Source organism: Mesocricetus auratus, unplaced genomic scaffold (genome assembly GCF_017639785.1).
Source record: "Mesocricetus auratus isolate SY011 unplaced genomic scaffold, BCM_Maur_2.0 Super-Scaffold_100003, whole genome shotgun sequence".
NCBI lineage: Eukaryota > Metazoa > Chordata > Mammalia > Rodentia > Cricetidae > Mesocricetus > Mesocricetus auratus.
The window spans coordinates 73,449,056-73,593,234 of NW_024429188.1; the positions used below are offsets into that span (position 1 = coordinate 73,449,056).

At 41.0% G+C, this 144,179-nt stretch overlaps 3 protein-coding genes, 2 long non-coding RNA genes and 2 other non-coding genes across 20 annotated transcripts; 4 read left to right on the top strand and 3 right to left on the bottom strand.

The window, feature by feature from the left end:
- The first annotated feature begins 8,693 nt into the window (after positions 1-8,693).
- On the top strand, positions 8,694-10,164 carry Bex3 (brain expressed X-linked 3). Of its 2 annotated transcripts, none has more exons than XM_005076721.4 (3): positions 8,694-8,759; positions 9,098-9,175; positions 9,546-10,164. In XM_005076721.4, the coding sequence occupies exon 3, from the start codon at positions 9,574-9,576 to the stop codon at positions 9,916-9,918; it is 345 nt and encodes a 114-aa protein (XP_005076778.1). In that variant the 5' UTR covers positions 8,694-8,759; positions 9,098-9,175; positions 9,546-9,573; the 3' UTR covers positions 9,919-10,164. The 2 variants fall into 2 exon arrangements, with proteins under 2 accessions (XP_005076778.1, XP_012973618.1); XM_013118164.3 differs by having other exon boundaries at positions 8,695-8,759; positions 9,592-10,164.
- On the bottom strand, positions 10,160-15,472 carry LOC121140014. The gene is made up of 2 exons (XR_005876836.1): positions 14,536-15,472; positions 10,160-11,149 (listed from the first exon to the last, which is right to left on the bottom strand). It is a non-coding gene; the product is annotated as an uncharacterized LOC121140014 (long non-coding RNA).
- A 9,632-nt stretch (positions 15,473-25,104) lies between these two features.
- LOC106021651 lies at positions 25,105-69,059 on the bottom strand. Of its 12 annotated transcripts, none has more exons than XR_005876832.1 (12): positions 68,936-69,059; positions 68,451-68,575; positions 54,066-54,216; positions 52,859-52,993; positions 52,043-52,167; positions 50,708-50,807; positions 48,052-48,211; positions 47,250-47,431; positions 45,552-45,645; positions 42,343-42,515; positions 33,325-33,704; positions 25,105-26,573 (listed from the first exon to the last, which is right to left on the bottom strand). It is a non-coding gene; the product is annotated as an uncharacterized LOC106021651 (long non-coding RNA). The 12 variants fall into 12 exon arrangements; XR_005876825.1 differs by lacking the exon at positions 25,105-26,573 and adding an exon at positions 34,733-34,888 and having other exon boundaries at positions 32,609-33,704; XR_005876834.1 differs by lacking the exon at positions 25,105-26,573 and having other exon boundaries at positions 32,609-33,464; positions 33,564-33,704; positions 68,936-69,058.
- Trnaa-cgc lies at positions 53,030-53,102 on the bottom strand. The gene has a single exon. It is a non-coding gene; the product is annotated as a tRNA-Ala (tRNA).
- A 1,634-nt stretch (positions 69,060-70,693) lies between the features above and the next one.
- On the top strand, positions 70,694-70,765 carry Trnaa-ugc. Its single transcript has one exon. It is a non-coding gene; the product is annotated as a tRNA-Ala (tRNA).
- Positions 70,766-72,341: 1,576 nt separating this feature from the next.
- Positions 72,342-86,226, top strand: LOC101836626 (14-3-3 protein zeta-like). The gene is made up of 3 exons (XM_040744438.1): positions 72,342-72,435; positions 76,999-77,115; positions 84,431-86,226. The coding sequence occupies exons 2-3, from the start codon at positions 77,000-77,002 to the stop codon at positions 85,284-85,286; spliced, it is 972 nt and encodes a 323-aa protein (XP_040600372.1). The 5' UTR covers positions 72,342-72,435; position 76,999; the 3' UTR covers positions 85,287-86,226.
- A 46,331-nt stretch (positions 86,227-132,557) lies between these two features.
- Positions 132,558-134,539, top strand: Tceal3 (transcription elongation factor A like 3). Of its 2 annotated transcripts, none has more exons than XM_040744439.1 (3): positions 132,558-132,725; positions 133,271-133,343; positions 133,670-134,539. In XM_040744439.1, exon 3 carries the CDS (start codon positions 133,695-133,697, stop codon positions 134,298-134,300), a length of 606 nt encoding a protein of 201 aa, XP_040600373.1. In that variant the 5' UTR covers positions 132,558-132,725; positions 133,271-133,343; positions 133,670-133,694; the 3' UTR covers positions 134,301-134,539. The 2 variants fall into 2 exon arrangements, with proteins under 2 accessions (XP_040600373.1, XP_040600374.1); XM_040744440.1 differs by lacking the exon at positions 132,558-132,725 and adding an exon at positions 132,840-132,918.
- Positions 134,540-144,179: the final 9,640 nt, after the last annotated feature.

Here is a 144,179-nt window from a genome sequence, read left to right on the forward strand (position 1 = left end):
TTTAGATGTATGTTCTCTATTATGTTTTTAAGAAAAGTCATACCAAAGTTTGGGATTAAGAATTTCTCAGTGCTATAAAATAAACAATTAAATCAATGATTTAGCTTAAAACTGACTAGTAATATCTCTAAATGAAAGCTAAAAATTTAGTCTTTAAAAACTATATGCATGACTGTGTATGCACTGACCAAATGCTCTTATGTTCTTATACTATTTAATATTAAACGAGTACTCACATATACAGTTAAGTTAGCCCAAATTCCTTTCAGATCATAATGCACCCATCTGGGGGGCTAGGCTTGCTGCTTCAAGGACTGGAAATATGACTTTTCTCTGTTTTTCAGCTCTCCTTGTGTAATTAGTGTGATTACCTACAAATGTAAGGAAGCAACACAAAGGAAAATAGAGGTAAAATGAAGGCAGAAATGCTTTAGCTTTTGGTTGCCTTATAAGCCCAAGTGAGACACATATGCTTAAAAAAATCGAGGGGTTGGAGAGATAGCTCACTGGTTAAGAGCATTGGTACCTTTCTAGAGGACCGAGCTTTGAGTCCCAGCACCTACATGGTGACTCACAACAATCTGTAATACCAGTTCTAGGGAATCCAATGCCCTCTTCTTCTGTCCTCAGGAATGAGGCATTTATGTGGTACATAGACAGACATGCAGGGGAAAAGGCCTATATTCATCACCATCATAATATATTTTTAAAAAATCAGTTTTTAAGTACCTATTACAATAGGATTTAAAACTCAAACCAATTTGTTTCATTTAAATTTGTTGTTCAAAATATGATTTTGCTGCATTTCATATATAGCTTCCTACAAGTCGCTAAACATAAATTTGTTTTATCAAGAAAAAAAATGGTCTCTAAATTTTTCAGAGAAAACAAAACTGAGAATAATCATCAAGTAAGAAACGAGATACAGAAAGCATTAGGTGTAAGATGTTTAAGGAGAAACAAAGCAGGTGATTCCAGACAAGAATAGGTTTTAGATAGATTTCTCATAAAATAAAATATTCATTTTTAAAAATTGAGAATAAAGACCTGGAAGATAGCTCATCTGATAAAGGCGCTCACTGCCATTCTGGAAAACCTGTGCTTAATCTCTGAACTCACACTGGGGAGAGAGAGTAGTGACTTTTGCAAATTGTCCTTTGACCTTTATATTTTTTTTAACTAAAAGGCTTAAACATGCTATAGGATCTCTGAGTAAAATACAAGAAGTTTATGATATGTGAAACTTAAAGATGGCATGCATATGGTCAAATTTACTGTAATTATAGACAAAAATTCAGAAATTGCTAGAAGATCACTCATTTCATCACTCCATCTGCTCCAGGCACTAGGAGTAAAGTACAGAAGCAGGCAAACACTCCAGGTTACCATTTCAATTTGACTTTTTCTCTTCTTAAAAACATAGATAAAATGGACAACCAAAAGGTTCAAGGAAAAAAAATACAAGGAATGGAAAAGAACCCAGTTAATATAATAGCTTTAGTCCTGGGGAATGATATATATCCTCAAGCAAATTACAAATGATTGAAGAGAAGCAGGCTAATGAGAGGATTTTAAAGGGGGCGATGTTGCACACCATCTAGAGGAAACCAAGACACTAGGGAAGAATTTCCCTTGGTGGAGTTCTAAAATAACAGGACTCCACCACTCTACAGAGAGGGAAAGCACTGTAAGAGACATGCTCTGTGTTACGTCTGGAGAATGGTCTTTCAGCTCTGATCATGACTGCCCTTAATGATGCTGCTAAGGTAAAGGGCCGCACAGGCTTCAGATAAGTATCATGTACCTTGCATAATGTTGGACTGTCACAGGCAAAAAAAATGTTAACATTTGGGGGCTTTGTTCTCTACCTTAACCAGTACCTCAGGATTCATTTGTAAAAAAAGAAAATGTGCAGTAACGAGTATTTTTGAGAATGCCCAACATACTCTTAACTGCTTTCCCCCAGTCACCCTTCATTTCAACTCTCTGTTCTTTTTCTTTATACCTTATAACTATCTAAACTTATCCCATTTATCTGCTTACCTGTTTCTTTTCTGTTTGTACCCATCACAATAGAAGTTCTTTAAGTGTGCAGGCCCATCTATGCCTTCTGCTCTCTGTTACTTAAGAGCATGGCTGACATATGTAGATACTCAGCTCTTAGTTGTTTAAGATAATAAAAAGATTATTGTATAGTCATATAAAAAACTATTTCTTGTCTTTCAAAGCACTAGTCTTTCTGTTTTCTTTTGCGATGGCATAGTATCCTGTTATGAAGATTCTGGTGGGTCACAACTTGTTATGTAGACCACAATGACTTCAAACTTGGAGCAATTCTGCCCCTGCCTTCCAAGTGCTAGTATTATAGGCATTGCCCCCCATCACCCACTCATTGCTCGTTTTAGTTTTTTGTTTGTTTGCTTGTTTTTTGAGACAGGGTTTCTCTGTATTGCTTTGGAAGTTGTCCTGGAACTCACTCTGTAGACCAGGTCAACCTCGAACTCACAGAGATTTGCCTGCCTCTGCCTCCCGATCATTGCTCATTTTTATTTGGTTTGTGAATTTTTCCTTTAAGTTTAATGGATGATACCTTTCTTTTGCATGCATATATTATTAGTTTCTCAGAGCTTCTATAGCAAAGCACCACAAGTGGCATAAAACAGTAGAAATGTGTGTTCTGAGAGTTCTGGATAGTCAAAATTCAAAATCAAAGAGGCAAGCAAATTATACTTCCCCAGAAAATGCAAATCCAGGTGGATCTCTCTTTGCATTTGCCTAATTTCTGGTTGTGGCTGCCAATTCTTGGCATTCTTTGGCTTGAAACTGCCTTCTTCCATTTATTTTAAATTACTTTAATTTTAAATAGCTTGCTTCACATGTCAATCCCAGTTCCCTCTCCCTCCCCTACTCCCGCACCCCCCCCACCATCCCCGCCAGCCTCCCATCCTATCCCCACTTCCTTCCACATAGGATATCCAGAGTCTGTCATTTCACTGAGGGCAGGGTCCAGGCACTCCCCTAAGAGTCCAGGCTGAGAGAGCATCCCTCTTTGTGTTATGGACACACGAAGTCCATTTGTATGCTAGGGATAAACACTGATCCACTGCCCAGGGCCCCATAGGTTGCCCAGGCCTCCTCACTGACTCTCACACTCAGGGGGTCTGGATCCAAGAGCTCCCCCTTGTTCAGATCAGCTGTCTCTGCTGGTTTTGCCAGCCTTCCTCCATTTTTTTTTTACCTCTGCCCTTACTCTGCATTTTCATCTGCTGAACAAAGACATCGGTTACATTGGACTAATATCTTTGTAGATGGCACCATCTTAACTCGATTACACCTAACAAATTCCAAATGCAGTCACATTCACAGGTAACACGGATGAGGACTTTCACATGTTATTGGATGTTATATAATTCAAATCATAGTGATTGTGGCTCAAATACTTCTCAACAATTTCTATATCCTTTAAGATAGAACTGGTGTTCTTTGTTACTTTAGATATCAACAACAGAACGTACATGGGAATAGCTAAGTGTGGATAGTCAAGAGAAAGTGACTTCACAGACGGACATTTACACATGAATTCTATTTTAAAAAGCAAATGCAGAGTTTCATGACAAGTGCTTTGCCACTGATCTACATTCCCAGTCTACACACAAGTTCTCTGATAAACCAAAGTTTATCCAAAGGTTCAAGGGGAAGGAGGAATATTACAGCCACAGGTTTGAAGGGTCAAAGGAATTCTCTTGACCCATATATAGTTTAACACAGGTCATCAGTTTAGGACACTACAGAAATATTCCCTTCTAGCAAAGTCTTACACTACTGTAAATAGTGACTGTAAGACTTCCCTGTTACAATGTATGCATCTTCTGTAGTCTTTGAAATAAAATAACATCCTACTGCTGCTCTTCAAGAGATGCTGAGAAGTTGGATATTTGTTGTTTCTGCATTCAGATAGCCTAGCACAATAGCTCTTTCCCCCATTATTTCACACAACACTCTTCAATTAAGTATCTTCCAAATGATCCAAACTCTTACAGAGATACTTTTAAACTTTCCTTAGGTCCATTCTGTACCATGTAAGTCTTGGCATCAACTTTATAACAGGCATGCCTTATGGGAATCCTGAACCGAAACACCCAGTTTCAGTTTGTAATACGAGTTTCAATGTTGGTGAAAAGAGTAAATCACAGGAAGAGTACAGCAATGAAGCACCAGGAAAATACAGAGAAACAGCTGAACAAGAACACAGATACCTATACACACGGAGTCCGCCAGTGCTCAGAGCATTCTCCCAAGCCTAACATTGCACCAGGAGAACATAATTAGAAGAACATAGAGTAATTAACACAGTACAACTGGATGCACTCCAGTAAAGTATGTGTGAGTTACACAGTGAATCATTGTCTCAAAAACAAACAAGCAAACACAAGGAAAGATGGGATATATCTCAAAGGTTAGAGCCCTTGCCCAGCAGGCACACATGGATTCAGTCTCCAGTAGTGAAAAGAAAACCACAAGATTTCAGCAAAAAGAAGATTGACCTGACTGGATATTAACCTGATAGCTCCAGAATGTGGCTGAACAAGTGCAGGTGAAATCATGAAAAAAATATGATTTTGCCAGTGTTTCCCCAGTGGCTATTGGTCTAACTATATGTTAGTCTTGCTCTTCACCTTTTAACTGACTATAGTTATTAAAATAGGCTCAGTCAGACAGTTGAATATTGGGACCTTTTTGTTTTGAACAATCAACCACACTTTCTATTTAGAGGCCTCCTAACGCCTTCAGGACCTTTAGAATGGTGGCTCTTGGTTATAGGATGTTTGGGACCAATCTTTCTATTGCCTAAGAGTTCTCGGTCTGTGCGTTTGTGTGTTTGGTTTAGCGACTTAAAAGCTTGCAGAAGTGGGCTAAAAAGACAATTCTTAGTTCTGGGAATGTACTTCAGTGACAAAGTAATTACCCAGCTTGTTTAAGGCACTAGGTTCAATATTGACCACTCAGAAAAACAAAACAAAATACATCTCTTCATCCAAATATCTAGGGTATGTAATTAATCTCCCATGTAAGTGGTACTCCCATGTAATTCATCACCATTGAGACTCAAGCTACATTCCTATAGATTCCAATGATGAGGGCTTGCGCCAAAGCAGCTCTCTTAGATTTTGCTAGCATCTCTGAAGAATGGGCAGTATCCTACATGTAACTTTTATATTGACATTACTATAATATGTGTCTTTTTGTACTACTTTGCAACTCTGTATCCTAAACTTTTGTATCCTCAAGGTCAACTTTGGACCCTGCCAGCATAGATGGATTTGTTTTTTATTTGTTCAGAATTGGGAGCTTTGGAAGAAAAACAATCCTGGCCCTTTCTACACCTTTCCACACCACTGTATCATCTTTTCAGTTTTCTTTCTGTTTCACAACAGAAATCCTGTCTTGAAAAACCAAAAGAAAAAGAAAAAAAGGAAAAAGCCACTACTTTATTGTAACCAATCTCCTATATAAATTTTGATTTAAAAGTACATACATATGTATGTTTTGTTCAAGAAAATTAGGTGGCTGCAAACAAAAGACTTATCCAAGATGGATCAAAAGGGCAATGTTCAACCATGCACCCACTGAAAGGAATAAAAATCTACGTGATAAACTTTATATTCAGTGGTTAAGCCACAATGATTTCTCTACTTTCAGGGGATTCTTTCAATGTAATCCATTAATGTTTTTCTACTTTGCACTATAGGCTTCAGAACAACATCACCAACAACAATTATTTTAAGCAGGGATGCTTTCCTTCATTCAGCAAATATTCACCTACTTTGTACAAAAATACCATAAATCACTAAGTATGCAAAGTAGACATGTGGATTTCACAAGTTAATATAGATAAGGAAGTACCACGAATTAATATTCTTAAAATCTTGTTAGAAACAAGTTAATGGTAGTAAAAAATAATTAGTCAGTTTTATCTTTGATTTGCTAGGTTCTGCGGTGAATTCTTATATGTAACTATATTCTTCTAACAATCCCTGTTTCACTTTGGAAGCACAAAACACTGAAAAGTAATTGACTCAAAGTTACACGTCATTACTCTAGCAGACCAAACCTGAACTCAGATTTGTCTGATATCCCAGGTCATGCTTCTTGTCCAAATCCTACAAGTCAGTGGTCTCTATCACATTAAATTAAACAAAAATTTGACCTAAAGATGGACCTATACTTGGCCAATTACACAAGAAACTGCATGCTAACTTAAGAAAAAGGTTAAATGGTAGCCTAACTTTGGAGTATACTTTTCTAACAAATAGTTCATTCTCAACCATTCACAGCATTCCACCTTCAGTCAGCAGTTGGGAAGGAACTTTCTAACCCTATGTTCTCATTTGTGCTTTGTTGCTGTGGTAAAACATCATGACTCAAAGCAGCTCCGGGGAGGGAATGGTCTATTTGTCTTACAGGTTATAACCCAACACTGAGCTAAGCCAAGGCAAGAACTGAAGGTGAGACCATGGAGGAGTGCTGTTCGGTGGCTTGCTTTCCATGGTTTTCTCCTCTGCTTTCTTATATAACCTAGGACCATCTGTCCAGAGGTATCTCTGCCAACAATTGGCTTGGTTGGTCCTTGAACACCAATCATTAAACAAGAAAATGATCATAAGCTTGCCTACAGTTCAATTAGATGGAAGCAAGTGTCCCTCTTTCCAGGTGAATCTGGTTTGTATCAACTTGACAACTCACCAACACACTATGCTTTAAAAAAAAAGGGCAGGTACTAAGCTGTAATCAATCAAGCTGTCTCTCCACCTCAGCTCTGTTTTCTGTACATTTCCATGTTCTGTCCAAAATATGTGGCATGGCCACGTTGAAGAACAGCCTCTCCGAACCTGTTGGGGCTTTATGGGCTTCTTGGTTTGTGAGTCATTCTTTGTTCCAGTTGATCAGTTTGTCTAAACTTTTCATTTTTAAAAAGGTAGTGTTGATACCTGTGAGGCAGAATCCAGAAATCACTAGCATTACTTTAAAAGACAATTACTGCCTCTGATTTTTCAATTTGAGATTTTGGAGTTATATGGTAACATCTCTAAACTCATAATTTTAGATGTAATATACAGTTCCCAAACCTTAACACACCAGTATCCTGCCTCATTTATCAGGGGAGGAGACAGTGAGGCCCAACTACTTTTTCTCATAATGATGTTATTAAATTGTAAATGACAATACTATGTTTCCAAAAATCTATCTTCTAGCTGTGATAATTTTTTAAAAAAGAAGCTGACTTCAACTCCCAGCCTGTCTGGGCCACAGAGTGAGACTTAGTCTCAAAACAAGCAAATAACCAAAAAACAAACAAAGTGATTTCAGGGTGGAAGAAACAGTTGTATTCAAGATGAGTTCTGGTATAAGTTTAATTGCTTCACCCAGCCTTTGCTTATTTCTAATATTTTTTGAAACATTCACACCAGAGTAGGAAGTTTGGGGAGTAACGTCTAGATATTTTCTAGTTCTCAGCTCATTAAACATTTAGAGAGTAGTTTGAAAGGGTTGGAGAGGAAAGCAAGGAATTAAATGGGTCCTTTTCTTGAGGATTAGGGACTCAGAGAAATCTCATATAATACAGGCACATAGGAGGCAGGGGGAGGAAGCAGAGCAGGAAAGATCACCCCAAGTTTGAGGCCATTCTGTTTGATAGAGTGAGTTCCAGGTCAACTGAGACTACATAGTGAGACCCTTTCATAAGAAATCATATAAAACTATGACGTCTCTGAAGGAACTATTTCAGATCAGCATTAGCTGTATTCAGCAAGAGCCCCTCCTTCTTAAAATAAAATCAAAAATTGAAACAGACTAACATTATGTTTCAAAACAGCCATTCAAATCCTAGAGAATGTATTTTCTGTGTGATACAAACAGGTTAACATAAACAAGTTTTTTTTTTCGTTCTGCAGAATGAAGCATTTCTTTCAAAGCTGAAAATCCACCAGCCTTGGTAGCACAGGCCTGAAACCTTAGCTACAAGGGCGGGTGACCCAGAAGGATTGAAAATTCAAGTGCAGCTCCAACAACATAGGCATGCACTGTCCTCATTTTGTTTTTGAAGTTTAAAAAGTGTGTGTGGTGGCAGGGGGTGGAGCGGTCTGGCAATATGGTTCAGAAGAGAGCTTGTCCAGCAATTATGAGGCTAGAGGATCTATCCCCAGCATTCCAGAAAAGGAGTGACCCTTATAATTTTGAATGTTCTGAAGGATGTTGATTTTTTTTAAGGAAATAAAGAGAAGTATGTACAATCTACCCCATTCTCCACTTCAGGGTGTCTGTGGGGGAGAGGTCATGGGGAAAACATTTGGCTAGGGTGGAGAGGAATCTCAAAGAAGGCTAAAGGCAAGACCTGGCTATAATGGGGGTGAGGGCGGCAGAGATGGAGGATGGTGCAGACTCTCCCTGGTAACAGGGAAGGGAGAAGTCCAGCCTCCAGACGGTGATGCCACTTGTGGGTCCTCAGATTGGCGAGGATCTGGATGAGTGACGGGTGAGGCCTGAGGTGCTCGCTCGCGGCGGGGAGGTGGAGGCGGGGCCTCCTGTCGCACTGGCCTCCTGAGCAGGGGAGCGAGCTTGGCGGTGACGCGGGGCCCTCACGTGACCTGGGGCTGCAGAGCGACGCAGCCTTGGGTGCAGTCTTCACTTGTGTCTGGCCACCAGCTCCGTGCTTCCCTGCGCAGGGCGGGCTGGCATCGGGCCCTGGGCGAGCAGAGCAGGTAAGAGGCCAGCACGCAGCGGCCCTGGGGGCTACAGCCTCCCGATGCTCCAGAGCGCACTGGAGGACGGTGCAGTGGCTGCGCGGCTTATTGCACCGCATAGAGAACAGTGGCTGCGCCCGGGAAGGGGCGACCCTGCTTGTGGGAGGGTATGGCGGGGGTCTCGGGAAAGGGCCGGCTGGGCCTGCTGGCGGGGAAAGAGTGCTAGACCTAGCGCTGGGGAGCGGGGAAGGGAGCCGGCTGGTGGAGATTGTGGGCGCCCGGGTAGGGGGATGGGCGGGGGGCGGGGTGCGGTACTGAGTTCCACGCTGAGTCTCTCCCATCCCACCCTGTCTCAGGTCTAATAGCGGAGTCGCGGCTGGAACGTCTCGCAGCGACAATTGAGAGGAGGACTACGCGGCAAGGGATAGGCCCAGGTCGGTTCAGGGTTAGTGTGTTTCGGGGACTGGGGGGAGGCTGAAGGAGCTTGCGGAAAGCCCTGTCTGGGACCCCACTGAGAGCCCCCACCCCACCCTACTCTCCATCTCAGTCCTCCATTTTGGTGCCTGCAGAGCTCAGGGAAAGGATCCTGGGAAATAAAAAATGGTGGGCTTTGGAGGAGGGAGCGAAAAGAGAGAGCTGGTGGGAGGGGCTCGAAATGGAGGCTCCCTAAAGGTTGCCTGGAGACTCTTAAGGTGGGGGGGGGTAAGTGATAATGAAAATTTTTGTTGTTAGTCTCAGAATATTGCTAGTCAGTGCACCAAGCATTCAGTTTCTTTCCTTGCCCTGTCTTACTTGTGTTCAAAGAATAACAACCAGAAAACAAAATCTCATCATGGCAAATATCCACCAGGAAAACGAAGAAATGGATCAGCCCCTGCAGAATGGACAAGAAGACCGCCCTTTGGGAGGAGGTGATGGCCACCAGCCTGCAGCGAACAACCACAACCGAAGAGGGCAGGCTCGCCGACTTGCCCCTAACTTTCGATGGGCCATACCCAATAGGCAGATTCATGATGGGTTGGGTGGAGATGGAGATGATATGGAAATGTTCATGGAGGAGATGAGAGAAATCAGGAGAAAACTTAGGGAGCTGCAGTTGAGAAATTGTCTGCGCATTCTCATGGGGGAGCTCTCTAATCACCATGATCACCACGATGAATTCTGCCTTATGCCTTGACTTCAGCCATTTTCCCTGAGATTCATACTGTGATTCCCGATGTATTCCTAGTCCTTGCATTTTCCTGACATGCCTTTACTGATCTTTGTGGTGAGCCTTGTATTATTTCCATGTGCCAGGTGGGTCTTGTGTTGCCAGCTTCTCTAATTGGAGATTGCCTTCCCACTCAGTGTAAGTTTCTGTCAACAATACAATGTTGCCCATTTGCATGGAAAATGTAAAGTAAATAAAGCAACTGAAAAGCAATGTGAGTATTTATTATCGTCTCCTTATAAAGCATATATACTTACATAAGAAATGAACCACAAAAAAGTCTGAAATTCAACAATATTGGGGAGGGGGCACAAGCATATAATTTTCCTTTTGTTTGGAGTTTCATAAACTTTTTCAGAGATTTTATGAATTTATTGCAGGTGTATATAATTATTTGCTCAACAAACTTAAGGCGTAAATCCTCATAAATACAATTTAAGATTACCCTGTAGTCTCTTCTGTGACTTAGGGGTCGGTAGAGTTTTACAAAGGTGTGGAATAAACGAGATCAGGTGGGGACTCTGCTGGCTTAGGTTTTTCCCTACTTGCTAGCCAGCATTCAATAAGCCCAGGCCTCCAGCCCTTACCAAATAGCTACGGTGAACTGAGGGGAATCCTCAGTCCTTGCCCATTCTCCTAATTCCATACAGGAAAAAGGTGTGTTCCTCCATGTCATTTGTATGTTGCAATCCCACTTCTCTGATTATAGGCATGTGATTTGGGCACATGTCCCCTTCTGATTCCTGCTTTCTGTACCTGGGGATGACATGCCTGCAGTCCTCTGCATAGCTAAATCTGATTTATTTGTAGTATGTAGTGACCTTAGTGTAATAGTATGGAAAATGCCTTTATAACTTGACATATTTATCCAGGTGAGTACAATCCCCATGGTTCTTAAGAAAGTAGCCCTTTCTGGTGTTGTATTTATGCCCCCATTCAAAAAGCTCTGGCACAGGTGCAGTGGGGCCTAGCACAATAGATAGCAGATGCCTTTCAGGGTTATGTCCAGAGCTGCATTACTGTAAACCTCCAGAACACAAATAGGCTAACAGCTTTATGGTGGTTCGACCCCGGGGTGGATTTCCCTTAAAGCAGCTCTCAGCAGGTCTGCCCACCCAGTTTAACAGACTTCCTGGAAACATCAGTTTCACTGGGGAACAGGCATTCTCTGGCTGCATCCTGTTTGTCCCATCCATACCTGAAAGAAATGCCACTGTGAGCCCTTTTTTTCATTTTTAAAAATTTTAAAACCAATCTTTTCTCATTTTACATACCAATCCCAGTTCCCACTTTCTCCCTCCTCCTGTTTGCTCCATAATCACCCCACTCCACCCCCATTCATTTCAGAGAAGGTAAGGCTTCCCGTGGGGAGTCAAGGAAGTCTGGCACACACATCTCTTTGAGGCAGGACCTAGGCCCTGTATTTAGACTGAGAGAGTATCTTTCCATAGGGAATTATCTCTAATTCATGCACTAGAGATAAATCCTGGTTCCACTGTGAGCAACCCCACACACTGCCCAAGTCACACAACTGTCACCCACATTCAGAGGTCCTAGTTTGGTCCTGTGCAGGATCTCCCAACTCCCCATCACTCCAGAGTCAGTGAGCTCCCACTAGCTCAGGTCAGCTGTTTCTGTGGGTAACCATTGTGTTGATACCCACAGAAACAATTGTGACCTCTTAAAAAACCATGTAAACTATTTTACTTTATGATTTTTATGTAAATGTGTATCCTCTAGACAGTAATATTGTCTCAATTTTAGTTGCTCAGGGCCTGACAGAGTAATTTGGAAATTGTTGATTATTCTCATAAGCTAAGTACAGTGGAGTTAGAAATCCTGTTTGATACTGTTTCTAATTGACTCTATAAAAGAAGGCTAGTAATCACTGATCTGGAAACTTGAAAGAAGCACCCCAAAGTTTTAATCTCATATGCAAAAAATTATAGCCCTTACAATATGTTAGTGTTCATGGGAACACAGTGCACCTACCTGTGCACATAAGGGAAATACTAAGATTGAATTCTTGACACCTTTGTGCCCTTCTAGGCTTTGTTGTCCACTGTTCAGCAACCTCTAAATCAGAGATTACTTTTATAGCAGTGACCCACTTGATTTTTCATATGTCTTAAGTTTTGACAACATAGGTACAAAGAAACTGTCAGAAATGTAACAATTTTACAAACACCATCTGAATTCCCTTACTTGAATACACAATGAATGTACAGTTCTAAAATTATTAAATTGAACTCTATTAAATATTCAGTGTATGAGTATAGTTAAGCTAGTACTGTCTTTAATTTTTAACATTGTTCAGTTAAATTACTGCATTACTACTAATAAATTTATGATACTAAAATTATACATTATACTTTCTGTGTAGGTCCATGCCCTGTCCATTTATAACAATTGTTTTGTCTTTGCCATCCTGAAGCTCAGTGTTTGGCACAGTGCCTAATATAACCTATTTAATAGCCAATGGGTATATATTTATTGTTATTAAACAATTTCACAATTATTAATCTAAAGTCATATGCAACAGTCCATAATTTTTCTTTCTGGTTGATTTATTTTTTATACACAACAAAGACCTTATGATGAACATTCAAAATTTGCTATCTTTTAGAAATATACAATGAAAGGTTTAATGCACATTTAGATTGTGCTGAAAAGTAAATAAGAGCATAAACAACCACATCCTGTCATCCAGAAATATCACTTGTAATTTTTGTCTTTGTCCTATATGTAGTCACAGTGGAGTCAGATGCAGAGCCTCATAGAAAAAAACACTGCCTCTGTCTCACCTTTCATGTTGGGGGTGGTGACACTGTCCTGTAATCTTAGAATTTGGGCGTGGAGGTAGAAATATTTTGAGTTTGAGGCTCTCCTATGCTATATGAGACCACCCCCAAATTAGCTATTATTTAGTCAAACTCAGGAGCAATTTTCATTGTAGCACATTTCAGTTGGCAACCTTTTGAACATACTTTATACTTACTTTTGTTTACTAGAACAAGATAGAACTATTTACTTAAGATTAAAAATTGTCCCAGGAACAGAAAAAAGTCTGGATTTCATTAACAAGATTATCAACACTCTACGTTTGTTCTATCTCCTTTCCTGATAATCACATGTATTATATAATGCCATGCTGATTTTGTTTAGAAGGAGCTAGATTTTAGATTTTTCAGTATTATATTTGCACTTGTATTATAATTGCAACCGAGATAGAAAGAGGACAAACCTCTCTCTGGAGCACTAGATAAGTATTAAGTACTGTTAAAAGTCACAATTACTGTTAAATTATGTCCTTTTTGTGTAAATGTGCAGGAATTGAGGGATGGATAGGGCAAGTGGACTTCTAACTAGCTGTCATCGGACTCTTTCTTCCTGTCCTGCCTGCCTTGAGCAAAAGGACTATCAGCCAACAAGTCAGCCAGACTCCATTTCTGTTGGTATCAGCCAGTTTCAACACTCCACAGAGGATATGAGAACACTGTGCAAAGATTGCAGCTGGCTTCCCCATCTCCTGGAGGTTCAATCGTGGATGTCTGAAACTGTTTATATCAGACCTTTCGTTTTTACAAATCTTAATGAACTCTAGACAAGCGGGCAAAAGCCTGTAGGATAAGACAGGTCTGCCTAGAAGTATTAAATTGTCATTCTTAGGACTGCAGTAATAACTGCAGAAGAAGATAAAATCAGCCAACGAGAACATAGAGACTGAGAGATTGAGCTTGCAATGTTTAGAGAAGAAATATAGCTCAGTTCCTAAGACTCTAAGTTTGTAATTTATCAGAAGCAACAATTAGATTAAAATCCACAGCCTGTCCCCTTCCTATTCTAAGAAAAGCAATGAAAAGGAAAAATATAAGATGGTGATAAAATGTTCACATTAAGTCTATGACAGAGAAAAGATGAACCTCAGAAAACAGTGAAAGGTATATTCTATGAGATATCTGATACTGCTTTTTAAATATCACAGAATGTTCTATAATAAACAGGGAAAGTTAATAAAGAAAAACTGCCAATCAACCCACTAGGAGTCTCATACTCCTTAACTTGTATCATTCCATGAAAGGATGCTTCATTGCTTTCCCTATTGCTGTCCTTAAATGTCCTGATACAAGCAACTTAAGAGAAAAGACACTTATTTTGGTTGACAGTACAAGGGGATGGTCCACCATGGTAGGGAAAGCATGGTGGCAAAAGCTTAGAGGTGGCAGGTGGCCACATGGAGTTTGCAGGCAGGAAGCAGTGTGATAGACACTGTTCTGCAGGAAGCAGTGTGATAGACACTGTTCTGCAGGAAGCAGTGTGATAGACACTGTTCTGTAAGCTTTCTCACTTCTCATGCAGTCTTGGAATCCCCCTTCCCCGAAAGGCCCCACCCACATCCAGTATGAGTCTTTTCACCTCAATTAACTTAATTTAGATAAGCCTTGACACATATACCCCAGGGGTTAACCTAATCAATATAATCCCTGACAGACATTTCCCCAGGAGATTCTAGATTCTGTTAAGCTGACAGTATTCACTATCACAAAAATAAAAATCAGTAAAGATAAATTACTTTTCTCTCACCATGACAAATACGCGAAAAAGTCAGCTTAAATGAGCATAGATTTATTTTGCCTCACGGTTTTCAGTAGTTTCAGCCGTCATCAGTTGGTTCTGTTGCATTGGGGCCTGAGAAGAAGCAGAAGCATCAAAACTCAATAGTATGTGGCAAAGGCTGCTTATTTCTCTGCCATGATGTAGACAGAGATGGGAAGGGGCCAGCCACAAGTTCTATTTTGCAAGATATGTACCAGCTGATCTGCTTGTCTCAACCAACTTTCAATATGGTCATCATTGTGGACTCATCAAATGGAGGCAGGATAATAAAGCCAGGGGAAATATTGGGGACATGAGAAGGAGAAAGGACTCCCCCTTGCCCTAGAATCCAGTCAAAGCATCTTGCCAGCTAAAGAAGCAAAAATTCCAGCATACTGTTAAGAACTCCTATCCAGCTGCTATTGGACTGCTACCAGCTGCTAACTTGCCTGCCTTGAGCAAAAGGCCTTTCTGCCTTCCCACCTGAAAAACCACTTACAAGGAAAGGAGATGTACTAAACACATTGTGCAATACTAGTGGCTTCTGGTTTTCTCTTATCAGATTCTAATTCCACCTAAGCCATCTTCACAGCCACCCTATAATCTCACTTATCTAAAGAGGCAAAGGAAAATGATTTCTTAACCATTTTCTGAAATGTAATCTGAGAGCCATCAAAATAGTATAGTATGGCTAATGTTGACAATTAATATATTACTCTTCCTTGAGGAGCCCATGCCCACACTTGGGTACACCTAATGCTCTGCAACTCTTTTTTTGAGAAGCTCATACGCATTCTCTCACATGTGTCTTACTTTCTTCTGAGAGCCTAGCTTTCTCTCAACTGTCGTGACTAAGTTTTTATTAAAATAGCATGTAAACACTGAGCCGAACTCCTGGAATCCAATTGTAGAGAGGGAGGAGTAATGCACAAAGGTATCAAGACCAGGCTGGAGAAACCCACAGACACAGCTGACCTGAACAAAGGGATGCTCATGGACCTCAGACTGACAGCTGGGAAACCAGCATTGGACCAAACCAGGCCCCCTGAACATGGGTGTCAGTTAGGAGACTTGGGAAGTCTATGGGGTCTCAGGAAGTGGAACAGTATTTATCCCTAGTACATTGACAGGTTTTTGGAGCCCATTCCCTATGGAGGGCTACTCTCTTAGCCTAGATACAGAGAGGAGGGACTCGATCCTGCCCCAAATGATGTGACAGATTTTGATGATCTCCCATGGGAGGCTTCCACCACCCTGAGGAGTGGAGGGGGGAGTGGAAAAGGGGGTGTGGGATGGGTAGATAGTGGGGGGAATGGGAGGATGGGAGGAAGAGGGAACTGGGATTGTTGTGTGAAATAAGATTGTTTTTAATTTAAATAAAATTAATTAGGATCATAAAATTAAAAATAAAATCTCCAGCACAGCTTCATGAATTGACTACTCCAAAGTTCATTCCTTTCAGTAGCAAAGCCATAAAATGCAACCTGAGCTGAGGTCCCTAAAAGCTTAGGGGAATTCTTAGGCTACTGAGGGTGGCAGTGTGGAGCTGCCTGTCTGTCTCCTGCTGACAAAGAGATTAAGCCATTGATTAGGTCATAGCCCTCAGAAACCTATCATTTTCTTCAAATCCAACAACAGGCAGCCAAGTGGTCAGGGACAGGGTTGGGCATTTCAGATTCAAATCACAACAAATACGCAGAAAACTCTATAATTAACATAAGAAAGCATAGTGTGAATTTTGGGTATATTAGTATAATTAGGAAATATCAGTACGATATTAAAGATTTGCAAAACTAGTAATACATTTTATCTTATCAACATGTGAAACACAGCAAATAACTGTTGAAAATATCTTCAAACTGAACCTGTGCATTGTGAGTATAGTTCAGTGATAGCACTTTTCTAGTATGTAAAAGGCTCCAGGATCAGTCTCCACTACCACAATAAGTAAGTAATTAAGTAAATAAATAAACTTGTGTACTACTTTCCAAAACTGACATATAAGCTGGGTCACAAAAGGACCAACACAATTTTTTTTTGGTTTTTCAAGACAGGCTTTCTCTGTATTTTTTGGAGGCTCTCTTGTAACTTGCTCTGTAGACCAGGATGGCCTCCAACTCACAGAGATCTGCCTGCCTCTGCCTCCTGAGTGCTGAGATTAAAGGCATGCACCACCAAAGCCTGGCTTGGATCAACACATTTTTAACAATGTAACCTTCCTGAATATATTTCCAGATGTGCAAGGATACTAGAAGTCTTGGAATGTTTGAGTTAAACAATACCATCTAAATAAGGATGAGTAAAAAGGGAATTGCAATGGCAATCAAGTGCTGTTTTGAATTTAGAAATATTGAAAATAAAGTATGTGGGTACTTACAGGTAGAAACTATGCTGTCTTACAGACCAATGTTGCATTTGACTATCCTGACTTTTATATCCATTTTGCTGAGCACTAGGGCGTCAAAATGTTTCATTAGGATAGTAAGGCAAGCAGAAAGTAACAATAAAATTTTATTTCAATAATAAGTGGTGAAAACCAATAGTGCTATTTTCATAATTTGGCTACTCCTAAGTCCGTTCCTTTAAGTAGCAAAGCCACAAAATCCACCCTGAGCTGAGGTCCCTAAAAGCTTAGGGAAACTCTTAGGCTTCATATTGTTAGAATTTTCCCAATGGAATAGCACCAGAAGTGGGTCAGATGGAGTAGCACAGATGGCAAGCATCATCTCAATACAGAGGAACCACAAACCAAACCTTCTTGCTTCCTGTTGGTTCATTTAAGTTAGACTTGTGTTCATCACACATACAATGAACATATGCATACACATGTATGCACATGTGTAGATGATAATTGGAGGAAACATAGCACTCTGATAATATTATGGTGGGGCTGAAGATTATTAATCTGGTCCTAGTAGTGAATGCATTTTCTGCATTTGCAAAGTAGATAATTGATCGTTGATAATACAAGATAGAAACTAATTAAGAAATTTACTTATGATAACTATTTTTGATTTAGGACATTTAAAAAAACCATCATAAAGCCATTATAGGCGAATTCCTATGCAGTCAAGGCTAAAGAGCACATTATTCCAGAATGGACTTCTCTCAGCGACCCTTCCAGTCATCTTAGCACTAGTAGGAACCGCTCTTCACAGGCTATTTTCATCATTCTCATGCTTTGTTCTGTGTTTAATGACTCATGAACATACCCACAAACAAAGCACAGCCAACAGTTTTCATGTTTTAATCCCTAACTGTATCGGTATTACATATTTGTTATTATTGGATTTGTTTCTAAGAAAGGTTCTGAGGTTTCTCTAAATGAAATCTTTTGTCACTTTAGCTAGGCTGCATTGACCATGCTTGCTTGTGTGCCCAAGACTCTGAGTACAGCCTTAAGGAAGCAAGGGTTGTCACGGCCTCTCTTTCCTCAATCGTTGACCATTGCCAAGGATTTCCACAAAGAAAGTGTGCCAAGTTTTCCTCTCCCGGTATTACATTAAGATATCACTCATCTCCAATTTCCATCTTAAAAGGATGTATGTAGCATGAATCTTGCCAAACTCTGTAGTTATTCCAGGGAATGTATCAAAGCTTTTAAAAATCCACTGTCTTTAATAATTAAAATGTGTATGTCAAATATGTTATATGGGAAGAAGATGGAAAACTGGGTAAGTTCAACAACAGTGCACTACATGAACAAGTATAAATGATTTGGGGAAGCACATTATTGCACAGATGTGAAGAAGCAGAGTTTAGTTGGCTGAAATGGGTTTTAAAGAGATATTTTTAACTGCATGACAAATATATAAAATGTTAAATGAGAATGCTATTTGCCAAAATAGTCCCCTTCATACTCCAGATAAAGCTTGAGGGGTGCACTTCTATCCTTACCTGTGTGGTCTCATTGTTCATGGCTGAATTGACAGGTCCTTAGCTGTCTCTATGGCTTTTGGCCTCAGGGCACCATTCTATTCACCTAAAAAGAAAAATCTACCTCCTGGTTAGCTACTCAGTTTTTGTGCACAACTTAGCACCCTCTTTAATCTTTGTGATAGAGCTCAGATCCCTATTCCTGAAGGAATCTGTAAACCTCTTCGTTAATCCCTGCCTGAGAAAATTCTCCCTTTTCTAACGTCCACCAAAGCCTGACTCTACCTACCAGGTACAGCAGTCCTACATTTTCCATACATATAATTTTTCATATAAGATGAAAGAAGCACTGGCCCTATAAAGCTTCTTTTTCCATACCTGACATAAAACTCCCTAGGACAAGGCAGAGGTGTGTGTGTGGGGGTCCTAAACCTGCCTCCTTGCTGGAAATGCAGGTCGGTAAACACCGGAGATGACCAACCCTCACAGCAGAACGTGTTCTCACACATTTGATCTTCTACCATCCTTTCCAGGTGCCTAGGTTGGCAGACTTTTTTCCCCGGCTCTGGCAAGGGTCTGAAGCAGACTCCTTGCCATCTGTCTCTGAGATTAGGAACATGTGTGTTGTAGTCACACATCCATGAAGACAGAACAGAGATACCTCATAAGAGGTGCTGTCTTGAGATTCAAAGCAGACACCAAAGAGCCTGTAGCTGCAATTCTTGTAAAAACATGCTTTATATATAGTTGCTGTTTTTTTTCTCCTCTAGAGCAAAAAATGCTACGGTGGCCTCATGACCTGCAGCTTTAGCCAGTGCTCTTTAGCAATTATGCACATCAGAAACATCACCATGTGCATTTTCTAAGACAAGCAAGTGCTCCCCATTTGTTAGAAACATGGTAAACCATAATAATATGAGTTCAAGACAACAAATTCATATGCTTATTTGATGCCAATAGTGTCTGTGCACGTCCCATTTATTCTAGATATTATCAGTCTTTGTTTTTTTTTGGGCAATCCGATCAACATTTTTGACCAGACCTGTCACTTTGAAAATGTCATCTCAAATGGTCATTATATTATGTATTCAGAGGTTCTTCCTGGAGGACTGCTAGATTTAGCAATACAGCCTGCATTCAAACGAACAAAGTAAAGATGCATGCTACATCCACAGAAAGAGAGACAGTGAGTGTGGGTGTGGGTGTGGGTGTGGGTGCATGTTGGAGACAGAGAGTGAACGGTCAGCCTGGAGAAGTCAGTAAATCTAATGCAGATCAAGCTGCAGTTCTGTCTGCTTTGACGTCTCTCCTCCTACTCAAGGGCAGTTGGACTTTAGCTTTAATCAGTATTCCAAATGACTGGATGATGCTCATCTGAGTTATAGAGTACAATCTGCTTTATTCAGTCTGAGTCATCACAAGTTTAAATGTTAATCCATCTAAAAACACATCATCACAGAAACATATAGAATAATGTTCAGTTTTCTAAGCACAACAGCCAAGCCAGTTTAACACATATAATTAATCTTCACACATAAATAAAAAGTATTCATCACTTATTCTGAACACTAATTTGGCCAGTTGTTACCCTTTTCCCTCTGGACTGGTGGACTGGTGTTTAAACTGGTGTTTAAACAAGTTGCTTCTGGCAAGAGCCCCAGCTGAATACCCAGAAGATGCCAACACTGGTGCAAAGCATGTGAAGAGACCCTGTAGATTTCCAGATAAATAGATCCTCCAAATTACTGCAGCTCCAGATGACAGGCGCCATATGGGACAGAAAATCGTCCATCTTAGCCAATTCCATACATAGACCATTACCAAGAATCAACACCTACATTATTGAGAGGTATCTGTTAAGCAGACATATAAATTCAAAACATTAAAGTTTGATTAAATGCTTGTGAGTTCAAGACCAGCCTAGTCTATAAGAGCTAGTTCTAGCCTCCAAAGCCAGAGAGAAACCCTGTCTCAAAACAAAAACAAAAAAGAGAAACAATTCTCCCTTTTTGTTTGCTTGTCACATGCCTTAGAATTACAATACGTGCTTTAGTCAGCATGATTCTTTTACTACTGACAACTTGATAGAACTTCTTTAGAGAAGCTAACAAAAGACGCACATCAAAAAAGAAGTCAAAATATCTCTATTTGCAAATGATATGATTTTTATATACAAGAAACCCGAAAGACTCCACAGGAAAACTCATGGAACTGATAAAAAACCTTTAGCAAAGTGGAAGAATATAAAATCAACATATGGAAGTGAGTAGGCTTCTATATAGAAAGGACAATCCTTCAATTACAGAAATCAGGGAAACAATTCCATTCATGATAGCTTTAAAACTACATTGGTCACTAATCACTTGAGAAGTAAGAACAAAGCTGACAAATGGACTCTCATGAAATTAAAAAGCAAAGGAAACTTCTAATCAAGTAAAGCACGGAACAGGAGAAAATCTTTGGCATCTTATATGTCTAACATAAGACTAGCACCTAGGATATGCAAAGAACTCAAGAAACCAAACATCAAGAAAAAAACTGCCTAATAAAAATGAGTTATAGAGGATTAGCACCTAGAATATAGAAAGAATTCAAGAAAACAAGCAACCCAATAAAAATGGATTGCAAAACGGAACAAAGCATTCTTAAAAGAAAAAATACAAATGGCAAATACACATTTCAAAAATTAATCAACACCTTTAGCTTTTAGAAAACTACATTTAAAGGTACATTCCATCTCACCCCATCTAGAATATCTATTATAATGAAAAATGACAAGAAATGCTGGCAAGGGTGTGTGTGTGGGGGGGATGGATCTTCATCCACCATTGGGAATGTAAATAGATGTTTTCACTGTTGAACTACCATATGACCTAGCTGTATATTCGTATATTCAAACTCTGTATACTAACATGGTGATAACTGTAAGGATTCAGACATTTTGTTAGTCTGCCACTGTCACCTGGCAGAATGCACTCAGGCAATACTCCGGTCAGCCAAGGGTTCCATGGCTTTATAGTCTGCAGGCAGATTCAAAGGACCCCCTTAAAAGAAAGATCCCCACCCACTTAAGCTCTCCTTTCTGCTCCTCTCTCTTCCTTTTGTCTTTCCCGCTGTTCCCCTGGGGCAGACAGGACTTTTCCTGTCTCCCTCTTCTCTTAGGCCCTCTCTCTCTCTACGTGTGCGTCTCTTTACCTCTTTTCTCTTTCTTTGTCCCCTCCTCTTTTTAATAAAACTTCTCACTTAAGTTCTGTCTGCCTGGCATGTTTATCCCCTGCCTCAGTCAACCTCGTTTGCTATGGAATCTGCCAAGTTTCCACACGCATTATCATAACAACAACTGTACTTATTTTCATTGCTGCTTTACTCACAATATATACCAAATGAAACCAGCCTAGGTGTCCATCAAGTGGTGAATGCATAACAAATATTGTGTGTGTGTGTGTGTGTAACTCATCTTAAAGAAAAATGAAATTTGTGGGAAAATGAATGCAAGTAAAAATCTTATACTAGGATAGAGAAATGCTACATTTTCTCTCTCATATATGGATCCTAGCTTCAAATTCTTAGATTTGTGTGTTTAATTTGGGATGTCCACAGAGGTCAGAGACCTAGGTGGCTCAATAGTTAAGAGCACTAGCTGCTCTCCCAGGACATGTGTTGAACTCCATCTCGCACATGGTGGCTCTCAATGGCCTGTAACTCTACTCCCAGGGGCAATCCAACTTCTCTGTCTGGCCTCCATGGGCAACAGGTATGCACAAGGTGGCAAGTAAAGCCCCCCAAACAACACAGACTATTGTCATTTTTCTTGGTTGCCAATTATAATTAATAAAACCTTATTGCTGAAGACACAACGTGCTTTGGTTGCAGGACATAGAGAAACCAAACTCCATGGACAAGGAAACTTCCTTCCTCGTGACTAAATGCAAATAACAGTATGCATACCATATAAGTATTTATTAAACAAACAAGTTTTTCTCAGAGGTGGTTCTTGGAACACTGTCTCCTGCTTACGAGAATAGACCTTGTCAAAAAAGTCACTTTCCTTGTCTAGTCATGTACAGAGCTCTGTTACAAGACAGCAGGTACCTGTGTACTACAGTCTCGCCTTGTGCCTGCCCCAACTCAGCACTGCAGGTGAATGTGTATGGAAAATTTTGGAATTAATTAGTAGGAAGCTAACATGCTGACAAGTCTTAAGGAACATTGTTCAATATCAGCCTTCTAAAGAATAAAGTCCATGTAGTTTTCTTCTTTTGTCTTCTTAGCTGTTCTATTCGAGGGAAACTATGAATGTGGCCCAACCCCAAATGATAAACTTACTGAAAACATTCTTTATCAATGTTTCTTTTGGAACTTCATTGCACAGCTCTTGAGAATGGACTCTGTAGATGATAATGTAATGTTGCAATGTCAAGAGGATTTTGTTGGGTCAGTTAAGCCTTTTGAAGGAAAATATAAGAATACTTTGGTAGACAGACACAGAAACAGGAAAACAGCTTTAAGACTAATAAAAGTCATCCCAACACACGCACGCGCACACACACACACACACACACACACACACACACACACACTCGGGGTAAATCAGAGACATAACTCCTGCGAAATAGCTTACTGCCTCTCTGACCAAAGGGAGAGTACTTGGGTTATGAAACACTAGTACAACTTCCAGTATCTCAAATCAGGTAGATCATGGGTGACTATGTAGAGAGGGGGGGGGCTAGATGCATATTCGTTAGTTGCTGTTCTTCTATATGGGAGAAAACATCAGGAATGGAGGATAAAAATCTCTCAGGATAAACCAATGTATGACAGAATTGGCCAGATTTCTGCCAACTAAATTTTGGTCATATTAGTCTAAGACTCCTTCTCTGAAATGATTCTGAGATTTATTAAATTACTTTTGTTGGTTTCTACATCACCCAATCACATGATTGAAGACACGGTCTTGTTTTTTGTTATAGATGGGTGACTGTATAGTAAGGTGTATTAAGTATCATATGCTTGCACTCCCCTGATCCAGCCTACAATCCCACTGCCAGAGAGTCTGGCAAACAGACCCTTCATCCAGTGACTGAAGGAAGCAGAGGCAGACACTCACAGCTAAACACTGAACTGAACTCCTGGAATCCAGTGACAGAGAGGGAGGGCTGATGAGCAAAGGGGTCAAGACTAGGCTGATTTAACCCACAGAAACAGCTGACCGGAACTAGGGGGAGCTCTTGGACCCCAGATTGATGGCTGGGAGGCCAGCATGGGACTGATCCAGACCCCCTGAATGTGGGTGTCAGTGACGAGGCCTAGATAATCTATGGGGCCTTGGTAGTAAATTAGTATTCATCCCTGGCACACAAATGGACTTTGGGTGTCCATCCCACAATGAGGGATGTTCTCTCAGCCTGGACATTTGGGGGGGAGGGCCTAAGCCCTGCCCTGAACAAAATGAGACTCTGGAGATCCCACATGGAGGTCCTCACCCTCCCTGGGGAACAAAATGGGGATTGGGTGGGGGGGGCAGAGGGGAAGGGAGGGAGATGGAGGTGGGATTGACTTGTGAAGCAAGCTTGTTTCTAATTTAAATAATAAAAAGTATCATATGCTTACCTGAAAGTTCTAGAAAATCTCCTGGAGTCACAAACATTCCTGACTCTCTTTTTACTTATACTACTCTTCCATGGCAAAATTTTGTTTTGTTTTGGACAGGGTCCTTAAAAATAGAATATATTAAAACAATGACCTTCATTATGACATATTCATAAGTGCTTTATACTTTGATCACATTATCTTCTGCTAATTTTCTCCTCTTCTCCACAGATTCCATTTCTCTTTCTTAACAATACTCCTATTTTTATGTAGGTTCTCTCCAGATTCCATGCATAAGATAAAACATAATCGTCATTCATTTTTAGATGTCTTGTTTAATTTAGTTATTTAGTATTTATTCAGGGAGTTACTTTTAAAGAAAACAAAACTCCTGACCACGGAAACATGCTTCATTTCACCCATCTTGACAGGCTTTCACTAATTGCTTGCTTCCTTGCCTGATTACTTTAATGATTTTGCTTTCTCAGGTGGGTTGAAGAGGTGATGCCGTTTTGATTTCAGAAAAATGCCAAGGCAAGGAAGGGAGGGCTATGGGGGAAGCTTTTCCAGTCTGTTGAACATCCTGCGTGTAGCGGTTGCCATAGAAACTTGACATCATTAGGGTGACCTTGAGGACATTTAAATGGAAACCATAGTGATCTATTACTGAGAGAAGGCGCCAGCTTTGGGGGAAATGTTTTGTTCAAATAGCCTGGTCAAAGTTCTTCTAATTTCCTGAGTTTCACCTTGCTTTTTCTCAGTGTGCTTTCTCAGGTAACCAAAGGTCTTTGAAGGCATTTTGCTTTTAGAGATACTCTAGGGCACAAGGGAGGATGGGTGGCAGCAGCCTGTGTGTGGCGGTTGCTATAGAAACCTGACGTCATTAAGGCTACAAGGATGGCTTTTTTATGGAGCACTAGGTGATCTGGCAAGAAGAGCAGAGGTTCCCCGCCCACAGCCCCTAATTATTTGGACCGAGCTGTGTAGGAGGAAACAGTGTTCCGCCATTAACCACTTATTAGAGCATGAGTGCCCTATGGTGGGGACTGACCTCCAGGGAGCTGGGAAGACAAAAAAGTACCTCAGACCCAAATCAGTGTGGTGCTGCTTCATCTCCTGAGGGAGAGATGGATGCCTTCTGGATACACAAGAGTATACTGTTCTGGCTCAGGTGCCCAGGTGCCACTTGTCTGGGAAAAGGTGGGGTGTTGGTGGCAAATAAAATAGGCAGCAATGCCTGCTCTCACCCAACTCCCAGTTCTGTCAAATGGGGGTGAGAATGGTTCATCCACACAAACTCTGGACCTTTCGGTGATAATAACCGCTGAAACCATCATCACTGACACACTAGAATGTCTCAGATGGATGTAAAAAGACACATCTGGTTTGACGGTCTTGCTAAGAATCTGATTTTAACAGAGACTTTTCTCTGGGCATGAGGCTGCTGCCTGTTACATATGCACTTAAAAAAACTGGATGATTGTAATCTTCTAACATAATCTCTTTATTGATTCTTTGGCAATTTCACATCATGCACCCAATTCAGCTCATTCCCAATTCCCCCACCTGCCCTTCACCCCCAAAGAAAATACAAGTTAAAACCAAAGCAAAACAAACAAAACCCCAAAACAAACAAATGGAAAACCTCTTTGCTCTGCCATCTTTCCTGCCTCTCCAACACCTCTTCATTTCATCTTAGTGGCATTGGAGTCCTCTGTGAGCCACACAGTATACCCTTGTGTCCAGTCAGCTTTACTTGCAATGAGTTCCCTGCAATGAGTCATTGATTTTCTTCATGGCCTCTGGTTTCTGCTACACCATCTTCACTAACCCTGGCCAAAAGTCCTCGTGGATATCCAGCAGCCACCCCAAGTAACAGAGATCCCACAGGTATCATTCCATAGAACCAGTCTCCTCACAGGTTCCATCAGGTTATATAGATGGGGTAGATGTTAGCATGGGCCAACCCAGGGCCCTGAACATGTCCTTGGGTGGTAGCTGAACTTGTCAGTCCCGGCCCCTAGGGCTACCCCCTTCAGATTAGGGGTGGAGCCAACTCTCCTATGCCCATGCTGTCAGGACCAGTTCTCACATTCACACCATGAAGGGTGGGGCCAGCACCTTTTCTGCCGTGTCCAGCGAAGGGCAAGGCCAGCTCAGCCTGGCCTTCAGATTTCATCGTGTATGGCTCTTTTGGCCCCCTGTGGTAACATGAGCCACAGACCCCACCTGCCGCAGGCCTAGAGACCCAGAAATGGTCCTAGGCTTCAGCTGTGACCTGGACGACACCATGGCTCCAGGTGGCAGCACAGACCACTCTGATCAGAACCTCTCTGGCAGAGGCAAGGCCCTCAGACACCAATAAGGCCACAGGATGAGGCCCAGACTCAGACTCCCATGTGGCCTTTGGTGGCAACATGGCCCTTGGACTTCAACACCAGCTGTAGTAGGACCATAGACCCAGCCTCGGCAGCAGCCAGTCCCGGGTGTCACCATTGTCCCAGGTGGCAGTGCTGGCTTCCTCTCCTTGCCAATGTCAGGTCTCTTCAATGAACAGAACACTAGGAATGCAGAGGGAACACGCAGACGGTTGGCAACAAGCTGACATATGCCCATGTTTCCAGTATGTATGATGTGTCAGTGCCACTGGGGTGTGTGTGTGTGTGTGTGTGTGTGTGTGCATGCGTGTGTATGTGTGTGCGCACGCGCGTGTGTACACGTGTGCAGGGGTGTGTGTAGGAAGGGCTGTGAGATGAGCAAAGAAGACAAAGGGTGTCACTGCGTAGCCTCCACAGCAGTGAGTGTCCACAGTCTACCCCATCCTTATACTTAGTATAGCATAATGCATTCACTCTCTCATCTGCTTTATTCTCTTTTCCAGGTGATTTCTCTTTCTCCTTACTCTGCCTTCTGGTAGACCCTGAGAGAAAGCTCTGGGCTCTCCATCCAGAACCAGGTCCTGGAGCAGAACCAACTGTGGCATAGAGTCTTGTCAACATATTACCTGCGTCAGAGTGACAAGATCATGTGGACCACAATAGGTGAGTCACTTCCTGTCCTCTTCCCACCCCTCAGCTCTGTGCAGTCCTGATGTCCTTTAGGAAAGCATCCTTGTGGCATCAGGTGGCAGCAGAGAGCAGCACACTTTGGGATAATGGCATTAATAGACTCTCCAGATGTCTGAACCCTGCGTGGGCGCCTTTAAATCACCAGTACTCAAATGGAAGCCGTTAACCTCAGAACATTTCCCGGATTGGATCATGAATTACTGCATCCCATTTGCAGGTCGTGCTTATTAAAGCGGCAGACATCAGAGCCCATGATAGACCGCTGAATCAAACCCGGGAAGCAGGGTGGGGCACATCCACTTCTTTCTGATGGGTGTTCCTGTTTAAAAAGTATTGCTTTGGGGTTTGCAGTTCTGTCTTCTAGGATACTGTGTCACAGATGGTCTCTTGCTGTTCATTGAAATACCAGTGTCTTATGTGGTGTGTCAAATATGCATCAGTTCCTTCACTTAATGTTTATCAAGATATTCGCACACTGGCCTCTTTTGTGGGCATCGAGTTCCTGCACTGGGAAGATAAGCAGGGGTCCTGGAGTATTGTATTAGATGGGGAAACTGTCAGGAAGCAGAGGAAATCAGTAATCGCAGAAATTCCATATGTTATTTGTGCTTTAAAGATCACAGAGGTGATAGAAAATGGTTGTGATGGGGATTGTAGTATGTGGGCTTGTTCCTAAAGGTCAGTTTCAGGAAGTAGTATTTGACTTGAGTCCTGATCAACAACAACAAAAAAAACCAAGTTGTGTACAAGTCATATTGTTGGTTGACTGGTACCACAGGGACTACATTTGGTCTAAGAGCACAAGACCAGCCTAGTGGCTGGCAGACAGTATGTCCATGTTGGTATGTAGTGGAAAGGGTACGTGACTCATATGCTTTAGGTCTTTCAATTGTATTATAACTATGATAGGTAAGAGTCAGAGAGAGACAGGATTTGATTCGTGTTGGAATGTGATTGTGTGGAGAATGGCCTGAATAGGAACTGAGGAAAGAGTAGGCTGGAACAGCCATTATGCCCAACAAGAGCCATATGCCAGCAGTTTTAGAGAGTGGGGTATCTTTGGACATGGCTGCTCTTGGTAAGGCAGTAACTGTGCTTGGGCTTGTGGAGAAGAGACAGGTCAAAGATTTCTGGGCTTTTCTTGCTCCATGACCACATGGTGGTGCTGTATTCTGATATCAGTTGTTGTATGTGTTTTTTTGAAATAGTCTCTGAATGCTTTGGAAACCCAATGCTAGTTATTGTGAAACTTAGTGATTTAATAACATATGTAAGTTGATGAAGAAGTTTCTGTTGTAATAAAATTACACTTTATTTTCCCAGCACTGTTGAAGTCAATTTTTAAAAAGAATTTGATAATTTAACATTTGAAAAGTGAATACACTAATATATTCTTGAGAATGCTTTTTCTTCTGCAGTTTGTATTACATACCTGTTTTGGTGTTAAGGGAAACACACATGTTTTGTGTGAAGTAAAAGTAAAACCAGTTTTCACATGATATACCTTTGTCCCTACTCTTAGTCTAACCATTGCTGAGGAAACAAACATGACAGTAGGCCTATGTCTTAGTAAGGGTTTCTATTGCTGTTGAAGAGACACCATGACCATGGCAAGTCTTACAATTGAAAACACTTAACTGTGGTAGATCATTTGCAGTTCATAGGTTTAGTCCATTATCATCACGGTAGGACAAGCAGGCAGCCATTGTGCTGGAGAAGTAGCTGAGTGTCCTACATCTTGCATTGCAGGCAACAGGAAGTGAACTGGGACACTGGGTATAGCTTGAGCACATATGAGATATCAAAGCCCACCTCCACAGTGACACATTTCCTCCAACAAAGCCACAACTACTCCAACAGAGCCACACCTCCTAATAGTGCCACCACATTCAAACTACCACAGCCTGTTATATCTGGACAGTAAGTCAGTGAAATATTTTTAGTAGTTATCCCACATCTTTCTAGCCTATCTTTATTTATCTAAGAAAAGGATGGCAACAGGAAAAACAGAGTTGTTACTAATCATCATAGTTGTTATGCCTTGGATACCATGACTGTTACATTAATCCTTTGGACTTATAAAATGATGTTTTTACACTGTTAGGAACTCATGAGGCTTTTACATGTGGGAATCACATTTCCTGTCTCTCCAGAGACCCAATTGCTGGGGAGGAATGACTGCTCAAGTCTTCTTTGTCTGGTCTAATTAACTAAGACTACCAGCCATTTGTGAGTTAGGACAGACACTGTGCCCCAGCTATGTTTTTTGTTGTCAGTTACACACCTGTCCATAGGAAATTGCCTTGTTCCTTTCAATAGCAATTCTTTCTCCTGGGCTGGTTACATATTTCCTCCAGGTTAACCAACTTATAATGTAAAAGTACACTATGTGACTTTAAAATGAAAGGAAGGGCATGTTGACTTTTCTTACCTAGCCACAAATTCTTATTGGGAGATTTTAGGAGAAAGTCTCTGCAGCCCTCATCATATGTTTTCAGTGTGTCCCCTTGGCAACTTACTGTGATATTTACATCTATTGCTATCCATCTATATTTGTAGACCGTTTACTGTTGTTAATATATTGTATTACAGTGTGTGACTGTTTCATCACAAATGCTGATTTTATAGAATTCCAGATATTGCCTAGTTTTTGACTAATTTGAATTATGGTGTTATGAACACGTTGTACATAGTTTTGCATGGAAATTTACTTTGACTTTTCTGGGGCACAAACCTGCCCTAGACCTGAGTAGATGATGTGTGTTTAGTTCAGTAGACAATGGGAAGCAGTTTTCCCCAGTAATTATTTTATTATATTCCAACTAACAGCATGTGACATGTACAGTACTCTATATCCTTGTCAATACTACGAGCTTTTCAACCTTCTTTTGGTCACATGGCTATTATGATGGGTTTTTAACATACTTTTTATTATTGAATCCTTGTCAATACTAGGAGCTTTTTAACCTTCTTTTGGTCACATGGCTATTATGATGGGTTTTTAACATACTTTTTATTATTGATTCTTTGGGATTTCACATCATCTACCCCAGTCCCACTTATTTCCCAATCCTTCCATGTCTGTCTTCCACCCTTGCAACACCCCCGCCCTGTAAAGGAAATATAAAAATTAAATTTACGAAACAGAAAACATCTGGCATCCTCTGGGCAATAACCTGCCCCTCTATTAACTGCACAGTTCTCTCACACCTGTCACAGCTGTCTCATCTCCAGTTCCACCATATGTGTACATTTTGTCCCTCCTTTTTTTCCCCACTTCTCCATCACATATTCCTTCGTCGTAGTGCCATTGGGAGCTACAGTGTGTCACACAGTATACTCTTTTTCTCAAGCAACTTTGCTTGCAAATGTTCATTGCAATGAGTCCTTGGTCTGGTTCAAGGCCTCTGGCTCCTGAGACACCGTCAATACTGGACCCTCACCGAGACTCATCTCTGCTATCTTGCTATTACCAGCATTTATGGTTCCAACAACTCTCCAGCATCTTGTGGCAGTCGGTGAGGGGCAGGGCCAGCTCTGGGTGGGGAGGTGGTGTACCCAGAGAGCGATGGGGCCAGCTCCCCCTCACCAACGTGCCATCACAAGTGTCACAGTGTGGTGGCTGGTGAGGGGTGCGACAGGTTCTCCCTCACCCACTCCATACCAATGCCAAAGTGTGGCAGTTGGTGAGAGGGGGGGCAACTCTCCAGGTACTGGCAAGGGGTATAGCCAGGTCAGCACCACCCTTGGACATCAACATGGCTTTAGGTGGCAGCTCAAACCACAGACATCCACATGACTTTTAGTAGTAATAGGGCACAGACATCAAAACAGATCATGGAAATACTCAGGGCCCTTGGGGGTAACATAGGCAACAGACATCAACACATACCCCAGGGCCTGGGCCATTAAGCAGGCCTGGCCCTTGGTGGCAGCACAGGCTGGACATCACATGCATTAGTCTGTTCCTCATGGCTCCAGTGCTGCCTCTGTCCACAGCACATGAAACCTCAATTGTTCCCTGAAACAAATTGCTTTCCTATAGATCATCTGTACTTAAAGTTAAGTATGGAAGCACGTCACTCTGAACTATCAAATGGAAAACAGAACCAGAAAAAAATCTACTCCTCCCCCAGGAGAACTTCCAAGACTGCCACCACGTAAGGTTTATCGTCCCCTCCCCTCTTTGTAAGTGAGATATAGTGAGGAGCAGGTTGGGGCTTGACAGCTAGCACCATGGGAAGTATGGGTCAAAAGTTTCCTTGCTTTCCCTAGGTTGATTTTGATGGCACACTTTTCAATTATAATTTGGGTTCTAGGACAGAGGCGAAGTTGGACCAGACACACATGGAAGGCAGTCGCTTTGAATCATTTCTATGGGGATCCACTTAATAAGCAGATCAAAAGAGGGAGAAAAGGAATTGTGAGACATGTAGATATGGGGTTGGACTGATGGCACCTGGCACACAGTAAACTCCTAATGCCCAGAAATAATACACAAAGAGAATCAAAATAAGTTGGTGCTTAATTTGTTTTTTTTTTTTTACCGATTTTGAGGAGTATTTTTGTTTCTGTTCACAAATGTATACCTTTTCATGGTGAAAAACTAGCATTTTGGAAATAGTCAAGCGCCATCTGGTGATCAAAATATAAGTTGCAAGATTCAAGAGGGAGTTTGCCTATTGGCAAGGTTGGGGCAGCAGAGGGAGGTGAAGGGGGGGAACCCACTCATGCACTCAGGGAGATCAGTGCTCTTAGGATCCTAGCATCTGCGGATGGTTAGAGAGAATTATGCAAAACAACTGAGTGTTGACGTGTATGTAGCTGTCAAAGAACCCATAGATTAATATACAGACAGCAACTTTTCATTCTGGAAAGTATTTCTGGGGTTTCTTGAGTCAGGTCATCTGGGACTGCTTTGATATGAGTAGCTATGTCATGTGACTACTCTTGTGCATATTTTCTCATGCACATATGCTTGAGACGGTCTCCTCAGTAATTGAGACTGCATTAACTGTGGGAGTTTCACATTTGACTTTTTGTCAATGTTACATAGTTTTTCTATATTGTAAATATATGCAATTTGTCCTACTCCAGCAGTGTATAGCATTTTCCTCTGCCATATTTCCCATTTAAATAGGATGTAGCATAAACACAACTTAGTTGTTAAGCTTTCCCTTCTAGAGTTTGAAGTCTAGAATTGCCTCAAGACATATTTTGAAGCATAAATGTAAACTGTATAATACATATGGAAATAAGATAGAGAAAATGAAAGCAATTCAACTTTCTAACACTAGAAGAATATAGATTAGCATGTATGAAAAGTTCATAAAATGCATAATTTGGCCAGTCACCAAAAAGCATGCATTTTTTTATGCTAGTGGGCTGTAACATGCAACCATACTATTAAGATTGTTGAATTCTTGGACCCATATGATGGCTCATCAGGCAAAGGTGCTTGCCACCAAGCTTGATGAGTTTCAGGCCTGGAACCTGCTTGGTGGAAGAAAAGGACCAACTCCTGCAAATTGTCCTCTGATCTTCATACTTTATTCCCTGGAATGAAACCACTCCCATACCCACACAGTAAATAAATGCAACAAATTGTTTTTAAAATAATGAATTTTCATGCTGTTTAAGGAGGCACTCCCGCTTCACTCATTCGTCCACTTTGCTCAGAGCAGAGGTGACCATTTCCCCAGTTGCCCTAAAGCCTTTTCTTCATGAGCCCTGACCTTGAGGCATTGTTTCACAATGCGCCTTCTATTACTGCTCCTGCCTGGTGAGTGTACATGATCACGTGGCCCCTGCAATGAGAAGATTCCATTCCTCACAGCTGCTAAGATGAGCAGCACCTCTTGCCACACAGCTCTACAAGAGGAAGCAGCAGACGAAATCAAGAAAAGGCAGGGGGGAAACATGGTAGGGGACTTCATTATTCTTCCCATGCAAAGTGACAGGTGGACTTAGAATCCAGCAGTCTGAAGAATTTCAGAAAGCTCTGGAATTTGCAGACTTCCCTGAGTTATGTGTCACTAGGCCCCACTATGTTTACAGTGGAAAAATTCCCACCGGTAGTATAAGAGCCTGATAGAGAAGCTGTGAATTTGTGCATACAGGACCTCTGGGTTTGTTTATGCAATAGGAAAGGAGGTCCTGGGTCAGTTTTCCTATCTGGGGATTAGCTGAGCCCAGCACAAGCCTCTCTGGAATAAAACTGCCTGTCTTTTCTCCAGATACTTACACTCCCTTCATTTCCCATGTACAGTCAGCATCATCCATTCCATAAGAACATTTTGGCTGCAGTGGAGAGTGCCAGGACACAGTTTTTCCATGCTTTTCTTCTGTCTGGGCCCTTCAATTGGCTTGATGTTTCTGTTCACACTGCTGAAGACAGATCTCCTTTATTCAACTGTCTACTGAGTCAAACACTGATCTTTTCCAGGAAAATCTTCACCGACATCCCCAGCAACAACGGATTACCTTGATTCTATCAGTTAACCCATGAAACCAGCTGTTCCCATTAACGATGACAATATTTTGTCTGTATTGTTAATCTCATCTACTAGTTTTCCATGAACCTGCCATTGCAACACTTCCCTCAGTTTTTTTTTCTTGAGAGTCCTAGAATGGTAAGATGTAACACATGAATACTTCATATCCAGTAGAATCCAAATGTCAGCTAAGCAAAATAATACAACACACCACAACCAATAAAAAGAATTGTTTTGTAGAGCTGATATTGTATTGAGTTGAGTTCAATATGGCAACCATAAGCACAACAGGCTATTTGGAGTAGAAATGGGATGCTCTGAAGAATAGTGGTGCCTGTTGCACTCCCTGTAGACGCCAGCCCTGATGGCGTTGTATAGCAATTCCTTCACAGCTCATTAAGACCCAGGAATTTCTAAACGGGGCTTGTTAAGACTCAGGAAATTCTAAAGCCAGGCTCCTTGAGACTCAAAAGTAAACAATTCAGCAGTCTGTTAGTCTTTAAAACTGACCAGATGCACAAGGCACTTCCCTCACCAAGGTTATATAAGCAAGTTGTTCACTGAGCTTCAGGTTTTCAGATTTTGTTGTCATTGTCCATGCTGGCATGGACTTTCAGGGACACAGCTGCCCCTGAGTGGTTCTTCCATCTGTAAGTAACCCCTCACCCACACTCCTGAAAGTAACTATAACAAACTCATTGTTTCATCAAGTTGGACTTCGGTGATGTTTTTACTTTGGTCTATCATTGGTTCCCTATCTGGGTAAGTAAACATTTGTTCATGTCTCCCTAGGAATAGTGTCACACAAATGCTCACCTATGAGAGGCAGTCTCTGGATACTTAAGATGATTGGAATCCCCTACTGACAGATGCCACATGGAGCACACAACACCCAACTGTTCCTGATCAATGTACAGAAGAATCCTGGGTGATATTCAGTAAGTATTGCTTTGTTGACCACAAGTGGATATTAGAAATGCGGTTTCCATCCATTTTTTACTATAATCTGTTACTATAGGATATTATGTAGTTCTTTACTTCCGGAAGGGTGGTTATGGCATTGCTATAATTTTGACTATACCTAGTGTGTTAGTGTATATGGTGGGGGGTAGATTTTTCAAACATTTACTTAATTGCTTATTAAAGTGAAAATCTCACCTTAGTACCTCTATGGGTGAAAGGAGGGGACCTGGGCAGTTTCTCTTTTTATACTCTCCAGCAATGCAAGTTGTTATTTTCATGGTGAAGAGATGAATGTATAGTGACACTGAATGTGTATTGGTGGCAAATGCACCTTCCCATGGAAGAGAACTTCTGGAATGGAAAGTAAGAATTTGTTGGGATCAACCAAAGCACTTTTCAAATGATTGTGCTTCTCTCTATTATCCCAGGTCTGCCTCTCTGAAACAACAGCGAATCTCTGCTGCACAATCAATTTTGTGACTGTGGACAGTCTCTTAGTTCTTTTGCAACAGATGGAAAACTGTGTGTCTTCCTTTCCTTAGAGGGCTAGCTCACCTAAAAGATCACTAGGAGATATCCTTGGGTCTCTGTGTACTGATATTGCTCCTCTAAAATCACATTTAAAGACAGCAATCTCCCTAAGAATGGGAAATTCTGTGGTCACTAACGTTGGACAATTCTGTCAATTGTCTGCATCCTGTGTCCTGTCTGCACCACTCTTCTAGTGAGTATGCTTTCTGGGGAGACCTGAATATTTTATGCTTTCAAGGGAATGAGAGATCATGGAAGGGTGGGCTGGATAGTTTTGCTTCTTAAATGGCATTTCTGACTCAAACAATTTATGTATACTTGTACCAGTAGATACTACCAAGCAGGAATTAAGAACTATTGTTCCAGTCTGTATTTCCAGGCAAGAATTGCATATATTCCACAAGCTTGCACACACTTGGTACCATTCATCTAGTCCATCTATTTAATGTGTAGATGTTTTAGTATCTCATGTTTTTAGAGATGGGGGCAGTGTGGCTTATGTACCCCAGGCTGATCTTGAATTTGCTAGTTAGTTGAGGATAGTATTGAATTCCAGATTCTTCTGCTGCCACAGCCTAAGTGCTAGTATTACAGGCATACAGCAGACAGTCTGGTTTTATGTAGTGGTGAAGATTGAATCCAGGGTTTCACAGATGCAAGGCAAGTACTCTACCAACTGAGCTACAACTCCAGCCTTTGTTTTGTTTGAGAGTTTGAGGATGACCTTGAATTTCTAATCATCCTGGGTCAACCTCCAAAGTGCTGGAATTAAAGACATGTACCATTGTGCTCAGCTGCCATTAGTTTTTTTTTTTTTTTTTGGTTTTTCGAGACAGGGTTTCTCTGTGGCTTTGGAGGCTGTCCTGGAACTAGCTCTTGTAGACCAGGCTGGCCTCGAACTCACAGAGATCCGCCTGCCTCTGCCTCCCAAGTGCTGGGATTAAAGGCGTGCGCCACCAACGCCCGGCGCCATTAGTTTTAATAGGTAAATCTCTAAAGTGTTATGTATCATTTAAGTATAAGTATGTGTGCTCTCTCCCCTCTGTATGAGTCCATGTTCTCAAGAGAAACATATCCAAAGAGGACCATATAGATGTAATACCATATAGATACAATGACTTACACAATCATTAGGCAGTCATGCTATAAATAAAAGATAACCTATAGAATGGTTACAGTTTAATCCCAAGGGCAAAGAACTGGGAGAGCCAATGCTAGAATTTCCACTTGAAATATCACTTTTTTCATTGAGTCCTGAAACCAGTAAAAGTAGATAGCTCAGTTGAAGCAGTCAATTTAGCCTGTTAAATTTAGTCAGGCCATCAGTTGTTTAGGTGAGGTGAATCTGAAAAGGCAAGCTATTTTGCTCAGTTCACAATTTCAAGTTTAATCTCACTCTGAGACATCCTCAAAGACATACACAAAATAATGTTTTATTAAAGGTCTTTAATTTTGCAGACTCCACAAGAGTTTGTCTTTTGTCCTATGGAGTTTGCTGATTTCACCCTTATTATACCATGTATTATTTGGGTCAATTCTATACCTTTTAAATTCATATTGAATTTAGAGTTTACACTAAACTCAAAGTTTGGCGGAAAAAATAGGTCAAATGTGGTGATGCTTATTCCTGCAGCCACATTACTAGTTGTCTTTCTTCTGGTGACCTTAAAGCTGATCACCTGGTTCAAGTGTTGTTAACTGATCAAGTCACCACAAAATTTCTCATCTTTATTACACACTAAAGAAGTTTTTGCATTCAAAGAACGTTGGGTAGATCTTCATTTATAAAGGGGTAATATTGTAATTTTATAAGCATTTATGTATTTATTATTTAGGATTTTTCTATTACAGAAACTTCTCATCAACTTTGGTAAACACTGGTATGCAAAGAAGGTTCAGGTAAATACTTAATTCCTTTGTAATCGTTCCCCTTTCCAAAAACACTTGTTACTCTAGGACCCTGTGAAGCTGACCATAAATCTTATTTGTTTGGTTTTACACTTAAGTTTCTTTAAATTTTGGACACTGAATATATAAACACATGAAATATGATGCATGTGATAGGAAAATAAAATTTTAATTTCATATGAATTCAATCTTAAATTTTAGTGGCTTTGTTTAGCTAGTTAGTGCCACAGTGTTACATAGCAGCTGCTCTAGACATTTTTCCATATCTTAATTTCTTCACTTAGTAATATACACTGAAGGAAACTTATACAGTAGAGAAGGGGAACCCTGATTTATTTATACCTGCATTATAATATAGGATGCAGACATACCTTGCATTATTCAGTGACTCCCCCATTGGTGAACATCTATATTATCACAATTATAGCAAACAAAATTTCTGCAAACAGGCATGCACATGCTTTCCAGAATTGAGCAGAATTTTGCCAATTATCTGCATCCCCTTTTAGGATGGTAGTCTGCAAAAGAACAAGCTTTTTGCTTTCAGAGAAAGGTAAGGGAAAGACAGGAAGGTTGCATGCAAGCAGTGCCAGAGTGGAGGATAAGGCTGTAGGTTGCTGTTGCCACAGTAACCTGACATCATCAAGGCAACCCATAACTTTTTAGTTAGATGTGTGGCATGTACTGAAAACAAGATTTCATTGCAGCGACCATGTTTTCCTTCCAAAACTTGCACAGAGTTTTGCTAACAGAATGCAGTCTGGCACACTTTGTCAGGTTAAACCTATGATTTCTTTGGTTACCTTAAGGAGTTTTACTTTCAAGGACAGGTAAGGGCATGGAAAAGAGGGTCATGTGTAGCCGTTTTAAGATTAATAATCCTAGCATCGCTATTGCCTAGAAACATGATGTTATTATGACAACCAAAACGTCTTTTAAATAGTCTAAGTAATCTAGTTTTCTGAGCACATTCTGGGGCTAAGAACTTATTTTTTTAATTCTGTCAATGAATGGCCTGCATCCTAATCCACTTTCTCTAAGGAACATTTTCTCAGGTTGCTTCAAGGGTGAAATGTGCTTTGTTCTCAGAAACAGAAAAAGACATGAGTGGGCACGCAGGCATTTCCGGTTTGACAAAGTGCATCCCAGTTGCCATAGAAACCTGACACCTTTTTTGACGACATTGGGCAGCTTTTGTCCTCCAGCCTTCTCTTGTAGATGCTCTGAGGTGGACATCATTGCCAGGTGAAGAGAGGCAGGGATCATTGATCTAAGTGGATTTCTTACAGCTTTGGAATTCAGAGCAACAGATATGTAGAATCCTGTCCTTTAGGGAGTGTGCTGTCCTGGACTCTTTCCATGTTGAATAGCATTTGAGGAAAACTAAGACAGGGTAAGGCTTCTCCCTTGGTAAAATGCAGCAGGGTACAAGAAACCACCACAGGATCACTGGTATCTTCTGTTAACTCTTGCTTAAAATAGTAGTTGCAAGCATTGCTGCTCAGATGAAAAGGGATTCTGGCAATCGGGAGACAAGGACTACCACACAATCACTATAAGCACAGCAGCTCCCAGCCCCGCCACAGGGAAAGCCTTCCCCAATGTAACAGCTCTGCTGGCCAGGAAAGGGTTTCCCCAGAGAAGTTGTTATAGTTCTGCTCAGGTCCAGTCCCCCGGAGTGTGACAATGCTGCCCCACTACAGGAAGGCTTCCTGTTACTGTTCTGCTCTGCTCTGGCTCCTGCAAAAAGTTGTTACTTCTCTCCTGTACTCCATTCTGGCAAAGGAAGGTGTCACCCAAACCTCATTCAAGAAATTTCCTGGGAGGGCAGAATCAGGAGAGTGGCTGTTTCTGCCATGGTGGAAGAAGACAGCAGCAAATTGAAAAGGCTTGGGGTTTATTATATAGGGCTTCTTAGGGGCAGAGATTTTTCCAAAGGAGAAGATTTCCGGGGTGGGGATTGGTCAGATTTCAGTCCCTTGAGCTCAGATTGACTAGATCTGCTCAGGGATTGGTTGGTTTTCTGCTTAGTTGGTCAGGGGCAGATTTGGCTCTGTTTTCAGAGCCAAAGTGTTTCTTTAACTGACCCTTTTTAGCCTCTTGGATCCAATTTCAGGGACAGCACATATTTCTGTAAGCATTGTGACAGATTGGATGGACAGGGATTCTGACAATCGGGAGCCAAAGAATACTACGGGTCACAGTAAGCATAGCAGCTTCCAGCCCTGCTCCAGGGAAGGTTTCCCCAATTTAACAGCTCTGCTCCAGCAGGGGCAGGCTTCTCCAGCAAAGTGGTTACAGTTCTGCCCCATCCCCCGAGTGTAGTGTAACAACTCAGCTTCTCTAGGGGAAGGTTCCCTTGGCAAAAGTGTTCGAGCCATGCTCTGCTCCTCTCTGCTCTGGCTCTGGTAAAAGTTGCTACTTCTCTGCTCTCCTCTGCAGTCAAGGAGATTTATTGGGAGGGAAAAATCCAGAGGAGTGGCTGCCTCTGCCAGGGTGGTAGAGGGCAGCTGGACAGCCACAAGCTGATCATGCACAGGGTTTATATAGGGCTTCTTAGGGCCAGAGGTATTCCAGGAAGGAGATTTCCAGAGTGGGGGTTGGTCAGATTTCAATCTCTGAGTTCAGATTGGCTAGATCTCCTGCTCAGGGATTTGTTGGTTTTCTATTCAGGTTCAGGGTCAGATTTGGCTCTGGTTTCAGGGCCAAAGTGTGTTTCTTTCACTGGTCCTTTTTAACCTTTTGGCTCTAATTTTAGGCCAGGGTGTATTTCTTTCACAGTCTCTGATTCTAGGGCCAGACTGTGTTTCTTTGACTCTGGTTGCAGGACCAAAGTGTGTTTCTTTGGGTGGCCCCTTTTTCATACAATTTAACTGGCCCTGATTCTAGGGTCAAAGTGTGTTTTTTGGCACTGGTTTCAGCGTCAGAGTGTGTTTCTTTGGCTCTGGTCTGGGTGTGTTTCTTTGGCTGGCCCTTTGCCCCTATAATAATAATGTCCTATAATTTGCTTTATTAACATTATACACAGTTAACATTCTCTAAAGTAAAGAGATGGACCTCAATACATTAGCATTACTTCACAGGGCATAACAGTTTTGGTTGTGTAGCTAGTTTTACTACCTCTCCTAAGATCCTGTCCCAAGGCAAGCATAATATTTCCATTATCACACAGTTCATTTTCCAGAAATACTATCAAAAAATACATGAAAAACTAAAGTATAATTAGAAGTGTTTTTGTTAGGCTGGATTTTGCTTTTTGATTTGTATTATCTGATCTAGTTTTTATGTTTCACTTTACCATGTTGCTGCATGGATGAACGATTCTAATTTACTTGCTTTGCAGTACTATTGAGGACTGAATCACTTTTTGGCAGACATTCTAGCACTGAGCTATACTGCAGCTCTGTTCACTTTATCTCCTCCTCATTCAGGCAGGATCTCACTAGTGGAACCCCCAGCTTCAGTTTACCAAACTGGGATTATCGCCTTTATCTGTTCACCTGTTGATGGAAATTTCTGCTTTTGTTAGTAAAGCTGATATGAGCATCTGGGAATTTTAGTCTTAACATCATTGTATATTTCAAAATATTTTACTGATTTTTGGTTTTAGTTATCTCTTAAACATTAAGATTATAACTCCTGATTTCTAATTATCTGTACCTGGATGGTATGTATTTACTTATTTTTAAGCGTTTAAGCTAACATTTGAATGCCTTTCTTTCAGGTATATATCTTGAAAAGTAATAGTTTTACATTCTATTTCAATAAGCAACAAGAATATCTTTTTTTCCTGGTAAGTTATATCCATTTACATGTTATATGTTTATTTATTTGTCTGCTTATTTTGTGTGTCTGGCAGAGGCACACATGGTCCACAGTGCACATGTAGAGGTCAGAGAACAACTTGCAGGAGTCATTTCTCTGTTTCCACGATGTGGGTCCTGAGGATCCAACTCAGGTCATCAGACGCAGTGTCGGCCACCATTATACCAGGACCCCTGTTTCCATTTTAATATGATCTATGTATATAGTTTTTTTTGGCTCAGCTCTGTCCTAGTGTTTATAAATTCATAATTACTATACAAAATTTCAGGAGGTCTTTTACTAGGCTTCGTATTTTATTGTACTATTTTTAGTTCTGGGGATTGAACTAGGGTCTAGTACATGCTGACCTATGCTCTGACACTGAGATTCTTCTCCCAGCCACAAGAAATCTATTTTATCTGCTGCTTCTTTTAGGTAGTATATAGTGCATTATTCCTTTTTAGGGTGTTCTTTTAACTTAACTTCTTTTTGTGTCATTGTGGAAATCCAAACCAAGATCTTCCAAATGCCTATTAAGTAGTAGAGAGAGCTCTACTACTTTCATTCCTAGTCAGATACTCACTTTCTAAAATCTCATCGCATCTATTTATTTATTTATTTATTTATTTATTTATTTGCACAGAGTGCACACATCCTAAAGCACATGTGTGGACATCAGAGGATAACTTGCAGGATTCAGTTCTCTTCTTCCACCATTTGGGGTTCTAGGAATCAAACTGGGGCCATCAGCTTTAGACGTAAGTGCCTTTCCAGGCTTGCCATAGCTCTGCCCTCAATATTAACTTTTTAACATGCCTACTTAATATCTTGACTAGGAAAAATACTAGTTACTAATGCAGAGATAGTTGATGGTAAAAATGGGTAGTTCACATAAATTAATATATATATATATAATACATACACATACATTAAACTTGTCAAATGTAATTGTTAAATAACAAATTTATATGTTTGATTCCCATACTGAATTAAATAAGCAATTGCTTACAAATGTGACTTCAAACTAGGTGTGATGGCACACACCCACAACTCCAGTACTTGGGAGAGAGAGGCAGGGCTTGTGAAGGGGGAAATGTCCAAAATGTTCCTTTGCTGTTATAAAGAAAGGACGTTGAATCCTACCGTCATGGAAAAGATGGACTACCAAATCTTAAGGTGGTCTACAAGCAGGAGTTGGGTCAGGATAATGTGTGTATTCTTCTGGAGCTTGTGTTCTGTGAGGTAGGACTTAACATTCTTGAAATGCAAATAAACAAATGGTAAGCTAAACTGGATTACAAATTCAACGCGGCTGGGACTATACCATGAGTTCCAAACCAACCTGGGCCACATAATGAGCTACTGCCTGAATGAATATACTATACTTTCCTGAGAAAATGATGGTGATAATTGGAATACAAAAATCATAACTGATGTAGACACGTCTTCCCTGTATGTCTCTATCTGCTTCTCTAGAAATTTCAAAGCACAAAAATAAAAGATTGCTGTTTCTCTCACACACAACACTTTGCTCCTGATAGTGATAGTCTGTACTTCCTTACCTTACAATGCCCCACAGTATTCCTGTACTCCACGTCTATCCTTTCCACGAAGACTTTCAAAAGCAAAAATGTTGACTATAGTGACACACACATCTGTGACTCCACTGCTGTGGGAGATGGATTGCTGGGTCGGACTTGCTCAGTCTAGTTCCAAGTTTAGTGAGTGACCCTATCTGTAGGAAATAAGACAGAAAGCAGTGGGACAGGCCACCCAACGTCCTCTTGTGACCTCTAAATGCATGTAAATGTGCACATGCACAACACACACACACACACACACACACACACACACAACACAGATCCTGAACCATCTTGTACAAAATGATTCTAATTTGCCTGCCAGTGATTGGCCAATAGTGCAGTTGTCTGATGGTGGGGGTTGGACCTGGGTGATTGTACCATAGTCTCCTGGAGAGGGGATGGATGGTCTGGGAAACCCATCTGAGTGTCAGGTAGTCCAAGTGTGAACACCATATTCTCTACAAAGTGTTCCTCTATATCCAGTGTGTACTCCTCACTTTACATTCTCCTAAGAGAGGATGAAGTGAATTGTTGAGTTCTAGATTTGGGGCTATCCATAAATGGAACTGCTTTAGTATATCTGTGAAGCTTCCAAACAAACTTCACAATACATTGCTACTCTGTAAAACATCAGCCCTTTTCATGAAAATGTATGTAGGAATATAGTTTGGCTGCCATCTCCTGGCCATAATGAGAACTGCATTTGGCAGTGTCCACGTGGAATTTATGGTTGGGTTGTAGGGAACATAGGCAGTGAACTGGACTTAATAGGACCTTCCTTACTTCTGGAGCTTGGGGAGCTTTATTTTTAACCTCTGCATGTTCTCCTGGCATATAAAAATTCACATCTTAGGTATATATAATGTAAACCTGAGACTGGAAACCAATCCTGGTCTAAGGTTAATATAAAGCTGCACCATTAGGTAGAGATGGTGGAGTTATGTGTGTAAACATGAACACACACATGTATGCACACAGAATCAAGGTCAATTCCACTTATCCATCTAGTTCATTTGTTCCACGAAATTGAATTCCCGAAGTATCAAAGGTATATACATCCTTTATCAAATAGTGTGTGTGTGTGTGTGTGTGTGTACATGTGAATATGCAGGCTTACATGCATATGGCATTGTACTGAGGACAACCTCCAGTGTTCTGCATCAGGTGCCATCCCCCTTTAAGTTTTCCTTCGACAACGGTTCTCACTGGCCTGGAACACACAGGGAAGGCTGGGATCTGCTTGGCTCCACCATCACAGGCAAGCATGTGCTAGCACACCTGATATTTTTCTCTGCTTCAGTTTTGCTTCATTTTTGAAATTATGCATTCTGGGGGTGGATCTTAGGTCTTCATGCCTATAAGCACTTTATGGATTAGCTATCTCCCAGCCCTATTTTTACCAACCAGAGCACCAGTATTTTCACAGTTTACACTAAAAGTACTTTTCCTTTCTAGATACAAAATTTCAAACAACACACAAAAGCACATTCATTACCATAAGTGAATCTGTGTCCGTCACTGGGCTGAGTCCTACCCACAACTCAAATGGCTGTCTTCAGTGAAATGTCCCTGACAGCGAGCTATTGGAGTAGAGTCACAGCAATCATTGTCTGTACATCTTGCTTTATGTTGCAGTAAAGGAGCTGCTTTCTCATTTAGGAAATACTAATCTTTAATGTGTCTGTGACTAAAAGAGTGTGGTTGGTGTGGTGCATATGGTTGTGTCTGGCATCGGATGAAGAGAGGATGGGTTCTCATTCACAGAGCTTCCTGAAACTTCTCCCACAAGTGAAGGGAATGGTAATAGTCCTGCTTTCTACTTTTTGGGTTTAATGAAGTGACTCCTGGTGTAGGCAAGATCACCCTGGGACTCCTTTCTGGGCCTTCAGAGTACAGGACTTCAAAGCTTGCTCCGCCACCCCCAGCACAAGAATTCTTTTTAATGTAAACACATTCTTAGTTCTTAATTCCACTCTGTTTTCTTCTTGGCCCAATAACTTTTTTCTTGACTTCCCAGGCACTCGGTAATTTTCTAATTGGTTTCCTTGCAAAAATGTGTTTTAAAATGACCCACGTCTCTTGAAAAAAATATGTACTCTAAGATTGCTACTCTAAGAAATTGAATAATTTCTGAGATGTTTCAGGATTTGTTTTGTTTTCATTTTGAGACAGCCTCTCTATATTATCCATGCTATTCTGCAGCTTCTTGGAACAGTGTTTAAAGTAGCTGCAAATACCAGCACGTGCCACACAACACTAATGAAACTGTTTTTATTAGTGCTTGATATTTCTATTGCAGTAGAATTACTTTAATTTTTAAATAATTTTTAATGAAAAGAATGTAGATACTTTTAAAAATTATGTATATTCCTGTGTGTATATGCACATGAATGCAGGTGCCTACAGAGGATATTGGATTGCTGGGAACTGAGTTACAGGGCATCATGGATGTTGGTCATAGATGCTGAGAACAGAACTTAGGTCCTTGTGGAGAACTGCATGTACTCTTAATCACTGAACCATCTCTCCAACAAGACTGTAGACTGTTAAAGGATGTTAACCATTTTAATGTTCATATATTTTAAATTCTACTGTGTTTTCTCCTTAGTTCAATGATGACCACGTGATAATTATTCTTTTTTGTCTTTCTGTTTGTCAGTATATGCACATGATTGGCAGAGGCATTGAACCCTGCTGGAGCTGGCAGTATAGGCAATTGTGAGTTACCTGACATGTGTGCTGGGAGCCACACTCGCATACACAATAATGACTATGATGTTTCTTTCCTCCTGCCTCTACTTCTGGTATTACAGATGAGGGCTGACATGTCCTCATTATCCAAGAACTCCATGCTCTTTGAGGCTAGGCAATCACTCTACCACCTGAGCTACATCGCCGGCCCCCTAACTGTGGTTTTTAAAATCAACCATTGATGTCTTTTCAAGCTAGCAGTGTACCCATTTATAAATTAGCAGAGAGATCAACAATATGACTGGGAATGTCCTTCCACAGTTATGAAAGGAATAGCAATGTCTAGAGACATCCAAGTGTGCTGCCATCATATGTGTGTAAAACTTTTGACAGGGGTAGTCAAAGCAGTGTGGATCTAAGAGCTTCAGCATCCTGGAGTCCAGGCTCTGGCAAGGCCATCATGCTCCTGAAAGCCAGTCTCATGCCAGCAAACCTACCTTAGACACCCAGCTTCCTCAAAGGTAACAAGGGACTGGATGCTGCTGCTATTGTACGGCTGTGGTTGTGTGTGAAGAGCCAATGACCCAGACTCTGCAGAAGAACCACAAAACAGGAAAACAATTGATCAAAATGATCAGTCACATCCTTAAGCTGAATGATGATGATACAAAGAACAGATTTGAAAGTACAGTATAATGTGTGGGCATCCAAATGATGGGGAGAGAAGAGCAGGCAGGGTTCCTTTTGCACTAAGCTGTGAGTATGGTGCACTGATGTGAGCCTGCCCCTCCCCCCCAAGCATATAGAGAAAAAGATAAAGGGATCCTAGACCTATATGAGATCCAGGATTCTCTGCTGTGATGTCTGTAAACAAGTGATCTCAACTTTCCAAATGCTGGACCCTTTAATACCATTCCTCAGGTTTTGGTGAGCCCCAACCATAAAATCATTTCCATTGCTACTTCATATTTGTAATTGTGCTACCGTTATGAATCATAATGTATATAGCCTTGGAGACAGAGGTGTGTGTAAGGGGTTGCAACACACAGGTTGACAACCACTACTCTAGAGGGAGAGACATGGCGACCCTCCTGGCTCCAGCAAGTTTGGTTCCCTGAGCCAGCATCTACTGGACCCATTTTCCAAGCACAGGCAGGGCATTTCTGGAAGGAGGAGAAAGAGGAATTCTCTCTTCTCTGAGCCTAGCTTCTCACTCTGTGAAAAGTGAGTGTCACAATGATCACATACATATTTTGGGGCCTTCAGTGATAAGACCTGCTTTAAATCCCAGTTAGAGGAAGGTTCCCCAGTGTGTTTCAGACTAATGTTGAAATATGCAATTTTGGTAAGGAGGGATTTTTACAGAGTTTCTCTGTGTAGTCCTGGCTGTACTGGAACTTACTCTTGACACCAGGCTGACTTCAAATGAAGAGATCCACCTGCCTCTTCCCCCCAAGTGCTGGGGTCAAAGGCATGTACTACTGCTACCTGGCAATACATGCATATTTAAAGGTAGTCTTCTTCTGGAGAAAGAATAGCGACCAGCAATATCTGCAGCACCTAGATACAGATTTCAGTTTTCTTTTCCTAAAACCTATTCATTTACTTCATTAGTAAAACTGACACTTGAAGTACACGCTGTAGAAGAATATTAGACAAATGTAAAGAATCTCATTCTTTTTGAAATTCTGCTACAGTTGTACTTAGAAAAGTGTACATCTGAAAATTATTCACTAACTGACATATGATATTAAACTGCTAAATTTTACAGTAACTACATTGGGTATTCGAAGTATCCTGAGAATATGTCAAAAACACACAGAACAACTGATATCAGTAGACAGAACCGCTGTGTCTTTATGTGTCAGACAAAACCAGAGGTGTTAGACTGAACTTCAACACGAGCCAAAGCACAACAGATACAGGCACTATCTGCTCTCTCCCAGACACAGCCGCACAGGGTGTGCACCCCCTCTGTACACCATTGCAGCATGGTCCACTTCATCCCTCCCCTGGACTACATCCTTCAATGGCTGCCTGCATACTCCCTCATCCTGTCCTCCTCCATCCATTCAAAGTCAAAAGACAACTTCCACCAAAAAAAAATCAAATCATGTCAATCCCATAAGCAATCTTCCACACTTACAATGTAACCCAAAAGTCATACATGGATTTTTAAAAAGTTATACAATCACCTTTCGATCTAATTCCCAAGCAGTTTCCACATTGACTCCAAGGCTCTGGCCACAGGCCTTGTCGTCTGCTCTTAGATCCCCTGTACTCCAGATGGTTGGGCACACCAACAACATGGCTTGCACACGCCTTGCTTCTGCTTCTCATTCAGGACACAAGTCAAATGCTATTTCCTGAAACCAAACTGTTGGGACAAAACAGAACACAATCCACTTACAAGCATTTTTTATCTCCTCTGTGTTCTTTAAATTGCACCAATTACTGATTTCCTCTGCTTCCTGACAGTTTCCCCATCTAATACAATACTCCAGGACCCCTGCTTGTCTTCCCAGTGCAGCTGATGCATATTTGACACACCACATAAGACACTGGTATTTCAATGAACAGCAAGAGACCATCTGTGACACAGTATCCTAGAAGACAGAACTGCAAACCCCAAAGCAATACTTTTTAAACAGGAACACCCATCAGAAAGAAGTGGATGTGCCCCACCCTGCTTCCCGGGTTTGATTCAGCGGTCTATCACGGGCTCTGATGTCTGCCGCTTTAATAAGCACGACCTGCAAATGGGATGCAGTAATTCATGATCCAATCCGGGAAATGTTCTGAGGTTAACGGCTTCCATTTGAGTACTGGTGATTTAAAGGCGCCCACGCAGGGTTCAGACATCTGGAGAGTCTATTAATGCCATTATCCCAAAGTGTGCTGCTCTCTGCTGCCACCTGATGCCACAAGGATGCTTTCCTAAAGGACATCAGGACTGCACAGAGCTGAGGGGTGGGAAGAGGACAGGAAGTGACTCACCTATTGTGGTCCACATGATCTTGTCACTCTGACGCAGGTAATATGTTGACAAGACTCTATGCCACAGTTGGTTCTGCTCCAGGACCTGGTTCTGGATGGAGAGCCCAGAGCTTTCTCTCAGGGTCTACCAGAAGGCAGAGTAAGGAGAAAGAGAAATCACCTGGAAAAGAGAATAAAGCAGATGAGAGAGTGAATGCATTATGCTATACTAAGTATAAGGATGGGGTAGACTGTGGACACTCACTGCCGTGGAGGCTACGCAGTGACACCCTTTGTCTTCTTTGCTCATCTCACAGCCCTTCCTACACACACCCCTGCACACGTGTACACACGCGCGTGCGCACACACATACACACGCATGCACACACACACACACACACGCACACACCCCCCAGTGGCACTGACACATCATACATACTGGAAACATGGGCATATGTCAGCTTGTTGCCAACCGTCTGCGTGTTCCCTCTGCATTCCTAGTGTTCTGTTCATTGAAGAGACCTGACATTGGCAAGGAGAGGAGGCCAGCACTGCCACCTGGGACAATGGTGACACCCGGGACTGGCTGCTGCCGAGGCTGGGTCTATGGTCCTACTACAGCTGGTGTTGAAGTCCAAGGGCCATGTTGCCACCAAAGGCCACATGGGAGCCTGAGTCTGGGCCTCATCCTGTGGCCTTATTGGTGTCTGAGGGCCTTGCCTCTGCCAGAGAGGTTCTGATCAGAGTGGTCTGTGCTGCCACCTGGAGCCATGGTGTCGTCCAGGTCACAGCTGAAGCCTAGGACCATGTCTGGGTCTCTAGGCCTGCGGCAGGTGGGGTCTGTGGCTCATGTTACCACAGGGGGCCATAAGAGCCATACATGATGAAATCTGAAGGCCAGGCTGAGCTGGCCTTGCCCTTCGCTGGACACGGCAGAAAAGGTGCTGGCCCCACCCTTCATGGTGTGAATGTGAGAACTGGTCCTGACAGCATGGGCATAGGAGAGTTGGCTCCACCCCTAATCTGAAGGGGGTAGCCCTAGGGGCCGGGACTGACAAGTTCAGCTACCACCCAAGGACATGTTCAGGGCCCTGGGTTGGCCCATGCTAACATCTACCCCATCTATATAACCTGATGGAACCTGTGAGGAGACTGGTTCTATGGAATGATACCTGTGGGATCTCTGTTACTTGGGGTGGCTGCTAGATATCCACGAGGACTTTTGGCCAGGGTTAGTGAAGATGGTGTAGCAGAAACCAGAGGCCATGAAGAAAATCAATGACTCATTGCAGGGAACTCATTGCAAGTAAAGCTGACTGGACACAAGGGTATACTGTGTGGCTCACAGAGGACTTCAATGCCACTAAGATGAAATGAAGAGGTGTTGGAGAGGCAGGAAAGATGGCAGAGCAAAGAGGTTTTCCATTTGTTTGTTTTGGGGTTTTGTTTGTTTTGCTTTGGTTTTAACTTGTATTTTCTTTGGGGGTGAAGGGCAGGTGGGGGAATTGGGAATGAGCTGAATTGGGTGCATGATGTGAAATTGCCAAAGAATCAATAAAGAGATTATGTTAGAAGATTACAATCATCCAGTTTTTTTTAAGTGCATATGTAACAGGCAGCAGCCTCATGCCCAGAGAAAAGTCTCTGTTAAAATCAGATTCTTAGCAAGACCGTCAAACCAGATGTGTCTTTTTACATCCATCTGAGACATTCTAGTGTGTCAGTGATGATGGTTTCAGCGGTTATTATCACCGAAAGGTCCAGAGTTTGTGTGGATGAACCATTCTCACCCCCATTTGACAGAACTGGGAGTTGGGTGAGAGCAGGCATTGCTGCCTATTTTATTTGCCACCAACACCCCACCTTTTCCCAGACAAGTGGCACCTGGGCACCTGAGCCAGAACAGTATACTCTTGTGTATCCAGAAGGCATCCATCTCTCCCTCAGGAGATGAAGCAGCACCAAACTGACTTGGGTCTGAGGTACTTTTTTGTCTTCCCAGCTCCCTGGAGGTCAGTCCCCACCATAGGGCACTCATGCTCTATTAAGTGGTTAATGGCGGAACATTGTTTCCTCCTACACAACTCGGTCCAAATAATTAGGAGCTGTGGGCAGGGAACCTCTGCTCTTCTTGCCAGATCACCTAGTGCTCCATAAAAAAGCCATCCTGGTAGCCTTAATGACGTCAGGCTTCTATAGCAACCGCCATGCACAGGCTGTTTTATAGAGAAGCCCCCACCAACCCTCTCTTGTGTCCTGGACTTTCTCTAAATCAAAATGCATTCCAAGGCCTTTGGGCTACCTGGAAAAGCACACTGAGAGACAGTATGTCTAAGTAGGGCGGGAGGGATATATCAGGGGTAAAAGTGCACTTTGCCACTGCAGGGGACCTGAGTTCAGTTTCCAGTGCCGACCTGGTGGCTCACAATTTCCTGTAAGTTCAGATCCAGGGGAACTGATGGCCTTTCCTGGGCACCACCGGCATATGAACTCCTGTGCACATTTTCTACACACAAACTCTCAGCATTCTCGTTTTGAAAAATAAAAACAAATCTAAAAGAGATTGATCACTATACACACATACACAAATACACATATAATTACCAAAATATACAACCTAAACACATCCGTGTTCAAGAACATGGATTAAAAAGAAACTTCTTAGAATATAACTAACCTCTTTTCATGAGTTCAGAAGTAGATTGTTTGGACTTCCATAAAGTGACAGACATACACTCTTCCAAGTATATGGCTGAAAAATGAAGACAAGCCCCTGCCTGGGCAAATAAACGTTTGAAAATAATGTGTCAGATTATGGACTCCTAATATGTAGAATAAGGAAAGTCTCACCAATGTCATTAAATAAGTGCTGCTTATGTGTGTTCATGTAATAAGACAGAGATAATTCCAAATTACCAAGTGTATTAGTTTTATAAAATACACAAATGCTAATGAATTTACCAAGCAAAGAAAAAGCTTTTCAGATTGCCTGTTAAGGCAAAATCTGAAACTAATGCCTTTCAAAGCACATATCTACTTAACTGTTACACTGAACACATAGAAACGAAAAAAAGCATTCCAGCCAATTACAAATAAAAATAAAACCAGAGACAAAATTCTGATATTTAAGAGAGGCTAATAACAAAAGGCAATTGAGATATTTTGAAACAATCATTAATGCTATGGGCTAAACTTTATGGAAAAATGTTACCTTTTCAAAGTATATTCCAGTTATATGTCAAGTTTTTTTCTTTGAGGAAAGTGATAGATAATCTTGGATGACAACTTGACTACATTTGCAATCAACTAAAACCCAAGCAACACCCTTGGGAGAGATTTTCATGATTGAATAATTTGAGGTGAAAAGACCCACAATAAATCTGCTCTACACCTCTGTTGGAAGATCATTTGAAAGAACACCGAAGAAGAAAGCTTTTGTTTTCTCTTGTGCTTACTCTCACCAGCAAGTTCACACCTCCTGTTTTTGAGGCATCCCTTTTCTAGTGTTAGAACCTAATTTTTGGAACTTCAATATAGAACAAATAATAGCAGTTGCTTCCAAAGGATCCTCCAAACTCTAACACCAAATTGCGACTGCTGAGACATCGATTAGTGTTAAAAGAATGACAGTCCAGAGGCAGCCATTGTCATACTAGATGGACCACATTCTATCACTTATGTCTTTTTAGAGCAGTAACTCACAATCTTTGAGTTTGAGGGGTCAAACAGTCCTTTCAAAGGGCTTAAACCTTTGGAAAACATAAAAAAGAACAATAAAAAAGGAAGAATATGATTAAACAAACAACCAAATTATCTTTTCTTCTTAACATTTCTCAGTTCCTTTTGATGGTTGAAGCAAGAAGTATAAGTGATGTGATATATGACCCTTATAGGCATATTGAAAATGTATTGGAGAAAGGTTGATGGGAAGGGAATATCTTCACAATAGTAACAGAAATAGTTACACATGAAGGCACCCACCATATCTAAGCACTACTAATCTAACACCTACCAGGGAGTCCTGGGACAGCTGATGAAATTGAATTACTCCAAAGTGCCTTGGTCCTTCCATCCACCTGAGATGAGAGGTAGGACACACAGAAGCACTGCCTCTGAACCAAACTGAATCGCAAACCACTGGGAAGGAAAAGTAATCCGCTCAGCAACTGCATATTTGAATAGTCACCTTAGGGTGATCACTGATTACACTTTAGCGTTTCCTTTTAGTGCCCCTCAGATCCTCTGGGTGAGCGGCGCCATCCCCTTTGCACAGAGCAGCAAGCTGGGATCTGAGGGAGCTCCCTCTCCCAGAACACTCCTCCTATGGCTCCAGCACCCCCAGGTACAGACAGAACAGCACACTGAGCAGGCAGCATGCTCCCAAGCCCCTCTCCTCCTGGAGACATGCTGGCTGCAAACCCCGAAGCGGCTGTGAACCTGTCGGGTGTGCGATCCCTGCACCTGCCTCCCCACCCTCAGGAAGATTCAGCTACTCACCTCCTCCGGGAACCCAGATGCTCACTCAGTCCAAACACCAGGATGCTCCTTTCAGAACACAGCCTGGGCGGCCATTGCAAGCAATCGCCATAATGACCCCAGGTTTCTATGATAACCACAAGTGCTTCCTGCTTTCAGTGACCAGGAATAGCTCCGCCCAGCCCTCCCTCCCTCCCTGCCCCTCACAGCAAGAAGAGCTCTTCACCCTTCTCATAGGTCTAGAAAGCACTCCCATTAGACACACTGCCCCCAGCACGACAGCAGAGCTTCCCTTATTGGTTAGACCCGTGCAGAGGGCATATCCCTGGAGCGAAGACCACATTCTACTCACCAGACCACAGAGGTCACAGTCAGCGATGAACAGTGTTGTCCAGTGACAGATGAGCAACTGCATCCACTAGTCAGCTATGCCACCTCGGCCTCACAGCACAAAGTTAACCTCTGGGACACCTCGTGTTAATAGGTCCTGAAAATGAAACGCCAAACTCTAAAAGTAAAACCTTGGAGATGCCGGGGCTCGAACCCGGGACCTCGTATATGCGAAATACATGCTCTACCAACTGAGCTACATCCCCACCTTCCTAACAAGGTTGATCAAACCTCATATGAATGCAGAGACTGGACCCGGATTCATAAATGCTGCAAAGTAAAACAGGAGTTCATTTGACTATATTTTATGGCTTACAGTTGAAAAACTTCATAAAATTTTATGACTTTTATTGGATGCGAAAAAATTTGTTTTCAATCAAGGGAAAATATTCATCATAACTACATTAATAATAATAATATAATTTGGATTTTTCAAAGCAAGGCAGGATAACACTAAGTACTACTTCAAACTAGCAGGCCCATCCCATTCACGTTTAGGGTGTAGTATTGGTTCAACCTGACATTGTCATGGGGAATTAATAATTATGTGTTGTTGGCTAGCAATATGCTGTCATATATGATACCATAGGTACTTTACAGAAACCTTCCTGATCACAGATATATTCTCTTTTAGAACATGCCTTCACTTTCAGGGATTCAAAAACTTTTTTTTTAATCTGGGGTAGGCTATTCATGTTGTTTCATAACTTTCCTACACTATTTAATATTTCATTTATTGCCACAATTTATATTGAGCTAACTATTAGTTTGTAAACTCCTAATGGGCTGTTAACATCTGTATATGGTTATGTATCTCATCAACTTCATTCTGAAATTTTCAGAAATGCTTCTGAAAGTGAATTTTTAGTACAGTATGCCCCCTTCTTCACATGTCATCTTGTATGTGTCTCATCATGAAACATCATTAAATAAGTACTTTGTATATGTTGAGAAGAGTGAAAATGTAATAAATATAAGCAGAGAGAAGCCACAGTATAAGAGAGCTCAGAGCTCCATTCCTTGCTCTCACAACAAAAACTCTTCCCCTCTTGCTATCAAACTACAAAGCGCACCCATCGAAGAGTCATCAGGACGAATGCAGAGCTTTGCTTTTTTGTTATATTCACGAACCAAACACAGCCCTGGAGTCATGACCACATTGTACTCACCAGAGCATGGTGGTCTCCATGGAAATGTCCTCACAGTCAGAGATGAACACTGTGGAGGGGTGACAGATGAGCAACTTCATCCACTAATTAGCGATGCAAATAGGATTGCATAACAGGAAGTTAAAGTCTGAGACACATCCTTAATAAGCTCCTGAAAGGGAAAAAAAAATAAACACTTTGGAGATGCCTGGGATCGACCTGGGACCTCATACATGGTAAACACGCGTTCTCCCGCTGAGCTACATCCCCATAATCCAAGACACCCTGATCAGAGAATATATGAATGCAGATGGACTAATCCAACATTTGTAGGCCTTTAAAGCCATGCCATCCAGTCCTTTGATTATTTCTTACAGCCTCCCTTTGACCATGGTTATCACATTTTTATGACATTTATTGGATGACAAAACAATTTGTGTTCAAAGGAAAATATTCATAATACAATTTATATTCTTCAAAACAAGGTAGGATAACAATACTACTTGGAATTATTCAGGCAGATACATTTTAATTCCAATTCAGGCATTAGCATTAGTTCAACTGGACAGTATCATGGGGAATTAATAACTATGTGTTGCTGACTAGCAATATGCTATTATATTCCAGAAAATGGCTAGTTTCCAACACCTTTCCTGATCATACATCTATACTCTTTGCGAACTTGTCTTTGTTATATTTTTTTTCTAATTTGGGGCGCCTACACATCTTGTTTCATAATTTTGTCGCCCAAAATTTATCACTTCATTCATTGCAACGACTGAAAATGAGCTTTCTACTTGTTCATAAAATCCTCATGTGCTGTGAACTTCGCTACGTTTATGTATCTCACCAACTGCATTGGAAGCTTCTGAAAGTGAGAGTTTCATTACAATGTGCCCCCTTCTTCACAAGACATTGTGTACATGTATCAACACAAAAACTCCTTAAGGAAATACTTTATTTAACTTCAGAAGAGTGAAAAATCACACATATAACGAGAAAAGATGCCAGAGTATAGAACGCTGGGTCTACAATTGAGGACATTGCTCAACCTCAACAATTACTGGGATACTAAGAAGAATGCTATCAAAAGAAGACTTTAACTTAGAATTCCTAGATAAAGACAAGGAGTAAGAGGAAACAGGGTAAGGTAGCACGGGACAAGGGGAGGGGCCTAAGTAAAATGAAGACAAAAGCAACAAGAGAGGCCAGGAGGGAAGGAACCAAAACTCAAATGAGGACAAGGGGAGGAGTAGTAACATTTCTTTGTTGACAGTGGACTAGCTTTGAGGCATTGTTGGATAAAACCTGATCCTCAAATGACGAACCACTATCAAACTACATGTCAGCACATCCCTGAACTGTGATTCCTTTGTGATATACATCTTTCTGGGAATATCCTTCACTTTAAAATTCACAAGAAAACTTTTCCTCCATAATACATCCTGATTTTACTTTCAGTTACCTCTACTCCTCCACCTTCCACTCCAACGACCAAGCCTTCGGGATGCACTCTGTTTCTGTGTCTCACTAGAAAATGAGAGGAGAGCAGTGCTGGACACTGTACTGAGCACCCATGGGGTGGGCGGGGCAGGGTCACTGAGGGCCAGATAGCAGTAGGGCTGCAGGGACAGCGGGCTCGGTCCTGCATGTAGATGTCCCTACAGTTGATTGGCAGTAGCCGGCGTCACTGATTTTCTCAGATGGAAATGGAAGAAGAAAGCATGAATGAGACTAGGGAGTTGAATCCTGATTCAGCCTCATACCACTGCTCAGCATGTCACAGGATTCACACCTGGAGCTACAATCAGCCCAACAGTGGCCAGGCCATTCTCAGAGTCTCTGGATGACATGGGTAAGGGCAGGAACTGGGGGACTAAAGGGAGAGGAAACTCTAATCAGGGTATATTGTACAGGACAAGACAGTAGTTTCAATATCAGGGGCAAAGAGGAAATGACATGAAGGTAGCTGTTTGGATGTCAGGCTTCTATCTAAACATTGGTGTTCAAATGTTCCCTCCTCTTGAGATGCAGTCCTCCCTTCACTCCTTACTTTCCATTCAAAGCAAAATGCCTTCCTTAGAAGAGAACCAATTGAGAAGCACAACTATGATGATCTGGGTGGGCACTCAATTGACAGAACTTAGAATTTGGAAATAATGTATCTCCCGTCAGGTACTTGTCTATTGTGGTAGTGAGCTTATGGAATTACCATCTTATGTGGCATGGGATGTATGGTAGGACTGTGGGAAACCTCTTTAAGGGGGAAGCCCCAGATGCGCAATCCATCTGTGGCAGAGACTGCAAGATTTCTCTTCAAAGCCTTCACTAAAGGGCCAAAGACAATTAAAAAGTCAGGACAAAAATCATCCTAAAAGACAAAAAAAATGTTTTAATCCAGAATTTTGGCTTCCAGTTTCCACCTTCCGGCGGCCCCAGGTTCAGGTGAGCTTGGGTCCTCCTGGGACCACTCCCCTGCTGTGCAATACCACTCCTTCAAGCTTCCATTAGGCCACTCCTTGCATGCAGATGACCCCCACACAGGAAGGGCATCATTACTTCCAGACCCAACCATCCATTGTCCCCAGGTCAGGTGATTTTCAGTCCTCCTGGGATCACCCCCTGCCGCCCATCACCGTCTTCCTCACTCTTCCTGGAGGCCAATCTGGGAATCCAGAGGATCCACCACATAGGAAGGCATCAGTCCTTCCAGACCCCACCCTCCAGCATCCCCACATTCAGGTGAGCTTGGGTCCAACTGGGACCAAGCCCTGCCACCCATCACCCACTCCCTCAATCTTCTTGGGGCCCCACTCCTTTCATCCAGAGGATCCACCACACAGGAAAGGCATCAGTCCTTCCAGACTCCACCCTCCAGCATCCCCAGCTTCAGCTTCAGGAAAGAAGGGGACCAGTGGAGACAGAAAGACCCCACCTGCACCCACTGGAAGAAGAGATGGGAAGAAGACAGAATAAGAGCTCACTCAGCAATAGAAAGACCAACATGACTCCACCAGAATCTAGAGACCCAACACCAGCAAGACCTGAAAAGCACTACATAGATGAAGCAGAAGAGACATTTTATGAAGATGATAGAGACCCACAAAGAGGAAATGAGGAAATCCCTTAAAGAAATAGAAGAAAAATAAACAAAAAATGCATGAAATGGAGGAAAAGATGAACAAAAAATTCAAGAAATAAACAAATTTCTTAAAGAGTCTAAAGAGTACCAAGAGCAAACAACTAAACAAATGAAGGAAACAACTCAAAATGTTGAAGGATTGAGAGATTAAATAGAAACAATAAAGAAAACATAGAATATGGGGATACTGGAAATAGAAAAGCTGGGTAAACGATCAGGAACTACATATGCAAGTATCATGGATAGAATACAAGAGATGAAGAGAGAATCGCAGGTGATGAAGACTCATTCGAGGATATACAGTCATCAACCAATTGCAATCTCAAAACAAACAAATCCCTAACACAAAATATCCAGGAAATATGGGACACAGTGAAGAAGCCAAACCTGAGAATAATAGGTGTAGAAGAAGGCGAAGAAATACAGCTTAAAGGTATAGGAAACACATTCAACAAAATCATAGAAGAAAACGTCCCTAACCTAAAGAAAGATATGCCTATGAAAATACAAGACTCTTACAGAACACCAAATAGGCTGGACCAGAAAATAATTCACCTTGCCACACAATAATGAAAACATGAAACCTACAGAATAAAGAGAAAATATTAAGAGCAGCTAAACAAAAAGGCCAAGTAACATATAAAGGAAGACCCATCCGAATTACACCGACTTCTTAATGGAAACTATGAAAGCCAGAAGATCCTGGACAGATGTCCTACAAACGCTAAGGGAACAAGGATGCCAGCCCAGACTACTATATCCAGCAAAGCTCTCAATTACCATATATGGAGAAAACAAAATATTCCATGACAAAGCCAGATTTAAACAATACATATCCATGAATCCAGCTCTGCAGAAAGTGCTAGAAGGAAAACCTAGATCCAAGGAAGATAACTACACTCACAAAGACACAGGCAATAGATAATCCCACTTTACCAAACACCAAAAGAAAAAGGGAGGAGAAACTACACAATGATCTTTAATATCATTCAACGTCAATGGTCCCAACTTGCCTATAAAAAGACACAGACTAGCAGAATGGATACAAAGACAGAACCCATCCTTCTGCTGCATACAAGAAATACATCTCAATATCAAAGACAGACGTAAAGGGTTGGGAAAAGACTTTCCAATCAAACGGACCCAAGAAACAAGCTGGTGTAGCAATCCTAATATCTAACAAACTAGACTTCAAATTAAAATCAATCAAAAGACATGAAGAAGGAAATTACGTATTCATGAAAGGAAAAGTCCATCAAGATGAAGTCTCAGTTTTGAAAATATATGCCCCAAATACAAAGGCACCCACATTCGTGAAAGAAACATTACTAAAGACCAAATCACACATAAAATCTCACACACTAGTAGTAGGAGACTTCAACACTCTGCTCTCACCGTTAGACAGGACCTCCAGACAGAAACTTAACAAAGGAACAAAAGAACTAATAGAAGTTATGACCCAACTGCGTTTAACAGACATCTATAGAACATTACACCCAAACACAAAGGGATATACCTTCTTCTCGGCACCACATGGAACCTTCCCTTAAAATCGACTACGTAATAGGAAACAGAGCAAACCTCCACAGATACAAAAAAATTGGAATAACCCCCTGTATCTTATCTGGCCACCAGGCATTAAAATCAGAATTCAACAATAACACAAATTGCAGAAACCATACAAACTCATGGAAATTGAACAATGCACAATTGGAACATCCCTGGGGAAAGGAAGAAATAAAAAAAAAAGAAATTAAAGACTTCCTGGAGTTCAATGAGAATGAAGACACAATGTATCCAAACATATGGGACTCTCAGAAAGCAGTGCTGAGAGGAAAGTTCATAGCACTAAATGCCCACATGAAGAAACTGGAGAACAGGCACACTAGAGAATTAATAGCACAACTGAATGCTCTAGAACAAAAAGAAGCAAACTCACCTAGGAAGGGTAGACGCCAGGAAATAATCAAATTGAGGGCTGAAATCAATCAAGTAGAAACCAGGAAAACATTGTAAAGAATCAATGAAACAAAAAGTTGGTTCTTTGAGAAAGTTAACAAGATAGACAAACCTCTGTACAAACTAATCAAAAGACAGAGAGAGCACATGCTAATTAACAAAATCAGAAATGAAAAGGGGGACATAACAACTGACACTGAGGAAATCCATAGAATCATCAGGGCATACTTTGAAAACCTGTCCTCCACAAAATTCAAAAATATAAAGGAAAGGGACAATTTACCAGATAGATATCACTTGCCAAAACTAAATCAAGAACATATAAACAATCTAAACAGACCTATAACCCTACAATCTAAACAGACCTATAACCCTTAATGAAATACAAGCAGTCATCAAAAGTCTCCTGACCAAAAAAAGGCCAGGCCCAGATGGCTTCATTGCAGAATTCCACTAGAAATTCAAAGAAAGGCTAATTCCAATACTCCACAAAGTGTCCTACACAATAGAAACGGGAAGCTCACTGACAGACTCTTTTTACGAGGCTACAATTACCTTGGTACCCAAGCCACACAAAGACACAGCTAAGAAAGAGAACTATAGACCAATTTCCCTCATGATCATCGATGCAAAAATACTCAATAAAACACTAGCAAATCGGATTCAAGAACACATCAGAAAAATCATCCATCATGATCAAGTAGCCTTCATTCCAGGGATGCAGGGATGGTTCAACATTTGAAAATCCATCAATGTAATCTAACGTTAAAAAAACTACAAAAGAAAAACCATGTGATTAGCTCACTAGATGCTGAAAAAGCCTTTGACAAAATCCAACACCCCTTCATGATAAAGGTCCTAGATAGATCAGGGTTAACAAGAACATACCTGAACATAATGAAAGCAATATACAGTAAACCAACAGCTAACATCAAACTAAATGGAGAGGAACTCAATGCACTTCCTCTAAAATCAAGAACAAGACAAGTCTGTCCACTCTCTCCATGTCTCTTCAATATTGTACTTGAAGTTCTAGCTAAAGCAATAAGACAACAAAAGGAGATCAAGGGGATACAAATAGGAAAAGAAGAAGTCAAGCTTTCACTATTTGCAGATGATATGATAGTTTACAAAAGTGACCAGAAAAACTCTGCAAGGGAACTCCTAGAGATGATAAACACCTTCAGCTAAGTGGCAGGATACAAGGTTAATTTAAAAAAATCAGTGGCCCTATTATATACAGATGATGAAGTGGCTGAGAAAGAAACCAGAGAAACATCATCCTTTACAATAGCCATAAACAGCATCAAATATCTGGGGATAATGTTAACCAAAAAAGTGAAAGATCTGTATATCAAGAACTTTGAGCCTCTAAAGAAAGAAATCAAAACGATACCAGAAAATGGAAAGATTTCCCATGCTCTTGGATTGGTAGGATCAACATAATAAAAATGGCAATCTTGCTAAAAGCAATCTACCAATTCAATGCAATCCCTATCAAAATTCTGGTACAATTCTTCACAGACCTTGAAAGAACAATAATCAACTTTAATTAGAAAAACAAAAGATCCAGGATAGCCAAAGCAACCTTATTCAATAAAGGAACTTCAGGAGGCATCAACATACCTGACTTCAAGCTCTATTATAGAGCTATAGTCCTGAAAACAGCTTGGTATTGGCACAAAAATAGACAGGTAGACCAATGAAATCGAATTGAAAACCCTGATTTTAACACACACACCTATGAACACCTGATTTTTTGACAAAGAAGCTAAAATTGTACAATGGAAAAAGGAAAGCATCTTCAACAAATGGTGCTGGCATAAATGAATATTGGCATGCAGAAGCCTACAGATAGATCCATGTCTATCGCCATGCACAAAACTTAAGTCCAAATGGATCAAAGGCCTCAACATAAATCCAACCACACTGAAAATCTTACAAGAGAAATTGGGAGACATAGGAGACCACTTCCACAACATAACACCAGTAGTACAGACACTGAGGCCAACAATTAATACATGGGACCTCCTGAAACTGAGAAGCTTCTGTAAGGCAAAGGACACAGTCAACAAGACAAAAAGGCAACCCACAGAAAGGGAGAAGATATTCATTAACCCCACATCTGACAGAGAGCTGATCTCCAAAATTTACAAAGAACTCAAGAAGAAGTCTCCAAAACACCAAGGGATGCAATTAAAAAGTGGGTTACAGGACTGAATAGAGAATTCTCAATAGGGGAGTCTAAAATGGCTGAGAGACACTTAAGAAAGTACTCAACATCCTTAATCATCAGGGAAATGCAAATCAAAGCATCTCTGAGATACCATCTTACTCCTGTCAGAATGGCTAAAATCAAAAACACCGAAGACAATTTATGCTGGAGGATGTGGAGAGAGGGGAACACTCCTCCACTGCTGGTGGGAGTGCCAACTAGTATAGCCACTTTGGAAATCAGTATGGAGATTCTTCAGGAAAATGGGAATCAATCTACCACAGGACCCAGCAATTGCACTCTTAGGCATATATGCAAAAGATGCAAATTCTTACAACAAGGACGCCTGTTCCACTATATTCATAGCAGCATTGTTTGTAGCAGCCAGAACCTGGAAGCAACCTAGACATCCATCAACTGAACTGAAGAGTGGATAGAGAAAATGTGGTACATTTATACAATGGAGTACTTACTACTCAGCGGAAAAAATAATGGAATCTTGAAATTCGCAGGTAAATGGATGGTACTAGGAGAAACCATCCTGAGTGAGGTAACCCAGTCACAAAAAGACAAACTTAGTATGTACTCACTCACATATGGATTTTAGACATGGATCAGGATAGTTCAAGTCTGACAGAGAGTCTGGGAAACAGGAAAGAACCTAAGAGAGATATTCATGGTACCCCAGAGAAGAGGAATGAGGACCTTCATCCAGTGACTGATGGAAGCAGAGGCAAACACCCATAATTAAACACTGAACTGAACTCACCGAACCCAGTGACAGAGAGAGAGGCGCGATGAGCAGACTGGGAAAGAATGGGCAGGTGAAACCAGCAGACACAGCTGATCTGAAAAAGGGGGAGCTATTGGACCCCCAACCTACATCTGGGAGGCCAGCATGGGACTAATCCAGACCCCCTGAGTGTGAGAGTCAGTGAGGAGGCCTGGGTAACCTATGGGGCCCTGGGCAGTGGATCAGTATTTGTTCCTGGCATATAAACGGACTTCGTGTGTCCATAACACAAAGAGGGATGCTTTCTCAGCCTGGACTCTTAGGGGAGTGCCTGCCCTGAATGAAATGACAGACTCTGGATATCCCCTATGTGGCAGGAAGTAGGGATAGGGTGGGAGGCTGGTGGGGATCATGGTGGGGTTACGGGAGGAGGGGATGGAGAAGGAACAGGGATTGACATGTGAAGCAAGCTATTTATAAATTGAAGTAATAAAAAAATCCAGAATTGTGGCACGTGCCTAAACTTTCAGCACAGAGCAAGAGGAGATAGGCCTTTCAGCTCCAAGACAAAATAATAGGGAGAGGAATATATTGATTGTTTTCTTTATATAAGATATTATAAATGCAAACGTACCCAAATATTCCTAACACAAATACAGCAATAATTCCCAAATTACAACACTCTCTTTCTTCCTTTTATAATAATTCTTTTACTAGGGAGTTTTGGTTTCAGTGCTAGCCTTTCTGATGCATAATTTCATCAACTATACAATGAGTATTAGGTCCCATAAAGGAGGCTTTCTGACTTTCAAGCTCCCAGTGAAAATTATGGTGTCATTCTGATGGATCTGCCTTTACATGTTACATCTGGCCGGCCAATTAGTAACACCCACACTGTTTGAAACACACCTCCTCAGATCAGAAAATGAACCACAGAAAAATCAGTGTGCAAACTCTGGACACAAACATGTTACACAACCTTAAGCATTAAATAACCTACAACAGTCTTCTTTACAGTGTATGCTAATGAAACAGAAAATAGTGATAACATGTATTTCTTTTTCAGAAGATATACTAGAGAATATAAGCAAACCCATGTCCGTAAGAGACTTAAGAACTAAGAGGAGAAGAGATAATGAACTCATTTCTTAGGTCACACTAAATGGTCAGACTTCCCAAACTATTCCGTGTCAGACCTCTATGGGTGGTCTTTTAATAATCAAATATTGTTACATTATGAGAAGAAAAACCCAAAACAAACAAAGTGTTCATTGTAGAGTATAGTTTTTCCTTGTCTGCCGCTTTGGATTTTCCCCCCCGCCAGTCGCCTGTGCTCTGCCACAGTTGCAGTCCCCAAATAACACACAAGACGCTATATTAATTATTAAGCTGTTGGCCGTTCACTTGTTTCTTATTAGCTACCTCTGACTTAAGTATTTAACCCATGACTGTGAATCTAAGTATTTCTCTTACTGGAGAAAAGGGTCTGAACCTTACTTACTATGGCGGCTACATGGTAGTCTGACTCTACCTCTCTATCCCAGAATCCTTCTTGACTCCTAGTCCCACCTATCTTGCTTCCCTATTAGCCAACAGTGCTTTATTCAACCACCGATAAGAGACAGATTTACATAATGACATCTCCCATCATCTCCTCTTTTCTGTCTAAATAAAAAGAAAGGTTTTAACTTTAGCATCGTTAAATTATATACAACAGAATAGCTATCAATTAAGATCATATTTACAATATTTTGTCCATTAACATTTAGTACGATATAAAGAAAGTATCATCTATCCTATCTTTGTGAGCCTAAAGTCTTATATGTAGCTCATCTTTTATCATAAATAAGGAAAACTATGATTGTAACTATCTGCCTTCAACTCCATCAAAGACCACAGAAGGATAATATATAAACACTAGGATTGACAGAGACATCTTGCTGCCTGGGCAGTTACCTGAATTTCCTCTGTAATGTTGGGGCATCCATCTTCAGCCCATAGGCCACAGTATGTCTGGAAGATTTCTCAGCAAAGCAGGAAATTTCAAACTGTCCATCTGCATTGGCAGTCTGTCATTCATTTTTCTGTGTCTTGCAGAAAGTCTCATAGACTCTCTTCCATGCAGCAGGAACCCTGAAGGACTGTTTGAGTTCAGCAGTCACTTTCCTGTGGGTCCTACATGTCCGGTTTATACAGCAAAAGTCAAGGAGTCCAGGCAAGAGCGGTTTCTTGCCCAAATGACTCATCTTGCCATGTTGAAAGCAAACTCCATAAGAAGTTTCTTCGATGCCCATCTTCCCTCTCAGACATAATTGGTGTTGCCATTAGCAGACATTTCTCATTGTCAAGAAAAACCCTAAAGCGTTATAAATGCCATTTTCTGAAGGTCTTTGAAAGGTTTGAAGACTATCTATCTATCTTAAATATATTTCTGTATATCTAGAAAACCTAACTAACCTAACTGTAAGTTTGACTATTATAAGTAACTATCTATAATCTGTACTTAATTATGCATTAAGTTTTAAAAGATTAGTATAAACGCAATACATGATCTAGAGGAGAAATATACATATCACAAAATTGACCTTGATTTTGTATCAATAAATGAAAAACTATACCCATGCCAAGTATTCATTCCATACCATATTCCCCCTTTTACCATTAAAAAGAGATTGGTTTTGATCATTAACCAATTATGAGCAATGCCATTCAAATGAAAACAAACATTTATAAACAATATGGGAATTTGGATGTAGCTCCTTCCAAATTGCGTCCTGCTGGATGGGGTGCTGTTCATACCTTCGGGATCATGAGAAAACACAGAAACCTGTATGAGTCTTTGATTTTGTGGTCTGTAAGGCTGTGTCATCTCAGCTGTCTTAGATGTTGGAACACCTGGCCCACTGCTTCCGGGGATCTTGATTCATCAAATCACAGAAGCCTGGAAGGAATCCACAGCTTTCCACTTTCTGTAGAAACATAATCAAAAACTCTTTTCCCAAGTAACTGGTCCTTATATTTAAAGTTAGAAGTCAAAGCACCTTTGAAATGTATAAGTGGGATTAATTCAGCAGCCTTTATAATCAAGTATATTTCAGCAACTGATCCTTCCTTAGCAACTGAACAGCTGAAAAACACAATAGTATACAGTATCCAGACTTTCTGTGTATTGCCCATCTTTACGTAGCTTATATTACTCTATTTGTTTTACTTTAGTTATTTTTTTTGTCTGAGACAGGGTATCTCTTCAGAAATCTACCTGCCTCTGCCTTTGGGGTGCTGGGATTAAAGGCGAGTGCCACTACATCCAGATATTCTCTTTGTTATTTTGTCCTCCCCAGTCCCGGAGTAAAGGCATGTGCCACCACACCCAACTACTTTATTTTTATTTTTTCCAACATCTTGTTTCATTTACTCTCCCAAGTCTACCTATATTTTTCTTCATCTGGATCTCACTTTACTGTAAAGCTTTGCTTTTCTGGCCACGTGTCTTATAAAGGCTAAAGACCATTGCTAAAATTAAAGCAGAAACAGCTGCTGGCTTTCCAACATGGCGGGCATAAGTGTGACTCCAGCCCATTGCCTCAGTCTATGCTGACATCCAGCAACATGGTGCCCGCTTGGAGATGTGGTCATTGCCCCTGCAAGATGATCATGCACAACATTCAATTGTTAGCAGAGCCTCTTAAAAGAACCTTGATGGATTTTGTTTTTTGTTTTTATTTTTCTTTGATATGCGGAGTCAGGAAGACTCCCTTAAGCAAGCCACGTGAGTCTCTGCTTGTCTTAAGCAAAACAGAGCCCACCTGAGAAAAATGCTGCTACCAAGAAGCTGTGCTTCTCTCTGGCCTTTTGTTTCTGAAATTCCTTTTGAGCTCTTGTCGTTCTACATGGAAATTCAATTTCACTCCTGACAAGCATTTGTAGTGTGTAGCCTTTTCCTTGCCTGCCGCTTTGTTTCACACACACACACACACACACACACACACACACACACACACACACACACAAAGGGCCGACTGGGCTCTGCCACAGTTCATCTCACACTTATTGTACATTTTAAGGTGTCTGAAAGCCTAGAATTGTGGTTCATGACTATAAACCCAGCACTTGGGAGGTAGAGGTGAGCAGGCCTCTGTGAGGTCAAGGCCATCAGGATTTCCAGGACAGACAAGGCTGTATCACAGAGAATCCCTGTCTCAAGAAACAAAACAACAACGACAACAATAATAAATGACATATTGATACCAGAAAAATCAGTATGACTTCCTCAGGCTCTTACTCTCATTAAGAAAGCACTATAAAAAGAATCAAAAGCCATTTGATGACAATGAAAAAAACATTCAGTGATTTATGGTCTTTTGCATCTATGGGCATTTTGCCCGCATGCATGCATGTACAGACCTTGTGTTCCTGGTGTTGGAATAGTTCAGAAGAGGGTATCAGATTTCCAGGAACTGATATTCCACAAGGGTGCTGAGAACTGACCAAGGGCCTTCTGCAAGAACAAGGGCTCCTAAGAGCTGCGCCATCTCTCTAGTCTCTGGATGACACTGCTCATGCCTTTAGAGCAGGTGTTCTTGAAGACCAGATTGCCTTCCCAGAAGGGTTCCGAGAGGCCCACAACATTGAATAACTCCAGTTCCAGAGAATCTGGGGCCAATTCTGCCATTTCTGACTTCTGTGGATACCAGGTGCCCACACGGTACACAGGCCAAATACTTCCACACATACAATAAAGTAAGTACTCCTAAGGAGGAAAACAATGGAAGAAAAACCTGCAAATCATTAGTGCTGATAAGCTGCAAAACTCTGCAGGTGTCCTGTGCAAAACAATGTGGCAGACAAAGAGGGAATATGTACCATTTGCTATAAGTCTGCAGGGATCACACACACACACACACACACACACACACACACACACACACACACACACACACACGGCTCATGAACAGCCAAACAGTAGGGAGGGCTCTTCAGAGAAAGAGTGAAGCCCACAGTGTTGGGGAAGCAGGGAGAGTTACTGAAACCACACCCAGAACAGAGAAGTTAAGTGGGCAGATTGAAGAGCCTGCAAGATTGCAGCTCTCAGGGAGACTCCTAGAGGTGCAGGGCTTATGGGAAGGGAAGACACATTGTCTCAAGAGAGGATCAGCATTGTCCCTTTTGTCTTTCAGCATGGCTGAGCAGGAAGGATCCCAGTTTTTGAGAAGGGGTCCTTTTGCCTCCTGGTTTGCTGACCAAGTGCATAAACACTAAACTAGGGAGAGAGCAGCATGTCATTTCATCGTTTTGGAAGGGAGGCAACAACATTCCACTAAAGAGACTAGAAGGCTACTCTAAGGGAACCATCCATAGGCTTATTTATGGGCAGGGGAAGCTACCCACTTAATCACAAACAGAGGCTACTTTTTCACAAGTTGATAAAGCAGAGTGAGTCAGACAGCATTTGTGACTGCCAGAGATGCAAGCCAAAAATCTTTGTGGTGGAGATACTTTTTAAAGACCTAACAATTCAAACATGGAGTCATGAAACAGGAATTTGTTGAGAAGACTGAACTGGACCCAAGGCATGTCACAGAATAGAGGGCATATTCTGATGCATTTAAAAGCAAGTTAGATAGAGAAGTGAGAACCACAAGATACACCTGCCTGCCTTCCCCACGTCACCAAAATATCCATCCATGCCTCCCTGAACCTTCTATGGCCTGCTTCAGAGACTTTATCTCAGATTCAGGCATAGAGGATCCCTGAGAGAGAGGGCATGGAGAAAATCTTCTGCCACTCTTAACCTCAAAAAGATGGATGTTAATCTCCAAGGTGAGGTCCAGGGCTTCTGCCAGAACTGAGAAAAACCACAGACACGAAAGGAGCATCTGGGTTTGGAGCACAAGACTTGAAAAGAAATGGTGGCTGAGGAGCAGAGAGAGGAGGACCAGGGAAAGATGGAGAACATGTCCTTGATCCAGGACAGGTTCCCAGTCACAGCTTTCCACTGGGTGCACAGACCCTGCCTGTGTATGCAGTCTGCAAATCTGAAGCTGCTGATCCCACCTCCTCTGGACACTAGAAAAGGAGCAGGACCCATGGTTGAATCCCTGCAAGTCTGGGCACAGCAGCAGTATTGGAAAAACATGGTTAAATATGGGACAGATTTTCCTTTCTTCTCAATACTGCTCAGGTCTGTGTGATGGCTCAAGGAGGAAGGAAAGTGACTGAATGTGATATGGTGTGGGGAAATGATTTGGAGAATGTTCTTACAAGGGTTGAAGTGAAGGGATATCTTCACAAAAGACCCAGAAAGAGGTAGACATGCAGGCACCCACCATATCTAAGCACTACTAATCTAACACCTACCAGGGAGTCCTGGGAGAGCTGATGAAATTGAATTACTCCAAAGTGCCTTGGTCCTTCCATCCACCTGAGATGAGAGGTAGGACACACAGAAGCACTGCCTCTGAACCAAACTGAATCGCAAACCACTGGGAAGGAAAAGTAATCCGCTCAGCAACTGCATATTTGAATAGTCACCTTAGGGTGATCACTGATTACACTTTAGCGTTTCCTTTTAGTGCCCCTCAGATCCTCTGGGTGAGCGGCGCCATCCCCTTTGCACAGAGCAGCAAGCTGGGATCTGAGGGAGCTCCCTCTCCCAGAACACTCCTCCTATGGCTCCAGCACCCCCAGGTACAGACAGAACAGCACACTGAGCAGGCAGCATGCTCCCAAGCCCCTCTCCTCCTGGAGACATGCTGGCTGCAAACCCCGAAGCGGCTGTGAACCTGTCGGGTGTGCGATCCCTGCACCTGCCTCCCCACCCTCAGGAAGATTCAGCTACTCACCTCCTCCCGGAACCCAGATGCTCACTCAGTCCAAACACCAGGATGCTCCTTTCAGAACACAGCCTGGGCGGCCATTGCAAGCGGTCGCCATAATGACCCCAGGTTTCTATGACAACCACAAGTGCTTCCTGCTTTCAGTGACCAGGAATGGCTCCGCCCAGCCCTCCCTCCCTCCCTGCCCCTCACAGCAAGAAGAGCTCTTCACCCTTCTCATAAGTCTAGAAAGCACTCCCATTAGACACACTGCCCCCAGCACGACAGCAGAGCTTCCCTTATTGGTTAGACCCGTGCAGAGGGCATATCCCTGGAGCGAAGACCACATTCTACTCACCAGACCACGGAGGTCACAGTCAGCGATGAACAGTGTTGTCCAGTGACAGATGAGCAACTGCATCCACTAGTCAGCTATGCCACCTCGGCCTCACAGCACAAAGTTAACCTCTGGGACACCTCGTGCTAATAGGTCCTGAAAATGAAACGCCAAATTCTAAAAGTAAAACCTTAGAGTTGCCGGGCCTCGAACCCGGGACCTCGTACATACTCAACATAACCACTTCAAACTGGGCTACTTCCCCACATTTGAAAGCAACCTGATCAATCTTAAATGAATTCACAGACACTCAACCTGCACTCATAGGTCCTGCGAGGTCCTGTGTCAAATCAGTGTTTATCCAACAATGCCTCAAAGCTAGTCCACTGTCAACAAAGAAATGTTACTCCTCCTCCCCTTGTCCTCATTTGAGTTTTGGTTCCTTCCCTCCTGGCCTCTCTTGTTGCTTTTGTCTTCATTTTACTTAGGCCCCTCCCCTTGTCCCGTGCTACCTTACCCTGTTTCCTCTTACTCCTTGTCTTTATCTAGGAATTCTAAGTTAAAGTCTTCTTTTGATAGCATTCCTCTTAGTATCCCAGTAATTGTTGAGGTTGAGCAATGTCCTCAATTGTAGACCCAGCGTTCTATACTCTGGCATCTTTTCTCGTTATATGTGTGACTTTTTCACTCTTCTGAAGTTAAATAAAGTATTTCCTTAAGGAGTTTTTGTGTTGATACATGTACACAATGTCTTGTGAAGAAGGTGGCACATTGTAATGAAACTCTCACTTTCAGAAGCTTCCAATGCAGATGGTGAGATACATAAACATAGCGAAGTTGACAGCACATGAGGATTTTATGAACAAGTGGAAAGCTCATTTTCAGGTGGTTCAACAAATAAAGTGAAAAATGTTGCATGGCAAAATTATGAAACAAGATGTGTAGCCAGCCCAATTTAGAAAAAAAAAATAAAGAGCGAACAAAAAAAAAAACCCAAATGTTTTTGAAGCCCTGAAAGCTAAGGCATTTTAGAAAAGTGTATAGATGTATGATCAGGAAAGTTGTTGGAAACTGCCTATGCTCTGAAATATGATAGCATATTGCTAGTCAGCAACATATAGTTATTAATTCCCCATGATACTATCCAGTTGAACTAATCCTAACGCCTGAATTGGAATTAAAATGGATCTGCCTGAATAATTCCAAGTAGTATTAATTGTTATCTTACCTTGTTTTGAAGAATATAAATTGTATTATTATTTTGAATATTTTCCTCTGAACACAAATTGTTTTGTCATCCAGTAATGTCATGAAAATGAGATTAAAGCAGCTAATGGGAGGCGGTAAAAAATAGTCAAAGGATCAGATGGTATTCCTTTCAAGGCCTATGAAAGTGGGATTAGTCCATCTGCATTCATATATGCTCTGATCAGGTGGTTCAGCCATGTGGGGATGTAGCTCATTGGTAGAGCACATGCTTTGCATGTATGAGGTCTCGGGTTTGATCCCCGGCATCTCCAAAGTGCTTATTTTTTTTTACCTTGGAGGTGTCTCAGACTTTAACTTCCTGTTATGTGATCCTATTTGCATCGCTAATTAGTGCGTTAAGTTGCTCATCTGTCACCCCTCCACAGTGTTCATCTCTGACTGTGAGGACATTTCCATGGAGACTGCCATGCTCTGGTGAGTACAATGTGGTCATGACTCCAGGGCTGTGTTTGGTTCATGAATATAACAAAAAAGCAAAGCTCTGCATTCGTCCTGATGACTCTTCGATGGGTGCGCTTTGTAGTTTGATAACAAGAGGGGAAGAGTTTTTTTGTGAGAGCAAGGAATGGAGCGCTGAGCTCTCTTATACTGTGGCTTCTCTCTGCTTATATTTATTACCTTTTCACTCTTCTCAACATATACAAAGTACTTCTTTAATGATGTTTCATGATGAGACACATGCATGACGACATGTGATGAAGGGGACATACTGTACTAAAAACTCACTTTCAGAAGCATTTCTGAAATTTTCAGAATGAAGTTGATGAGATACATAACCATATACAGATGTTGACAGCACATTAGAAGTTTACAAATAGTTAGCTCAATTTAAGTTGTTGCAATAAATTAAATGATAAATGGTTTAGGAAAGTTATGAGACAACATGACTAGCCTGCCCCATATTAGACAAAAAAAGTTTTTGATACCTTGAAAGCAAAGGCATATTGTAAAAGAGAATAGAGGTATGATTAGGAAGGTTTCTGGAAAGTACTCATATTGCTAGTCAGCAACACAAAATTATTGAATCCCCATGATAATGTGCAGTTGAAATCATACTACAGCCTAAATTATAATGAAAATGGATGGGCTGGAAGTATCGCGATTAGTATTAATTGCTAGCATGCCATGATTGGAAGAATGTTAATTTATTAATAATATGATTATTTCCGTTTGATTAAAAACAACTGTTCACTCATGCAATACATGTCATAAAATTTAATTGAAATAATTAACTGGAAACCATAAAAATATAGTCGAAAGACTTGACATAGTACCTCGCAGGACCTATGAGTGCAGGTTGAGTGTCTGTGAATTCATTTAAGATTGATCAGGTTGCTTTCAAATGTGGGGAAGTAGCCCAGTTTGAAGTGGTTATGTTGAGTATGTACGAGGTCCCGGGTTCGAGGCCCGGCAACTCTAAGGTTTTACTTTTAGAATTTGGCGTTTCATTTTCAGGACCTATTAGCACGAGGTGTCCCAGAGGTTAACTTTGTGCTGTGAGGCCGAGGTGGCATAGCTGACTAGTGGATGCAGTTGCTCATCTGTCACTGGACAACACTGTTCATCGCTGACTGTGACCTCCGTGGTCTGGTGAGTAGAATGTGGTCTTCGCTCCAGGGATATGCCCTCTGCACGGGTCTAACCAATAAGGGAAGCTCTGCTGTCGTGCTGGGGGCAGTGTGTCTAATGGGAGTGCTTTCTAGACTTATGAGAAGGGTGAAGAGCTCTTCTTGCTGTGAGGGGCAGGGAGGGAGGGAGGGCTGGGCGGAGCCATTCCTGGTCACTGAAAGCAGGAAGCACTTGTGGTTGTCATAGAAACCTGGGGTCATTATGGCGACCGCTTGCAATGGCCGCCCAGGCTGTGTTCTGAAAGGAGCATCCTGGTGTTTGGACTGAGTGAGCATCTGGGTTCCGGGAGGAGGTGAGTAGCTGAATCTTCCTGAGGGTGGGGAGGCAGGTGCAGGGATCGCACACCCGACAGGTTCACAGCCGCTTCGGGGTTTGCAGCCAGCATGTCTCCAGGAGGAGAGGGGCTTGGGAGCATGCTGCCTGCTCAGTGTGCTGTTCTGTCTGTACCTGGGGGTGCTGGAGCCATAGGAGGAGTGTTCTGGGAGAGGGAGCTCCCTCAGATCCCAGCTTGCTGCTCTGTGCAAAGGGGGTGGCGCCGCTCACCCAGAGGATCTGAGGGGCACTAAAAGGAAACGCTAAAGTGTAATCAGTGATCACCCTAAGGTGACTATTCAAATATGCAGTTGCTGAGCGGATTACTTTTCCTTCCCAGTGGTTTGCGATTCAGTTTGGTTCAGGGGCAGTGCTTCTGTGTGTCCTACCTCTCATCTCAGGTGGATTTTAAATTGTAAGTATTCAGCATTCTCGGGTTGTTCAGTTATGGTTTTATTTTTAATTGAATTTTCCTTAAATTAAAAGCAATCTCATTTTACATTCCAGCTCCAGTTCCCTCTCCTCCCATCCTCCCAATGGGTCATCCTCCAAATCTGTCAAATCATTTCAGGCAGAACCTCCACGACCCATGTGTCTATGCTGATAGCCTATCCCCTCTATGTGTAATAGGCTCCCAAATTCCATTCCTACTACATCACAGATAAATACTGCTTCTACTGCCAGGAGCCCCATAGAATGTTCCAAGTCCCCAATTCTTCAGGGGGCCTAGTTCGTTCTTATGCTGGTTCCCCTGCTGTCAGAGTCGGGTCCATGAGCTCCCACTTGCTCAGGTCATCTGTTTGTCTGGTTTTCCCCAGCCTGGTCCTTGTTCCTCCCTCCTCCCTCTCTGCTACTGCTTTCCTCCTTACAACTGGATGCCAGGAGTTCGGCTCAGTGCTTAGCTGTGGACTCTGCTTCTGCTACCATCAGCTACTGGCACTTAAGGTAGTCAGCAATCACATTTTAGTCAGCAATAGCATTATATGGGAAGGAATTGAAGGGAGCTTTTACTTTGTTTTTTGAGACGTTTCTCGGAGCCTGGTATAGCAGGCTGGCCTCAAACTCACAGAGATCTGCCTACATCTGCCCCTGGCATGCTGAGACTAAAGGCTCGTGCCACCAACAACCAGCTTGCTTAGTTTCTTAGTTGTGGTCTTTCTCGTGGATTCCAGGAGATTTCCCTATTCCATTTATGCTTTTTATTTGATGTCTTTTCTGGGAAATCTTCACCTAGGCATATTGACATGGATTTTCTTCTGTGTGTTCTCTTTGACATTTATAGGCTCATTTATACTCTTACTTTTTTTGAGAGGCAAGCCTTGCAAATGTCTGTTTATTTTAGGAATTCATCCTGCTACTCCATATGACAGCATCACCCTAGAAAGCCAAGTATTCATTCTGTAATTTGTAATATCCATGATTTACCCAATTCAGTCTTTCCTGTTAAAAACCTCTGAAGCCTATTGACTATACTCCCAATTTTCTTCTGATTTTACTTACCTGGAAGTATTCATTTCAGTTCATTCACTATGCAACTATTAGTTTTAATCTAAAGTTCCATAGGGAAAACTAAAACATGCGTTGAAGGATCTAATTATGTCCAATCTGTTTGAATAACTTCAGGTGCCAATGTAAAGAAAGCTTGAGTCCCTTGGGCCTAAAATGGCAGAAAATAGGACAGAATTTGGTGATTTCTTCAACATGAAATTCCCACTTAAGTTCTTTTACTCAACTCTGGAACAATGGTTGAGCAGTTAATATCACAAGTGTTCTTGCCGAGGACACAAGTTTGGTTCACTTCTAGTGTATCGGGAAGTTCACATATGCCTGGAATTCCAGCTCCAGGGTGTCTCATACTCTCCCTTTTTGTCTTTCAAATTTTGATTGTGTTTGCACTCGATAGGATGTAGGTCCTAATTATATTTGTGGATGTGGATATACCCTTGCCTCCGCACAGTTTGCTTAAAGAGCATCCTTTCTACACCAAATTGCCTTTACCCATTTGTCAAGCGTCAGTTCTCCAGCAATGCAGGCATGGCACATATATCAATGATCCCAGTGCCTGGGAGGATGCAGGGGGAGTATTTTCAGTCCTTCTCAGCACAGACTACATACAAGTTGATGGAGCATGGGATACACAGAAAGATGTTGGCGAGGCAGTGGTTTACAAATGTGTCGGTGTAAACCTGGAATGTTGATTTGGGTCTTTACTTGCCAAGAGCAGGATGGCCCAACCACTGCAGTTTCATGTACGGATCTCCTGTCAGGCAACGCCATTCTCTACCTCTTTCTGTTTCTAAGATTCCCTATACAATGAATGCGTTGATCTTCAGAGGCTAGAATTTCCCACCTAATGAAAAACATAGTGTAATCTTATTGCTTTTCATGGAATCTGCACATCAGTTTTGAATCAATAAACATCACACCAATAATTAGATGTTTGACAAATGAACATAATATTTCCTTCATTCATGTAGTCTGCCTTCCATTCAGCAATGTGTGCCATGTTTCAATCTATAGGTGCTGTAGATCTGTATGACAGGACAATTCATTAGGTTTTTGCACTTTTTGATTCAACTATACCTGGTGTTATTTTTAAACTAGAGTTCCTAATTATTGTTCCATTTTGTAAGTTAACTATTAAATTTTCTGAGACCTGTCAGTCATCAATTGTCTGTTGTACTTAGGAAAGATGTTTTTGTTTGAAAGCATGGATTCCTCCATAATGGAGGTTTTACTTGATCCTTGATGCAGTTTGCCCACGGTTCCATATCAGCCATTTCATGTCATCGACAGTCAGTTCAGAGGAATGTCCCAGAGAAAAGTCCAAGGGCCATCTTCACAGGAACCACCCTGAAATAACATATTCAGTCGCTTTCAGCCTCCTGTGTGTGAGTAGGGATGCATCTGTTGAGAGATGTGATTTCACCTCTTGGATTCTCTGTAAACACTATAATGGGTAGCATCCAGCTAGGATCATGAGAGTGAGAAGTGTTGTGTCTGTTGAACAGGAATTCCTAGACAGATGTTGGGTCTGCAGAGACTGATGGATTGATGGATAGGACTTGAGTGATGAGGAGACCATGGAAGGAAGGTTGGAGGCCCAGAGCCTAATTACAGTTTGTGCTCACTGTAGCCCATGAGTAACAATTCCTTAGTCTGTCTTTGTTTGAATTACCTCATATCTTGTCACTAACTCGTGAAGTCGGACCGGACATCTGGACAGATTTGTTTTTTAAATCAGAACATAGCACCATAAAAGAAGTTGTTAATATTCTACCAGTCAATGGACTGAATGTCATCACATAGCAGCTAAAACCTGTAGCTGTGGTTCTTCTAATTTTCCTAACAGCCTACTTATTATTTCCACAAATGTATGTAAAGCATGTCTGCATTCATAGTGGTCTCCTTGCTGTCATTATCGATTAGTTTCATATGACAGCTCCCACATTGTAACATGGAATTTGTACTAACCTAAATCTGTCTCACTCATACTTTGTCATTGATATTTGACCCCAGACTAAACACTGCCTTCCTTCTTTGAGAGGAGAGCTGTGTTTTTTATTTACATCTGTAAGTGTGTATTCTGTGTATGCTGATGCGTGTCCAAACGTGTATCTGAAGTTGTCAGGCACATGGAAGTTGTCTCCCACCGAGGGTCAAATGAGGCGCTCATGTCATTCATACATTCAAGCACAGATGAGGAACAAGTTTGATGTTGTGCTTTTCTCTGCCCTGCCTTGCTTAGCCAGCATTGTTACCTCAGGCCGTAAATGACTTCTGTGGAATTTGGTAGAGACTAATATGTTAGTGAAAGTGAGTTGCATCACTTATTGCTATGACAGCTTTTAAGTGGTATAATTCTACTACTGTTTCTCCAATGTTGATCTTGACTTTAAACTTTGCGTATTAATACTCCATTGTTACATGTCTGTGTACTGATTTATATCACTATGACTCAGAATGCCCATTCCTATTATCGTCTCATATTGTCCTTCTCTATTTGATGCTCACTTTGTCCCTGTATTGGCCAGAGGAATACATTTACAGGGTCATCCATGTTCATCTGGTTCCTTTGGAGAATTTCCTGAGTGTAAACTTTGTACTCTCTGAGAGCTTGTATAGAAAGCAAATAATGATGCTCACATCCAAGGGTCATATTCAGGCCTTGAAGAGACAGGAAACAAAAAGGTGTATTGCGTGTGTCCTGTACGGCAAAATCCCCTTTCCTCTTTCATTCTGTCATTGTGATGGCCCTGGCATGACAGTCATGACTTGAGTACATACACACCGAGGGAATGCACATTTTCAGGTAAGGGGAAGTGAGCAGGCTCACATTTCCATACTATCTATGCATTCATAGGCATCACTGTGTGTGTTCAGGGCGGTGTGATGAACTGGGAAGAGGAAAAGCATCATTTCATAACTTCCTCGGATGTAGTCTGCACATGCATGCCACCATCCTTCATGTCCTGTCTTATGTGCTGTCTCATCCTGGTTTCCTCTATCTCATGTGTATTCTTTCCCTTATGCTACCCTCTAGCATGAAATCAAAGGATCTCATGTCTGCACCCCAGAAGCAGGAGCAGGGAAAGAAGAATCCAGTGTGCTGTGACATCCACCAGATGGAAGGTGTGAATAGAACATGGGGATACTATGAGTAAGTAACTTCCCTTCCCACATCCTTATCCATTAAATAGGATAACAATATCCGGTCTGTTGTTCATCGTCAAAGCTTTGAGGCATCAATGCCATGTCATCTCAGGTGGATGGAAGGACCAAGGCACTTTGGAGTAATTCAATTTCATCAGCTGTCCTAGGACTCCCTGGTAGGTGTCAGATTTGTGGTGCTCTGAGCTGGTGAGTGCCTGCATGTCTACCTCTTTCTGGGTCTTTTGTGAAGATATCCCTTCACTTCAACCCTTGTAAGAACATTCTCCAAATCATTTCCCCCCACCATATCACATTCAGTCACTTTCCTTCCTCCTTGAGCCATCACACAGACCTGAGCAGTATTGAGAAGAAAGGAAAATCTGTCCCATATGTAACCATGTTTTTCCAATACTGCTGCTGTGCCCAGACTTGCAGGGATTCAACCATGGGTCCTGCTCCTTTTCCAGTGTCCAGAGGAGGTGGAATCAGCAGCTTCAGATTTGCAGACTGCATACACAGGCAGGGTCTATGCACCCAGTGGAAAGCTGTGATTGGGAACCTGTCCTGAATCAAGGACATGTTCTCCATCTTTCCCTGGTCCTCCTCTCCCTGCTCCTCAGCCACCATTTCTTTTCAAGTCTTGTGCTCCAAACCCAGATGCTCCTTTCGTGTCTGTGATTTTTCTCAGTTCCTGCAGAAGCCCTGGACCTCACCTTGGAGATTAACATCTTTTTGAGGGTAAGAGTGGCAGAAGATTTTCTCCATGCCCTCTTTCTCAGGAACCCTCTATGCCTGAGTCTTAAATAAGGACTCTGATGCTAGGCATAGAAGGTTCCGGGAGGTAAGGCTGAATATTTTGGTGAGGTGTGGAAGGAAGGCAGGTGTATCTTGGGCTTCTGACTTGTATACCTAACTTGCCTTTAAGCTAATCGGAATATGCCCTCTATTCTGTGACATTCCTTGTGTCCAGTTCCATCTTCTCAAGAAATCCCTGTTTCATGACTCCATCCCTGAATTCTTAGGTCTTTAAAAACAATCTCCACCACTAAGATTTCTGCCTTTCATCTCCGGCAATCACAAATGCTGTCTGACTCCCCCTGCTTTATCAACTAGTCAACATGAAGCCTCTATTTCTGCCAGTGTAAGAAGTTTCCCTTTCCCATAAATCAGCCTTTGGATGGTTCCCATACAGTAGATTTGAGGTCTCTTTAGTGGAATGTTGTTGCCTCCCTTCCAAAACGATGAAATGACATGCTGCTCTCTCCCTAGTTTAGTGTTTATGCACTTGGTCAGCAAACCAGGAGGCAAAAGGACCCCTTCTCAAAAACTGGGATCCTTCCTGCTCAGCCATGCTGAAAGACAAAAGGGACAATGCTGATCCTCTCTTGAGACAATGTGTCTTCCCTTCCCATAAGCCCTGCACCTCTAGGAGTCTCCCTGAGAGCTGCAATCTTGCAGGCTCTTCAATCTGCCCACTTAACTTCTCTGTTCTGGGTGTGGTTTCAGTAACTCTCCCTGCTTCCCCAACACTGTGGGCTTCACTCTTTCTCTGAAGAGCCCTCCCTACTGTTTGGCTGTTCATGAGCCGTGTGTGTGTGTGTGTGTGTGTGTGTGTGTGTGTGTGTGTGTGTCTGTGTGTGTGTGTGTGTGTGTCTGTGTATGTGTGTATGTGTATGTGTGTATGTGTGTGTGTGTGTGTGTGGGTGTGTGTGTGGGTGTGTGTGTGTGGGGTGTGTGTGTGTGTGTGTGTGTGTGTGTGTGTGTGTGTGTGTGTGTGTGATGTTTGATCCCCGCAGGCTTATTGCAGATGGCACAGCTTTTCCTTTGTGTCTGGTAAATTCCTTTCTTCAGGACAGCTTTGGAAATTACAGCTTATTCCCCTGTTGATTTTCATTTTTTTTCTTTCTTTGTTTTCCTCCTTAGGACTATTCATTTTATTGTATGTGTGGGAATATTTGGCCTGTGTAAGTGTCTGTGTACCATGTAGTCACCTGGTATCCAAAGAAGTCTGAAATGACCTCAGATTCCCCTGGAAGTGGAGTTATGCATGTTTGTTAGCCTACTGGTTGATGCTGGGAATGAAACCTTGGTCTTTTTTCTGCAAGAACAAGTCGTGTAAATCCATTGGAGTTTTTTTAAATAATACCCTAGTTAAATTGTTATTGAGTTGCTAGAGTTATGAGTAAGCAGTTAAGAGACAATAGTGAGGAGATTCACAAGATGCTGTCTTTAGTTGTGTCATGGCTATTGTACTTATGGTCTCACATCAGGTGTGTTTGCTTGCATGGAGCTTCCAACATTAAGTCACAGATGTGTGAGGGACTCATGGAGCCACTTCTCTCCCTGACAGATACTGGAAATTAATTTATGGCTGCTAGGGGAAGGGGCATCATTATCTTCAGTGATAAAGCCACTGATGCATCTCCCACACCTCAGTGACTATCTCTACATCCATCCCTATGTAGGTAGCCCCTGTTCAACTCAGTTGTTAACAAAAGAAAAAGAAAGCAAAGAGACTTTACAGTGATAGGAGCGTTTACTGGAAGGAGGGAGGGTGTTGAAGTAGACAAGAGAGTGTAGGTGGTGAATTTGACCAGAATATATATACCCATGTGTTGCTGTAGTTTTTTTGTCCTGCCAGGCCCTGCCACCCTTCTCAGCCCAAAATAAACACACGAGCACATTAATTATAAACCTGTTGGCCGGTGGCTAGGGCTTCCTATTGGCTAGCTCTGTCTTAACTATTAATTCATAACTATTAATCTATGTATTTCTTCATGGCCTTATCTTACCAGAGAATACCTGGTGCATCCTATCCTCCTAGTCTCCACATGGCACCTCTTTCCCACACTTCTCTGCCTACCTTTCCCAGAATTCTCCTTGTCTTCTAGCACTGCCTATCTTTCTGCCTGTATTCGCCAAACCATGTTTTATTTATCAACTAATGAGAGAAAATTATATACAGAAGGGCATCCCCCAATCACCCATGTGTTCCCACATGCTGTCAATGACCTGTGTTTTTTAGGGAGGTCTCTTGGACACTTCAGACTAAAAACTCAAAAGGAATTATCTCACACATGGTGCTGGTCTTTTATTTGGCAACCAATGCCTTCTGGATTGAACACAATATTCTGGATAGGGTAACTCCAGTTAAACTATTTTATATTAACACATACACACACACACACACACGCATGCACACACACACACACACACACTCATGAATGCACCCACATAACTCTATACACATGAACCTTACAAATAGTAGCTTTCCATATGACTTTTTCAAACACCTACAATATTAACTATTCCTCCTTTAATCAATTATTTGGCTCTACCACCCTATCCTTCTTCCTATTTAAACCTCCCTTCCCACTGTTTCACTTTTCCTTTTCCTTAAGATCTTTCTTCACCCTCTCTATCATCGATCCCTTTCTAGTTTCTGGGATTCTACAGGTACTATAAGTTAAACACATATATATAATGATTCAATGTTGAGATTCATGTGAAAGTGAGAAGATATGATATCAGTCTGTCTGAGTCTCACTTATCTCAATATAATGATGGGGGGTGTACTTTTGTATGCTGTGAATATATATTGCTCTTATTGGTTGATGAGTAAAGCTGTTTTGGCCAATAGACAGGCAGGATGTAGCTAGGCAGGAAGTATAGGTATAGTTACCACACTAAGAGAGTTCTGGGAGGAAGAAGGCAAAGAGTCGAGTCTCCAGAGAGATACCATGTAGCTACGGGGAAGGTAGGATGCCCGACCATTCTCTGGTAAGATAAGACCTTGTGGAAATTAATAGATTAATAGTTGTGGGTTAATAATTAAGAAAGAGGTAACCAGTAAGAAAACTAAGACAATGGTCAAACAGTTTTATAATTAATATAAGCCTCTGTGTGTTTATGTGGGACTAAGTGGCTGTGGAACCAGGGTGGGACAGAAACATCCATTTATATGTGGTACTCAATGTGGGATTCCAAAATATAACAGGAATAAATAAAAAAACCAGAGATGGATATTGGGGTTCAAGCTTCAACCTGAATATCAGAAAAGCAAAGCATCCAAGCCACTAGCTGTTACCTCTAGTTCAGGCTGAAAGGGCTTATCTACACAAGGCTCTCAAATTGCTGCATCTCCTCAGTGTGACTGGAAAACGAATCTTCACACTTCATCTTGATACTGACTTATATACCTCTCATGAGTCCTAAGATTATAGGTGTGAGCTATATTTCTTTTTTAGCCCGATTCACTCTTGTGTAGATCTGGGTGACCTTGGACTCACAGAGATCCATCTATCTCTTAATCCTGAGTCCTAGGATTAAAGGTGTGTACCACTACGTTCTATCTTCTGGCTGCTGGGATTAAATAAAACTTTGCTGTATATAGGCAGAATGTTTTCAATATTTATTTATCAGTTGATGGAGATTTATGTTGTTTCCATGCCCTAGCTATTGAGAATAGAGCCACTACGAACATGAATGATCATACGTCTCTGTACTAGTTAATAGAGTCTTTTGGGTATATGTACAGAAGTGATATAATCTGGTCATATATTAGATATGTTTCTAGTTTTATTAGGAGCAACCACACTGATTTCCATAGTGGCTACACCAATTTACAGTTCCATCAGTAGTGCATAAGGCTTCCCCATTCAACACATCCTTACCAGCATTTCTTTTCTTTTATCTTATCAAATCTAAATGGAGTAAGGTGAACTCTCAAAGTAGTTTTAATTTGCATTTTCCTGATGGCTAATGATGTTGAACATTTGAAAAAATATTTCTTAGCCATTTATACTTTTCAGTTTTCACAGCCCACTTTTATTTTTAATTTTATTTTACATGTATGAGTTTGTTGCCTGCATGTATGTCTGTGGCACAATGTGCATGTATTTCCCACACAGGCGAGAGGAAGGTGTCAGATCCCTTGGGCCTGGACTTACTGATGTTTGTAAACCTTCTTGTGGGTGCTGGGGATCTAATAGAAAAGTATCCAGAGTTCATTGAACCATCTCTCTAGTCTCCACAGCACATTTTTTTTAAATCAGGCTGCTTGTTTTCTTGGTGTTTGGATTTTATTGTTGTTTGTTTGATTTATTTGGTTCTTTGTATATACTGTCAGATGCACTGCTGGCAAAGATTTTATTCTATTCTGTAGGCTACCTCTTCATTTCATTAACCACTTCCTTGAAGTACAAATGTTTTTCAATTTCATGAATTGTTGATTGTCAGTCTTATTCCTGGGTAAGAAGAATCCTTTTCAGAAAGAAGTCTCTATCCTGACATATACTGTCTCCTATAGAAGTGTCAGGTCTAACATTGAGATCTTTGACCTACTTTGAGTTTTGTGTGCAAAGTGAAAGAAAAGGATCAAGTTTCTTTCTACTACATATAGATATACAGTTTTCCCAACACCAGTCTTTGTAAAACAAAACAAGACAAAAAACAAAAAACAGTGTCTGTAGGTGCATGGACCTCAACTATATATTCGTATATTCTGGATCTTTGTTTCTAGTCTGTTCATCAGTGTCTCTGTTTTTGTGCTAGTATCATCCTTTTTTTACTACTTTGTCTCTGTAGTATAACTTGAAATCAGGTATGGTGGTACCTCCAGCATTATTTTTATTGTTCAGGATTGTTTGATTACCCAAAGTCTTTTGTGCTTCCATATGAATTTTAAGGCATTTTATTTATTTCTTTCATTTTATATGTGTGGATGTTTTACGTGAATGTATGTTTGTGTACCATGTGTGTGCTGGTGCCCACACAGGTCAGAAAAGGGTATCCTGGAAGTGGAGTTACTAATGGATATGAGTCACCATGCGGGTGCTGTGAACCAAACCCAGGTTCTCCTCAACAGCCACAAGTGCTCTTAACCACTGAATAATCTCATCAGCTCCTTCCTGATTAATTTTAAGACCATTTTTTCTATTTCTGTGAAGAATTGCCACTTGGTTTGTGTCGTTTATAGAAGTCCTTACTTCCTAAGGCTTATAAACAACTTTATGGTTACCAGCCTATCAACAGTGAGCTTGCCGAAATCCCACAAGCTAGGTACCAAGCCAGTTTTCCACCCTGGACTCCTCTCTGTCAACCTTAATTTGTTAACTATGGCCACGCATACATGATTAAAAAAGCAATTTCCCCAATATGATGTTTTAGGCAAACACATGTTGTCAACCACATACAAATAAAAATAAGAACAAGCTATTAATAGAACACTTATGTGCACGAATAATGAAAATACTCCATTTAAATTTGTACATTCAACAGAGAGTGGGAAAGCAACAGGAAAAATTATTTTCAAATTTTCATTTTACAAGGACCAAGGAAATGGCTCAGTAAGTAACAGTGTTTACTGTACACGCATGATCTTAAACAATCACATGAAAAAGTCAGCCATGTCTACACATGCTTGTCATCCCAACATTGTGAGGCAGAGACAGGTGAATCCTTGGAGCTTATCTACCAGTCATTTTAGCTGAAGAATCAAGCTTATGATTCAAAGATTAGACCTTACCTTAAATGAAAGATGAAAAGAGCAATGGGAAATAACAATGTCCACCACCAGCCTCCACACATAGGCATATGATACCTCCATACACCTGGGTTATGCATGTACCAAACATACACTATATACTTCCCTCCATAAATTTCCATTATACATTACCAAATTTCCTAAATTGTTATGGCTTTGAGATAGTATAATCAATACATGACTGGTATATACAAATAGTATGACTCCTGTGGTCAGTAAGCCTGGAGTGGGGTTTTGTGGCTGGTACTGGACAGGTTTTGGGAAATCCAAGTCATTGGCTTCAACATATCCTCAAAACAAATGAAAACAAGACATGGAGAAATCCACATCAATGGTTTAGAGTCAATGGAATACACACACACACACACACACACACACACACACACACACACACACACACACCTTAGAGGTAGATTCAGTAAGACCCTGCTGGCTAGTTTTACATCAACTTGATGCAAGGTAGACATTTTGGAAGAGGGAACCTCAATAGAAAAAGCCGTCACCTGATTGGCCTTAAGTGGTGACTGATGCTGAAGGACACAGCTCACTGTGAGCAGTGCCACTTCTGCTCTGGCAGTCCTCGGTGCTACAAGAAAGCAGGCTAAGCAATCCACGAGGAGCAAGAGATTAAGCGACACCCCTCATTGCTTCTGCTTTAGTTCCTGCCTCCAGGTACTTGCCCTGATTGAATTCTTGTCCTCTTTTCCCTTGGTGGTGGATATTTAAGAAGAAATAATTTCCTCTTCAACTTGTTTGTGGTTATGGTATTTTATTACAGAAATAAAAACATTATTACAGAGAGTCTCAGCCTCGCCGCCGCCGCCACCGCCGCCCAGGGACACTGCCGAGCCGGGCCCTGTGCGCCGCCACCCACTCCGGACACAGACTTCCCAGTTATGGATAAGAATGAGCTGGTGCAGAAGGCCAAGCTGGCCGAGCAGACTGAGCGGTACGACGACATGGCAGCCTGCATGAAGTCTGTGACCGAGCAAGGAGCCGAGCTGTCCAACGAGGAGCGGAATCTCCTCTCCGTCGCCTACAAGAACGTTGTGGGGGCCCGCAGGTCATCTTGGAGGGTTGTCTCAAGTATTGAGCAGAAGACGGAAGGCGCCGAGAAGAAGCAGCAGATGGCTCGGGAGTACAGGGAGAAAATTGAGGCGGAGTTGAGAGACATCTGCAATGACGTCCTGTCTCTTTTGGAAAAGTTCTTGATCCCCAATGCTTCGCAAGCAGAAAGCAAAGTCTTCTATTTGAAGATGAAGGGCGACTACTACCGCTACCTGGCTGAGGTTGCTGCTGGTGATAACAAGAAGGGAATTGTGGAGCAGTCACAGCAAGCGTACCAAGAAGCATTTGAAATCAGCAAAAAGGAAATGCAGCCAACACATCCTATCAGACTGGGTCTGGCCCTTAACTTCTCTGTGTTCTATTATGAGATTCTGAATTCCCCAGAGAAAGCCTGCTCTCTTGCAAAAACAACTTTTGACGAAGCCATTGCTGAACTTGATACATTAAGTGAAGAGTCGTACAAAGACAGCACGCTAATAATGCAGTTACTGAGAGACAACTTGACATTGTGGACATCGGATACCCAAGGAGACGAAGCGGAAGCAGGAGAAGGAGGGGAAAATTAACCTCCAGCCTTTGTCTGCCTCACTCTAAAATTTACACAGTAGACCATTTGTCATCCATGCTGTCCCACAAATAGTTTTTTGTTTACGATTTATGACAGGTTTATGTTACTTCTATTTGAATTTCTATATTTCCCATGTGGTTTTAATGTTTTAGTATTAGGGGAGTAGAGCCAGTTAACTTTAGGGAGTTACTCGTTTTCATCTTGAGGTGGCCAATCTGGGGAAGTGGAATTTTTACATGAGTTACACATGTTTGGCATAGTACTTTGGTACATTGTGGCTTCAGAAGGGCCAGAGTTAAAACTGCTTCCATGTCGGATAATTGGTTCCAGTCACGAGTGTAGTTGTTGCGGGTACTTTAAGGTTTGGAGCACTTGTGATGCTGTGGTACAAACAGATGTCCCTTGGATACACCTTGGGACCTGGTGTCTCTGCGTGCACTCTGACCACAGCTCCGGAAGTGGTCCTTAGACAAAGTTGTGACCCAGTTTTCTCTGATAAGGGCAGAAACGGTTCACATTCCATTATTTGTAAAGTTACCTGCTGTTTGCTTTCATTGTTTTTGCTACACATTTTATTTGTATTTAAATGTTTTAGGCGATCTAAGAACAAATGTAAAAGTTAAAAATGCAGTAAAAATGATTTGTTTGGTGTTCACTGCTCCATGTGTGTCAAGCACAGCGGTAAACAAAACCCCATGTATTTAATTTTTTTTTTTTAGTTTTTTGTTTTGTTTTTTGCTTTTGTGATTTTTTTCTTTTTGATACTTGCCTAACATGCATGTGCTGTAAAAATAGTTAACAGGGAAATGACTTGAGATGACGGCTAGCTTTGTTTTAATGTCTTAGGAAATCTTCATGAACAACCCAAGCATAATTGTTAAGAACACGTGTATTAAAGTTCATGTAAGTGGAATAAAAGTTTTATGAATGGAAAAAAACATTATTACAAACACATTTTAAAAATGACTCTATTTAGAATAACCCATAGGCAATATTTCTACTGCATATTGACTATTATAACAAGGACTAATAATGCTAAATTAGCATATTGAACCTCTTTATATAATGAGAAAATACAGCATTGTTCACTTTGAGCATATATTTTAAAAACTAACATACAGCATATGCAGTCACTTGGGGAACAGCTGCTGTCTGACACAAACAACTTTATACACATCTAGACAGGCTCTAGAGGCAAGAACTGAACCACTGCTCACCCACATGTCAGGAGAATGCCCCTTGGTCCTCCCAGACTATGAGGCCACAGTGCTCTTCTGTGCAGCTGCTATCAGACCACGCCCCCTTCCTGCTCATAAGAGTCAGTCCCTGCTTCCTGGGTCCTGCTGACTTTCTGCTTTTGCTTCACACCTTTGGGGCACAGCTTTGGGGTAGAAAACTGTTTTGCTGCACGATAGCCTTGACCCATGATGTACAAATTGACCTCTTGTTTTTCCCAAATAGGAGAGCAAAGGGAAATCTTGCATTTTGCCTATTTGCCCCTTTAGTGCCTTTGCAAGTCTTAAAATGTCAGGATGTGGAAAACTCTCTGCTTCTTTCTTGACATATTCTACCTCCCCACCATTGTGTTGCCATCAGTTTCCACAGGGCTTTCAGGCTTGCTTCCTTGGAGACACACATTCTGGCCTTTGACCAATCACACATATCTCAGCCAAGAGTGAGAGTAAAGCAAGAGTTGCTTATATGGAAGATGGGTTTAAAATGGCTGTGGTTAATTTAGCAATGAAAATTTTCTAATGCAAAATCAGAGAGACACCTGTAATCAAAATAGCACAGCTGATGAGATTTGCTTGTTTTTTATGGCAACAAGTATAACAAAGTCAGTTCCTAAAACTATAGAATAAACATGGATATTGCTAATTTTTATGCCTTCATTTATAACAGTGAATGTTACATCTGATTCACAAAAACTGATGGATCTAATATTTGTAAAGAAAAAGAAAACATTTTGTGCTAAAACATGTAATTATTCCCTGGGACATAATGTATCACCAGTATATAAAGCAGCAATCGTATATAATAAAAGAACGTCGTTGGTGGCGCATACCTTTAATCCCAGTGTAAAAAGAAGCTTTTTCTTTGAGGGAAGTCTTCCCGCCAGCCTGGTTCTAGAGCCGCATCAGTCCCAAATAAACACACAGGAGGCTATATTAATTATGAAGCTGTTGGCCTTGCTTGTTTCTTACTGGCTACCTCTGACTTAAGTATTTACCCCATAATTGTTAATCTAAGTATGTCTCTTACCGGAGAATAGTTCCGAGCTTCCTACCCCGTGGCGTTACATCGTGACTCTCTGTGTTCCTCCTTCCCAGAGTTCTCCTGGACTCCTAGTCCCACCTATCTAGATTGCCTATTGGCCAGACAGTGCTTTATTGACAAATGCACAGGACTTCCCCAACATCCCAGCACTCGGGAGGTAGAGGCAGGCGGATCTCTGTGATTCTGAGGCCAGCTTGGTCTACAGAGCGAGTTCCAGGACAGCCTCCAAAGCCACAGAGAAACCCTGTCTCGAAAAACCAAAAAAAAAAAAAAAAGAACATCAAATTAAGAGAATCAGTATGTCAGGGGTAGGCTTCAAACCTGAATTTTAACAAATCTGTACAAGAAACTTTATTTTATTTAAATTAGAAACACGCTTGCTTCACATGTCAATCCCAGCTTCCTCTCCCTCCCTTCCCCTTCACCCCCAGCCTCCCCAGCACCCCACCCAATCCCCACTCTGTTCCCCATGGAGGGATCTCCAGAATCATTTCATTCAGAGCAGGGCCTAGTTCCTCCCAGAAGTGTCCAGGCTGAGAGAGCATCCTTCATTGTGGGATGGACACCCAAAGTCCATTTGTGTGCCTTGGATAAATACTGATCTACTATCCAGGGCCCCATATATTGCTAGGTCTTCTCACTGACATTCAGGGTGTCTGGATCAGTCGCATGCTGGCCTCTCAGCCATCAGTCTGGGTTTCAAGATCTCCCACATGTTCAGGTCAGCAGTTTCTCTGGGTTTCACGAGCCCAGTCTTGACCCCTTTGCTTATCACTCATCCCTCTCTGTCACTGGGTTCCAGGAATTTAGTTCAGTGTTTAGCTGTGGGAGTCTGCCTCTGCTTCTATCTGTCACTGGATGGAGGTTCTAAGATGGCATATAAGGTAGTGTCAAACTCATTATCAGGGAGGAGCATTTAAGATAGTCTCTCCACTATTGCTTAGTTTGCCAGTTGGTGACATCCTTGTAGATTTCTGGAAATCTCACTAGTGCCAGATCTGTCCTGAAACCTAAAATGACTCCCTGTATTATGGTATCTCTCATCCTGCTCTCCTCTATTCTTCCCCTGACTCAAACTTCCTGCACCCCATGTCCTCCTATCCCCTCCTCTTCATCCCCTCTCTTTTTCTTGGCTCCCCCTCCCCTCCCCACATGCTTCCAATCTGCTCAGGAGATCTTGCCTCATTCCCCTTCTCTGGGTTACCATGCATATCTCTCTTAGGGTCCTTCCTGTTTACCAGACTCTCTGGTGTGGGATTATAGGCTGGCAATCCCCTGCTCAATGTCTAAAATCCATGTAAGAGTGAGTACAAACCGTGTTTGTCTTTTTGTGACTGGGTTACCTCACTCAGTGTGGTTTCTTCTAGTGCCATCCATTTGCCTGCATATTTCAAGATTCCATTGTTTTTTTTCCTGCTGAATAGTACTCCATTGTGTAAGTGTACCACATTTTTTCTACCCACTCTTCAGTTGAGGGGCATCTAGGTTGCTTCCAGGCTCTGGCTATTACAAATAGTGCTGCTATAAACATAGTGGAACAAATGTTCTTGTTGTATGAATGTGCATCTTTTGGGTATATGCCTAAGAGTGGAGTATAGGTTCACTGGCTTAGCTGGCTGCTATTATGTAATTGGCAGTTTTAACCATGTACTGTGTTTCCGATTTTCATCTATACCCTATCTACCACAATTCTCTCATTATTACTGGTATATTGTATGACACTCTAATGAAGATTAGTGTTGTTTTAAAATGTGACCCAGGGTCAATGAGTGGGTAAAGTATTTTTGACAAGCCTGACAATCTAATTCAATCCTTGGGACCCACATGATGGACAGACAGAACTGATTCCTTTATACTCTTAATGCTATCCTCTGACCTCCATACACATGCTAAGGCAGAGAGAGAGAGAGAGAGAGAGAGAGAGAGAGAGAGAGAGAGAGAGAGAGAGAGAGAGAGAGAGAGAGAGAGAGAGAGAGAGAGAGAGGAGAGAGAGAGAGAGAGAGAGAGAGAGAGAGAGAGAGAGAGAGAATATGTGTGTGAATGGATAGTTGAAAAACTACTCTCTGATTACTTGTACAAATCTCCTTGTGGTTATCTGTCAGATGTTCTGCATATATGTATCTGTGGGTCCATTTGAGGTGCCAATAGATGAATACAATCTGCAAAGTCAGTGTACATTGTCACACACCTGTGTGCAGCTCATTTAAAGAGGGCGCCAGGTGTCTGGTCCACAAAGAAGCCTTTGTGTCAAGCTCATGAAAATTATGACAGAAGCTCTTTCTCTTATTTGAATGTCTTTCTACTATAATAAACATTTTATCACTGTGGTAGTTTGAATAAGAATGGACCCCATATGCTCATATGTTTGAATTTTTGGTCTCCAGTTGGTGGAACTATTTGGGAAAGATTAGGAGGTGTGGCCTTATTGGAGGAGGTGTGTCAATGGGGTTGGGCTTTGAGGTGTCATTCCCACTGCTTACTTTTGGCCTTATGTTTGCAGACCAGAATGTGGGCTCTCAGCTGTTCCTTTGCTTCACTATCATGGACTCAAACCCTCTTAATCTATAAGCCAAATTAAACACTTTCTTTTATAAGTTGCCTTGGTCATTGTATTTTATACAATAGAAAGGTAATAAATATAAGCATCTTGCTTTTGCAGTCTGTAAATGCACTCCTAATATAAACTATATTATCTACAACAGATACAGGACGCATGTTTCTGTTTTTATATTTCTCTTACTGTTTCACAGGAATTCTAGTTTAACCTCAAGATGACCATTGTGCTTCAGTCTTCTACACCACTGGTAGGAATGTTAACTGGTGTATTTCTTTTATGGACATCAGTGTGGAATTTATTCAAAGAAATGAAAATAGAACTACCATATGGCATAGCTATACCACTGTTGAGTATATACACAATGGACTTGAAGTCAATATACCACAGACATATTTGCTAGTCTATAATTAGTACTGCACTTTTCACAATAGTTAAGTGGAACCATCACAGAGGTCCACAAACATGAATGAATAAAGAAAATATGGCAAAGGGCTCAGTAAAGGCACATGGTACCAAGCCTGACAACCTGAGATCAATCTTCAGGATCCCCATGGTGAAAGGAGAAAATTAATTCCCTGCAGTCCTCTGACCTTCACACACTCTCTGACACAAGCATTAGTGCATATGTGCACATATATATATATATAATACAAAATAAAGATGAAAGCATTTGCAGGAAATGGATATAACTGGAAATTATCTTAAGCAAAATAAAGTAAACTCAGAAAAACAAATATTTAGCATTTACTCACACATTTAGGGTCTAAATTTAAATCTCTGTTGTGTGTGTGTGTGTGTGTGTGTGTGTGTGTGTGTGTGTAATGAAAGGGGAAAGGGAACCATGAGAGGGGGAATGATGGAAAAAGAGTTTTAGTGGAAAACATGTGACATGAAAGTCAAAGGGAAGACTGAAGACTGTATGGGAGCATGAAGGTGATCAATAGCGGAGCAGGGGTGAGGGAGAAGGCAGGGAGAGAAGAGGAATGAAGAGCAAACTAAATGGCACATAAGGATTAAAAGGCTGAGATAAAACCTATACTTTTGATAACTTAAAAATTCATTAAAAATAAAACAATGACTTCCTCTTCCTCTAAGCGACCTGAGGTAACCTGTGAAGATGGTTCGCTACTCTTGACCCAGAAAACCCTACAAAATCATGCAAGTCAAGAGGTTCAAATCTCTAGGTTCTTAAAATACCTGTGAATGTCCATCCCACAATGAGAGATGCACTCTTACCTTGAACTGCCCTGGATGAAATGATAGACTATGGATACCCACATGGAGGACCTCACCCTCCCTGGGGAAATGAGGGGATATGGGGGGGGGCTGGTGGGAGGGCATGGGAGGAGGGGAGGGAAAGGGAGAGGGACCTGGAATTGACATGTGAAGCAACCTTGCTTCTAATTTAAATTAAAAAATAAATACAAAAAAAAGAATACCCGTGAAACTTCCGAGGCCATCAAGGGTATGAATATCGGAAAAGTCACCAAATACCTGAAAGATGTCACTTTGAAGAAGCAATGTGTGCCATTCCGGCGGTACAATGGTAGAGTCGGCAGGTGCACCCAGGTGAAACAGTAGGGCTGGACACAGGGTAGGTGGCCAAAAAAAGAGTGCTGAGTTTTTGCTGCACATGCTTAAACATGCAGAGAGTAATGCTGAGCTTAAGGGTCTAACGTAGATTCTCTGGTCATCGGCTGCATTCAGGTGAACAAAGCATCTAAGATGCATAGACAAACTTACAGAGCTCACGGCCGGATTAACTCATACGTGAGCTCCCCCTGCCACATCGAGATGATCCTCACCGAGAAGGAACAGATTGTTCCAAAGCCAGAAGAGGAGGTTGCACAGAAGAAAAAGATACCCCAAAAGAAGCTGAAGAAACGAAAACTTATGGCACAGGAATAAATTCAGCATAAAATAAATGCAGATAAAAGTAAAAAGTAAATAAAAATGGTAAGACATTGTCTTGTGTTTTAGAGATTGTTTTGGAAACATCAAAGAGGGGAAAGAAAGATATTCATACACATTATAGGATATATTCAAGGCCATTTCTATGGCAAAGAATGCTACAGTGAGAGTGGACAGTGTGTTAAATGTCACTGTTAGACAAGAGCAAGGGTCACCCAGTTTCACTTGCATTTCAGATAAAGAAAATTATATCGCACATTTGTGTATCTATTTGTTGTGACCTGAAATTCAAATTTAACGGGATTAAATTTATGCTGGCAGCTCTGCACCTGGAATATTCTGTGGAATAGAGCCAAAGTGCTCTGAACGAAGTCCCAGGTGAGCTTCTGTAGCTGCCAGCCCCAGTGCTCACCAGTGTGAGAGAGGTTTCCTGATGTCCCAGAGAAGGAGAATCTCCAGGTGCCTACAAACATGGGTGGACACACAATGCAGGGGACACAAAACACTCAGGTGAGCCCTTTGTCACTCATTGGCATCTTAGAATTCTGTTCAACACATGTATTTCCTATTGAGTTCAAGAGACTGAAGAGACTTAACCCATAGATAAGAGTGTCACAGAGTTTCTGCTTTGAGTCTGGAACCTGCCGATGGAGAGCTATTATTACTCTAGTGTCCAATCCAGCCAAAGATACACAGGAATCACATCTCACCCTTCGGGAGCTCAAAGGAACCACATTTCTCTCAGGTGAAATGGGGAAAGGAGGAAAACTAAAATAAGGGAATAAGAAAACTCCACAAGCACATCAAGGAGAGTCAGTGTTGTCTTCAGCTGAATGGAAATGTGATCCCCTTTGTCTCTTCTAAACAAATGAGGACACTCAAACCACCACATGGCCTTACAGGAAAGGAAAACATGTCAGAAATTTCCTTTTATTTTCTCATCTACCCTTAGATGGCATCAGTTGCTGTACACTGTAGATACCTGAAGAATATGACCTTAAGCAAGTGCAAATAATCAGGATTACCCATGACATTACATTAGCATCATGTACTCCCAGAGGTGATGTGACAAGAAGGGCCCTTCAACTCTGTGGTATTCTTTCCACACACCCTGAGGAATGGTCTAATTTCAAGAAAGACAGCCAATGAAACCTGTGCTCTTAATGGGTATCAGGGCCACTAAAGTCTTGTAGTAATTCCTCAAATGGATAAGCACAGAGTGACCATGTACCTAGAAATTCCACTTCTACGTATGTACCCAAGAAAAAACAAGACCTAGTTCTACATAAACACTGGTACACAAAAGTGTCCAGCAACATTACTAATAACATCTCCAAAGTGGAGTGGAAATCACATAAAGACCACTGAGTGATTAACAGATAAATAAAATGTGAAATATCCAAACAATAGACTATTATTCAGCCTTTAAAAAACAAAGAAATAAATCCTCCTATATTCTAGGATATGGATGAACCGTGAAAGCATCACAAAATGGAAAGAAGCTTGATGCAAAACAAATATAGGATGAGTCTATATATCAAATGCCCGGGAAGAGAAAGGGATAATCCAGAGAGACAGAGTACATCTGTGATTGAACAGGACACTACTCTCTTATAACCCCACCTTTCAGGAAGCAGGCTGGAGCAAGATGGTTGCAAGTTTAAGGTTATCCCCAGTTACAGAGAGAATTTAAAGTCAGTCTAGGCTACATAAGCAGAACCTGTCTCACATTACTGTTCCATATTCAATTGGGGTACAAGGGTCTAACTATACTAAACCTTAATGGGAGGCTTCAAGGTAACAAAAATATCTGAAAGTTATTACAGTGGTACATGATGATATATATTTACTGAAAATTGTCCTTAACATATAGGGGGATGTTTTGTTGTTTGAGACAAGGTCACATTCTGTAGCCCTCTCTGGCCTCAAATGTATGGCAATCCTCCTACCTCATCTTCCCAAGTACTAAGATTAGAGGTGCGAACCACAACACCTGGCTTCAATGTGTGGCCTTTAATTATTTTTAGATTATTTTGTACAAAATGGGAACAGATTTGAAAATCCTCTCCCTGAGGACTGGCCTTCATGATACTATAAGGCACCTTGCAAGCTTCCAAAGGTAGGAAGCAACCAATAGCCTTACACAACTGTGATGTCTATGAGCCACAAAATGACTTACATGTTACAATAACCCCAAGGGTCCAGCAGTGGTACACATACTTTGGCTCTCTAACTGGGCTTAATTTAAGATCAGCTCATTAAGAAGGAGACCATGCCTGGTACTGGGACTCTAGCCAACTACCCAGGGCTAGTGAAGTCATGGATCTTGGAGAACCTACAGCCACCACTTTATTAAACCAGCATAATCCCCAAATATTTGTCCTTTTACCCACAGATAAACATACTACTCGCCCACCATCAAAGAAGCTTCTCTTTGCAACAGACAGAGGCAACTACAGAAAACCACAGACAATTAACATACAGAGTTGTGGAGTCCAGTCCTACTAGCTAAATCTACAAAACACCACCCACACATAAGGTTTAGGGGACATTGAATAAAGGGGCGGGGCAGGGCAGGGCAGGAAGATCGCGGGAATCTGTTGTGAGATTGCATCTCTTAGTGAAGTCAGAAGCTACATCCATAAACCCTTGCCAACATGACTACCTAAACATGAGCTGAACAAGAACAATAACTAACAGTCAAGAGTGGATGAAGAAAGCTTACCCGGCCTCAACCCTATGCAAAGAACTAGAGGCAACTGAAAAATCCTGAGATTAGGAGAAATAGTTTTCCCCAAAGAAAAGCACACCAATTGATTATTCAGTACCAAATGGTCAGCCCTGAAAACAGAGACATACAAGTAAAAGTATACAAGACTGAGAAGATTGTGCTTATGTTTTAAGTAATATATATGTATCTACAATATATGTATGTAACAATAATTAATGAAAGGGGGCCATGAATTTGGAAGGGAGTAAGGAGGGATAGGTGGGAGGTCTTGAAGGGATAAAGGGTAAGTGGAAAATAATATAATTATATATCAATATTATTACACAGATATTAATTATTTCTATATTATTAATAATATTACATATTATAATCTCAAAAATAAATACTTTTAAGTTGTTAAAACCTTGCCTCCTGTGGCACAGGAGCAACCATCTATTTTCTTACAAGGAATGCCCAATGCACATATGATATGCAAATACTAAAACATATAAGCTGGATAAATCCTCCTAGTCATTCTGACCCTGTCCTGTATTTTTCCAACCATTGACTTCCTTTCCTCTCTGCATACTTCACTAGGCTACTCTTATATGGAAAGTCCAACTTACATCTGATCACTTTCCTATCTTCTGTAATAGTACCTTAAGAATGGATCTAGATCTTGGTGGTGGTGGTGTTCACCTTTAATTCCAGCACTCGGGAGGCAGAGGTAGGGGGATCTCTGTGAGTTCAAGGCCAGCCCGGTCTACAGAGTTCCAGGACAGCCAGAGCCACACAGAGAAACCCTGTCACAAAAAACAAAACAAAACAAAAAAGGATGGATCTACAAAAGACCCCAAGGTCTGCTTTCTATGAAGTCAGTATTGTTACTACCCTTGTGTGTCTCTAGACTTCTTCACATGATTCCATGTCAGTGAGAATAAACTATAACCACCTTCCTGTGTGTCAGGATGGCAAGACTTGTCAAAAGAACAGAATCCTTGCAGAAGCCAGCCTTAAGGGTGGAGTGGGGAATTCCAGTAGGGCACTCTAAGGAATTCCAATGATGCCACCCTGAAATTGTGTTTCTTTCACTTCTGGGCCTGAATTTAGGAATGTTAGCCAAGTGAAAGACAAACTATGAAAGGGGCAGAAGGAATCAGAGGGAAATACGGTTGTCAGCACAAGTGCTCTGCCTCATTCCAGCTCCCCTCCCTCCCCCGCCTATACACACCAGTCAGATTCTAGTATCATACCAATCTTCCCAAGGTAGTTTTCTTGATTCAGATAGTACAACACTTCATTTTAGAATAAGGCATGTCTACTCTGCCCCAAACTATTTCCTTTAACATACTCAGAAAATCACACACACACACACACACACACACACACCTCTAGTTTATAATAAAAGATATCAGAATATGTAAGATGAATTTGTGAAAAAGTATTTCACAGATATAAGATGAAAAATTCTAGGAGGAAGTAAAAATAACTATAATAAAACAATACAATGATGACAGATGGATAGTGTCTGTCACATTAGCAATAGTTCAAATTAATACCAACATTCAGAGAGACAGACATAGTCATACTATATTGATAACAATAGACATTAGTAATAACAAGCATTAGTAATAATATACTGAATGTCTTCTGTTAGTATATACAATTTCATGTTGTTCAAAGGACATTTTGAAACTATTAGTGTAGAAAATGATTTAGAATGTACATGGGTATTGAAACTGAAGTTTGATTTTAAAAATGTAAAGAAATTAAATTTTATCATAAAACTACAGGTAAAACAAACTTGGCATTCATTCTAAAGAAACAACAATTTGATATAAAATTTAAAACAAACTGTACTGTAGAGCTATTTTAAATGTATTTCTATATAAACAGGGTCATAATATAGTCAAAAGGAGGTTACAAATAACACAATGGGTCAGGATTCACTTTTTCATATGTCTCTTAGGTATCTACCCAACAGACCTACACAAAAAAAAAATGAAAATAAATTATTTTGTGCCTCTCTCATGGTTTTTAATGAAACATGGTGTTAGACAGTTCTCTCTATCTGGAGGCCTTAGTAGCCTTAAATTGTGAAAATGCCCCCTTTTATCCATTCAGATTTCCAGAAAGCTCTATGAGCACAATTAGCCTCGGCCCCTCCCTAGCTCGGCAGCCTTCAAGCTGCAGTTCATCTTTTGATCACCAGGTGGCAAAAGTACGCCATCCATAGCAAATAGCTACAAAGACGTTCTGCAATAAGGAAGAAAAATATGATAGCCCTTAAGATAAGCTTATAAAAATGATGCTAGTTCTGTCGAGAGTAGAAACTATACATTTAAAAGAGTATCATAAAATCATACACATGAAAATCAGCAGATAATTCTAGCATCCTATCACAATCAGCAGCAGGCGCAGGGTCTCTAGGGAGGTGTTCAGTAGTTGAAGAGGGCGCTGGCTACAGCTGTGTCTTTAATGTCCTAGAGAAATGGTGGCAGAGAGAGATTGGAAAATGGCCTAGTACGAACGTATAAAGGCGGGATAATGGCAGATCAATGCAGTGACCTTTGTGTGGCTCATCAGCCTACACTGAATGCCAGGTAGATCTGGGGACAATGGAAACAGAAAATGGAGCTACTTTAATATACATATGGAGTTTCCAAACAACTGCAATCATAGGAAATGATTCATTTCAGCACATTTGCTATTCTTTTCCTTTGCATTGAAGAGAGAAAAAGAAGTTGTGCATGCTGGCACACATCTGGAAGCCCGGTAACTAGAGAACTAAGACAGAAGGGTTGACAGAGGTCAGCCTGGGAAAGCACTGTAAAGTCCAGTCCAGCCTGGACTCTCAAATAAAAACAAATAAAATAAATTAGATATGGATATCAACTGTCGAGCATATTTGCAGCTTTGTCAGATGAGGGAGCCGAGAGAAAAGGGACACAGATTGAGAGTTTGCCTTGAAATTCCAGAATTTTCTGAAGGAATTCTCTACAACTATCACAGGAACATCTGAAATGGAGATCTACCTCCTTCCTCCCACATGTACTGAGATGAAAGTGCACCTGGGAATGCTCAGGGTTCCCTAAGGGGGTTAGGGAATGGACTCTGTCCAACCATGCCGGACATCTGGAGACGAGCCTGAGCTTGTTCCTCTGTGAAAAAGGCCAGGCCAGGCTTTTCTTACAAAGATGCCCGAGGGGGAACTGAGGAAATGTTCCCAGTATGTATGTCACAGAGTGAGACGTTGATGGCTTTTAACTGTTGGGACCCAGCAACAGGATCCAGCTGAGCTTTTAGATCGAAGGCAGGCACCATGAAAATCATTCGTCTGTTCCTTGCCTAACAAGAACACAGACATCTACATAATGAAGAAATGTCTCTCTGGCATCCTTTGCATTCACAACTTTAGAGTCAGGAAGTGCTTTCTATTCTTGGGTCTTTCATAATGTAATAAGCGATGCTTCACATCATGCCTCCAAACAAACCCAAACCAGGGCCTGCCCTGGGAAGACAGTGCCATCTATGCCTTGATCTGAGGAGCTCACTGGTGCTGGTTGGGCCCAGCGGCTTCCCCTGAACTGTAGGGCATGTTAATATCTATGTAGGAAAATGCTCAACCTGTGCAAGGACCAGTCCTTAGATCTATCCAGACTCACCACACCACACTAGAATTTCACCTGTGCTCTGCTTTTTTTCGTATGTCCCTGTTCCTTCAAGGACAAAAGTCCAAAACCAGCAGGCACTTCTTTGACACACATACTCTGTTGGGATTGTTCTCATTTGTCAACAAGTAGATATTAATTGAACACAAGACCCACACTGTTGTATTAGAGGTGATGCATTAATCGTCTGTAAATACGAAAGAAGTGGACGACTGTGTGGGCTTTCTGTCTGAAAGAAGCTGGCCCCACCCACTAGATTTAAAGTTTCGTAAGTTTCCTATATGCTCTGCTAACATTGCGTGTCTCACTCACTCCCAGTCCCAGGTGATTTGACTCATGACCCTTGGCTGCAGCAGTCATTCTCTCTCCAAAGTCACAAACTTTTTTTCCCCCTAGCACATGGTACAGTTAGTTGTTTATATAAATATTAACAATGAATGCTATTTTAATGGTGTTGTAATATATTTTCAATTGTACAGACCATTTCTCTCCTTTAACAAAGAGTCCTTGACAATTCCTGAGGCTCTGGAGCACGATGTTCTGGGTGTAAACGCAAGCTGTCCTATTCCGCAACTCTGTAGCCTTGAGCACCGTCCTTATCCTCACTGCCCCTCCATGTTTCCTCTCTGCTGTACAATGATGATGAGCCACGTTGGCCATCTTGGAAGTATGCTCTGAGCACTGAATGAGTCAATACTTTAAAAGGGTATAGTACATAAGAAATGCTTGTCAAGTTTTAAATTTGACTTTATGTATCATTCTTACTATTATTTTTCTTGCAACCATGATAAAAACACATCATAGGCTGATGTTTGTTCGCAATCAGTTACATTTGAGATTTGTTATTACCAAACAGGCTAGGTGGCCAAGGCAACCCTGTCAAATCACCACACACCTCAGAGCATAGGACAACAGGAATTTCTTCTCTTTCTGAGCCTCCAGAAGAGATACCTTTTTGCCTCTCTTGCAGCTTTTCTGGCTGATGCTGCTTTCCTGGTTTTATGGCAGTATCACTGCAAGTTCAGTCTTCTTTGGTCTTCCCTGTGTGTGTCAGGTTTCCCTGTTTCTGTTATGAGGACAACAGTTGTTAGATTCTAAATCCAGCATAATCTCCTCTCAAGATCCTACACTGCACAGTCATCGATTCCTTTTACAGAAATGTTACACTCATGAGGTGCTGGGGGCCTAAGGCTTGGGCATATCTCATTTAATGATTCCATTATGGCCACTCTGATTACAATCAAGAGTGGAGATGAAACTACAATGAGATCATACGTTTTGCACCTAAGTAAGAAAAATCATCCTAAAGAAAGCTTGTGAAGGGCTGGAGACATAGAGGTTGAGAACACTGACTGCTCTTCCAGAGATCCTGAGTTCAATTCTCAGCAACCACATGGTGGATCACAACCACCTGTAATGAGACTTGGTGCCTTTTTCTGGCCTGCAGGCATACATGCAGACAGAACACTATATACTTAAGAAGAAAGGAAGAAAGGAAGGAAGGAAGGAGTAAAGAAAGCTTGTGAAGTGATATGAAAAGATGACAACATTAGCAGGGCTTACTTCATGTGTTATTTGGGGGGTTGTTTTATATTACTTCAAATATGTTCTAGTACTACATATCACTCATGTAAATAAATTATTAAAGTTGTTGAGCACAAATGTCTGTTGTGCTACACACAGAACATTTACATAGGATGATAACATAGAAAGGGAGAAAAGATTCCAAGTAGTGCTGTATAAAACACTGTGGACCTATTTCCCAACATTCCAAACTATAGTATTTCCATGGGTATCTATACTCTAACCTCAAGATCTATGACAGCACTGTGGCCACCCACAACTCTGAAACAAAGAACAATCAGAAAATTGATCTATTCCATACTCCAAGACTCATCACAGGGCCATCATTATGCAGGATCATGCTTTAGGCAGTAGCTCAGTCACAGCTAAGGAGACCGCTCTAACTCTGCTCATATCTGTGTTCCTATTCTATGATGTTTGGATACTTTACAAATACATGTGTTCCCTGTACTGCCACCAATATACCAGTGCACCCTAGGTGTCAGGTTCAATATGAATTTGGATCCCAGAGATGAAAGCCCTTTCGTAAAGCTTCAAGTTTGTTTCATGGAAGAATCACGGACAGCATTCATCAAATACCAGTGCCGCTAACACTACAAATGACTTCAACAAGGATGTATCCAACTGCAGCAAAACACACATTCTTCCTCACCATGCATATAAGCATTCTCTATGGCCAATCATGTCTTAGGTCATAAGATAAGTCTTAAAATTTCCAGGAAGGGGCTGGAAAGATAGCTCAGAGGTTAAGAACACTGACTGCTCTTCCAGAGGTCCTGAGTTCAATTCCTGGTAGCTCACAACCATCTACAATTCAATCTGGTGCCCTCCTCTAGTATTTAGGCAGAACACTGTATATGTAATAAATAAAGTAAATCTTTAAAAAATTCCAGGAAACAGATATCATATAAAATTTCACTCTCCTTCCTTTTTCCTTTGTCCCCTCCCTTTCTTTCTTTTTTGAAACAAGGTTTCACTATGTAGCCAAGTATGGTCTTGAATTCACAGTCCCTCTACCTCTGCCTTCTGCCCATTGACCCTATGAGCATGTGCCATCACACCCAGTGCCAGAGTATTTTACAAACAAATAGAACAATGAAAAACTAAAAACCAGTAACAGGAGGAATTTCAGAAAATTCACATAGATAGGGAAATTAACCATGCTTGTAAACAACCAAAGAGACAAAGGAACATGTGAAATGCAAGCACTGCATTGTCACAAAATGGAAAGATGAACTTATCCAGTGCAGAGGAAATTATCCTATAAGGGAAAGTCATAGCAATTAATGCTGCTATCAAAAGAGAAGAAAGATCTCAAATATTAAAAAATAAGTAATACTGTATTTCAAGGAATGAGGAAAGAGGCGTGCTTATAATCTCAGCAGAGGCAGGAATCTCAAGTCAAGCTGTCAACCCGGACTATATAGACTTTCCGGCCAGGCTGCATGGCAAGACCTCATCAAAAAAATCGAATTGACACTAAGACCAACTTTACGGGACTTTTGATATACAGTGCTCATAAAAAATTGAGCAACAAAATATAGCTGTAATAACATATGATAATTCTTTGACTAAAATAATAACCTGTGAGTCATATTAGCATAAAGATAGCTCTATTCAGCTGTCAAATGTCAATTAATACATGCAGAAGGAACATTGGAATTATAAAAAACAGTGTGCTTGACAACTAGCATCAGAAGAAGTGATTCAAAAAAGCCTCATAAATGGATGCTCAGTCTGCACCAAATCCCACAGCATTCACTGAGTCACCATGGCAACCATGATGGCCAAGGAAAGCTGAGAAAAATCAAATATCACAGCCCTCCATTTGCTTCCTAATATGTACTAGGAACTGAATGTAACTGACATAATACATAGTAATGAATCTCAAATATTTCTTATGAAAAATACTCTCATGGCTCAATCAATATACACAAATATACATACATATCATTATACATACATTTTTTTCTCAAACCCTAAGAATCTAGGAATCCCTTAAGACAGATTTGTTTGGGAATAAGAAAATTCGACAATGCAATTGTAAAAATCAAGAACTGCTAAACTATTTTATTTTTTCTGATTTATTTTTCTAAAAATTACCTATAAAATTGTCTCAAGAACTTTTTCTCCCTAGCTTGAATATATTGTCAATGACTTTTAAAAGCTGATAATAGAAGCTTGAGTGAATAGATGATGTGATGACTAGTTATATGTCAACTGTGCTACAGTGCCCAGACTTATTTTGGATGTTCCTATGAGTGTTCTTTTGATGAAAGTTACATTTGAACCACTACACGAGGTAAAGCAGATTGCCCTCCATAGTGTGAGTAGGCCTTATCTGTTACTTGGAGGTCTAGATAAAAGAGAAAGCTGGTACTATCTAGTAAAGACGTTATTCTGTAGCTCACTCTGGATTTCACTTGCTATATTAGCAAGTTTCAACTATTTGTTCAGTCTCAAAATTGCTGCCTCCACCATCAAAATTTGAACTCACAAAGTATATGAGCTAATTATGTAGTATCTCTAGCGAGATAAATACATAGATAAATAGATTAGATAGGTAGATAGATAGATAGATAGATAGATAGATAGATAGATAGATGAGAGAGATCTTCTATTGGTTCTGTTTCTCCAAAGAACCTTGATTAGTATAGATACTCAAAACTATTTTCTATCCTACAGTAGCGTATGCTTTTTATTTTCCTTCCTTCCTTCCTTCCTTTGTTTTCCTTTGGTTTTTCCTGACAGGGTTTCTCTGTGTAATAGTCCTGGCTATACTGGAACTCACTCTGTAGGCCAGGCTAACATCAATCTCACAGAGATCCTCCTGCCTCTGCTTCCAGAGTGCTGGGATTAAAGGTATGCACCACCACATGACAACCTATGCTTTTAAACAAACAAAAAGATATTTAAGTAATTAATGCCAAGCATTCATCTTTCGGCAGTTTAGTGAAGATGTAACATAAAGTAACTAATATTAAAATACTATTATTCATAAGACCATCAAAATAGAAAATGTCGATGGACAGTGGTGGTGCACACCTTTAATCCCAGCACTTGGGAGGCAGAGGCAGGTGGATCTCTGAGAGTTCGAGACCAGCCTGGTCTACAAAAACTAGTTCCAGGACAGCTTCCAAAGCCACAGAGAAACCCTGCCTCAGAAAAAAAGAAAATGTATGGGAAGAAGCTGTCCATATTTCTAATGGATAACCATTTCACCTTTAGTCACATGTTTTGCCTGCAGCCTGAAATTTCTTACAAGAAATATCAAATTCCTGCTGCTACCTCCATTTTACATTGCTATCTTAAAAATCACCAACATGTGTATTAGATTGATTCCCCTGTTTTAGGAAAATAACAGTAGCTTCAGCCCTCATGCTATAGGTAAAACAAATAATAAATATTTATAAAAGTTGTATCTTGAAACACTGATGTTCAATAGCTAGCCACTAACGTGATTTACTTAACCTGTGCATTGTGTTCCAAATTTTGTGGTTATGTCCAGCAGCTATTTTAATAGTATTTTCATTGTCATCTGTTTAGTTCAACCGTAATTGAATTAGGCAGTCCCATTAAGACCTGAGTCATGGTGCATGCCTTTAATCCCAGCACTTGGGAGGCAGAGGCAGGTGGATCTCTGTGAGTTCGAGACCAGCCTGGTCTGCAAGAGCAAGTTCCAGGACAGCCTCCAAAGCCACAGAGAAACCCTGTTGCAAAAACAAGCAAACAAACAAAAGGCCTGAGTCTTAGTACTTAGTATTCTGTGTAATATGCAAATACTTCTCTTAGATGGAGAGGCCTTTTTTGTCAAATGTGTATTTTAGCAGAGTTACAAGGAAATAATCACCATACAGTTCTCTCGGTGTAGTAAGGAAGGATATAAAATACTTTTTGTACATGAACAAAAAGTCCTATCATTCATAACAGCATAGGAACAGGAAATATATGGGAAGAAGCTGTCTACACATGTGCAGAGCTTGTACACTGAACCCTAAAATACTGCTGAAAGAACTTGAAAAGGACATACAATCATCACAAGTCAGAGCATTAAATACCGTTGTCTATTATCCTCAAATTGATCTACAGAGTCAGTGCAACTCTGATTTTTAAAAAATTCCAGAATATACTTTTTGTTTGTTTTGTGAAACACAGTCTCACTATGTAGATTTGGCTGTCCTGGAACTCACTATGCAGACCAGGCTGACATCCATCTGCCTCTACCTCCTGAGTACTGGGGTTAAAGGCATGTGTCACAATGCCTGGTCTCAGAATATACTTTTTAAGAAGAAATTGGCAGGTCTATTCCAAAGAGCATATGGAAACAAAAAAGGATCTGCACTATGAGAACATTCTTGAATTTCAATATTAATTATAAACTTGCAATAAAGGACATTGGCTGAGTGACCCCTAGCTCAATTTAATTTTCACACTACCTCAGAATGAACTCTCAGTTTCAGAGACGTTTGTGCCCCACTTTAAATGCTACTCACAAGCCCTAGACTATTTTGTTTTGTGCTTCTATTACAATCCACTCTTCAGGTTTGACTAACTTGCTTGGGCAGCTCCCAAACCTCAAAGAAACACTTTTAATCAGTTTATATTAAACGATACTATGAAGGACACAATCAAAGAGATATATAGTTTATCTGTGTCTTCTCTAGGTGCCACCCTATAGGAATTGCATGTATTGAGCAATACAGTGTATTTCTAAAGAATTCCTTTCATATTTTTACAATACTTACATAGACATAATTGAAGAGACAATCATGTAGAGATGTGACTGAACAAATAATATGATCTATGCTAACAGACTGGTTGGCAAAACACAAGAAGACTTGTTCAGATTTTTCCCGACCATTCTATGCAATGTTCTTTCCTCTGTAATGTGAGACAGTATTCTTACTGAAATGAGAATCTTATGATACGGTAGTTCAGAGAATTTTTTCTGTCAGTCCATACCGAAAGTATTAGAGATCATAAGACTCGCCTTGTATAAGAGAAATTCTACACTACATAGCATGCATTGGGAAGGTAATTATAAGCCAGCAACTACAGATAAAACATAAACATATGTATGTTATATATCATAATCAAACAAGAATTGTTGTTATTATCATTACTGTTGTTGTTATTGATGAAAGCAGAAAATAAAGTAAATATAGCAAATGAATTTTAAGCATCAATTTCCTTTCTTAAATACTTTGTGACAAAGAAGTCCTCCATAAGATGGGATTCAACACCTACTACAAATCATGTAGCTGATGACAAAAGAAAACTCCACTTGCTGCACCTCTTCAAGATGAGCTCAAAGTAGGTTTTCCACTTCCTCACTATTTTCTGAACCCCATACAAGCCATTCTACCACATGTTTAGCTCTGTGATGTCACTGGATATAGGTATCCATCATTGATAGACGTGCCAGGGTATATTGAGCACTGCTGCACTTCAGATCTAGAGTAGATACTTTAGAAGGCATCACTACACACTGCTTTCTAAGGCACCTGGTATGAAGGTCAGTCACTGGAAGAACAGCTGCCCAGAAGGAAGCTGAATCCAGTAGTCACTGTGCTTTGAGGGATAAGTATGTGCCCTGCATACTTTGGTTGCACTAGTGAGCTCCCAAAGGCACTGAAACAATGAAGTATTGATCTAAACAATGGGCTTCTCTCCAGGGTCTTTTTCTTCTCTTGGGCTCATCTGTCCCCTAGCAACAAATATGAAAAGAAAAAGGAAGTAAACGGTATGGTGATAAACATGGATATGCAAATATTTCTGCAGTAGGATTTGAGTCCTTTGGGTATATACCCACCTAGATGTTCATAAATAGATAATAGATAAAATAAATTTAAGAAATTTACACAATAAAGGAAAATTATAATATTAACAGGAAAATGGAACTGGAGATCATTATGTTAAATGAATTAAGTCAGACTCCTAAAGACAGATACCACTGGGGAGCTAATAATAATAATAATGATAATAATAATAATAAAGAATAAAAATGAGAGTTTTATCTCATATGCACGTGTCTGTGTGTGTGTAAGAGAGAGACAGAGACAGAACAGAGAGAGAGTTGTGAGAGAGAGGGAAAAGAGATCTTAAGGTATAAGATGGGCATAAAAAGAGAAAAAAATCATGAAACATGAAGTCAGAGCAGTGTGGTGTTTGGAGGGAAGAAGAGAACCAGCAGGATGGAGGAAAGAGAGCCAGGGGGGAAGCTGGAGAGGAAGCACATAAAAAATGATGCATGAAAATGCAAAACTGAAACTCATTACTTTGTACACTAGTTTTTAAAACTAATAAAATAAAGAAGCCTGCTTGAAATCATACAGTGATAGATGATCCCACAATAACCACAGGTGTGGTGTTTGACTTTCACATGAGTTATTATTGAAGGTGACAGACTTCTATGGCTGACCCTCAGAGGGAGCCATAGCATGTCTTTCTCTCTCACACGCCCACCCTATACGTGAAAAATGGATCCAGGACAGCGTCAACTCTGGGGCTAAGAGGGTCTGTTTCTTCTCCCTGAAAGGTATTCAGAGAACTAACCCAGCACCCAAACCAGAACAAGAACAAACTAATTTGGGTTTGGGGTCGTGGAGTTTGTCTCCTCCACAACTGGACACTCACGCCTGCATCTTTGTACATGCACGTAGAGGAAGGATGTTGTTCTCACCAGATAACGCTAGTCTCCATCTTAAAAAAAAACACTTCGCCCTCCTCAGTCGTCTCGATGACATCAGGTTGCCATAGAAACCGCGATAAGCAGGCTCTTCATCAATACCGGAAGTGCCTCTGAAACACTCTTTCCTTCACTTACCTTTCTCTTCAAACAAAAAGCCTTCAGAACGCAGGCTACTGCCTTAAAAGCCTAATTCAAGGGTCTAGGAAAGGATGCAGACAATTGTCTGAGTGCTTTTCAGCCTGCACAATCTCTACAGTCAGACTTTTTTCTATAAAACTGACCTTTAAGCAGCATTATCAGTATGTACAGATTTCAACATGTCTCTTTTAAAGTCTCGGAGATGAGCTAGCCCTCTGATGGAAACAAGAAAGGTACACGAATACTCCATCTTTGTAAGAAAACTGAAATTTCTCTCTGATGCCTTTACCAAATACCAAAGAAACATTTAAAATATTGTTATTTAAGGAATCTCAAAATTAATTCAAAGATACAGGGTTGATGCATATATTTGTTAAGTATAAACTTAACAATTCAATTGAACCATATTGGGTTATGCTAACAAACTCCTTCACTTGAGATATTTTTCTCCAGATATTTTTTTCTCAACATCATCCACGACTAAAGAACATGTGAGTTTTCTGCAGACTCCATCCTCTGTCATAGAAATCACTTGACTGAACATATTTTAGACATGAGAACATGAATAACACAGTCCAGGCCCTCTCCCTTCAAAACTCTTGGTTATATTCTTTACTTAGTCAACTTACAATTTGCTGTTCCCTCTGGTCTGGCATGTTCTAATAGGCCCACAGCTCGTTTTCCCTGTCATTGTCTCTCTGAATACACAGGTTTACTATGGTCTTCCTCTCAAATTCTACAGTCCTTAAGAGGTACCTTAAACACCCCCTTCTCCAAATATGAACAGTAAGCTAACTAAAAGTTGCAACAAAATTCATGGATGATACATCAAATTTATCTTTTATGTATGGAAACAAAGGGGTTGGCAAGAGAGCTCAGACAGTAGTGACACTTATCACCAAGCCTGATGACCTGAGTTCAAGCCCCAGAACACATATGGTAGTAGAAAACTAACTACTAAAAACTTGTCCTCTGACCTCCATACATGCATTGTGACATCCATGCACGGTACACAATCACACACAGTAAATAAATAAATCTTAAAAATTTAGAAGTGAAAAAATATGAGAACATTTTCAGCATAGACAGAGGAAATATTACACATATGGGAATGTAAGCTAAGATGAGCTGATTAGGGGACATGCTTGTCATCCAACAATATTGCATAGGAACAGCAGACAAAGATCTGCCATGCTGAAGCCTTCCTGTGTATATTTGCTCAGAGAAAGTAGCTTCCTGGACAAAGGATATCACTGTGGCAGAAGAAAGCGATTCTGAACAGCTTCTTTGAGGAGTACTTCTTAGTGGAAACAAATATCCCTTATTCTGATAATGTATTCATCAATCAAATATCTGAGCTTGTAGTTGTCCCTGTAGCTCATTAAGCCTCTTGTAACAACACTGTATACAGCTTTAACAAAAACTACTACAGTGGAATCTCCCTTTATGAAGGGGGAATATTAACTAATCTTCAAATTCTAAGAGCATAGTGAAATTTATACATAACAAACATTCATGTTAAACGTTCTCATAAACTCACAGCAAACATAACCAAACTTAGAATAAAGCCCCTTCTACAAATTTTAAAAATGATAAGATTCTCCCAATGATTAGAGTCTACAAAGAGGGAAGGTGCATCAAAATTTCATGGTTTACATTTCCATTTCTAAATCCACCACACACACACACACACACACACACACACACACACACACACACCAAATTAAAAGCCATCAATTATTTGTGGGTTGAAAGGGCTCACCTGAGTGTTTTGTGTCCCCTGCATTGTGTGTCACCCATGTTTGTAGGCACCTGGAGGTTCTGGGTCACACAGTCACACACAAAAACAAGAAGTTGAAGAAGCTGAAGTAAAAAAGAGCTATTTGATAATAATGAATGCAAATATAAATAAAAGTATCTAAGAACATGGAAATTAAGCACCTACCTGATCCATGCATTAAAGAAAATGTGTCAATATAAATAAAAAGGCATATACAAGTATTAAAGAGAAAACTCCCATGTAACAAATTTAGGAGGATCAGAATTTAGTTTACAACTGTGGCTGTAGTGTAGAGTACAGATATATTTTAAAAGACAGAGGATAAGCCAGGCATGATGGTGCAAGCCTTTAATCCTAGCATTCTGGAGGCACAGGTAAGTGGATCTCTGAGAGTTTGAGGCCAGCCTGGTCTACGTAGTAAGTTCCAGGACAGTCATGGCTATGCAAGAAACCCCATCTCAAAAAAAACCTATAAATAAATAGAGACAGTAGATAAGGCTTATGATAAAGTTGTTGTGTATCCGTTAGAAGTCAGTATGCATATGGATGGTATTCTGATGAGCTGAGGGATACTGAGGAAAATAAGGATGTACACTTAACATTTTTTGTTTTGTTCTTCCGTTGTTCTATCAAAAATGATCTAATGCAAAAAATAAATAGGTAACTAAAATTATGTCCTGTAGGTAACTAAAATTGTACATAGATATAATTTATGTTCCTTCCAAGTTATAACTCGTTAAAGAATAGTATGTCTGGGGGTGAAGAGATGGCTCAACAATTGTACTGGCTGCTATGATAAAGAACCTGGATTCAGTTGCTAGCACCCATATCAGGTGGCTCACAACCACAGGTAACTCCAGTTCAAGGGGATCCGAGCCTTCTTTTGACATCTGCAGGCAAGATGGTGATGGGAACACAGAACTTTTTTCAGAAGCAGAAAGGGAATTTCTAACCTTTTCAGTTTCTTTCAAACCCATTCAAGGGAAGTATGGCCATGTGTCTCTGTGGCCTTTGTCCTATCTTAGTGTATGTTGACAGTCTAACCTGAATTCCAGGTGGACAATCTGTCTTTTTGTCCTCTTCACCTCAGGCTATCCACTCACTTGGTAGAAGGATCATGAGAATCCTATCAGCATTAGCCACCTCCAAGTCCTATGACAGGCCCTTATCTTATCATCAGTTCAATGGCAGGCTTCCATAAGAAAAGGATAATATTCTGTTTGCTCCAGTGGCTGCATTCATATCACATGTATTCCACTAAATATCTTTTCCCCTTAACATCTCTCCCCCCATTATGGTTCCCATGGTGGTGAAATGCTCTACCTCTCTCTGTCTCTGTTCTTACATCTGTGTTTGCAACATGAGAGAAAAAATACAGGATTTGGTTTTTTTAGATTGTTTTATAAGCAGTAAAATATTGATTTCTAGCTCCATTCATTTTCCTGAAAATGTTGGTTTTACAGAGAGCAAAAGCAAGGTGCTGTATTTCTCTTTTAATTTAGTAGAGAAGCTCTCAAATAAGAGAAAGAGCTGCTATCATAATCTACTCAGCCTTGACACAAAGGTCTGTGTGTGAACCAAAAGCTCATCATAGAGCAATGTGACTTCTAAAACACAAATGATTGGACTGTGGCGAAATACATCAACACTGCAGACAATTTTGCTTTATTAGACAGATATGAAGCCACCTCAAATGGATCCTCAAGTAAATATCCAAGATCCCTAACAAAAGATCACAAGAGCTACATACAAGTGAGACTTTGGGGTCACACATAAAAACAGCACTAATAATGACAGAACTGGGGTAGATAGGGTATGGGTGAAATTCAGAAATAGTTAAAACTTCCAGTTACATAATAGTAACCCTCTGCATGTGTGTGCTAATTGTGGAACTTAGTCTCTTTTTAAGGCTTCTAACAGTGAGAGCAGGACCTCTCCCTGGTGCATACCTCGCTTTTGGTAACCTGTTCCCCATACTGGATTACCTGGCCTGCCTCGATGTTAAGGGGAGGAGCTTGGTCCTGCCTCAACTTGATGTGTCATACTTTGTGCAAGCCCATGGGAGGCCTGTCTCTTTATGAATGGAGAGGAAGGAGGAATGGATGGGGAGGGAATAGATAGATGGGAAAGGAGAGGGGACAGGAGGAGAGGAGTGGGTGGAAACTGGTTGGTATATAAAAACAAATGAAAATGTTATTTAAATTAAAAAAGTTTAAAAAATTGTTAGCCTATACTGTTAAAAAGTTTCCTGACAATTTTGTTAAAATGAAGGTGTTTGGAGTCTACTCTAAACATACTGAATCTCTTAATTTGATGTTCTTTTAGTATATATGATTGCTGCTTTATATACTGGTGATATATTATATCCCAGGGAATAATTACATGTTTTAGCCCAAAATGTTTTCTTTATAAATATTAGATCCATCAGTTTTTGTAAATCAGATGTAACATTCACTGTTATAAATGAAGGCATAAAAATTAGCAGTATCTAGCCGGGCGTTGGTGGCGCACGCCTTTAATCCCAGCACTCGGGAGGCAGAGGCAGGCGGATCGCTGTGAGTTAGAGGCCGGGCTGGACCAACAGCCTCCAAAACAATACAGAGAAACCCTGTCTCGTAAAAAACAAGAAACAAAAAAAATAATAAAAAATTAGCAGCATCTATGCTTATTCTATAGTTTTAGGGACTGGCTTTGTTACACTTGTCATAAAAACAAGCAAATCTCATCAGCTGAACTATTTTGATTACAGATGTCTCTAATTTTGCTTTAGAAAATTACTATTGTTAAATTAACCACAGACATTTGTTGAGACAGAGTTTCTATGTGTAGCTACTCTGGCTGTCCTAGAACATGATCTGTAGAACAGGCTGGCCGGGAGCTCACAGAGATCCACCTGCCTCTGCCTCCAAGTGCTGGGATCAAAAGTGTGTGCCAACACTGTCCAGCCTTAACACAGCCATTTTAAATTCCTCTTTCCTACAAGCAATTCTTGCTTTACTCTTACATTTTGCTGATGTGTATCACTAAGGAAGAAAGCCCGAGAGCCCTGTGTAGATGAATGTCAGCCCAAAGATGGTGTACTGGCTAGTTTTATGTCAACTTGACACAAGCTAAAGACATCTGAGAGGAGGAAGCCTCAATTGAGAAAATTTCTCCATAAGAATGGGTTGTAGGCAGGCCTGTAAGGCATTTTCTTAATTAGTGATTGATAGGGGAGGATCCAGCCCATTGTGTGTGGTGCCATCCCTGGGCTGACAGGCCTGGTGCCTATGAGAAAGCAGGCTGAGCAAGCCGTGAGAACAAGCCATTAGGCAACATCCTCCATGGCCTCTGCATCAATCAGCTCCTGCCTCCAGGTTCCTTCCCTGTGTGAATTCCTTTCCTCATTTCCTTCAATAATGAACAGCAGTATGGAAGTGTAAGCCATATAAATCTTTATCTCCCTAACACTTTGGTCATGGTGTTTCATCACAGCAATAGAAACGCTGACTAAGACACGTGGGGAGGTAGAATATGTCAAGAAAGAAACAGAGAGTTTTCCACATCCTGACATTTTAAGACTTGCAAAGGCACTAAAGGGGTAAATAGGCCAAATGCAAGATTTCCCTTTGCTCTCCTATTTGGGAAAAACAAGAGGTCAACTTGTACATCGTGGGTCAAGGCTGTCGTGCAGCAAAACAGTTTTCTACCCCAAAGCTGTGCCCCAAAGGCGTGAAGCAAAAGCAGAAAGTCAGCAGGACCCAGGAAGCAGGGACTGACTCTTATGAGCAGGAAGGGGGCGTGGTCTGATAGCAGCTGCACAGAAGAGCACTGTGGCCTCATAGTCTGGGAGGACCAAGGGGCATTCTCCTGACATGTGGGTGAGCAGTGGTTCAGTTCTTGCCTCTAGAGCCTGTCTAGATGTGTATAAAGTTGTTTGTGTCAGACAGCAGCTGTTCCCCAAGTGACTACTATGCTGTATGTTAGTTTTTAAAATAAGAGCAAAGCAAGTAATGCTTTATATCATTATAATGATAGAAAGTATTTCACTATGGCCTGCCAACTTAGCATTCTGTATTGGGTGTAATGGTTAATATGAAGTTGAAATCCATAGAAATATTGACTGTGCATAATGCCAAAGAGGATCAGATCATGTATGATTAAGAATCTACCTCTATCCTTGTTTACTTTTGTGTCTTCAGTTGACTCTAAACCATAAATATGAAATTTTCCAGTTCTTATTTTCATGTTGTGAGTACATGTTTAAATCAACATTCTGTCTTACTAAAGCTAGGGCCAATACTGGCATAATGACTAAGACCCTCATTCCAGACTTACACAGCTGGAAGATCAATCTATCTTCGGCTCCACCTTTTTTTATTTAAATTAGAAACAAGCTTGCTTCACATATCAATCCCAGCTCCCTCTCCCTCCCCACCTCCCCTGCACCCCACAAGTTCCCCTAATCCCCCATCTAATCCCCACTCCACTCTCCAGGGAGGGTGAGGCCCTTCATGGGGATCTCCAAAGTCTGTCATATCATCCTGGGAAAGCCCTAGGCCCTCCCCCATGTGTCCAGTCTGAGAGAGCATCCCTCCAGGTGGAATGCGCTCCCAAAGTCCATTTGGATGCCAGGGATAAATACTGATCTATTGCCCAAGGCCCCAAAGAATGCCAAGGCCTCCTCACTGACACCCACATTCAGGGGGTCTGGATCAGTTCTATGCTGGCCTCTCAGCCATCATTCTGGGGTCTATGAGCTCCCCTTTGTTTAGGTCAGCTCTTTCTGTGGGTTTCACCAGCCTGGTTTTGACCCCTTTGCTCATCACTCCTCCCTCTCTGCAACTGGTTTCCAGGAATTCAGTTCAGTGTTTAGCTGTCGGTGTCTGCCTCTGCTTCCATCAGCCACTGGATGAAGACTCTAGGGTGACATACAAGGTAGTCATCAATCACATTATCGGAAAGGGCATTTAAAGTAGCCTCTCCACTATTGCTTAGATTGCCAGTTGGTGTAGATCTCTGGAAATCGCACTAGTTTGGTTCCATATTATAATGTCTAAAACCATAGAAATTTAGATTTGCCATTGTAAAATAAAATTTCGCACATTATATTTTCCCATCTGTAAAATTTATAAATTTGAATAGAGTATTATTGTTTTATGCATCTACGATAATCTATACTTTCTCTTAAGTTGTCTTCCATTTTACAAGTATGTTATTGGCAAACTGTGTTTCCCCAAAGTACCATATTTGAGAATGATGCTTAATCCATCAGCTATGAGTAGTTATGTTTAGTAAATTAAGTTTGACATTTGAGAAACTAGCATGGGGAATTGCTTTAGTACCCAGCTTATATGTCTCTAGCATGTGCATAAGAAAGGAAGGTCATTGCTGACAGGCCAGTAACTCGGAGATAATTTGTAAGCCCTAAGAAGAGAGGACTGGCAGTTAGGAGGTCTGGTTAATCTATGGGGCCTCTGGCAGTGGATCAGTATTTATCCCTAGTGCACGAATGGACTTTGGGAGCCCACTCCACATAGAGGGATACTCTCTCAGCCTAGACACATGGGGGGAAGTCCTAGATCCTGCTCCAAATAATATGACAGACTTTGAAGATCCCCCATGGACGGCCTCACTCACCCTGGGGAGCAGAGAGGGGATGGGATGGGGGGTTGGGGCCAGGGGAGGAGGGGAACGAGAGGGAACTGGGATTGACATATAAAACAAGCTTGTTTCTAATTTAAAGAGAAAAAGAGAGAGGACTGGTTATAATTTTACAAAATGCAGCTAATTCTAGTTGAAAAGCTTCCTGGCTTTTTTTTCCATAGTATTAGCATAAACGAATAGGAAGAACCTTTCCAAAAACCCAGTGTGAAACATTCACAGCTAATGCCATAATTGCTCGAGAAAGCCTGACAGGTTTTTCTTCAAGAGGGGACAGAAGGGCTAGAGGGATGGTTCAGCCATTAACGGTTAGGTTCACAACCAAAGCGCCAAGATCAGAAATAAGATACCAGCATTCAGAGTCATTCAGAGTTGTACTGGCAAGAATAAGAAATAAAAGCATCCACAAAGTAAAGGGATTAAGGTATTTCCATTTTCAGGTGATCTAAGCTAATCTTTAGAAAAACCACAGATCCCGTAAATAGTAAAAACCAGTAATTAACCTAAGCAAGGCATTGAGTTCAATACTCAGCGCGCGCGCACACACACACACACACACACACACACACACACACGAATACAAGATTCCATAAAAGAAATATTAGTACTGATAAGTGAACGTAGAAAATCAACCCTTAAACATGGATCACAATTCATTCTTAAATATGTACTTATTTGTTTTGTCTGCAAGTATGTGTGCATACAACATGCATGTCTGGTGCCTGTGGAGGTCAGAAGAGGGCATCAGATCCCCTTAAGTTGTACAGGTGGTTGTGCATTGCCACATGAATGCTGGGAATCAAACCCAGGTCTCCTGCAGTAGCATCAAGTGGTCTTAAACCCTGAGCCATCTCCCCAGACCCATATTGATTGCATTTAAATACATTGACATTACATGCAAAAAATTTGCAACAAAAATTCTAGGCAAGAGAGATGACTCAACAGTTAAGAGAGAGTACTTCTCTCAAAGAGGACCAGAGGTCCTCAGCACCCACCACAGCTTATAACTACCTGTCTCCAACTCCAGGGAAGTCTGAAGCCTCTGGTCACTGTGGTAACTGTACTCATGTATACAAAGGCACAGTTGTGTGACACTCTTTCTGGGGAGAAATAAACAAATGTCTACTTACCCAAGACTGGGTACCAATTCCCAAAAAATATAAATGACATCAAGGTCTAACTTAGCAAATCAGTGAGTTTTTATTGGGATTATATTATATATGTGATTGAGGAGTGACTTACAGGAGCAGAAATGACACAAAGATAGCTGCACCACTAAAAGCCCATCCCAGAATGGGTGATAACTCATGCAATCCACACTTGGAGCACATTGCATAACCTTCAAACAGCTCAACAGGTTGGAGGTTGTCCTTTCCAAGTAACTCAGCTGGTCTGAGCCTCTTCCCAACCATTTGGCTGATCTCTGTTTCTTTGGGCTGGGGGCACTCTCCTAGCTTGAGCCTCTTCTAGGCAGTTCAGCTTATCTCTCAGCAGTCCTTATTGCTTATATACGCTTGCAAAGGGAGGAGCTTACTATATATGGTCAGTTTCAGGGACTTTCTTATGCCTTTGTATTGTTAACTTCCTGAGCTCAAGGAGCTTTTTTGCAAGATGGAAGGTTTTCATCTCAGAAGAAGCTGCTATAAGACACTCACACAAAGACACATAATTTTTAAAATAATAAAAATAAATCTTAAAAAAGAAGTAGTTCCATTTCCATTGAACCACAAAGAAAATATAAAAAACTACCTAGGAGGCAAAAGCCATTTACACAAAAATAGCTACAAAATCTGCTAAACTGAAAGAGATACAATGGAAAACATCATATGCTTCTGGATTATAAGACTTAATATTGTAGTATTAATATCAATCAACCTCATCCAAGAAAAGAACAATTCTAAAGTTATAGGCCATCAAGATGGTTCAGCGGGTATGGACACTTGTCACCAAGCCTGATGACCTCAGCCCACATTGTAGAAGGATAGGACTGACCTGAGTCTTGAAAGTTTTCCTCTGACTTTCAGACATGTGTCATGGCATGTATGCCTGCACCCATGCGAGTGTTCGCGTGCACACACACAAGTATAAGTAAAGAAAATAATAAAATTAATAAATATAAAACTTAGAAACAATCCAAAAGCTTATATGTAATTACAATGGACCCTCAAAACCAAAATAACCTTGAAAATGAAGAAGGGGCTGGAAAGACAACTCTGCAGAGGAGCCAGGTTTGATTCCTAACACCTGCATGATAGCTCACCACCATCTGTACCTTCGGTTCTAAGTATCCAATGCCCACTTCCTGCTTCAGTGGGAAGCAGGCACACATGTAGTGTACAGACATACATACAGGAAAAAACGTTCACATATGAAATAATTTTAAAATTGTTTATTTCATATTCTGAGACTATAAGATAGTTATATTTTTCCCTCTTCCATTTCCTCCCACTAAATCCTCTCATATACCCCTCCTTATTTTTTAACTCATGACCTCATTTTTCATTAATTTTTATTGCATACATATATGTATTTGTAGATACATATATATTCCTAAATATATAACTACAACCTTCTCAGTCTGTATGTTACTTATATGTATATGTTTTCAGGGCTGACTGGTATTGAATAACAAATGGTGTGCTCCTCCCTATTTCTATCACACTCAGCATTCCTTAGTTGCCTTTAATTCTCTGTGTATGGCTGAGGTCTCTTGGACTTCACCTCATCGACTATAGCATGTCTATTGGTGTCATCCTTATTCAGCTCATATTTGGACAGTCATGTTAGTGAGTCTTTATGACTGTAACTTCTGACATTTCTAGGAGACAGTCTCCCAAAGAACTCCCTGTTTCACTGGCTCTTTTTAAATTTTTTTAAATTTAATTTAAATTAGAAACAAGTTCGCTTCACATGTCAAACCCAGATCCCTCTCCTTCCCTTTCCCTCCCGCCCCCCCTTCAACTCTCCCCCAACCCCTCCTCCAATTCCCACTCCACTCTCCAAGGGGGGGTGAGGCCCTTCATGGGGGATCTTGAAAGTCTGTCATATGATCTGGGGCAAGGCCTAAGCCCTCCCCCATGTGTCCAGGCAGAGCCAGCATCCCTCCACGTGGAATGGGCTCCCAAAGTCCATCTGGATGGCAGGGCTAAATACTGACTTGTTGCCTGAGGCCCCAAAGGATGCTGAGGCCTCCTCAGTGACACCCGCATTCAGGGGGTCTGGATCAGTCTCATTCTGGTCTTTCAGCTATCAGTCTGGGGTCTATGAGCTCCCCCCTTGTTCAGGTCAGCTGTTTCTGTGGGTTTCACCTGCCAAGTCATCACTCCTCCTTCTCTGTAGCTGGGTTCCAGGAGTTCAGTCGAGTGTTTAGCTGTGGGTGTCTGCCTCTGCTTCCTTCAGCCACTGGATGAAGGCTCTAGGATGGCATACAAGGAAGTTGTCAATCACTGTTATCAGGAAAGGGCATTTAAGGTAGCCTCTCCAGTATTGGTTAGATTGCCAGCTGGTGTCATCATTGTAGGCCTCTGGACATCTCACTAGTACCAGATCTTTCTTCAAAACTATAATGGCTCCTTCTATTATGGTATCTCTCATCCTCTCCTCTATTCTTCCCCCTACTCAACTATCCTGCTCTCCCATGTCTTCCTCACCCCTCCACTTCACCCCCTCTCTTTCTTTCAACTTCCTCACATTCCCTCCCCCCCCACCTGCCGTGTTCCCAATCCCCACAGAAGATTCTGTCCTGTCCCCCTTCTCTGGGTTATCATGCATATCTCTCTTAGGGCCCTCCCTGTTTCCCAAACTCTCTGGCTGGGGATTGTAGTCTGGCACTTTCCTGTTTCGGGCCTAAAATCCATAGATGAGTGAGTATATGCCAAGCTTGTCTTTTTGTGACTGGATTACCTTAATCAGGATGGTTTCTTCTAGTATCATCCATTTGCCAGCAAATTTTAAGATTCCATTGGTTTTTTTTCTTTCACTGAGTAGTACTCCATTGTATAAATGTACCACATTTTCTCTATCCACTCTTCAGTTGAGGGGCATCTAGGTTGCTTCCAGGTTTGGGCTATTACAAATAATGCTGCTATGAACATAGTTGAACAAATGTCCATATTGTATGAATGTGCATCTTTTGGGTAAATGCCTAAGAGTGGAGTTGCTGGATCTTGTGGTAGACTGATTCCCATTTTTCTGAGGAATCTCCATACTGATTTCTAAAGTGGCTGTACGAGTTGTCACTCCCACCAGCAGTAGAGTAGTGTTCCCCTTTCTCCACATCCTCTCCAGCATAAATTGTCATCAGTGTTTTCAATTTTAGCCATTCTGACAGGAGTAAGATGGTATCTAAGAGTCGTTTTGATTTGCATTTCCCTGATGGCTAAGGATGTTGAGCACTTTCTCAAGTGTCTCTCAACCATTTAAAACTCCTCTATTGAGAATTTTCTATTTAGTTCTGTGCCCCACTTTTTAAATCATTTTTTATTTTAATTTTAAATAGCTTGTTTTACATGTCAATCCCAGTTCCCTCTCCCTCCCCTCCTCCCGTTGTGCCCCACTTTTTATTTGGATCCTTTGGTGTTTTGGAGACTTGCTTCTTGAGTTCTTTGTAAATTTTGGAGATCAGCCCTCTGTCAGATGTGGGGTTAGTGAATATCTTTTCCCATTCTGTGGACTGCCTTTTTGTCTTGTTGACTGTGTCCTTTGCCTTACAGAAGCTTCTCAGTTTCAAGAGGTCCCATTTATTAATTACCAATCTCAGTGTCTGTGCTACTGGTGTTATGTTCAGGAAGCATCTCCTGTACCAATTAGTTCAAGAGTTTTGGTGTGGCTGGATTCATGATAAAGGTACTGGAGAGATCAGGGATAACAGGAACATACCTGAACATAATAAAAGCAATATACAGTAAACCAACAGCTAATATCAAACTAAACAGAGAGAAACTCAACACAGTTCCTCTAAAATCAGGAACAAGACAAGGCTGTCCTCTCTATATATATCTCTTCAATATTGCACTTGAAGTTCTAACTAGAGCAATAAGACAAGAAAAGGAGATCAAGGGGATACAAATTGAAAAGGAAGAAATCAAACTTTCACTATTTGCAGATGACATGATAGTTTACATAAGTGACCCAAAAAACTCTACAAGGGAACTCCTACAGCTGAATGGCAGGATACAAGGTTAACTCAAAAAAATCAGTAGCCCTATTGTATACAGACGATAAATGGCCTGAGAAAGAAATCAAAGAAACATCATCCTTTACAATAGCCCCAATCAACATAAAATATTTGGAGGTAACTCAAACCAAACAAGTGAAAGACCTGTATAGCAAGAATTTTGTGTCTTTAAAGAAAGAATTTAAAGAAAGAAACTAAAGAAGGTACCAGAAAATGGACAGATCTCCCATGCTCTTGGATTGGTAGGATTAACATAGTAAAAATGGCAATCTTGCCAAAAGCAATCCACAGATTCAACAATATCCCCATCAAAATACCGGCACAATTCTTCACAGACCTTGAAGAACAATCCTCAGCCTTATATGGAAAAACAAAAGATCCAGAATAACCAAACAACCTTGTACAATAAAGGAACTTGCGGAGGCATCACCATCACTGACTTCAAGCTCTATTATAGAGCTATAGTCCTGAAAACAGCTTGGTATTGGCACAAAAATAGACAGGTAGACCAATGGAATCAAATAGAAAAACCTGATATTAACCCACACACATATGAACACTTGGTTTTTGACAAATAAGCTAAAATTATACAATGGGAAAAAGAAGGCATCTTCAACAAATGGTGCTGGCATAACTGGATGCTGGCATGTCGAAGACTGCAGATAGATCCCTGTCGCACCTGCTGTGCGGCCTGCATCCGAGAATGTAGCGAGGTGGTCGGGATAGATGACACAGAGACCGGTCGGTTGCTTTAAGAAAACTTTATCTTCCCAAGTCAGCTTAGGAGAGAGCTCTCAGAAGAAATCTCAGGAGAAGTCTCTGGAGAAGTCTCTCTAAGAAAAAGGAGCTTCCCTTTTTAAGGACGTTTGCCATCCATTTACATACCATTCTTTCCACTTCTCACCCTCCTGGCTGGTGGTTTAATCTCCGGCCCCAGAATCGGGGAGACACCACAGGGGGCAGGAAGAGGCATCTAGCCATAGGAGGTGTGGAAGGCATGGTATTTCAGTGAGCCAGCCCCTATCTGAGCCCCATCAAGCTCTAAAGCACTGAATTGTTTTCAGTAAACATTACATAGATGCCTGCTCCCAGGCCGAAGGGGAAGTGGGTTTCTGCTCAAGGTCTGGTGTCCCCACAATTCACCCCTTTTTATTTTTAAATGAGGCACTCCTGTCTTAGGTCAAGTAGGGTCACCCTCCCTGGCCCGTCTTTGGGGGACCTTGAACCCCTGTTAGGTGGGAGTGGGTCTTCCCCACAAGTTGCCCGTCATTGAAGTAGCCCCACCCTTAAAATCATTTGTAATAAGGCTTTATGGCTATCGGGATTGCCATGGGCTAAGGCACTTTGAACTCAGCATGAAGCCAGAGCGCCTACTGCCACTGTTACCATTCCTAGGACCCCCACTGACATAGCGCCTCTCTGTCATCTGCCCATCCCCCGATCTGGGCCTTAGCATTCTACCACCAGCCTTTCTTTGCTACAAGGGTGATTTATAGTTACAATTTGACGGTCAAAACAGTGATAAAGTTTACAATTATTTTAAGATCTACTTAGGAAAGCATTAGAGAGTGTACTTGCACAGATACATTAGGTACAATCATTGATGTTACACATGTAGTATTATAAAAAATATGAACAAGAGGCTTGTTGCACTATTTACAGAGTACCAATTTGTTCCTGTGGTGATGTAGTCTGTCGATTTAATGTCAGTAGTATCAGCCGAACATGCAACCCGAGTTAAAGTCTTTTTGTCGCACCAGGACAAACCATATTTCTCCAGAAAAACATATTGTGATTCCAAAAACAGGAACTACCGAGTTTGATATTTTAAGTGACCATGTCCTGTTCAAATACTGAAAAAAGGCTTTTGCCATTCATTACAGTCCATACCAATGTCTAAATGTTAAATGGGTCCTTTTTCCCCCAAAGGGAAAAGCTGGCAAAATGAATTCTGTTGTTTTAAGGTGTATCAAAGGCTAGCTGCTAATCTTCCAGTTTTGTTGGCTTTGGGATGAAAACTCACGGGTCCAGGAGGTTGATGTAGCAAGCCTGATGAGAAACTGGAAATCTCGAACTGACTGTTTTATTTCTTTCTCGGGCTGTAGATTTGATGACATCAAGGGTCAGGAACACCGATTTAGGAGATCTCGAACTGGCTTGAGCAGGCTCCCACGGTCTCAGGTCCAGTTTTTTCTGTTCCATGCATCTCACCAGATGTTGTGACCGCTACTGAAGCTTTATTCTTTTCCTGTAAGAAAACACAAACATGCCCTCGACCCCAAATTAGGGTCTTCTCTACTGTCTAGTGTATGGATGTTTCCATTTGGCCTGAGTAATAGTTATTTAACTTTCATTATGTCAGAATCTGTCTGAAGCAGATTCCTCACTGGCATTTACATTTTATAAATATTTAAATGAGGAGTGGATTATTTAATGAATCATGTGGAGACTGGGGACATTACTCCCTTTTATTTTTAAATTTTGTTTGAACTGTTGAAGTTGGACCATAACAGTAGAAGGATTTGTCTACCCTCCTTAGTCAACTATCTAGGTGAATTGGGATCACTATTTAAAGTATTAGTAGATGTCCTTTAAAAGGGACATAACCATTAAGTACCTTTGAGAATCATTTAAGGATTGTAAACTATACTATGTCCCAAATAGTCCTTTTTTTTTTTTTCTAACCTGTAGCTCTCACTAGCTGACAAGGCCTCATTTGCATCTGAGCTGACAAGGCCTAATTTGCATCTACACAGACACCTTTGGGGGTGGGGGCCTGCCAAAGCGGCAGGACAGTTCCCTGAAAAAAAACCTCTCTTTCTCTCTCTCTCTCTGACTGGCTCTGAGGGCTTAACTTGAATTTTTTTGTTAAAATATTAACCGACTGACTGGATGTTTCTTTTGGCTATATCTAAATCGATTTAGGTAGTTTTTAACTGTTTGAAGGGATTTAAGTATCCCTTTAATCATATCCAAGGCAATTAGAACAGTTGCTTTTGTCAACATTCACGCATTTACATTTCACACTTTATACATACTGACGTGGCCACGTCCATACACACAGACCATGCATACATATCTCTCCTTGCCTAGGTTATGATTAGTTTGTTGAACTGAAACTTCTTTAACAGAACAACTCCAGTCAATCTTTGAATTAAAACAAAAGGTTGAAAAAGTCCTGTATGTCCCTCGTCATTTCTTCATTAGAGAAGTTTTGAGCTACACTCAGGGGCTACAGCCATACCCACTCCTTGTAATTCTGTAGATGCAAAGTGGAAAGGCCAGGCTTTTGCCAAAAGTTTTTAGAGATGACTCACAAAATTCAATAACCTACCCTATATAAATGTAACCAAACATTTTTATTTTATATACCTTTGTCTTTTTCTTTACTGAATACTAATACCTCATTTATTAACTGTTACCAGTTTTTTAAATTTACCCATCTTTAATCTATCCTCCCATTGAGGATGATCCTCCAATCTACCCTCCAACTGAGGGCAACTTCTTATCTTAGGTTCCCTTTCTTTTCTGACCTTTATTAGGTGAGGGCCTATACATTTAATCAAATCCACCCTTTAACTGAGGGTGATCTCTTAGGTTCCCTTTCCTTCCTGACCTTTGTCAGGCAAGGACTTAGACATTTAATCTGGTACCCCTAGCTTGGTACCCCCTTTTTAATACATCCATATAGCCTTACTGGCTAGCCTTTTAGATCTCTCAGTTTCCCTTTACTTTCCTGACCTCAGTGGGTCAGGCGAAAGACTGGAGATTTTTTATTTTATTTTTTATTTTATCCTTTTTTTTTTTCGTTTTTTTTTTTTTTTTTTTTGAGACTGGGTTTCTCTCTATCCTTTTGGAGGCTGTCCTGGAACTTGCTCTATATACAAGGATGGCCTCCATTCTACCTACCTCTGTCTCTCGAGTGTTGGGATTAAAGGCCTATGCCACCAACACCCGACTCTAAAGATCATAGCGAACATCCTTCCAATCTGGGACATTTAAGCCTTCCCCAGTAATGAACCATGGACTGGCATGTTCAATCCATTTTAAAAAGCCTTCCAAGGTTTTAGGCTTTACTGTAGTCCCATGTCCTTCAAGTAACTTTTTAACTTGATACTGTAATTTAAGCTTCCCAGAACTATTCCCCATGGTTTCTTTTCTTTTCTTTTTTTTTTTTCCAATCTGTCCCTGGCCAGAAAAAGAGATGAACCCGCTCACTTACCTCGCTTTCACGATCTCGGTGGGATCCTCCAATTGTCGCACCTGCTGTGCGGCCTGCATCCGAGAATGTAGCGAGGTGGTCGGGATAGATGACACAGAGACCGGTCGGTTGCTTTAAGAAAACTTTATCTTCCCAAGTCAGCTTAGGAGAGAGCTCTCAGAAGAAATCTCAGGAGAAGTCTCTGGAGAAGTCTCTCTAAGAAAAAGGAGCTTCCCTTTTTAAGGACGTTTGCCATCCATTTACATACCATTCTTTCCACTTCTCACCCTCCTGGCTGGTGGTTTAATCTCCGGCCCCAGAATCGGGGAGACACCACAGGGGGCAGGAAGAGGCATCTAGCCATAGGAGGTGTGGAAGGCATGGTATTTCAGTGAGCCAGCCCCTATCTGAGCCCCATCAAGCTCTAAAGCACTGAATTGTTTTCAGTAAACATTACATAGATGCCTGCTCCCAGGCCGAAGGGGAAGTGGGTTTCTGCTCAAGGTCTGGTGTCCCCACAGATCCCTGTCTATTGCCATGCACAAAACTTAAGTTCAAATGGATCAAAGATCTCTGGCTCTTACAATCTTTCCAGCTCCTCTTTGCAGTGTTCCCCAAGCCTTGGGTGTAGGAGTGTTTTATAAATATATCAGTTGGGACTGGGCTCCACAACTCTGCATTTTGACTGGTTGTGGTTTTCTATAATGGTCTCTTTTGCTCAGCAAGAAGGACATCATGCCCGGGACTGGACATAGCAAACTAGCCAGTCCTAGTGAAGCCATGGATCTTATAGAACCAACAATAGCCACTTTACTAACCCAGAATAATCCCTAAGTGTATTCTAAATATGTGTCCTTCTGGGTAAGTGCAGTTCTCACCCCTCATCAAGGAAAATTCTCTTTTCAACAGACAGACACCATTACAGAAAACCACAGTCAGTTAAAATAATATTTAAAAAAGAAAAAGAAGAACTTTTTCTGAATTTTATCCTTGCTATATGTCAAAATTTGCTATAAATATAGGCAGTAGTGACATAAAGACAGTCAATGGAAGAGACTTGGGCAACTCAGAAATAAATTTTCACGTATATGATCAATCAATTTCATTTTTCTTGTCTATTCTTTCTTGTTATTAAATTTTATGAGCATATAGTACCTTTTTGGAGCTCAAGGGATGGATCAGTGGTTAATAACCTTCATTGATGTTCCAGTACCCACATCGCGTAGTTTACAACCAACTGTAACTTCAGTTCCAGAGGATTCAGTGCCCTCTTCTAGCCTCTGCATTTACCCACAGGCATGTGCACAAACACATGCATCACACATATATGCACAAATAAAATATAAAATAAGTATTTCAAAATCTCTGTAGCGTCTATTCTACTAGACATGTTGCTGCATCTATTTCTGCACTTAGTCTGTCGCTGTGCATACAAAGAGTATTCTTGAATACTACAACACACATATATGATAATGAACAAAAAAAGGCAAGAAGCTTTTTCTTATCAACCCCATGAAAGGATGGCCTAGAAAAATAATTAAAAGAATTGATTCATTTCCACAAAGAGTGCTATGACCCTAGTAAGTAGGTCAGAGGAGAGCATCAAGTTTTCTTGAGAGAGATAGCGAGGAACCAATGCGTAGATGCAAATTCTATGTCAGGCTGCATACTTCAGCCCTGATGAGTGACTCCCAAGTCATTCTTTCCCCCTTTATTCCATTGACGTTTATTATAAGCTCTGTAAGATTTCCTCTATATAAAAGTCTGTGTATCAGACCTTGAAAGAACAATTATCAACTTTATATGGAAAAACAAAAGACCCAGGATAGCCAAAACCACCCTGTTCAACAAGGCAACATCCAGAGGCATCACCATCCCTGACTTCAAGCTCTATTATAGAGCCATAGTCCTGAAAGCAGCTTGGTATTGGCACAAAAATAGACAGGTATACCAATGGAATCAAATAGAAAAACCTGATATTAACCCAAACACATATGAACACTTGGTTTTTGACAAATAAGCTAAAATTATACAATGGAAAAAAGACAGCATCTTCAACAAATGGTGCTGGCATAACTGGATGCTGGCATGTAGAAGACTGAGGATAGATCCCTGTCTATTGCCATGCACAAAACTTGAGTCCAAATGGATTAAAGACCTCAACATAAATCTGGTCACACTGAACACTGGTCACACCAGTAGCACAGACACTGAGATCGACATTTAATAAATGGGACCTCCTGAAACTGAGAAGCTTCTGTAAGGCAAAGGACACAGTCAACAGGACAAAAAGGTAGCCCACAGAATGGGAAAAGGTATTCACTAATCCCACATCTGACAGAGGGCTGATCTCCAAAATCTACAAAGAGCTCAAGAAGCAAGTCTCCAAAACACCAAAGGATCCAATTAAAAAGTGGGCTAAAGAACTAAATAGAGATACCGTCTTACTCCTGTTAGAATGGCTAAAATCGAAAACACCAATGCCAGTTTATGCTGGAGATTATGTGGAGAAAGGGGAACACTCCTCTACTGCTGGTGGGAGTGCCAACTCGTATAGCCACTATGGAAATCAGTATGGAGATTCCTCAGGAAAATGGGAATCAGTCTGCCACAAGACCCTGCAATTCCACTGTTAGGCATATACCCAAAAGATGCACATTCATACAACAAGGATGTCTGTTCCACTATGTTTATAGCAGCACTATTTTTAATAACCAGAATCTGAAAGCAACCTAGATGCTCCTCAACTGAAGAATGAATAGAGAAAATGTGGTACATTTTCACAATGGAATACTATTCAGCAGAGAAAAAAACAATAGAATCTTGAAATTTGCAGGCAAATGGATGGTACTAGAAGAAACCATCCTGAGTGAGGTAACCCAGTCACAAAAAGACGAACATAGTATGTACTCACTCATATATGGATTTTAGATATGAATCAGGGGAGTGCCAGTCTACAATCCCACTGCCAGAGAGGCAGGGAAACAGGAAGGACCCTAAGAGAGACATACATGGTACCCCAAAGACGGTGGAATGAGGCAAGATCTCCTGAGCTGATTGGGAGCACAGGGTGGGGGAGGGGAAAGTGAGGAGACTCAGGAAGTCTATGGGGTTTTTGGGTAGTAGATCAGTATTTATCCCTGGCACACAAGTGGACTTTGGGGACCCATCCCACAATGAGGGATGCTCTCTCAGCTTGGATACTTTGGAGAGGGCCTGGACCCTCCTCAGAACGAAATGACAGACTCTAGAGATCCCCCATGGAGGGTCTTACCCTCCCTGGGGAATGGAGTGGGGATTGGGTGGGGGGCTGGAGGACTTGAGGGAGGGAGTGGGGGTGGAGGGGAGGGAGAGGGAGCTGGAACTGACATGGGAAGCAAGCTTGTTTCTAATATTAAATATATAATAAGAAGCGTAAAAAAAAAGTCTGTGTATCAAGTAGTTCTCAAGCAGTAACAAACGGAGAAGGTATCAACAAATGCAAGTAACTAGGCAAGCCTGTTGGGATTATCTTGATTATATTCATTGGAGTGGGGAAGAATAACTCAGTGTGAGTGGCACTGTTACTTAGGAAAAGGCTTCTGAGCTACCAGAGAGTGGAAAGAACAAACAACAATAGCATGTATACATCAATTCATTGCTTTCTGCTACTGACTGTAGTATATCCTGGAATTGTGAGTCAAATAAACCCTTTCTCACATAAATTCTTTTTGTCGGGGGTATTCTCTCTCTCTCTCTCTCTCTCTCTCTCTCTCTCTCTCTCTCTCTCTCTCTCTCTGTGTGTGTGTGTGTGTGTGTGTGTGAGTGCGCGCGCGCGCGTGCGTGCACATGCATGCATGATACAGTATGTATATAAAGATCAGGTGACATTTTGTGGAATCGGTTCCTGCCTTCCACCTTATGTAGCCTCCAATAATGGACCCAGGTTACCAGACTTAGGTGGTAAGCACCTTTACCTGCTGAATCATCTTACCAATCAATCCTACCTTGGTTTTGGTGACAGGATCTGTCACTGTACTGGAGCTGTACTTAGTAGGCTAACCTGTCTGGCCATCAAGCCCCATGAGTCTTCTTGTCTGTGCCCTGGGATTGCAAGTGTGTTCCGGATCCCTGGGAACTACACTGAGGTTCTAATTCTTACCCAGCAAGTACCTCACTGATTGCACTACATTTCAACCTATGTGAACCTTAACATATTTGAATTATTATTAACTTATTTATTTATATCTGACTTTACTTTGTTGCCACAAGTTTTTTTTTACCATCTTTGATGTTGACGTTTTTGTTTCGTTTGGCTTGGTTTTTTTTTTTCTTAATATGACTGTTTCCTTTGGTGTTTCTTGTATATGTTTGGTTTGGTTTCTTTTCTCTTTTTTCCTGTATGGAAGATTAAACCCATGAGAGGCAAGTGAACTACCACTGAGTTATATTCTTGAACTGGGTATATTTTCAACAAACATAAATGTGCATCTGAATATATTTCTGCTTAAATTATTAATTTAGTTGATTTAATTTATTATTTATCGATTTATTATTCAATAAATTTATTATTCATTTTAATTATCTATATTTTATCCTGTCATTCAGTACATTCATAATGTTTTGGATGGTTACATTTTAGATGAATTAATTTATGCCACTTCCAATAGTTGCCCATCTTTATGAATATTTTATTGTTCCCTCGTGTTATTTCACTTTTTAAATAGTTTGAATTCATTTTCACTGTGTGTATGTGTATGCACATGTCTGAGTGCACACACACAATGGTGCATGTGTGGAGGCCAGAGAGCAATTTTGTGAAATCATTTCTCTGTTTCCACCTTTATGCGGGTTCCACAGATGGAACTCAGGATGCCAGGATAGGGCAAGTGCCTTTATGTGCTGAGCCGTTTCATGGGCCCTTATGTTCTTCTTGCCTGAAGGAATCCTTTAACATTTCTTGAAGGAGAGGTTATCTCTGTTGAATTCCATCCATTTTTGTTTTTTTAAGAGAGCATTTATTTCTTCACAAAGGAGATGTTTTTCCAAGATACAACATTTTATGCTGGTAGTAATTTTCCTTTGTTTTAAGTATGCTTTCTGGTGAGAACTCTGTTGTAGTTCTTCAACAAGTCAACTGAAACACCCTGCCCTTGCTTTCTTCCATGATGTTTCTTTGTCTTTTGTTTCATGCAACCTGAATGTTGCTTGCCTAAGACAGATTGGTGGTATTTTGCTTTCCTCAGCTTCTTAGAAAAGTGACCTGATTTTTCTTATTTTTGAAAAATTTCACCATTATCACTTCAAATATTTCTTCTGCTCTGTACTCTCTGTTTTCTTCTTAGAATGTGCTATTTGCAATTGTTCCAAAGATCTTTGATGTTCTGTTCTGGAGTTTTGTTTTACTTTGCTTTATTTTCTCTCTTTTTTCTGTTTGCATTTCAGTTCAAGAAATTTCTAATGAGCCGGGCAGTGGTGGCTCACGCCTTTAATCCCAGCACTCAGGAGGCAGAGGCAGGCGGATCTCTGTGAGTTCGAGGCTGGGCTGGACCGACAGCCTCGAAAACAATACAGAGAAACCCTGTCTCGTAAAAACCAAAAAAAAAAAGAAAGAAAGAAAAAGAAATTTCTAATGACATGTGTCTAAGCTTACTGATTTTTTTCATCCTGTCTTTTCAGTGTATGTGCTACTATGTCATTTAAGGACTTTTTCCTACAAGTGTATGCTTTATAGTAAGCATATTCTCCCAAGCTTCTTCCTTTCTCTTCCTCAGCATCCCTACATCTATTTAGTCCTCTTTATTCTATTTGAGAAGCAGTTTTACTTTTACTTTGGTTATATATATATATATATATACATATATATACTCTATAAAATTGATGAATTCAATAATACAAAATATGCATTTGTCTTTCTGAGACTGCTTTGATTGACTTAATATTATTATGCCATGGGAATGACATACCTGGTGTTCTTTAAGGATAAAACAAAGTCAGATTGTGAACCCTGGATGTGAATGCTGGTAACCAAACCAGATCTTTTAGGAAAGCAGCAAGTGCTCTTAACTAGTAAGTTATTTTTCCTGTCCTTCAGCATTTTTCTCCCTATTTCCAGCATTTCCCTTTCAAACCTCATTGGAGTTTCCATCACTGTGGATATATTATCCATTCACTTATGTTGTCTACTTTTTTCCACTAGTACCCTTAAAAACTGATAAGTTATTCATTGTCTGACAGTTTCAAGAGTTTTGTCGTATTGTAGAATGGTTCTGATACATGTTTTGTCTCTTGAGACATATTCCCTTTCCTTTTGATGTGTCTTGTAAGCTTCTGTTGTTAAAAGACAGATATGTTGTACCAGATAGTAGTAAATGAGGTAAGAGAATAAGCGTCTAAGTATTGACATTGATTAAGAATTGAGTTACATTATGTTTGCTGTTGTTCTGAGTGCTTAGTTTTTCAGGATTCTTGCTTCTTCTCCTGATTTTGGGTTTTCTTAAGTATTCATCATAGAGATTTCAGCGCTCTGCAGCTGTTGCAGTGGTAATTTACTGCTATACTAAGAGCTTCTGTAGTTAAATCTCATTCAGTGGACCTATGTAGTCTTTGACTTCTGAACTTCAAAAGCACTTTTATATCGTTTACGTAACACATGGGAGTTTAGAAGATGGCAGAGTTGGGTAATTGCCATTCCAGGACAATTCTTGCACAAGCCTCTGATGAAAATCATTCTCGTAGACAGTAGATCTTTTTTTTTAACAAAGAAAAAGATATGAGGAACAAAGCCTTCCTGAACTGTATAGTCAAGTTTACCAGAAAATAGCTTGTATACCACACAAAAATGAATTTCATAGCCAACATTCACTTTTTCTCTCAAAAATGGAGCTGAAAATAGTTGCCCTCATCCCTGCTTGCCACTACTGCATGTACAGTTCACAAGGTAGAGATTCAGGGATAACAGACCATTGAAGATCATGAACCATTGAGTCATGCTGAGTTCCAATCCCACCCCCATCACTTATCATCAACTCTAAAAAATTTTTGGAGCTGTTTTTATTCTTCAAATGCAGTTATTTATTTTTTATAGTGCTGGGCTTTTTTCTTTCCTATCACTCAAGCCTATACTAGTTACATTGGAGCAAGAAGCATGCTCTTGGTAGAGCCTGACTCCTCTAAAATGAGCCAAATTGTATCAGAAGACAGCAAAACAGTAACTCAAGGAAACAGCACAACAATTTCTAAAAGTAGAGATTTTCCAATTTTTCTCTACGATTATTGACTTATGTATGTATGCTATAAGAACATAGTATAATATTTATAATTTTCAACTTTTCATATTATTGAGGTATCTCAATGGCATCAAATTCAGTGTTTATTGTTTAGACCAGGCTTTGCTATGTAGTAGAGGCTGGAGTTGAATTTTTAATATTTCCTGATTTGTGGTAATACTATATTAGTAGTTTTAGAGGACCTGAAAGATGGAGGGATAGGATTTTCACCACTAAAGTGGTGGGAGAAGCAGCATTTATTTTGGGGGGTGTGAGAAAAGTGTTTTCTAAAATGAAATAGTGGAGGTGGTTGAACAACTTTGTGGATACACTAATCACTATCGGATTGCCCATTTTAAAAGGAAGAATTCAAACTAGGCACCATGGTTCATTCCTATTTGTCTTCACATTGATGAGGCTAAGGACAGGAATATCCCAAGTTTGAGGTTAGCCTTGGCTGTATAGAAAAACCTTGTCTCAAAAAGGATAAATTTTATATCAATAAAACTACTTTAAAAAATAAATTAAATATAATTTTGTATATTGTGGCATCCACATCAACTAAAATTACTTATAAAATTTATACATAAACTCTAAGATTTCCTAAGTTGCATATTAGTATTATTCATGCATGATAGTTTGGTTTCTTTCCTTTAGAATCTTCACTCCATCTTTACCTTTACCTTTGTCTCTTCATCTTCTGCTTTCCTGATAGTGGCTAAGATCTCATGCAATATTTTGGAGGGCTCAGAGCTACAATGCGGTCCTGAACACCTAGTGTAGACTCCAGCTACCTAGTAAAAACTTTCCATTGGATTAAACCCATGTCTGAGTGGTCCTCCCTGGTGAATCACAACACATCAGCTCTCCTTAATACATAGAGGATTAGATTCAAGACCTACAACAGGTATCTGAGACTGTATAGTAACAAGCACTACAATGTAATGTCTTTTTAATGCAGTGTAACGTAATTTACTAAACACTTGCCATGTTCTGTGGCCATTGGGCTTGTTAGTTTGAGATGCAACACTAAAACTATCATGACCTTGCTTTATTTCCTCGAAATTTCCCGAATTCTTGGTGTTAAAGATCAAACTCAGAATCTCAAACATACTGGACACATCCCCACACCCAAATGGTCTTAGAAACCTAGGCATATGATTTTTTCTTTAGTTAATAAGTTAAGAACACTCGACTTTTCTTTTAAATAAACACTCAATAAATTGAAGCAAGAGTTCAAGGCAAGCTTTGGCTACAGTGAGTTCAAAGCACTCCAGTTACCATCAAGACCCTAAACCAACCCACCCAGCCTGTCTTGTCAGCAAGTGCCTCCATCAACCACTATATTTAGGCTGGGATTACAGGTGTGTGCTACTATGCCCTGACTTGGTTTGAATGCAGGCTATTGTGGTTCAAGAGATGAACACTATAGACAAAGTCAAATACCATTTCTGATACTGTCCCACCTGTAACCTACATATATGAGAGAAGATGTGTGTTTGTGTATCAAAGATGTGTCAGGTAAAACACCCCATTAGCCTCTCACTCTTCTCAGGGACCTCCTGGCTTTGACATACACATCTCCTACAGTCCTCATCTTAGTCCTCTAGGGAGGTGGAGGGTGAGATGGGTCAGGCATGTGGGGGGGGGCAAGCTCGGGTGACGCGATGTTCACGTGACCGGCCAGGCGCAGACGTGGGCACCAGCCCCCACGTCCGCTTGCCCGCCCTGCGGTCTGGTCCTGGCACCCGCGCAGAACCATCTCTGTGAGCTGCCCTAAGCAGCAGACCAGCTGAGAGTGGGTTTCTGCAAACCGGAGAAAGCGCACAGGCCTGTCCCGGGTTTCCTCAGGTCAGTACTGAAAAGCTGGCTCTGCCAGCGATGCCTGGCAGGAGAGATGGGGGTGGCAGCTAGAACCAGCAGTAACGGGAGGGGAGGGGGAAGGAATCCAGGAGACGGGCGGGCAGGCTGGGAAGAGGGAGGAAGGAGGACCCCGCTGCCGGCTCTCTTCCCTCACCCGGCTCCTGATCCGTTTTAGAGCGGGGTGAGGGTGTGGGGGGTGTGAGGGGGCCCCGCAGTGCGAGGGTGATACGCAGATGTGTTCTGAAGTGACCCACTCACACTCCAGGCTATGAAGATAAATTGACAGGGGCCAAAGGGAGGCTGGGGGTAGGGCAGGCTGCCTCCAGAGTCCCAGGGGGGAGTGCAGAGTAAAACGGAGTTTGGAGAGCATCCCGATTTGATGCCCAAGGCCTGAAAAGAAATGGCGGCTGGGGTATACGGGGGAGGGGGTGACAGAGGAAAGGGTTGGGGGATGAGTATGGGCTGCAAGACAGGTTCCCAGTCTCCGCGCCTCTACTGACCACGCAGCCCCTGCCCCTGTGTCCCGTCTGCAGGTCTGCACCTCGGTTCTTCCTAGCGCATTGTGACCTCTGAAAGGAAGGATCAGCCTGCCCAGGATCCCTGCAGGTCAGTGGATAATGGCAACAGGGGCAGAAGCACGAGCTTGACTTGGGACCTCACTGACAGTGTCCTCCCAAGCTCTCCCAAGTAACACACACAGAGCTTGCTGTGCTGAAGGAGCACGGAGAAGGTGACAGACCTGTCGTGGCAGGGCTGTCTCCGGGGTGGAGGAGGGGTGCAGGCGGAAGGCACACTTGGAGGGCTGGGACAGCCATGGGGACCCCACGAAAGGGTCAGATGCAGAGACCGAAGTTAATGAACCTGTATTCTGCCCGGTGTGTCGGTCTCTCATGGCTCTTCTTTGCTTCCTGTTTCGCCACCTTTACCCTCAGGACAGGAAAAGGAGGGAGTCTTGACATGGAAGAACTCCGCGGAGAAAAGGAAGGGAAGCTGGAAAAGGAGGGAAAGGCAGAAGATGAAGTGCAGTCTGAAGATGAAGAAAAGTCAGACGGGGAAGAGAAACCTGACAAGAAAGCGAAGCCAGCACGCCAGGGGAAGCTTGAGGAGGAGGCAAAGCCAGATGAGCAGGGGCAACCACAAGATGAGGGGAAGTCAGAAAAGCAGGGGAAGTCTGAAGGGGAGGGCAAGCGCCAAGGGGAGGGCAAGCATGATTCCCAGGCAAAGCCAGCCAGCGAGGCGCGCGCAGCAGAAAAGCGCCCTGCTGAAGATTATGTGCCCCGGAAAGCAAAACGAAAAACAGACAGGGGGACAGACGATTCTCCCAAGAAGTCCCAGGAGGACTTACAGGACAGGCATGTAAGCAGTGAGGAGATGATGAGAGAGTGTGCTGATGTGACGAGGGCTCAGGAAGAGCTGAGGAAGAGGCAGAAAATGGGAGGTTTTCACTGGGTGCCCAGAGAGGCACAGGATGCGCTGGTCCCCAGGGGCCAACGGGGAGTCAGGGGAGTGAGGGGCGGCGGAGGCAGGAGCCAGAGGGGCCTACACGACATCCCATACCTTTAATGCCTTTGGCCTTTGATTCTGATGTCTCAGATAAGAAAGAATACTCCTGGCCCTGCTTTTCCTGGTAGACACTTGCCAGGCCGTGTGCTTTAACCTTCAGCCGAAACTCTGCTTTAGGTATCACCGTCATTACCAGCAGCCTTTTGACCCAACGACAGTGCTCTGTGTCTTTCAGTACAGGATTTTCACCCATGTGCATGTACATTGTAAAATAACAATAAAATGTTTGCAGAACTACATATATGGCATCAGCCTGTTTATATAAAATGTAAATATGCATGCAGAATGCTTCTGAGAACAAAGAAAACTGAAAGTGTGCATTAAAACGCTGACAATGTTTATCACTACAGGACAAACCTGAATAGATCGCACATGAACTCAACCATCAGGTGGTTGGAAACTTCTTGCCATTCCCCTGCTGATTTCCCACCTCCAACCTTTCCTGGTTGTAACTAGATCTGTTCAAACTGTGGCCTCTTTTCCTAGGTCCTCTAATATTCTATTTCTCTTTATATGTTAAAGAACATGGATCATGATTGTTATAATAATAATTTTAAAAAGCAAAAGCAAGCAAGTGAACTATTAAACAAGTTTAAAATGGCAATGAATACATTTTAAACTGCTGTTTGAATGTAAAATAAGCAAAACTTACATTACCTTTGGAACTTGGTGCTAAAGGCATGAATTTGGCATTTACAATGCATCCTTTCTGAAAGGGTCAATCTTGCCATCTATGAAATGGGGATGATACTTGCCTCACAGGATTGCACAATAGATTAGATGTCATGCTAAGTATGGGTGTGTGGAATAACAGGATTCTGAACCTTGACAACCGAGGGTAGGGCTTAGAATAGCTGCCACCTGTTTCCAGGAGCCACTCCAAGCAGCTGAGATGAGATGTGATTCTTTGAATACTGCCATATCAACCTTGTAGTCCCATTGTGCCCCAAATATATTTACTCCCTGCAAAAAGCCCTATCTATAATGGTGTCCTCATGGTGCTAAGGCTCTTATGATTGATTCCATTCTTTCCCTAGAGGGCTCTGTCTGACTCCCATTTGACCTCTAAAAGAGTATGCATAAAACCTAGCTGTACGTTTTTAGGTATCCTGGATTTCAGATTAGGGATGCTCAACAGGTAAAACCTAGGCAAGTGTGCCCAACACAAGGCAAATGAACAAACCCCTCTGCAGGCTAAAGCCTTTTTGAACCTAGGCATTTATGGCAAGGAATATTTAACCTGTAATGATGTGTTTTCCTTCATAGAATACCATGTAATGCCTTGTGTCTTTTCCATTCTGTGTTACTAAACATTGTCATAAAAGTTGAAAGTTATTTTCTGTGCTCAGCTCACAAAATAGCTGAGCAAGCCCTGTGCTGTAAATTTTAAAGATTATCTCTATTAGTTTTTCAAGTAACAACCTGTCTAGAATTCACATTTCAGGAGAGGTCCCTGTGCTAAGCAACTTTCCCAGACTTGAGAAGAAGGCATTATTGGTCAGTCAAAGTTACTCTGGAGAGGTAGTGTTGAAGAGACCAGATTCCTCACCTCTGCTCTAAGGCAACAGCACAGAGAAGGTACAAATGGAAGCAAAGAAATGGCTATAGGACTCTCTCATGGTGGATACCCTGACTAAAGTTCTGTCAGTTTTTACCCATTTGAATAGGTCTTGAGAATGAAATGTATACACAGGGCACATTCCCATCTGAATAATTCATGTCTATATTCAGTTAATGAAACCCACTAAGGACATCCACTCTAGAAGAAATGCAATAGCTGACAGGAAGAAATTATTTTTCCATAGATACTTAGTTCCTCTTCCTATCTTTCAATGTAACCCTTTACTTAATAGGCCCAAGCATAAAGTGTCCATGGAAACAGGAATAGTGCTAAAAATGAACAATTTTGGCTTCATTTGCCAACCTGACCAGACTCCTGTCATAACTGAGTTTGGATTATGCCAAACACTGAGACCAATGATGAGTCCAGAATACCGTACCATTTCCAAAGGGAAGACTTATGATGATTACTATTGTGACTGAGACCTCCTGAAAAGAAGCAGTGTCTGCAGAGGTTGATTGACTAATTAGAACTGTAGAGATGTGGAGAGGTTGGAATGCTGCAAGTCTAGAGGCTAGCTTTAGCCACCACCACACCCCAAGAGTCCTTCCTTGTCAGAAACGAAACTCTATATCTAATAAATAAAAAGTATTTTGAAATATACTAACAGACCACCGGCTTCCAACAATCTAAAAGCCAAGACTGTCATCAGATAGTATCTTGGTCCTATAGACAAGCTCCCCACATCTTGCTGATGTACCCACCACTGTATTTTTAACCTGCCTTGATTTATGACTTTCTTTGTTCTGTTACTCTATAAAACTTCATGAAACTGTTTCCACATTGGAACATTCTGGTAACCTCAATCTACCAGGCCACAATCACTTGTAGTGGCTCCAAAATAAACTATGTCTTAGTCTCTTTAAGATGAGAGCCGTGGTTCTTTGCCTTGACACATTTCAACCCTCCCACCATGGAGAGGCTATATTTTATTCTTAAAGGGAAATTATTAATTACACATTTAAAATACAAGTTTTAACCTTATTCTTTAAAGCTTACTTATGAAACATGTACAGTTAAGGGTGAAGATGTAGCTCAGTTAGTGGTAGAACACTTTCCTAGGAGGTTCAATCCTCCCGTATTGCAAAAAAAGAAGTATATAATTCATGAGTATGGAATACATTCAACAACTTGTTCTCCAACAGCTTATTTTCAAACTCTATCCATTCACAGTCACTATGCATTCCCATTCTCCACTCCTGATAGCCCTCACCACCAGTTAATGGTAACCACTAATTTACCCTCTGTCTCTATGGACTTGAATATTGTTGCCGACGAAATCATGAAGCACATGAAGTTTTTGTAATTAGCTTATTTTGCTCATAATATTTTAAAGGTTCATCTGTGTTAGTAGCATGTATGGCCTTTCATTCCTTATTTTACTGTCTAATAATATTACATTAGCGCATCTATTAGAATGGATATATTTGATAAATCCATTAATCATTTTATGTATAACCATATTCTTTTCAGTTAGCCCCTATGAGTGGTGCTATTCTGAATATTCACGAGACAGACAACATGGAGGATGGGTCTCTAAGAAGACTCAGAGTCTAAGAGGCAGAAATAGAAGTCTGTTCTTACTCTCTGAAAGTGGGAAGGTTCACAACAAAAACCTGCAGGCAAGACTCCTTGATCCCTAGGCTGGAGACAGAGAAGGGGGTGGGGAACTGCATGTGACACACTTTTGGTATAAGCTCACTTTCCAAGAGGATGTTGTGGCACTTAGGACTCACAGACACTGTAGGTATGGTGCCTGTCAGTATCTGTGATGGGTAGACAGCTGCTGCACAGCAGCGAGTTGGTTCTATCACTGCGTTCTTACACTCCCATTTTCTTTTCCATTTTAATACAAAATCTTATTGCACCATGTGAAACCCTTTCTCACTTAAGAGTACCTCCTTTTTCCTTTAAGCATCTTTACCAAAAATGTGCTTATTATCTATAACTTTGATTATTTTGTATACCTGGTGGTTCATTTCTGTGTGTGTGTGTGAAGTTTAGAAAACTTGTTTCTTAACAAGGTAACTAACTATATTTTAGTAAAAAAAAGAAACCTATATATGAAACACAGAGAAAATATGTTTAATAGTCTTAGGGACCTGCCTATTTTCTCTCACCAATATAAATTAACCATCTGTTTAAGATTTAAATAGTTTTATAACGGAGACTTCAAGATCAACCTTGCTACAAAAACATCAACTTCTTCCAGCCTGAAAGACAAAGGTAGGATAAGAGTCTGGCACCTCTGCCTTCGTGTGTGTTTGTTGCCTTTCTTTGGGGTTACCTGCTTAGTCCTCTGCTTAGACACACTGATCATTTAGGAAGTGTCTGTCTAACTTCTTTCACCCTTCAAAGTTGTAAACAGTGAATCAAATCGTCCTAAGCCTGTAGTCACTTTTTTATTTCAAGAACAACAAAGTAAACATCTCCAGAACAAGAACTCAGGCAATAATTAAAAAGACTATACCTTCACTAACATTGTTTACTTATGGAAATCTTTTGTGCTTTGTAACATTTCTTTTCTGTAACTCCAAAGCTCATGTTAGTACTCTGAAGACACACTTGGGCTCACTGGCCCTCTCTATCTACTCCCCTTAATTGGATCACAATGAGCAAATTTCCTCTCGTTGCCCCTCACTGTTATTCATCTCTTTACTTGGTGTATTGGATCTGGTGGCCAAGCCTAACTTCTTAAAAGAAATTTGGACTGATTTAGTTATTTCAATTATGTGAACATGCAGTTACAAGCAGTTTTGTATCACATAAACAATGTATACAATAAGCACATATGTAGACAATAAGTGCAGATAGCAATATATAAAAATAAGCTTAAAACAGCAAAGATGTTTGTAGTTTTATGTAGATTTAACATTTTACAGTTTTAAATGCCAGGCTGTTGATCCCTTTTTTCCCTCCACAGTACTAACTAATCTTTAATTCCCAAGTCTGCGTTTTCACACTTAACAGAAATAAGATGGAAACATCTACATCTTTATCTTTTACTTTTAAATAAAAACAAAATGTGAGAAGACTCTTGTTGAATGGGATATTTAGGAAAAATCCGTCCCTGTTTTTTTTTAAAAGCTAAGCTGCAGAGAGTGAGGCACTCTTAGAAATGAAAATTTCAAATTCATAAACGTTCAAAAATTCTGGTTTGCAACTCATTACAGTCACCTGACATTCTCTAGCAAATTCCTGTGTGCCCTGATATGACTCCAGAAACCCCACAATCTCAGTTTTCAGCCCAGTCCAGAGAGTATAGATAGTATCTGGATCTCTTCTCCCTGTAGGCTCTTTCTTGTAAAAAGTCATAGCATTATATTTACCTGTGGTGCAAAATTTTGTTCTGCTTGGAGATAGAGAAGAGAATAGAAGGGAGGTGATAAGGAAAGAGGAGGATCAGAGAAGGTTAAGAGACAACAGGAGGTTGGAAAATTCAATTGTTCAGAATTCATCTTGAATTCTAACAACTTCTAAGATTTTATTAATTTCTTATTCTTTAACATCTCTTTTGATAGTTTCAAAATATTTATTAGTTTTTATTTAAATTAATAATTTCAATATCTTTTTAGATGACATTAAATTCTACTTATAGAAGTTGTACATATTATATATACAGACATATAAGTTGCACATAATACATATGCAGACATATGTATATACACATTTTTCTAATGTCTAGGATTCTTAGTTTAGCATGGGGAAAAATGAGAATATTGAATGTTCCCCACTTAGGGAAACACAAAGCCATGTTATCTTTTGTTGGATTTCCCTATCTTTTCCAAAGACTTGAAAGTTGAAGTACCATAATTATCATGTCCTAAGGGGTTCCTTCTGAGATATACATTCTGTTGGGCTAGGGAGAACAAATGCCTCTTTAATACCTTAATTTTCAGGTGCTTATAGAGTTCCTAAACTAAATAGATAAGGTTTTAATATGCAGAAGAATACCAGGAAAAACACAATCTTAGATATTAAAAAATACTGATCAGAGAAAAGTCTGAATGCTAGCATACAAATGCCATGAAAATAAAAATAAACAAATGTCCTAACTGAATGCTCTGACACAAGGGATATTCAACCACTCAGAATAAACAAATAAAATATCAACCAAATTAAATGGAGTGGCAAGCCCAGAAAAGGGCTCGTCAATATCCCCCCCTCAATCAGACAATATAGATAGTTGGGCACAAAGGGCCCATGCTGGTAGGTGACACCAATTCAGGTGACTTCTACAGTGCAAGTAGATTGTCCTTGGATTCTCATGCTCAGGTTCTAAAACCATTTGTTAAAAACGAAGCTCTCCCCTCAAAAGGAACAAGGGAGTTTATTCTAAGCCAAATATGAATGACCATGTCCTCAGACCATGCCCTGAATAACATGTTCCAATATGGATGTGGTTATATGAGCTTTTATAGTTATAGAACAAAAGATAGTCATTAATCAAGGCAGCTTTCAAATATAGTTTTGGGAACATGAGGTAGGCAGGTTTTCTCTCTCCTATAGGTTTCAGAAAACCATAGAAAGCCGTTAGCCATTAAGTCACATCACCCACCAAAGAGAACTCAGCATGAATGATAAATGCAAAGGTAACAGCTGAAACTGTCCTTAATTCAGACAATTTTTTACCATGACAAATAAAACATATGAGACAAAAAGAAGATACAGTCTACATCATCAAAAAGAAACAGCAAAGTGGAAACGATCTGGGTGTGGTTGCACATGCCTATAATATCAGCACTCAGAAACTGGAGCAGGAAAATAGCTGATAGACTCTGTTTTAAAAATAAATTAAAAAGGGAGAAGAAAAGCTACAAGATGGAATAGAATGTTCCAGATTTAAAACTAATTTCAAGAACATTGGGAAGGACTCTGACTACTGCATCATAAAAACACAAATAACTCAACTTTAAAGATGAACAGGGATTTTCCTGTGTAGCTCAAAGAGTCCCCGCTTAACACATGCAAGCACTTCCAAATCTTAAAAAGTGTGTTTTGGGGAGTGTGATTGTTTGAATGAGAATGGCCCCAACAGGTTCATATAGGTTTTAATGCTTAGTCTCCAGTTTCGGAAACTCTTTGGAAAGTATTAAGGGTGTGATCTTATTGGAGTAGGTGTGTCACTGGGAGTAGGCTTTGAGATTTCAAAATCCCACATCAGTCCCACCCCACCCCCACCTACAAATCAGATGTAAGCTCTCATCTACTTCTCCAGCAGCATGCCTGCCTGTGTGCAGCATGCTCCCTGCCAGGATGATAATGAACTAACTCTCTGAAACTGTAAGGAAACCCCCAATTAAATGCTTCCTTTTGTAAGAGTTGCCTTGGTCATAGTTCTATTTCACAGCAATAGAACAGTAACTAAAACAAGGTAAAATGTGCAAAGGTTTAAATGTATATTTTACTCCCAAAGATACACGAATGGCCAATAGGTATTACAGGCACCAAGAAACTGCTTTTTTGGACAACATCAAAAGCATTGACTCATTACTTGGACCCACAAAATGACTACAAATGGAATGTCTGACATCTCTGCCTTCACTCTGTGTCTGTCCCCTTTACTTTGGTTCAACATCTGCTTGACTCTGTATAAATATAGTATTCAAAATGTCTTTCTACCTAATACTATCTCATTCCCATTCTGCTGAAGGGGCAAAGATGTCATCGCTTTAGCCCTGGAATCACTGTAGATTCCAGGATGAGAGAACATTGGAGGACAGACCAATCACATATGAAGGCATTCATGCATGTTGGAGAGGCTACAGCCCCAAATAATCTTTGTGTATGACATGATTGATTTTCTCAAGCAATGCCAGGATTAATAACTTTGGCTTACATTGAAGAACCAAAAGGGAGACAACAATCAACTGGACCATGCCTTGACCAAGATTATTGAAATATATATTATCTTTTACTCAATAACTATTTTTGTTATATAGTTTTGCTATGTTAAAGTTAAAGCCTCTTGTTTTTATTAAGACAAATGGGGAAATGTGGACTATTAATTTAAAAATGTGTCACATTTGTTTATGCTGTGGAATATGTGTTTAATAATGCAAAGATGTGTTGCATTCTCTTATGTTGCATTTGTTGAACTCTCTGAAGTATGTTACTGTGCCTGTCTAAAACACCTGATTGGTCTAATAAAGAGCTGAATGGCCAATAGCTAGTCAGGAAAGGATAGGTGGGCTGGCAGACAGAGAGAATAAATAGAAAGAGAAAAAGAGATTAAGGAACAAGACAAGAAGAGGAGGACTCAAGGGGTCAGCCACCCAGCCAGATTACGAATAAGAAGTAAAGAAAAGATATACAGAAATAGAGAAAGACAAATACTCAGAGGCAAAAGATAGATGGAATTTTTTGTGTGTTTGTTTTTCAAGACAGGGTTTCTCTGTAGCTTTGGAGCCTAACCTGAAACTCATTTCTGTAGACCAGACTGGTCTTGAACCCATAGAAATTCATCTGTCTCTACCTCCCAAGTGCTGGGATTAAACACCTGTGCTACTACCACCCAGTGAAATGGGATAATAATTAAGAAAAGTTGGATATAAATAAGGCAAGCTAAGGCCAGGAATTTATAAGTAAATAAAAGGCTCTGTGTGTGATTTATTTGGGAGCGTGGTTGCATGCTCCTAAAGAGCAAAAGAGTCAAAGAGGAAAAACAAGAGCTACGCAAAACTATTAGCAATTAGGGAAATTCAAATCAGAGCCACAAACATAAGCACCATATCACACAAAAGAGCATGACTAAAATAAAAAATGGAAAATAAACCGTGACAAAGATGGAGAGTAAATGCATCCCTCATATCTTGCTGACAGGAATGCAAAATGCGGTATTCACTTTGAGAAATTTATTGACAGCTTGGCAGAATATTAAACATGGAGCTATCATATGGTCAAACAATTATATGCCTATATACAAGCATATAAATGTATACAGAAATGTTCATAGCAGCATCATGCCCGATAGCCAAAAAAATGGGAGCTATGTATATCAACTCATGAATAGACAATATATTTATTTGATGAAAAAGGAAGAAATGCTGATTCATGCTCCTATGTGGGAAAAATGTAAAAACAGCATACTTAGTGAAAGTAGACAACCACAAAATGCCCCTTATTATTCAGTTCATAGTGAATATTGATATCACAAAATCTACAGAGACAGAAAATGTTTGTGATTGCATGGAGCTAGGAGAAGTGTAGAAACAGAAGATTATTGGTAATGAGGATGGGGTTTTTTAAAGGATGATGAAAATGTACTAAAATTGGATAATGGTTATGGTTGCCCATCTATATTGTAGAAATGAAAGAAAAGTTCTTCTCTATCCTTTCAAGTTTATTGAAGTAAACTGACAAAGATATTTTAAATAGAAGAAGAGGCATATGAAGTTGCTAATGTACAAAATGGGACAAACCATAGCATAGGGGAAAATTGAAGCAATGTGATTGCACATTAGGTGGAAATTACTTAGAAATATATATGCTATTTTCAAAAACCTATTTAGAAATGTCTATGTGTGAGGGGAGAAACAGGGACTGTCAGGTGATCAGCTAATGATTTTTAAGAGACTTTGATGGCTTTAGGGAATATACAGTAGCCTAGAATAAAGTTTTCTTGGCCCACTTATTAGACAACAACTTGTGAATGATTTTGGTGCCAAAATAGAAGACAATGGAGTATGGTGAAATTCCGTCTAGGTATACTAACAGAGTTTAGGTTCTTTTCCTATGATGTGAGTTTATTTGCTAGAACTCAGAAAAGCAAATAGAGTGTTTCTGGTTTTGTGTTTCTCTTTGGAAGTTTAGACTTCATGCAAATAAGGAAGTATCGGAATAATGCTTCTTCTAGCATTTGTCTGTGCTCTCTAACGTCCTGTGTGAAGATGCTTAATATTTTAATTTTTATTTTGTGTTTTTCTTGGTTATTTGAGATATGCTTTCACTATGTAACTCTGACTGGCCTGTAACTCTCAAAGATCCATCATACTCTGCCTCTTGAGTTCTGGGATCAAAGGTGTATGCCACCATTACCAGTGAGGGTCCTTTTTTGTGGGGGGGGGTTTACGAGACAGGGTTTCTCTGTATTGTTTTGGAGGCTGTCGGACCAGCCTGGCCTTGAACTCACAGAGATCTGCCTGCCTCTGCCTCCCGAGTGCTGGGATTAAAGGCGTGCACCAGCACAGCCGGCAAGGGTGCTTATTTTAGGAAAGCAATCTCTGAACTCCTGTACTATAAACATACCATGACTATAA

Bases quoted from the DNA above. Each gene is read 5' to 3' on its own strand.
- Tceal3 (XM_040744439.1), top strand. From the start codon at position 133,695: ATGGAAGAACTCCGCGGAGAAAAGGAAGGGAAGCTGGAAAAGGAGGGA.
- LOC101836626 (XM_040744438.1), top strand. From the start codon at position 77,000: ATGAAATCAAAGGATCTCATGTCTGCACCCCAGAAGCAGGAGCAGGGA. The intron at 77,116-84,430 runs GTAAGTAACTTC...ATTTTATTACAG, and splicing joins AGAACATGGGGATACTATGA to AAATAAAAACATTATTACAG.
- Bex3 (XM_005076721.4), top strand. From the start codon at position 9,574: ATGGCAAATATCCACCAGGAAAACGAAGAAATGGATCAGCCCCTGCAG.